Genomic DNA, 144,179 nt, shown 5'->3' with positions numbered 1-144,179 from the left:
TTCAGACTTTCCTCAAGAATAATCAGCTGCCATATGTGGATTATCTTGATTCTTCGAACTCACTTCTGAGATAGACCAAATGCCACTGGTTGATTACCTCCTTCATGAATCCTCATATGAAAAAGTCAAATGCCATTCTTTGACCTCTCCACGTTTATCAGACCTCTCCCAAAGATATTCTGACCTTCCAAGTGAGACTTGAACTTCAAGCTACATGTTGAACAAAACTTAGATTTTCTAAGACATGAACATGTAACATCTTTTCTATCCAGCAACTCCAAAGAACTGCAACGAGAACGACCTTTTTGAAGTATCCAATCTACAACCCTGTAGACCCTTCTATCTCAAGTTGATGTGCCACTTCACCAACTAAGAATTTGATGTTGAACCAAATGTCACAACATTGTGTTTTGACATCTAGCTGTTGAATTCAGCTCCTTCTTCTGCCACTTGAAAGAACTTCCTCCCTTCACAGAACACGAGTTCAATGTTCTCATAGACTTGATTGTGGAACCAAGTTTGAGTAAACAACCTCCATCATGCAGGTTTGCAGTTAAGTCATCCAAGCTCACACCTTGATGAATCCCTACTTCTTCTCCAAAGACATCAGACACTCTGATGCATGAGTCTTCAGAAGGACCAGTTAGAAACTAACCCTTCAGCTATACCAAGGATTCCACATCATAAAGCAAGGCTGTTTCCATGATGTCAAGACTGCTGCCACTTGTTCTTGACTCCACAGTGTGCATAAGCTAATGCACTTCCTTACCTAGATCAGAAATAAACTGATCCAAGTAACCACCATCAAGACTATGATGTCTTCTTCTTCTTGTACATACCAAGGCTGAACATGTTTCTTGCCAGGAAACCTTTTCAGAGATCATATGCTTTTGCTGCCACCAAAGAGATAGATCATAAGTCAATGTACTATCCTTCCTGTGATTCTGCACAGGGTCTTGAAGAAGTGATGTTCCAACATCTTTAAGAACATCAGTTATCTTGAGCTCCAAGGATAATCAATTAAACACTTGTACTTGGCACAAGTAGACATTGATCTTAAATCCTTTCCCAATTATCCTTTCAGATACTTCCACCATAAGAATACTTTGAGAGTACTCATCTTGTGTCAACATCTTCTGCTTGCAAGCACCTCGACAATTTTGAAAGTCTTCCTAGATTAAATTCACCCTTAGGAATGAGAGAGATGAATTCTTCCTTGCAAATGTGTCACACAACCACCAGAACCCATGTGACACAGGTCAACAACCAACCAGACCCTAGGCTGACCAAATGTGAGGAGGTTAACCAAAACTCCCCCTCAAATTAACAATCATGGAAACTTCACACCAATATCCATGCATTGTACAGACATGTCTCAACATGACATACACCATCCCTACCAGTGGCACCTAACTCTATGAGTTATACCTATACATACTCCAATCACACCAATCAGACTTCAGCTGACCATAAGTACTAGTGAAAGACAACAACACCAGTCCATAGTAGATATGCATTGCCAGAGCATACTACCTCAACCAACCTCTGAATCTTCATATTCTCACTCCTTGAAAGAACTGCCACTTATGAACGTGGTGTTTGAATAACAAGATTCATGGTTCCAATCCTCTTAAATGATATAGCAATCAGGTTACCCCAATATTGACTTCTAACATTCAGGGGACTTGTCTTCCACCACTACATAGTACTTCAGGGAACAACTATCCCACCCTGATCAATCTACAGGAGTAATACAACCAGCAGGAAATTGCACAATGTCACACCTCAACCAGCTCCACTTCTAGAGATCAGACTTCTATGAGTGACCTTCTTGAGCACACACCCAGTTGACCCTACCCTTGTCAACTGAGCACACACAGATGTCTCCTCTTCCAGGTCAGGAGTAGGTTCCAAACAAGGTCTCCCTTTGTTTGACACCTAAAAACATCTGCTCTTCAACCAGTGGCTGCATACTTGTTGAACAACATGTTCTAACATCACATAGAACATTAGTTCCACCTCCTTGGAACAAACTTTCCTTGAAATTCTTCAAGGTCTTCATATACATTACCCAAAAGAGTAAAAGAATCAGTGATCAGTTGATTCTTACCATCCTGCAGTGAGAGCGTCGTGATGAGTGGACTTGAGGAGACCCGAGTATCTTTGACAACTTCAATAGATTATGATGAAATCTTGAATACAACATTCTTTCATCCATATGAGGGGAAACTACATCAGAGTTTGAGTTTTGCCAGGTATTATGCAGCGGAAATCATAATACAACTCAACCTATGAACACACACTTCACCAGATCAGCCTCCAAGACCATACCAAGTTTGAATGTGATTCAATACTGGCACAGCTGTCCCACACAAAGGCCAATTGCCAACCTCCAGAGACAGGTACACACCATTCCCGTCATGAACAGTCCATCCACCTACTTCAAGGGACCATTCAGGGAAAATACAGAGCCTTTCACAGGTTCCAGCATCAGTACTAACATAACTCCTTGCAAGATACCAGAAAGTATCACCCATGGATCTCATCCAGAAATAGACAGGATGCCTGCTCTGATACCATTTGAAATTCTGGCGTAGTCAGAATTCAGATGTTCTACTCCAAGTCATGACATCTGATCCAACATTGTAACTAATACAGCAAGAGAGTTAACACATTAAAAACCCTGTACTGACGCACTCTTTCACAGATGTCACGACATCTCCTTCTATGTCACCCTTGAGGGAAGGAACCTCTAGTCCAGTGCATCTGGTATACAAACTCAGCAAAGATCCATCATAGCACTCACTTCTATTGTTTTCCTACACAGTTATCAGCACGATGTCTTAATATTGGTTTGGACATCATCTGTTACATTATTCCAGTATGTTTGCCTTTTACTTGTATTTCCTGAAATAAGGTTGAATACATTAATCTAATTACCACTTATTAGATTGCTAACAAATAGGCCATTTGTTAGGTTCATTAATTGTAGGGTAGTAGTTGGTTTCCTGGATTTTAGCTCAGCTGTTGGATTCCTAAAGAATAGCCTGAGAAAAATGTTGTAACGGAAAAACTAATCATCATACACTTTAGCACATGCTGTCAGGAATGAATGTCACAATATTCAGTTTGACAGTCAGAACATATACAGCATGCTGATTCTGTTATGTTCCTAAATAAACCAGACTGTGCTAAATTTGCTGTACTGTACAAGACCAACCAGTCTCTAGTTCAGTATCAGCATACATGAACAATTGTCTAGACATCCAGTTTGACAGTTTCACAATGATCCTTTGGCCAGGTCTGTTTTCCACTTGAAAGCCAGACTTAAATATATACTGAACTGAAGCATAAAAGCCAACTCGCCTATTATTCAGTATATGCTGTCAATGATGAATGTCAAGACATTCTGATTGACATTCAACAGAAGGCTATGTACCAGGTCTGTTATCATCTTGACAAGCAGACTAGAATACCAGCTGTGTTACGGCAGAAGGATTATAACATACAGAAGGAAAACAAACACAGGAAATTGTTAACCCAGTTCAGTCCAACACGACCTACGTCTGGGGGCATACCAAGCCAGGAAGAAGATCCACTATCAGCAGTATTAATTCAGAGTTAAACTCCCCCGTTTACAACCCTTCACTTAATCCCTACCCAATGCAATCTATACCTAGGAACTCCTAGATAGAAACCTCCAGTTTCCATTCCTATCACTACAAGTACAATGTAATGTTAACACACCTTGAACTTGCTTCACAGCTTCATTCAAGAACATAATCACTCTTGCCTACAGGCTTTGAGTTACAAATACTCTCAGCTTTGACCACTGAGAAACACATGGTAACCTTCCCACAGATTGGGAGGTTTACCTCACACACACCCCTACAAATTCATTCTAAGAGGCTTACAAAAACTAGGTTACAATGTGCTATTTATAACCTAATCACCCAACTGGATTTGGGCCTTCAGAAATCGCAGCAAACTTGTTCTTTGCTGTTACAAATACAGCAGAAAATTTCTGCTACAAACAAGGTCTTCAATTCTAGAATCTCTCCATATATATCTCCTTATTTTGAGCATATATATATGCTGATTGAGTCTTTAAGACCTCCACATGGGAGTTAGGATATTCACCAAATATCCTTACTAATCCCAAAATATATACTGAATTAATTAATTCAGTTTTCTACACATGCGCGATGTCACAGACATGATGTTGTGACATCGTACATGACATGTTGGTCCAGATGTTGAACTTCTTCAACCCAACATATTAAAACAACAGAGATGATTACATTATTTGTTTTACAAAATTAATGCCAATCCTAAGGTATTAACAAGTCTCTTCAATTTGTTTTGGGTCTGTTTATGTTTTCATCGAACCTTTGTCGGCCATTAGAAATATTCTGGATTATGCCCTGATGTTGTAACATCGGGTTAGGAATACTTTTCATGTGTTATGATTTGTTTTAAAATGAATTACTATGTTATGATTTGAATTTTAAAAATTACGCCTTGGGAGATAAAGTTGAACGTTTTGTCAATGTGACACCCTTATCTAATCTGAATATTTTCCAAAATGTTTTATAAATTATTATTGGGGTTTAGGGTGTTGAAAATTCTAGTACGCAAATATCAGATGTCATATGCAAAGTCACGACACTAATATCAGGACTTCGCAAAAGATAATAGTAAGCCGATATTCGATGTCGTATACGATGTCACGACACTAGGTTCATGACATGTCACACCAGAAACAATTACGCAGATAATAGATGTCGTATACGACGTCACAACACCAGGTTCAAGAAATGTCACACTATAAACAATTATAGTGTAAAAAGTAATAAGTATATAACACATGTCAATTGTTAACCCATTTCGATGCAACGTCACCTACATCTGGAGGTATCCAAGCCAGGAAGGAAATCCAATATAATAGTATTAGTTTGAAGTTCTAAATAACCTCTGGTATTACAAACTTCTCACTAATCACTACCCTTGGAATTTCTATCTAAGAATCTCCTAGATATGAGACCCCTCTCATTTCCCTTTAATCACACAACAATGATAACAACTGAAAACAATCTAAGAACAAAAGACACACTTCCAATGAAACATAATACACTCTTTCTTAAAAGCTCATGAGTGGCTCACAAATTTAAGTATCAAGGAGGTACTAGAATGGCTCACAGATAACAAAAACAACTAAAACCTTAACTTTCCAATGCTCAAGTGTAGCTATCTCTTCTGTCATTAGGTTTAGTAACATCCTCTTTAAATAGCCTTTGGTAAGCATGGTCTTAGGCATAGAAATTAGCAGATCCAAAACAAATTAAATCAAGTCAAATTAGATCAAATCAAATCTGATATATCCTTAAATGTTTTGACATCTGTTCTGCATAGTATTTGATCAAATCAAATATGATGGCTCCTTAAATGTTTTGACATCCATTCTGCAGAATCAAATCTGACGTCTCCTTAAATGTTTTGACATCCGTTATGCATAATCAGATCTGATGTCTACTTAAATGTTTTGACATTCATTATGCAGAATCAAATCTGATGTCTCCTTAAATGTTTTGACATCCATTATGCAGAATTAAATCTAATGTTTTCTTCAATGTTTAGACATCCAGTTTGTACAATCTCCTCCATAATCAAATAAAATGTTTCCTTAAATGTTTCGACATCCAGTCTGCATAATCTTGTGCATAATCAAATCAAATGTTTCCTTAAATATTTCGACATACAATCTACACAATCTTTTGTAGAATCAAATAAAATCTGATCTAATGTTTCCTTAAAATATCTCAACATCCTTTTTTTTATGAAACAAGTGCACAACTGGAAATGAAACAAGAGTTCCTAAAATAAACCTTCTTGGACAGTCAGATATGATAGTTGCATATTCATAGAATCTTCAGATATCTCATAATAAAATAAGTCTTCCAAGAAGTAAAACAAAACATGCAAAGATGTCTGATCAACATGTCACGACATCTTCCTCAATATCTTGCTGTGATACATGTTTTAACAAAATTGCTGCCAATCATATGAGCACATGCCTAATAGGTGTTACATAAGCCACCTCAGCAAAACTGAAGAGGAAGAATCCTCTGAGAACTCATATCCTGGATAGCAGAATTCTACGCTCTTTGGAAAAACCACCCAAATTGCAAGATTACAATGGAGACAAAGATCCTGAAGAACACGTTTAGCAAGTAGACGGTCATCTAAACTACTACCATGAAGACATAAATATCAAATTAAAATTGTGCACACTAAATCTAACAGAATCTGGATGAGTCCGATACAAAACCCTTCCTGGTGGAAGCATAAACTCATGGTTGGAGTTTTGCAAGATGTTTACAGCGTATTTCACCGCGAGAGAGAGACAACTAGTAAGTATGGTCATCCTTAGTGGAGTGATTCAAAGAAAGAAAGAAACTTTACATGTGTACATCGATCGATTTACTAAAGTAGCGATAACTGTGGGTTAGAACCAATGAAATCCTTAAGTGGCTCCAACCTGACTGTATATTCAGAGAAAAGTTGAGCCGCAAAGAAGCCATTAGCCTGAACGAGTATTGAGTAGGGCTCAACCCTGAATGAAATACGAGGAAAAACTATATTTGATGGAAAGGGAAAAGGGATGAGTATCCTCGGATATGGGCGAACAACAAACAAAGAATATGGGAAATCTAAGGAAGAGCACGAGCAAAGACCCCACTCAAAATTTGAATCATACACCTGAAGGTAGAGAAAAACAAGAAAGGGGGTTTCAATTGTTTTCCCAGTAGTTAAAAAAAACTTTTACAACACCACACAAAAAAAATTGCTAACAACACAAAAAGTTTATCCTGGTTCGCTTGAAATTCAAATCTACTCCAGTCCACCCGACCAAAGTGATTTCGCCTTCAGTAAGGACTTAATCCAATAATCTTAACAAATTACAAAAATGTATAAGATTTTAACAACCTCTTAGCCCTCTCAAGTCTACAGAATTAAGCAAGTCACTTGAGGAAATTACAACGAGTTTCAGGAATACAAGTGTTTGAGTAGATGCTTCTAGATAAGCAGTATAAACACACTTTAAGGAACTATGAAACACAACCGCACAATATTGAGCAATGAATCTTATATGAACATATTTCTTACAACAAAGATAGTGAGAATATTTGAAGTATGAGGATGTTATTGTGTCAAAGTTTTTTCATTGTTTGAAGATGTTGTGTTTCAACAAGTTGTAATGAGGCCTTTATATATCACTTTGAGATGATACCCTTAGAGGGAAATCAGTAGAGATTTCTTGCCAGCTATGAGAGTTAAAGGTATTAAATTTCTTTTCCTTTCCATAGCAATCTTGGGACATTATCCATAGTTTCCTTAAAAAGGAATTGTGCTAGAATTAAAATACTTCCAGCATATGTTTCTGATAAGGTGATGTGTTGAGCATGTATTAGAGTGAGCGTGATTAGAGTCTTCAGAGTTAGAGTTTAGATATCTCTTGCAGTCTTCAGATATCACTTACAGTCTTCAGATATCACTTGTAGTCTTCAGATATCAAATACAGTCTTCAGATATCACTTGCAGTCTTCAAATATCACTTACAATCTTCAGATATCACTTGCAGAGTCTTCAGATATTCTCTTGAATAATCTTCATATATTTGAGTTTGAACTTCAGCGTTAGATTCTTCAGGTAATTTCTCCTCAGATGCATTCTGTTTGGAGTCAGATCTGATTTCTCTTTGTGCTGGTTCAACTTTTCTTGACTGCGCCAAATGCCAAATATTAGTTTCCTCAAACTCATTTTAACTTAGAATCTGGCACAATAGAGAAAATTGTTAGGGTACCAAATTGTTTCAGTCTTTGTTATCATCAAAACTTAGAGATATATTGCAGAATCAAAATCTTGTTCTAATAACACCCCACTAAACACCTCCCATGAAAGGATCTTTACATAATGTGTCAATACCAAGTTAAAGGAAGCTGGAATAAGAAACTATTATCCGGTCAGAGAATCCTCCCAAACTGATAGGTCCAAGTATTGTCGGTTCCATAAAATCCATGACCATAATACAAATGATTGTATCTAACTTAATAATACAATTGAAGGGCTCATCAAGAGCCGACAACTATCAGAGCATACAAAATATGAGAAGAGAAGAAGGGAAGAGTCATCGAAGAAATAACAATCTCTCAAGAAGACAATATAGGCGGTCGCTGAAGGGGAAAGTAAGGGCGTTGGAAGAGACAATGAGTTTTTCTTAGGCCATAAGTTTCATTTTACATAGCCCGACCGAAGCCAATTATTCCAGAGGCTTCAAGTGAGCTTGGATTCCGTTAGGCCAGAGGTTTTATTAAACATTACCCGACCGAAGCCGATTATGCTAGAGGCTTCAAGTGCGCTTGGAATTTAGTTAGGTCATATGTTTTATTAAACATTACCCGTCCGAAGCCGATTATGCCAGAGGCCTCAAGTGCTTTTGAATTTCAGTTAGGTCAGAGATTTTATTAAACGTTACCCAGTCGAAGCCGATTATGCTAGAGGCTTCAAGTGCACTTAGAATTTTTCCTAGATCATGTCCTAGGATTTGCTTTTATAAAGATATTGTTTTAATTATGGGTGCCTCATTAAAAACCCTTACCATTGCAAGGGAAAATAGTGATCCCCATAATATTTATTTAACATATTTATTACATAGTCTAACTGAGATAAAATTTGAGACTAGTTACATTCCAAGTTTTGGGTATTTCAATACCCTTTAAGCTCTCTAACTTATAAGCCCCTTTATTTAACTTCTGACGAACACGGTAATGTCCTTCCCAATTCGGACCCATTTTCCTCTCTTCGTGAGATCAATCACTTTTTTTTACCACTAAGTCACCCTTATGAAATCCCCTCTGCCTCACTTTGATATTGAACCTCCGTGCAATTCTTTGTTTAGCTGCAAATTCTATGACGTGAGTCGTTTCCCTAATTTCATCCAACAAGTATGCTAAAACGTCCAAGCCTTCCAAGTTGATGCTTTCATTAAAAGTCAAATGCCTCCATGTCGGTGTATTGATCTCAACATATATCATTGCATTCGTGCCGTAAACCATTATGAATAGAGTTTCCTGAGTAGTTGAATGCAGCGTAGTGTGGTAAGACCATAAAATTTCGTGCAGGTACTCGGCCCATAATCCTTTGGCTTCGTCCAACTTTTTATTCATCCCTAACAAAATGATTTTCTTTGCTGCTTATGCCTGACCATTAGCTTGCGGATGCTTTACTGAGATGAACCGATTTTGTATTCCCAGGTCTTTGCAAAATTCAACAACTGAGGTACTAGCGAATTGAGCGCCATTGTCAGATATGACAACTCCAGGTAGACGAAAGCGGCAAATTATGTTTCGCTAGTAAAACCGGCATACCCTTTCTGCTGTGATGTAGGCCACAACTTATGCCTCCACCCATTTGGTGAAGTAATCAACAATCATTATTAAGAATTTCAACTGTCCAGATGCCACAGTAAATGGACCTAAAATATCTGCTCGCCGTTGATAAAACGGACATGGTGAAAAAATCGAATGTAACGCTTCTGCGGTGTAGCACCTCAAATTTGCACCTACCCTTTGTACATACATTCTCATATTAGGTCATAACATCAACATAGTTCACTGCATAACATTGCATTGTCCCTTTTGCCCAAGTGCAAGCCATTCAGAAGAATTAGGTCAAACTAGTCAGGAGATCAGTCAATCAAGCAAGTCAGTGCATTTTCCTTTGAGGCAAGGCCCTAGGGTTGGTCCAACATGTTCATATGACCCGGGAGTCCTTTTGAAGTGTTTTGGTCAAAGATTGGGTGCCCAGAAGTCATCAGTCATGGCTCAGTTCACCAGAAACCCTAAAAAGTCAACCATGGTCAACTGTGCCTGATTTTATGGATTTCAAGGTGGGAAATGGTTTGAAGGGGTTCATTCATGTCCATATAGGCCTCATATAACATGTCAAACATCATCACGGAAGAATTTGAAGTCGAACAAGAATTTTCCAAAAATAGAAAGTTGACCTGTAATTGGAATTTGCCAAAAATGGAAAGTCTTGATCCTCAAAATTACATCATGATAAAAGCTTCAAATGAATTTTTGCCCAACATGAAAGTTGAAGATCTTGTTCTCCCATTTTCAAAAAGTCCAAGAACACTCAATTCCCATGAATGGTTGGCAAGTTATGATCAAATCATTCTCAAAAATTTTTGAACTTCAAAGTGGCATATCTTCCAAACCATTCGGCCAAATTGGGTGGGGTTTTTTGCTACAAGTCACATTTGATGCCCTCTTTCCAAATATGTCATCACAATTTACCAAAAACTCACCAATCAAAATGGCACTTTTTGAAGTGACTTGAATTATTTCAAGTGAGGTGAAAAAGTGATTTTGCAATTTAAGCCTTTCCAATATATTTTGCCAATTGAAATTGCTAAGAAATCATATTTGGAGTGTGTACAAGGCCCACTTTCGCAGCTGTAACCACAGACCTTGCCATTTGAGTGAAAATTGACAAATTAGCAAAAACACCTCATTTTACAAAATCCAATTACCACATAACTAACCAAGCTTAAGGACACTAAGACACAGTATATATTCTTCATTTTCTGCAGAAGAAACCCTAGCAGCCACATTCTAACAGAAAAAAATCCATTTCTCTCATTTTTGCTCATTCTTCCATTTGTGAACTTTCTGTCAAAAAACCAAAAGGGCTCGAGCTAGGGTTTGGATACTTCATCTCATACCATCATTTTAAACTCATAGCAAGGTTGATTTCTCAACTGGAAGCAAAGAAGAGCAACTGTTTTCTCCAAGAACTCATCAATGGCAGTTCAAAGTATGGACCAAACCAAGCATTCTTGAGCTCAAAATCTTCAACCATCCACCTCCTGGAAGCTTCTTGAGCACCTGTTTCGAGCAAGCATAGCCAAACAACAACTATATCACGACTGCACTTCAATCTTGGTGAGTTTTCGATTTTCACTATTCTTAAAACCATGCCATGCTTATGATAGGTCTCCTTGCCATGATTATAATGAACTTTGAATTAGTGAAAATGGTTGCCTGTGCTGAAAGAAATCTAGTTTTTAAGTTTGATGTTCACTTTTGTTTTTGCATGATTCTTGGTTGTTAGCTCGATTCAATAGGAAATATTGTTGGATTCGTGTTGTGTGATGCCTGCTGTTTCAATTGGTATAATCAATTCCCATTTCTGGGCATAAATTAATTTCACGATTTGGGGAAGGGGATGAACATGTACTGTATACGATAAACCCTAGTTCTTAAGATTCCCAGAATTTGTTCACGTACGTTGCATGTTGTTGACACTGTTCCATTCACCACAGCCAATCACGTTATTTCATTCTCACTGCCAATGCGCACCGTTTCATTAAACTTTCCCTCTAATTACTAAAATGCCATTGCCGGATCAAATAATTATTTAAATCATTTTATTTTGTTATTTTATTTCACTTTGATTCACCATCTTGCAAAAATCATAGCTCCTTCATTGTTAATCCAAAATTCATGAGGATTTTTGCATTGTGTTCATCGGGATCTCTACTTATTTATCATGATTTTTCCTGATTTTTTTGATGAGTGGATTTTTAATGATGCTAGGGTTTTGTTCATGTGCTCAATTTTTGTACCTTTTGCCAAAACATTTGTGAAATGATGATGCATTATCCAATGGCCTTGAAATCTTTTGTGCTTAAACTAGACACATTCATGGTGATTTTGGTATAGAGTTTATGAATTTATCATCTCTGGTTTGAGAGTTATGATTTTTTGAAGTAGGGTGTGACAATTTGTGTCACACCATTGATGTGCAACTTCATGATTTTCTTTACCATGCTTCTTGACCTCAAATTGCTTTGAATTTTTGCATGATTGAACTCTTGAATGTCTAATTTACATGTGATTTTTCTTGGAATTGTTTGTGGCATTTCCTAATTGTTTGAGATTTTTGTCCCCTGTTTGGTCTTATGTTGACTTTTTTGTGATACATGTTCCCATTTCATTTGTGAAATTCTCATACTTTATTGGATGGACATGAAATTTGATATGTGATTAGTAGACATCTTAAGCTTTGCCATGGTTTTGATCTCATTCATTTCTCATATGCCATCACTGATTTATGATTTTTTTCAAGTTGATGCATGTTTGGTTGACTTCTTTGAGCATGCTTAAACTTGCCTTGCCTTCCTGATTTTCATTGACCACCTTCTACTTGTCCAAATGAGTTGAAATTTGACATGCTTACCATGCTATGGGTTATGTTTGATCATGATTTATTTGATGATTTTTTGGCATGATTATGATTGGTTTTGATTCAAGTCTTGCTGTCGACTTCTATGAGCTTCCATATGCCATGCTTTGACCTAATCTGTCTATGAAATGATGATAATGATTGATATGAATGTGAACCCAATTGAGTTTGTTTCTTGATTGTTTGAATATGATTTTTATTGGAGTTCATTTGCTGTTTTGACTTTCTCATCCCCTTTTGACCCTAGGCTTGTCCTAGTGGCCCTGTTACTCATGTTTGAGCTCATTTTTTTCAGGTTAAGCAACAATTACCCAATGAGACCAATACAAATTGATTGAGTGTGCTTGTTTATCATGACTAATCTATTTGTTTTGTAGGTTGCTTGGCTCACATGCCTTGAACCTTGCGCATTGCATTTATCTGCTTGTGTTGACTGTTAACCTTTGTTTCATTCTGATTTAACTTTGACTTGTATGCTAACTGTGCTTGACTGATTTCAGGTACTTTAGTTGCTTTTAGTTCCTTGTGAACTTTGCTTTGCTTTGCTTAAGAGCAATTTGCATTGAGGTATAACTTCTTTACTTCATGTAGTCTGGAAGACCTGGCTTGTTACTTGGCCAGGCAACTGTCTGAAGTCCTCCTTAAGAGGCAATGCTTGTGGCTGTTTAATTTTGTCCCCGTACATATTCAAAGACCTCCTAAGTGAAGAGGCAATTGGCAGAACCCAAGGGATATGCAATCTATCCCCTGCTAGTCTGTGTGTCACTCACCTTGCTCACACTACTTGTGTTGATGCATAGTGAGTAAAAACCCAAAATCTTGTATATCTGTACAGTTGAGTCAGTATCAAACGTGTAGAAGGGTTCCTACCTTCTGAACCCACACATTCTTGTCTTAAGCTCTCCCAGGCCAGGGATAAGAGCTGTGAAGTCTTATCTTCACTCACCTTTCATCTGCTTCACCTTAGCCCCTCAATGGCAAGGTTAAGAGCTAACACTACCCAGTCACATTGGTTTGTTTGTTGAGGTTGATATGACCCCTCGACTAAAACCTAACCTTGATTGAGCCCATTGCTTGCATATAGTGTGTGCTACTTGTGTTTGTGTGTTTGTTTGACTTGCTTCCTGTGCGAGATAGGTTTGCTTTAGCTTGCTTCCTGTGGAAGTTAGGTTAGATGTGGCTTGCTTCCTGTGCAAGTCATGTTTAGGATAGGCTTGCTTCCTGTGCAAGTTAGCTAGAAACCTTAACTTAGGGGTGATTTTGCATGATAACATCTAGGCTCGAGTCGTAGTCTCCCTAGTTGTGTCTCCCTCTGTTATCTGGTTAGGCTAGTCCTTTTTCCCTCGCCAGGGGAACTACGTCGCCCTGATTCTCATACCAGATGAGGTACGTAGGCAGGAGACCGTGCGAGGTCTCTCCGGGCGCCCTTTTTCTTCAACCTTTGTGTCTCAACCCCCTTGTGTGTGTTGTTGTGTGCTCGGAAGTTGATGTAAGTCCATCGAGTGGCATTCGGGTTCCAGTGTGAGTTTTGTTTGGTTCGGATGCTGATGTAAGTCCAGTGATTGGCATTCGGGCTCCACGTTTGCCATCTTGTGTGTGTTTTGGTTCGGATGCTGATGTAAGTCCAGTGATTGGCATTCGGGCTCCACGTTTGCCTTCTTGTGTGTGTTTTGGTTCGGATGCTGATGTAAGTCCAGTGATTGGCATTCAGGCTCCACGTTTGCCTTTGCCTGTGTTTGTTTGTGTGCGTGTTAGCCGAACTACGGCAACTCTGATTCTCATGTCCAGATGAGATACGTAGGCACAAGATGCGATGTCTTGCCGAGTTTGACTAACAATTAACAACTAATCCTTGTTTGCTTTCGCCCTTGTTGCGATCCTTTCTCTCGCCCTCGTTGCGATCGAGACATTCCCTTTCTCTTGCCCTAGTTGCAATCGAGACCCTTATTCCCGTAGTTAGCTGAACTACGTTTTGCTCTGATTCTCATTCCCGATGAGATACGTAGGCATAAGACGCAATGTCTTAGCGAGCACACTTATCCTTACCCCTTAGGTACCCGAGCTACGAAGACTCTGATTTTCATTCCAGATGAGATACGTATGCAGTGGATGCGATATCCGTGCGAGTCATTTTTCTCTTGACCCTTTTAGTAAATAGTACATTAGATAAACACACACCCTTTAGACAAGAAACAACAAGAGTGGATCCCGTAGAGCACTACGGATGCGTAGGGGTGCTAATACCTTCCCTTCGCATAACCGACTCCCGAACCCAAGATTTGGTTGCGAGACCTTGTCTTTTCCTTTCCTTTCTCCAGGTTTACTTCGAGCGTTTCCTTTCCCTCCTTTGGGATAAATAACGCACGGTGGCGACTCTTCTGTCATTTCTTCTTCGCCGATTGTTTTTTCGCATACCGTATTTTTCGGGTTGCGACAGCTGGCGACTCTACTGGGGAACCGGTTTCCCTAAGCGAGTCCCTCCTAGCTTTTGTAGGTTTCTTGTTTGTTGGGTGGTTATTTCTTTTGTACAGTTGTTTATTTTCAGCATTTACCTGCTTTACCTTATTGCATTCATGTACACATGCTTGCTGTATCTGTGGGTTGTTTGTTTGTTGGGTTGGGACTGTTCTATGAGAGGTAAACCCATTACCCAGGCTTGAGTGTGCACACAGATTTTAGAGTGGATGTTCATGAGGCTTGCGTGGCATGTTGCTACGTTAAGTCGTTCGTGAAGAACCACACCCAGACGAGGTTTCTCTTGGATATATTATGTCCTACGGATGTTCCGTAACGACATGATGTTCCTCTAGAAATTGTCGACTCTGGTGACCATTTCCCGAGAACTCAGTCGAGGCCTCTCCTCCGAGACGTGATTATGTTAGCTCTGGTGGGCGCATTCTCGCTGCTCAATCCGAGGACCCCGAGACTGGGAACTTGCTTTAGGATATCCTGTTGAGGGGAGTTAGCAGAGGTCTTTTATCCCGTAATAATGCCAAACCTTCAGTGGTAAACGTATTATTCTCGACTGAAGGGCTGAAGCTGACAAACTTCTGTTCTTAGAACCTACCAGTGAGGGGAGGGTTTGATCTCTACAGATACGGTTTCTGCCAGTGGTGCTGTGATGGTGACTTTGGTTCAGCCAAATTTGTGGACATTTATTTCTGGGACGCCGGAGTTCTGTCCGTGGTTTATCAATGGGTTCCGTTTATTTCGGATCCCCGGGTTGAATTTGAAAGTACCTGTTCAGAGGATCTGACTGTCATCCGTTCAGTGGATGTTCCTGTGATGATAGTGATGTAATCTCCAGTTCCGTTTATTTCGGAACTCCCCAAGTCGGATTTATGTTGACTTAGTCCCGATGACTGTGACTAGTTTAGAGAATGGGTCTTCAGATGACTTGGTGGCGCAGTGACTTGCATTCATGCATTTGCATCGCATTCATCTGCATTTAACTCGTGTCTATCCGTACTCAGGGTCCACTTTTTGATTAAGATTCTGGTTGAGAGATATCCATATGTCAGAATGTTATTGATGAAAAATTATCTGTCTCTGTGAAACCAAAATCAAAGGAATATTCCTGGTACGGATAGACATTGCATGCGTGAGTCATACTAACCCATTTGCTGTTTTGAAGGTGTTAACCGGTACGCATAGCTCTTCCATTCAGACATACAGTCAGACTCAACAAATCCAAGCTGATGGATCTTCCCAACGCCGACATCCTTGAACTGAAAGAGATGATGAGGGGATTGTTCAGTATTGTGCAAGGGCTTGCCTTGGGGCAGAAAGCCATGTCTGAGAGATTGGAAAGGATTGAGAGCTGGATGATCAAGGAGAAAGTTCAGGGAAGGGCTCCATCATCCGATGTAACAAATCCCTCTGGCTCGATAGCAAAGAAACTCTCTGACAGTGGTCCGCTCAAAAAGGAGGTTGAGTCAAGTGGTGTGCCAGCAAAGAGAGAACGCAGTAAGGATCGTTATCATCCTTATGATGTTGCTGTAACCACTCTTGTTGGTAACTCACCCGTACCCCCGCAACAACCACCACCTCAACAGAAGGCACCGAGAGCTAGGAGCCAGGTGAAGAGAAAGAAGGAGGATCGTCAGTTTGAGGAGCCACCTGTGACCTACACCCTTCTGTTCAGGAGATTGAGGGATTTGGGGTTAGTCCAGCCAAGGATTTTGATTCCCATAGCACAACAGAAGAGGCCTGCACACTATGATGAGAATGCCAGGTGCGAGTTCCATTCTGAGGCACCCGGGCACAGTGTTGAGGGTTGTAGGGCTTTCAAGCATGTTGTCCAGGACATGGTAGACTCCAAGATCATCAGTTTGGCACAGATCATGGAGGGGGATGTCAACCCTGTACCCAGGAAGGATCCTGTAAAGATGAAGATGGTGAAAAAGGACAAGAGAGGAATGGGGGTGACTGAGGAAGATCAGCTAAAGGTTCCCCTGGCTGTGGTCCCAAAACCTCTGGTGCAGGATGGAGTCTTCCCTGTGGTTGATAATTGCTGTGCAGCCGTTGCCACAGAGGGGTGTGTATTGATGGGAGACACGACCCAGAAGATGAAAGAAGTAGAAATGGACATTGGAAAACTTGAAATACCCAGTCAAGCAATCGAAACCGTCCAGGTGGAGAGCGCTCTTGTTGTCGAGAAAGAGAAGAAGCTGTCCATTTCTTCTTATAAACAAGCTCTAGAGGTGGTGAAGGACCAAGAGGCCCGAGGTTGGGACAGGATCATCGACATAGTGGTAAAGGCAGACATGTTCGGGATTGGTTATCCAGAGCAAGAGTCGTCTAGACCAAATAGAGGACGTCGTCCACCGTACATCTTTGTTAGTGCAGGAATGCTGGATTCTGATCATGCTTGTTCAGTGAGTGAAGAGATCGACCGCGACCGCGAGCTCGAGCTGTGGATAAAGTCGTGCGTACCAGGCAACTGGAGGGCCTCCAAAAGCATCACTGTCGCTCATCCGGAAGTGTAGTATTTCTGTTTTAATTCTGTTTGCATGAAAGCCATACGTTTTGCCCGAAACGTACTGGTCCATTGTAAGGGCCATCTCATGTGTTTCATTTTGCAACGTTTTGCATCAGTAATAAATGGATGTTTTTGTGATTAAAAGCGGTGTTCCCTGTTTTTCATTTTTTACAGTTTTAAAAAAAAATAAAAATGGCAATGTTTTTCGTTTTTTCTTTTGAACTTGTCTCGTTCCAACCTCAAAAGTGATTACCCTCTTGATCTCATCGATAACAATTTGGTTACACCTTTGTATGACTTCGACAATTCGATCTATCATGCCGAAGGAGAAGGCGAAGAAGATTGTGATTTGTTGGAATTAGCCGGGTCGTTGAAACCAGAAGAGAAGGTGATTCAACCGCATGAGGAGTGCTCAGAATTGTTGCTCCAAGCACCGCCGAGGTCAGAAAGCGAATATTGAGGCCGCTTCAGAGGCAAGTCAAGAACAGGATGGTATATGTGCGCCTGGTTGTATCTAGATACACCAAGGTAGGATACCAATGTTGTGGAGGCACGAGTTACCATGGAGAGAAAACTGTCCTCCAGGGAGGCGGAAACCGGTACTGAAAGATGAGAATGTGTGTGGACTGTCGAGACGTGAGCTGAGCTAATCTGAAAGATGAATTCCCGGTACGTCACAACGAGGTATTGGTTGATTATAATGCTCAGTTTATCTTCATGGATGGCTTCTTGGCCAAGACCAGATTGAACTGTTGCCAGATGATATGACGTAAACCATGTCCATCACACAAGGGGCACCTTCTGGTTATAAGGTGATGTCGCTCAGTATCGAGAAGGCCGGTGCCAAGTATCAGAAGTCTAGGGTGACTTTGTTTTGTGATATGATTCATCGTGAAAGCAAATGCCATGTTGATGACATGATGGCAAAGTCCCAAGCAGAGGAGGGGCATCCGGTGGATCAAGTTGTTTGACAGGTAGAGATAACTCATACTGTTGAGTTCGAATCAATGCACTTATGGAGTGTTGTCCAGCAAACTGCCGAGGCATGTTGTGAATGAAAGAGGAATCGAGGTTTATCCTGCAAAAAAAAAAAAAAAAAAAGTACTAGAAACGCCTGAACCAAAAATAAACAAAAAAAAGAAGAAATCAAATGGTCAGGTGGAATGAGGACTGCCAAGGGGCATGGAAAGACAAAAAAAAAGGAGTAGCAGGAACCTCTGATTCTGATACCTTCCGGGGAAGAAACGACTGCTAATCTGGTACCCGACAGCCCTCAAGGGGTCTATGAGGTGCGTATTGAGTCAGTATGACTAGTCTTGTCGAAAAGAGCACGCAATTTACCTAAGCAAAAAGTTTATCGACTGTGAAACAATACACTCACTGCTCGAGAAAACTTGATGTACTTTGGCATAGGCTGCTCGCCGATTGAGACAGTGTATGCTGGTTCATACCATCTTGTGGATGTCCAAAGTGGATCTGATCAAGTATGTGCTTGAGGAGCTAGCATCGAACGGACGGGTTGTGAGAGGGAAAGTGATGTCTACTGAATACGATATTCAGTATACCTCCTAGAAAGCAATCAAGAGGAGGGTATTGTATGGTTATCTCGCCCAACAACCCACTGATGATTGTCAACCAAGGAAGTCTGAAGTCCCTGATGAGGACATCTCGAGGTACTCGAATCGAAAGATTGAGAGTGACCGATCCCGGAGGAGGGGCCTGACCCCGAATCCGAACGGGTTTTGATGTCTGATGGGGAGAGTTTAAAGAGAGTGAGCTAGTGCTTCCCCGATAACATGTGAACGCACCAATGATAGTGGCTGAGTACGAAGTTGGTATCCTGAGTGTCGTACTTTGGTACGTGCATCTACTGGGGCAACGCCTTCCTCATGCGGTATGGGATATAAGTGATATTACCTGCTGGAGGCTAGATTTCATTGTGAAGAGTCCGGATGGATGAGAAGTTAGAAAAGGGCGAGTGGATGAGGCCTCGGTATAACGCATTGAGCCTGATTGAGAAAAGAGGCTGACAGTTACTTGTCATGGGGCAGTTGTACCCAGTAAATGAAGCGTGTTGTTAACCGAGAAGTGCGACCTCGTGGGTAGCAGGGAAGAGATATGGTGTTGAAAAGGATCCTTCCTCCTCAAGACGATCGTGGGGCAAGTGAATACGGTTATGAATATCCATTCGTGGTCAAAAAAGGTCTCCTCTGACAGAGCCTTGTTGCTGACGACCATGGATGACGAGGATTTTCCATCCCCTGTGAATGCGGACGCAGTTAAAAGATACTTCGTGAAAAAAAGAGAGAGACCCGCTGGACAAAAAGAATAAAAGAGTCCAGGCAAAAAAAAGGGCATCCCGGCGAACCAAGAAAAAAGAGAAAAGGTTCGGGCAAAAGTTAGGGATAATAAAAAGAAAAAAAACTGTACACCCGGCAAGTCGAAAACCCCGCAAGGGCGACTTGGGCAAAAAAGGGTATCCCGATGGACTGAAACCCGAAAGGGCGGTCCAGGCAAAGAGGGAATGGAACGAACAACTGCGTCTAGCATGATCGTTCGTGCTCATGATGACTTGGATAATCTCCGACAGAGACCGATCGGAAGCATCTTGTTCAGAAGACAGAAAGTGCGGAAAGTCTTGAGGACATATGAGGTGTAACTGAGTTGGAACCCGATGAGATCACAGTTTCACGTTGCCATTAGGATAGATTTTTTCCTTTTATGTGCAATCACCTCTTTCCAGGGTTTGCTTCCTGTGTGTTGCTCGGTTGTGAGCCATCTTTTATTCCAGTCAATAAAGTGCGTGTTCAGTCAAATAATTTTGTTTTTGTTTTCATTACCGTTTTGATTACGAAAACATCCATTCGTTTTGATAAGAATAGTTGCATTTTGAAACATAGAGGTCCCTTCCGATGCATGCTTATGAGGTTGAAATCCGGAAATCTTATTCGGAAGTTTGAGTGACTTAGGCGTTGAAATATCGGAACACCTGGGGCATACCTGGGGCACGCTTTTATCTAACGATCTCTGCTGCAGAGCCTGATCAGGGGCAAGAGATAGTTGAATGGTGAAAAGACAGTGAAGGATTACGACGACAGTCCTGGAAAGTTAATCAAGAAGACTCTTCAAAGTCCGATGATTGGGAAGTTTGTATGAATCCCAGGAATTCGATCTTCGTGGGATGAATCAGAGGAGTCTAGGCGAGTCTGGGTGTTCTCAAAAGAGGAAAGCCGACACTGTGGGTGGACGATGGATGCCGCTGTTCGGCGACTCGACAGGTGTTCCGTGTCCAATAAGCTGTATTTCCCCAGTGGGTGTGAGAGGGTTACCTCCCTAACAGATTTGAGATCAGTGTCTCCTCAGCGAGCCTAAAGGTTACTGCCTTCCCAGTAGGGTTTGTGTTGATGGTTTTCCCTCAGCGAGGTCCCCAAGCGGATCGGGTTCGGAGAAAATCATCCCCAATAGAGATAAGAATGGGTTGCCTCCCCTAGCAAGGTAATCTCCAAGTAGTTCGGGTTTGATGGAGTGCATCCCCAGCAAGGTTTGTCTTTCCCCAGCAGGATGGAAGTTGACATGGTTATAGGATCCTCAGCACAATTCCTGGAGTTCCCCGGTGTTGTCTCTGGAGGAGACGTGTGTTTATGCATTCATCATTTAGATAAGCATAGCATATTGCATCATTAGTGCATAGCATTTCCATGATCGTGGGGCATTGTGTAAAACAAAAAACTCATGCATCAACATTGCAAACATATCCATTGGCCCTAGGCCGTGGTGACCAGCCGAGATTGGGTTGTTGGAAAGAGTTTAGCATCGCGCCATTGGATCGGCTTCAAAATTGGGTTCATCAGCATGGTTGAAAAGTTGGTGTTTTCCCGACAAGTGACTCCTTAGTGAGTGGGTATCCCCAGCAGTGTTACTCCCCGAAGTTGGCATCATTTTGCAAGCTTGGTTCAATTCCCCTAGCATATGTGGGCGTGTCTGATCTCTCCATATAGAGTCGACCCCTTAAGCAGAAAATGTCCACCATTCCTTCTGCGCTCCCCACCGAGATACATCCTCGTGGATGACGGTTGCTTCCGTTCCCTCCCTAATGGGATGGGTTTTCCCTATTGAGTTCTTTCCTCATTAGGATGAGTCTTGATTCAGTTTGCCTTTTTGGATCGATCCTAAATTGGCTTCTTGTTCGCTGTCTCTTGTACTTCTCTGGGGCATAAATGAATGGTTGCTCACTAACCGGCACTCATTCATCTCATCCTCAGTGGAATTTTTGGCTTCTACCTACAAACCGGTAGTTGTAAGTCCTATCTTTGTGGTTTTCTACCTACTAGCTGGTAGTTGTAAAATCCAACTTTCATCCCATTGGCAGAGTTAACCCTTTGTGCTCATCCTATCGACGACTGGTTACCTTTCTGTGGTTTTCTGCCTACAAACCGGTAGATGTAATCCCCTCTTTGCAGTTATCAGTATCCAGCTTGCGGTATTGATACTCTTTTCCCCTCTGGATACTTGCCTTGATCAAGCAGTATTGTCCCCAGTGGGTCTTCCCCTTTCTTTTGGGTATTTGCTCCGAGTTAGCAACTTTATCCTCTTTTGATTGGTCATCTTTTGCATGCCTAGTCCTGGTACCCTGATGCCTTTCTTTTCGGTCGATTATTCATTTAACAACCTGCAACCCGGTTATGGATAATCTTCCATGCGAGTGTATTATCTACGTTTTGATGGCTATAGATAATATATCTCATGCACTCTTTGGTCAATCTTTCGATTGTTATCCCCAGCATGGGTCTTTGGCATGCGTACCGGCTCATTTATCACTGTTTTGTTATCTTCGTCGATGCTGATAGACATGAAGAATTTTCCGGTATTCAGACCGAGGCGGTATTCAGACCGAAGTGGCATTCAGGCCAGTAGTTTCCGGTATCCAGACCGAAGTGGCATTCAGGCCAGTTTTCCCGGTATCCAGACCGAAGTGGCGTTTAGGCCAATTTCCGATTTTCAGATCGAAGAAGTTTCCGACGATCAGGTCGAAGTACTTGTGGCATTCAGGTCAGTTCCCGGTATCCAGACCGAAGTGGCATTCAGGCCAGTAGTTCCCGGTATCCAGACCGAAGTGGCGTTTAGGCCAATTTCCGATTTTCAGATCGAAGAAGTTTCCGACGATCAGGTCGAAGTACTTGTGGCATTCAGGCCAGTTCCCGGTATCCAGACCGAAGTGGCATTCAGGCCAGTAGTTTCCGGTATCCAGACCGAAGTGGCATTCAGGCCAGTTTTCCCGGTATCCAGACCGAAGTGGCGTTTAGGCCAATTTCCGATTTTCAGATCGAAGAAGTTTCCGACGATCAGGTCGAAGTACTTGTGGTATTCAGGCCAGTTTTCCCGGTATCCAGACCGAAGTGGCATTCAGGCCAGTTTTCCCGGTATCCAGACCGAAGTGGCATTCAGGCCAGTTTTTCCCGGTATCCAGACCGAAGTGGCATTCAGGCCAGTTCCCGGTATCCAGACCGAAGTGGCATTCAGGCCAGTTTTCCCGGTATCCAGACCGAAGTGGCATTCAGGCCAGTTTTCCCAGTATCCAAACCGAAGTGGCATTCAGGCCAGTTTTCCCAGTATCCAGACCGAAGTGGCGTTCAGGCCAGCCTCCGATTTTCAGATCGAAGAAGTTTCCGACATTCAGATCGAAGAAGTTTCCGACATTCAAGCCGAAATACTTCTGGCATTCAGGCCAGTTTTCCGGTGTTCAGACCGAGGCGGTATCCAGACCGAATGTGGCGTCCAGGCCAATTTCCGATGTTTCAGATCGACATCAAATCTCTCATATTCCGAGGCTCAGTATTCAGACTGACGAGCGACGCTCAGGCCATGGTTATCCCTGTGTTACCATTTATTTTGGTATCCAGGTCGACGTTTCTGTTTCGGTATTCAGGCCGATTTCTTTTTTCGTTCCAGACGGATTTTTCTTTCAAGACTGTTTCTTCGCCGATCCTGACGGGCGTTGTTAATTATTTTCCCAGCAGAGTGCAAATTTCTACGGTTCTTAGTATTCAATCCCTGTTTACCCTGAAAGTCTGACAGCCGTTGCTCTCATCCATTCGGGTTCCCAGCTGATTGAATAGGGGCAGCTGTAGCACCTCAAATTTGCACCTACCCTTTGTACATACATTCTCATATTAGGTCATAACATCAACATAGTTCACTGCATAACATTGCATTGTCCCTTTTGCCCAAGTGCAAGCCATTCAGAAGAATTAGGTCAAACTGGTCAGGAGATCAGTCAATCAAGCAAGTCAGTGCATTTTCCTTTGAGGCAAGGCCCTAGGGTTGGTCCAACATGTTCACATGACCCAGGGGTCCTTTTGAAGTGTTTTGGTCAAAGATTGGGTGCCCAGAAGTCATCAGTCATGGCTCAGTTCACCAGAAACCCTAAAAAGTCAACCATGGTCAACTGTGGTCAACTGTGCCTGATTTTATGGATTTCAAGGTGGGAAATGGTTTGAAGGGGTTCATTCATGTCCATATAGGCCTCATATAACATGTCAAACATCATCACGGAAGAATTTGAAGTCGAACAAGAAATTTCCAAAAATAGAAAGTTGACCTGTAATTGGAATTTGCCAAAAATGGAAAGTCTTGATCCTCAAAATTACATCATGATACAAGCTTCAAATGAATTTTTACCCAACATGAAAGTTGAAGATCTTGTTCTCCCATTTTCAAAAAGTCCAAGAACACTCAATTCCCATGAATGGTTGGCAAGTTATGATCAAATCATTCTCAAAAAGTTTTGAACTTCAAAGTGGCATATCTTCCAAACCATTCGGCCAAATTGGGTGGGGTTTTTTGCTACAAGTCACATTTGATGCCCTATTTCCAAATATGTCATCACAATTTACCAAAAACTCACCAATCAAAATGGCACTTTTTGAAGTGACTTGAGTTATTTCAAGTGAGGTGAAAAAGTGATTTTGCAATTTAAGCCTTTCCAATATATTTTGCCAATTGAAATTGCTAAGAAATCATATTTGGAGTGTGTACAAGGCCCACTTTCGCAGCTGTAACCACAGACCTTGCCATTTGAGTGAAAATTGACAAATTAGCAAAAACACCTCATTTTACAAAATCCAATTACCACATAACTAACCAAGCTTAAGGACACTAAGACACAGTATATATTCTTCATTTTCTGCAGAAGAAACCCTAGCAGCCACATTCTAACAGAAAAAAAATCCATTTCTCTCATTTTTGCTCATTCTTCCATTTGTGAACTTTCTGTCAAAAAACCAAAAGGGCTCGAGCTAGGGTTTGGATACTTCATCTCATACCATCATTTTAAACTCATAGCAAGGTTGATTTCTCAACTGGAAGCAAAGAAGAGCAACTGTTTTCTCCAAGAACTCATCAATGGCAGTTCAAAGTCTGGACCAAACCAAGCATTCTTGAGCTCAAAATCTTCAACCATCCACCTCCTGGAAGCTTCTTGAGCACCTGTTTCGAGCAAGCATAGCCAAACAACAACTATATCACGACTGCACTTCAATCTTGGTGAGTTTTCGATTTTCACTATTCTTAAAACCATGCCATGCTTATGATAGGTCTCCTTGCCATGATTATAATGAACTTTGAATTAGTGAAAATGGTTGCCTGTGCTGAAAGAAATCTAGTTTTTAAGTTTGATGTTCACTTTTGTTTTTGCATGATTCTTGGTTGTTAGCTCGATTCAATAGGAAATATTGTTGGATTCGTGTTGTGTGATGCCTGCTATTTCGATTGGTATAATCAATTCCCATTTCTGGGCATAAATTAATTTCACGATTTGGGGAAGGGGATGAACATGTACTGTATACGATAAACCCTAGTTCTTAAGATTCCCAGAATTTGTTCACGTACGTTGCATGTTGTTGACACTGTTCCATTCACCACAGCCAATCACGTTATTTCATTCTCACTGCCAATGCGCACCGTTTCATTAAACTTTCCCTCTAATTACTAAAATGCCATTGCCGGATCAAATAATTATTTAAATCATTTTATTTTGTTATTTTATTTCACTTTGATTCACCATCTTGCAAAAATCATAGCTCCTTCATTGTTAATCCAAAATTCATGAGGATTTTTGCATTGTGTTCATCTGGATCTCTACTTATTTATCATGATTTTTCCTGATTTTTTTGATGAGTGGATTTTTAATGATGCTAGGGTTTTGTTCATGTGCTAAATTTTTGTACCTTTTGCCAAAACATTTGTGAAATGATGATGCATTATCCAATGGCCTTGAAATCGTTTGTGCTTAAACTAGACACATTCATGGTGATTTTGGTATAGAGTTTATGAATTTATCATCTCTGGTTTGAGAGTTATGATTTTTTGAAGTAGGGTGTGACAATTTGTGTCACACCATTGATGTGCAACTTCATGATTTTCTTTACCATGCTTCTTGACCTCAAATTGCTTTGAATTTTTGCATGATTGAACTCTTGAATGTCTAGTTTACATGTGATTTTTCTTGGAATTGTTTGTGGCATTTCCTAATTGTTTGAGATTTTTGTCCCCTGTTTGGTCTTATGTTGACTTTTTTGTGATACATGTTCCCATTTCATTTGTGAAATTCTCATACTTTATTGGATGGACATGAAATTTGATATGTGATTAGTAGACATCTTAAGCTTTGCCATGGTTTTGATCTCATTCATTTCTCATATGCCATCACTGATTTATGATTTTTTCAAGTTGATGCATGTTTGGTTGACTTCTTTGAGCATGCTTAAACTTGCCTCGCCTTCCTGATTTTCATTGACCACCTTCTACTTGTCCAAATGAGTTGAAATTTGACATGCTTACCATGCTATGGGTTAGGTTTGATCATGATTTATTTGATGATTTTTTGGCATGATTATGATTGGTTTTGATTCAAGTCTTGCTGTTGACTTCTATGAGCTTCCATATGCCATGCTTTGACCTAATCTGTCTATGAAATGATGATAATGATTGATATGAATGTGAACCCAATTGAGTTTGTTTCTTGATTGTTTGAATATGATTTTTATTGGAGTTCATTTTCTGTTTTGACTTTCTCATCCCCTTTTGACCCTAGGCTTGTCCTAGTGGCCCTGTTACTCATGTTTGAGCTCATTTTTTTCAGGTTAAGCAACAATTACCCAATGAGACCAATACAAATTGATTGAGTGTGCTTGTTTATCATGACTAATCTATTTGTTTTGTAGGTTGCTTGGCTCACATGCCTTGAACCTTGCGCATTGCATTTATCTGCTTGTGTTGACTGTTAACCTTTGTTTCATTCTGATTTAACTTTGACTTGTATGCTAACTGTGCTTGACTGATTTCAGGTACTTTAGTTGCTTTTAGTTCCTTGTGAACTTTGCTTTGCTTTGCTTAAGAGCAATTTGCATTGAGGTATAACTTCTTTACTTCATGTAGTCTGGAAGACCTGGCCTGTTACTTGGCCAGGCAACTGTCTGAAGTTCTCCTTAAGAGGCAATGCTTGTGGCTGTTTAATTTTGTCCCCGTACATATTCAAAGACCTCCTAAGTGAAGAGGCAATTGGCAGAACCCAAGGGATATGCAATCTATCCCCTGCTAGTCTGTGTGTCACTCACCTTGCTCACACTACTTGTGTTGATGCATAGTGAGTAAAAACCCAAAATCTTGTATATCTGTACAGTTGAGTCAGTATCAAACGTGTAGAAGGGTTCCTACCTTCTGAACCCACACATTCTTGTCTTAAGCTCTCCCAGGCCAGGGATAAGAGCTGTGAAGTCTTATCTTCACTCACCTTTCATCTGCTTCACCTTAGCCCCTCAATGGCAAGGTTAAGAGCTAACACTACCCAGTCACATTGGTTTGTTTGTTGAGGTTGATATGACCCATCGACTAAAACCTAACCTTGATTGAGCCCATTGCTTGCATATAGTGTGTGCTACTTGTGTTTGTGTGTTTGTTTGACTTGCTTCCTGTGCAAGATAGGTTTGCTTTAGCTTGCTTCCTGTGGAAGTTAGGTTAGATGTGGCTTGCTTCCTGTGCAAGTCATGTTTAGGATAGGCTTGCTTCCTGTGCAAGTTAGCTAGAAACCTTAACTTAGGGGTGATTTTGCATGATAACATCTAGGCTCGAGTCGTAGTCTCCCTAGTTGTGTCTCCCTCTGTTATCTGGTTAGGCTAGTCCTTTTTCCCTCGCCAGGGGAACTACGTCGCCCTGATTCTCATACCAGATGAGGTACGTAGGCAGGAGACCGTGCGAGGTCTCTCCGGGCGCCCTTTTTCTTCAACCTTTGTGTCTCAACCCCCTTGTGTGTGTTGTTGTGTGCTCGGAAGTTGATGTAAGTCCATCGAGTGGCATTCGGGTTCCAGTGTGAGTTTTGTTTGGTTCGGATGCTGATGTAAGTCCAGTGATTGGCATTCGGGCTCCACGTTTGCCTTCTTGTGTGTGTTTTGGTTCGGATGCTGATGTAAGTCCAGTGATTGGCATTCGGGCTCCACGTTTGCCTTCTTGTGTGTGTTTTGGTTCGGATGCTGATGTAAGTCCAGTGATTGGCATTCAGGCTCCACGTTTGCCTTTGCCTGTGTTTGTTTGTGTGCGTGTTAGCCGAACTACGGCAACTCTGATTCTCATGTCCAGATGAGATACGTAGGCACAAGATGCGATGTCTTGCCGAGTTTGACTAACAATTAACAACTAATCCTTGTTTGCTTTCGCCCTTGTTGTGATCCTTTCTCTCGCCCTCGTTGCGATCGAGACATTCCCTTTCTCTTGCCCTAGTTGCAATCGAGACCCTTATTCCCGTAGTTAGCTGAACTACGTTTTGCTCTGATTCTCATTCCCGATGAGATACGTAGGCATAAGACGCAATGTCTTAGCGAGCACACTTATCCTTACCCCTTAGGTACTCGAGCTACGAAGACTCTGATTTTCATTCCAGATGAGATACGTATGCAGTGGATGCGATATCCGTGCGAGTCATTTTTCTCTTGACCCTTTTAGTAAATAGTACATTAGATAAACACACACCCTTTAGACAAGAAACAACAAGAGTGGATCCCGTAGAGTACTACGGATGCGTAGGGGTGCTAATACCTTCCCTTCGCATAACCGACTCCCGAACCCAAGATTTGGTTGCGAGACCTTGTCTTTTCCTTTCCTTTCTCCAGGTTTACTTCGAGCGTTTCCTTTCCCTCCTTTGGGATAAATAACGCACGGTGGCGACTCTTCTGTCATTTCTTCTTCGCCGGTTGTTTTTTCGCATACCGTATTTTTCGGGTTGCGACATGCGGGAGAATGAATAAAAGGAGAAAACATCTGACACTTTTCACACCTTGTTACAAACTTTGCACAATCCTACAACATGCTCGGCCAATAGTATTCTGCTAATAGTATCTTTTTGGACAATGCCCTTCCTCCAATGTGACTGTCACATACTCTTTCATGTACATCCTTTATGACAAAAACCGAGTCTTCCTTCGAGATGTACCTTAACATAGGAGATGCTCTACCCATCTGATAAATGTGATCAGCTATAATGAGGTATCTCTTGGATATTCTTCTAATACGCTTGGATTCTCTTTCCTCTCCAGGTAGTTCGTTCTGAATTAAATACAAAATGATAGGCTCCATCTAGCCCTTAGCCTCCTTCATCACCATAACTTCTTCTACTTCGGTATTTAATGTCTCCAGGGTTTCATAAATTACTGCTTTATTTGACCCAATGCCCTTGGTACTTGCTAACCAGGCCAAGAGGGCAGCTATGGTATTCTCTCCCCTATGGATGTGATTTATCTCAAACTCTTCGAATGCTTGGGACATCTTGATATATTTTTGTAGATGTTTGATCAACAACGGATCCTTTGTCTGAAACTCTCCTTTGACTTGACTGGAGATCAACTGGGAGTCAGTTTGAACGAGTAAGTGCGTCACTTCGACCTCTTTCGCCAACTTCATTCATGCAATTAAAGCTTCGTATTATGCCTCGTTGTTGCTAGCCTGAAAATTAAAACCCAAAGATTATTCAAGTATTAGATCTTTTGGTCCTTCGAGTACTGTCCCGACTCTGCTTCCTTTGAGATTAGAGGACCCATCAATAGACAAAGTCCATTTGCACGGTGATTCTTCTGAATTCAGAGCACTTAATTTATTCAAGAAATCAACGAGGATTTGAGACTTGATGTAACTTTGAGGCATAAATTTTATATCATATTCTGAAATCTCTGCTGCCCAAGCAACCATTCTTCCTGCCAAATCCGACTTTTTCAAGACTTGTTTAATAAGATAATTCGTCCCGACCACAATGGGATGTCCTTGAAAATAGTACCACAATTTCCGGGATATGATCACCACTACCAACGTGAAACACTCAATCTTCTCATAACGTAATTCTGCCCATTTCAACACCTTACTAATAAAGTACACTGGTTTTTCTCCCTTGTCGGTCTCCTGAACCAATACCGAACTTATAACTTTGTCTGATACTACTAAATATATGATAAGTGGTTGATTCTCCCTGGGTTGTACCAATATTGGGGTGAGGATAAGAAACACTTTACCTCTTTAAAATCTTATTCGCATTCCTCCGTCCATTGGAATTTTGTTGATTTCCTCACCGCAACAAAGAAATTCATAAAATTATCCCCTACACAAGATAAAAAACATGATAAGGCATCCAAACACCCTGTTAACTGTTGTACCGCTTTCACTGTTGACGAACTCCTCATGTTAATGATTTCTTGGGACTTATCCGAGTTCTCTTCTATACCACAACTAGTTAACTTAAATCCCAAGAACTTTCCTGCTTGTACTCCAAACGTACATTTTTCCGGATTCAGGCTTGTAGCGGTGTATTCGTCGCTATATGGTCTATTGATTAAACCATAAGCAAAGCATACAAAGAATCGAGTCGCCACCGCACTTTTATTTATCCTAAGGAATGGCTAAAAAGCGAACAAAAGCCTAAGAAGTTTTACACATAGAAAACTAATGAAAAAGATCAGAGAATCTGGGTAAGGGGTAAATTACGCAATGGGAAGGTGTTAGGCACCCAAAACGTCCTAGGTACTCCTAGGGAGCCCTTTTCACAATTGTTGTATGAAATGTTATTTGTTATGAAAATATTATTGTGCAAACATGATTGGGAAGATGAGAAAAGAAGGTACAAGTTATTATTTTTGTGTTTGAACGGATGAACCCGTTGCCTACGTACCTTCCATGAAAGGTAAGGATCAAAACGCCGTAGTTCGGCTAAAAGATTTCCAAAAATTAGTGAATTCATTTTAAAACAAGAGCACTAAGGTTTTTCATTACCAATGGGAGAAAACTCAACCTGAATCAACAATCCACCATGCGAGGACGGCTTCAACATACTAGTGAGGGGTTAACCCTATAATAAGTATGGAAGACTTACAATCAACTCAACTAAGGATAAGGTAAGATTTACATCAACCACTATGGTAATTGAAACCTATGGCTAATGTATGAAAACATATCAACAATGGACAAAGCCACAAAACAATTGAATGGGTGAAGTTAATTGATTATGAGTATTCACGAAATATGGTCAAGGTATGATTAAGATTCAATTTAGGAAGAAGTGTTATCAAAAGTGAAGTTTGAAAAATCAAGGACTTAAGGTCCAAGTTTCTAATTTGAAAAGACATGAAGATGTTTGCACAACAATTATTTCAAGTTTTGAAAGCAACATGTAAAAAGGTTTAGGACAAAAGAGGGTGTGGATAATGGAGTGTAAAACTTCTCAGAAAGGTTCACCTCTTGAGATCATATGGAAGATGATTCAAGTGTGTCCTTAGGAATAAGCAAATGAGCAATAACAAATAAGCAAAACAAATGATACCGGATGCCAATTGCTGGACTTATACCAATCTCACAAACATAGGTGGATACCGGATACCAATAAATGGATTTACACCAGTCTCCTAAAACAAACAGGGATATCAGATGCCAATAAATGGACTTATTCCAATTTCCTAAAGCAAAACAAAACATGGATATCAGATGCCAATCTATCTGGGCTTACTCTAACCTCCAACAGATGATCATGGGAAAACAAATGCCAACAACATGGACTTACAACTGCATCCTCACATACAACAAACAACACAAAAGCACTAAGCAAAGAGGATATAAGTGGCCAATGAAATGGTCTTACACTCATCCCTTCCAAATCATAGGAACAATGGCCAATGAATGGACTTACAGTTGATTCCTCAATGGACAAACAAAGATGTGTCACAAAGATATGAAATGATGATCATGCAATAATGAACAATTAATGATGATAAATGCACAAAGGCAAACAAGCAAACATGTACAGATGAACCAACAAGCAATCAATGATTCAGTTAGCACACACTATATACAAGCAATTAGGCTCAAGCAAGGGTTAGACTTTAAAGTCAACTGGAATGGGGTAAGTGGTGCTCTTAACCTTAACATTGAGGGTTAAGGTGAAGCAAATGAAAAGGATATGAGGGGTGTGCCTCATTGCTCTTATCCTTGGTCAGGGAGAGCTTCAAATGATAGAAGGTATGGGAGTTAAGAAAGTTGGAACTCTCTCCACAAGTTAATGACTCTATAGATCTTGGGTTAAGATCCACAATGCTACACCATGTAATGTGAGCAAAGGGATGACACACAGAGTAGTAGGATATGGACTACACATCTCTTTTATCTACCAATTGCCTTATCAAAGGACTTTTCCTGCTTGGGGACAAAGATAAACAATCACAAGCATTGCCTCTTAAGGAGGACTTCAGACAGGTGCCTGGCCAAGTAACAAGCCAGGTCTTCCAGACTACATGAAGAAGAGATGTATACCTAATTGGTTAAGCAACCAAGCAAAAGCAAGTTCAATATGAACTTAAGCAACTAATGTACCTGAAAACAATCCAATTCAATCGGTGTACAATTCAAAAAGTCAAACAGAGAATCCAACAGTCAACACATAATACACAATCAAACAAGCAAGGCTACTATGTGCAAGGCACAAGCTCAAATCAAATGAGCTAAGAGCATCCTACAAAACAGCTCAAGGTTAGTCAATAACAATCAAATAAACCAACTCAAGCAATGTGAATTAATCTCCTTAAGGCTATGTGCTTCTTAACCTGAAAACAAACTCAAACATGAGAAGCAAACCACTAGGACAAGGCCTAGGGTCAAAGAAGGAGAAATAATCCAAAACAGAACATGAAAATTGGTAAGAATCAAGATTAATCAATCAAGAACAATATCCAAGTGGTCTCATATCAATATCATCAACCAATTTCATTTCACAAACAAATCATGTCAAAGTATGCAAGTTGAAAGCTCAATGAGGTAACCAGAATGAACCAAGGCAAATCAAATCAAAAATGGCTCAATAAATTCCAAGAAAAATCATGTCTAAACAGAACACATCAAATGAGCAACATACCAAAAATCATGGCATTTGGATAAGCATAAGCATGTCAATCAAATTCACTAAGTCAAGGTGTGCATAAACAAGCTCAAACAAGACCACAAATGGTGCATCAACTTAAGGCAATCCTAAAACAGAGATGACAAGTGATAAATGAGTCAAACCAAAGCCAAGATAAACTTCAATGTGTCTAGATTAAGCATGTAAAGTTTCAGAAGCATTGGATCAACCATTATCATTTCACAATCAAAATGGCAAGCAAGGTGCAAGATAGCATATGCAAACATAAACCCTAGGCCATTTAAAAATCTAACCGAGCACAAATTCTGGAATAATATCCAAAAAATAGAAGACATGATGATGAACATTGTGCAAAAAATCTCATATGAATTGGATGAATATTTTTTGAGTTATGAATTTTTTGGTGAAGAGAAACATTAAAAAAATGCATGAAATAAGCATATGAACATGTAAGGCATAAGTGTGAAAAATGCAAAAGCAAATTATGAAAATGTTCTGGCTCGGAATCGAACCGAGTGAAGATTTAAATTGAGGCGCTCACTTAATGAAACGCGCCGTTTCATTAAGTGATGTGGCACGGCGCTTAAATCTGAGCCAATCATATGGCCATGTGTATGCTGATGTGGACCAACGCATGGCAATTAACATAGAAACACATGCAAACTCACGCCAAGAAGATCAAAACAGTTCTGGGAATCAAAACCCTAACAAACTCATGCGCATTCATCCTGTTCATCAGCATCAGGAACAAATCACCACAGAAATTCATGAAACATACATCAATCGATTCGTCCTTCATCATACATTAACAATCCAGCATCAATTTCATCTAATTCTAACCATATCAAAAGAATCGAGCAGAGAAAGTTTCAACAACCAAACTTCAAATCATGATAACTACCTTAATATTGCACGAAATCAATAGATCTAAAGCTCAGTGTGACCTACATTCCAAGATCTACAAGATGCACGTGATTATTTCCAGAATTGGAGCAATCGAAAACTGACCTCAATGATGATGCAGAGTTGAAATCGTGCTTCTCAAGTCCTAGCAAGGTGAAACAGATGCTCTCCAATGATGAGGAAGATGAATGAATGAGGAAGAACAGCTCAGCAGTGCTCGATCTTGATGGAATCTTCAACTGCCATGGAAGTGCACAAGGTTCAACAGTCACGATTTGGCTTGAATTCTGCAGGATCTAGCTTCACAGATCTTCAACAATGCTGGTAGATGATGAACAACTCAAGAAACAAGCAAAAGATGTGAAGAATTCGATGAAAAAAGTTGAGAGAAAAATGAGATGAAAATTTTCAGATCTGGATTTGTGAAGTTGTTGTTATGATTTTCTGTTAGGATTATGTTTAAATACCACCTGCTAATCAAACTTGCTAATCATGTTTAGCCAAAAACCCAAGGATTAGTGGAATGAGCATGTTTATGCAATTTGGCCAAAACACCCTTATGCTCATGCAAGGCAATGGAACAGTGCGAATTTCACTTGGAGCAAGCTTAAAAATCTGTTTGGAGGCAAGTGAGATTGGTTGGAATTGAAAATAATGCACATTTTTCAAATTGATACTTTCCCTCCAAAATTCAAATGAAATCAAGTGAAAAAATGCAATATTTTTTGATGAGAATTGATGAAATGTGATGCATGATTATGATATAACACATCAAGAGTGAAATGTTGCAAAAAGAGCCACATGATTTGGCCATTTGGTGCAAAAGTTATGCTAGCTTGAAGTTCAAAATTCATTGACAATGATTGTTCCATATCTTTTCAACCACAAATGAGAAATTCATGTTCTTGGACTTTTTGGAAAGGTGAGAGCAAGATCTTCAACTTTCATGTTGGACAAAATTTGATTTGAAGCTTGCTTGATGATGTAAAGTTGAGGAGAAGACCTTTCCATTTTTGGCAGTTTGAAATTACAGGTCACTTACTATTTTTGGAAACTTTTCATCTGACCTCAAATTCTCCAATGATGATGTTTGAAATGTCATATGAGGCTTGTATGGACATGAATGAGGCCTCTTTAACCATCTCCCACCTCCAAATCCATGATTGAATGCACAGTTGACTAATGTTGACTTTGCTAGGGTTTCAGTTGACCTAGCTATGCCTTGATGAAATCCAAGCCTCTACCACTTGAGATCTTGATTCAAAATGATGTCATGGTTCATATGAACTCTTGTGAATGCTCATGGTGCCCAAATTCTCAAGAATGGCCACCATCCATTGCTCAATGAATGCCTTTGACTGTTTGACCTAGTGTTGCTTCATCTGCAAGTAACCAGGTTAGATGACATATTTTTGTACTTTTGGTTAGTAAACAAATGAAAAGCAATGATATACAAATTCAAAACATGCTTGGTGATCAAAAATCACACTCACAAGATAGCCCACCCACAGGGAAGGAGGCAGTGCACAATGATCCTTGAGGCAATGGTATGATATGATATGATGCCATGAGGGATCTTAGGGACAAAATTGGGGTCTTACAGATGCCCCTATTTAAGGTCATTCTATCCGGAGAAGTGATGTTTAGAAATCTTCACCTTGACGCGGTAGAATGGGCTTAAATAACAGTAATGAGACAAATTTTGGTCCCTAAGAGACCTCATGATGCAGATGTATGCATGCAAAAGACACAAACTCTGTGGGGAATATAGTTCACACAGGAGAAAAGACGATCCGTTGGAGTAACACACCCACCAGGAACAGAGACGCTAACAAGACTCTTGTTGGGAATAAAAAAGAAAAAGAAAGCGTGAGCAGGACACGACTCTGAATTGGGGAAAATAACACTGACACAGCGTGAACAAAACACGACTAGAATAAAGACCTCACTGGGGAGTAAAGGACTCACACTGGGGAAGAGAAAATTCCAAAAGACAACACATCCATTGGAAAGACACGAGCTGACTCCTGGGGAAAAGCACCACAGGAAACTCCACCGGGGAAGCACCAAAGAAATGAGGTGTTACCGGTATAAGGGTAACCAACTCAGGAAGAATGAATATCTAAGACCTGAATAAGGGTGAGAGATATCAATCAACCAAACATCTGAGAAAGACCTGACAAAGGTACATAAACTCAGGAAAATCTGACTCCACAGGGGACCAAGGTCATAATAGGGAGCAGAAAGGAGGGAACACCAGGGATACCGAGGTATATAATAGGTGACCGACCACAGCGTGAATTGGTTTTTACTGCCAAAACACTCATCATCCGAAAGGAGGGCTTGAAAAAGCAAATCGACTTACAGGATGGACATTCGAATCCACAACAGGAAGATGAATCTTACTCGACTGGGGGCACAAACCCAAAGAGTGCATGAGATATAATATCCATTACCGTCAGAACGTGGATAGAATACTCGCATGAGATATATTATCTATTACCGTCAGAACGTAGATAATACATTCGCATGGTAAGAAACACCAGGGATACCGGTTACTGGGTATATAATAGGTGATCTACCGAAAACGTGGATTGGTTTATATGCCAAAACACTCATCATCCAAAACACAAACTGGTTAAAGGATGGATATTCGATTCTACCAAGAATACGAATCTTACTCTACCGGGGAAGATCAACAAAAGATTCCAACCAAAGAGCGCAAGAGACATATTATTCATTACCGTCAGAACGTGAATAATATACTCGAAAGGAAGAGACACCAGGGATACCGGTTAGGGCATATAATAGGTGACCAACCAAAAAGAGAGACAATCGATACCAAGCATACGGGTAAACGAAAGACAACTCAAAGGGATAAATTGCAAGCATCCGACAATTATCCGAAACAAAGAATATTCGATTCCGCAGAGGAATAACGAACCTTACTCGACTAGGGAAACACCACAAGTTTCGACTGAAGAGTGCATGAGATATATTATCCATTACCGTCAGAACGTGGATAACACACTCGCATGGAAGATTATCCACAACCGGTTACTGGGTTAACAAAGGATAAATCAACCGAAAAGAAAGGCATCGGGATACCAAAACTAGGTATATAAAGATGACTAATCAAAGGGAGCAACAGTCATTACCAAGCAAACAGGTAAATGAAAGGTGATCTGCTGAGGATGAATTGCAAGCATCCGGCAATTATCCACAAGGACTAGCTGGAGATGCATTGATAAACAATCAATGATCCGGGGAACAAATCACTAGCACACGGTGAAAAGACCCACTGGCGACTTCAAAGGGGATAACATTGCAAGCATACGGCAATGATCCAAAAAATTGCTGGGGATACAATTGCTAGCAACCGGCAATTGTCCAGAAGCAAGGAGGAATATCAACATCGAACAACGAATGAAGATAACCACAAAGAGTAACCATCATCGGTTAGGATGAACAACAAGGTTAACTCTGCAAAGGGGAGAAATTAGGGTTTATAACTACCGAATACTGGGTAGAATACCAAAAACTCGGGCTGAGAAAACAAGAGGTTTAACACTACCGACTACTGGGTAGAAAACCAAAGACTCAGCTGGGATAAAATTGCTAGCAACCGGCAATTATTCACCTGTACCACAAGGCACAAACTCCGTTGGGGAGAAAAATCACAACATGGGATTTACAACTACCGAATACGGGGTAGAAGACCACAGACTCAACTGGGGATAGGGTGAATGAATGCCAAATATTGAGCAATTATTCAACTTATTCCACAGGGAGACTCCAACTCTATTGGGGATGAAACCACAACAGCCAAAAAATCCACCATCAACCAGAACGAACCACAAAGGTTACCTCTGCTAGGGGAAAAGAGATAGGACTTACAACTATCGAATACGGGGTAGTAGCCATCAACTCTGATGAGGATAAAAAGAATTAAGGTTTACATCCGCCGAATACTGGGTGGAAAACCAAAGGACTCCACGTGGGGATGGGAAGAATCACAAATCCGCACGGGAAACACAAATAGGGTTTATAACAAACCACAAACTCTGCTGGAGAGTAAGAAAATAGGATTTACGACTACCGACTACTGGGTAGAAAACCAACGACTCTTGCCGAGGAATAAAAGGTATATAACCATTAAGTCCGCCAAGAAGCAAGAACATAGGACTTATAACTACCGGTTACTGGGTAGAGGCCCGAACTCCGCTGGGGATAATATGAACTACTGCCGGTTACTGGGCAGTTCATTCATTTATTCCACAGGGAAGCACAAGAAACAGTTGACAAATAGCCAATTCGGGATCAATCCGAAAAGACAGACTGAAACAAAACACGTCCTATGAGGATATAACCCAATAGGAACATCCATCCCAATATATGTGTTGGGAGGAAACGGAAGAAACCGTCATCCACGAGGATACATCTCAGTGGGGAACTGCAGAAGGAAAGACAGACACTTTCTGCTTATGGGTTGACTCTATATGGAGAGATTAAACACCCGACATCTGTTTGGGAAGATCCATAAAGAGATCTATACCACCCAAAGCAGGGGACAACAAACAAAATATATATGGCAAACAATGCAACATGAATATCTGAATGTTTATGAATATGCATGACTATGCGTAATTATGTTTGATGAATGCTGACAAAACAGACATATCTAACACAACAGTTCCAGGAACCACACACCCGGTACTATACTTCCAGGGGAAACCAACTGGGAAGCCAATCTGTGGAGACCCACACGCTAAAAAGCAAAGATCTGCGGGGAGGCAAAAAGATCAGAGATATCAGGATACACCAAATCTCTGAGCGATGGATCGACAACAAACCAACTAAGGCACATAAAGTCACAAAAGGCAAGAAACTGCCACCAAGACCAATCTGTTGGGGAACAAGAGAAATCTCGAAGTTTCTGCAGGGGATCTCAGTATCAACTGAGAAACACAAAAAATGCACTGCACAAGCAAGAATTTGCTGTAAAAGCAACTCCACATAACTCCGCTGGGGAACAACCCACTGAGGGAGAAAATATCACACAAGTAGGTTCTGCACCAAACCACTCTACTTGGGGAGAACACGCATAGTCGACCGATCACAACAAGTAGATCCTGCCACATAAGCCACTCTATTGAGGATCGAAAGAACTTTCAATAGGCAGGAACTGCCACAACAACCGCTCTGCAGACTATGCCGAGGAAAATGGATGAAACACTGGGATATCCACCCAATCAACCACTGAATCTTCCAAAGAAAATCCACAAATGCTGAGTAGAAACATCAACACTGCTCTGCTGAAGGGAATAAGCACTCTGGGAGAGAAAAACAACAACGCCACTGGCAACTGCACTAGGAAGAGTAACAACAACTTTGCCTGCGACTGTGCTGAGGAGACAGATAAAGTACGGGGATGTCAACCCATCAACGGAATCTTCCAAAGAAAACATCCATGCTAGGGAGAGACTGCTGCTGGAGAAGCAACTGAGTCTTCAACCACACTGCTTGGGAACAACCCGCAACAACAACTCTGCTTGAGGAACAACCCCAACAAAGATACGGAGAAAGAGGATACAACCAAACCAGGAATATGAACAAATGCCTTACCTGTTGGGAATCATGCCACCCTTGGGAGAGCACTGAGAAATTCTTAAGTATCCTTTCATCATTGTGAATATTCACTTTGTTTAAAACAACAATTTGGAAAAATTTATTTGTTTAAAACAATGATATTTTATCAATTAAAACATGCAAAACATTTGTTGAATTTAAACAAATAAGAGTGCAAATAATGGGATAAAAAGCTCAAATTGATTTGATGGAATGGTAGCCTGCAAATGGCAAGACTCCATAGATCTGTACAAATTTGAAATCAGTGATATATATTGGAAGAGGGCTACATCGAACATAATGATCCTTTCTCTACCAATTTGAATCTCGATGTATTCGAAGCTTCAGTTGACAACGAATCGAGAATCTCTGACGAAAAGACAGTTGTGGAACAGAAAGTCTTGTCAGGATGTAGTTACTTGCCAAATCCCTAATTTTTGCCTAGATTGCCCCAGGGTGAGGTACTCAATCTAGCGGGATGCAAATATACTTTTTTTCAAGTCTCTAACTTTTGCCTGGATTACCCTTGCGGGTTCTCCACCGAGACGCTCATTTTTGCCTAAGCCGCCCTTTCGGGTTTTCAACTTAGCGAGCTATTCTGTTTTTTATTTGCATATACTTTTTCTTTTTTAGGCAAAGTATTTCTTGACTGCATCTGAATTCACAGGACGAGTGAAATCCTCCCCATCCATTGTTGTAAGCATCAAAGCACCGCCTGAAAAGGCTCTCTTAACAACATATGGACCCTCGTAGTTTGGAGTCCACTTGCCCCTGGAATCGGGCGCGAAAGACAAGACTTTCTTAGCACGAGGTCACCTTCTCGGAACACACGAGGCTTGACCTTCTTATCGAATGCTTTCTTCATTCTCTGCTGATATAACTGACCATGGCACATGGCAGTCAATCGCTTCTCTTCAATCAAATTCAACTAGTCATAACGACTCTGAATCCATTCAGCATCAGTCAACTTGGCTTCCATCAAGACTCTCATTGATGGGATCTCCACCTCTACTGGGAGAACAACCTCCATGCCGTAAACAAGAGAGGAAGGGGTTTCCCCTGTTGAAGTGCGGACAGATGTACGATATCCATGCAAAGCAAATGGCAGCATCTCATGCCAATCTTTGTACGTAACTGTCATCTTCTGGATAATCTTCTTGATATTCTTATTAGCAACTTCAACAGCCCCATTCATCTTAGGTCTGTAGGGAGAGGAATTATGGTGTGCAATCTTGAATTCAGCGCACAACTCATCCATCATCTTATTATTCAGATTAGATCCATTATCAGTAATGATCTTATCTGGCACACCATAACGGCAAATCAGCTGGTTCTTAATAAACTTCACAACCACCTGCCTGGTCACATTCGCATACGAAGCGGCCTCAACCCATTTGGTGAAGTAATCAATTTCTACGAGAATAAACCTGTATCCGTTGGACGCTTTCGGTTCAATCATGCCGATCATGTCAATTCCCCACATAGAGAAAGGCCATGGTGATGAAATCACATTTAGAAGTGTCGGAGGAATATGAATCTTATCCGCATAAATCTGACACTTGTGGCATTTCTTCACATATTTGCAGCAGTCAGACTCCATTGTCAGCCAATAGTAGCCTGCTCTCAACATCTTTCTAGCCATGGCATGTCCATTGGAATGAGTACTAAATGAACCCTCATGGACCTCAGTCATCAACAGGTTTGCTTCGTGTCTATCCACGCATCTGAGCAAAACCATGTCAAAATTTCTCTTATACAACACTTCACCACTGAGGTAGAAACTGCTTGACAACCTTCTCAAAGTTTTCCTATCTTTCACAGATGCCCCAGGCGGGTAGACCTGGTTCTGGAGGAAATTCTTGATATCAAAATACCAAGGCTTGTCATCATTCACTTCTTCAACTGCAAATATGTGAGCTGGTCTATCCAAGCGCATCACATCAATATTGGGAACTTCATTCCAATACTTCACAACAATCATGGAAGCAAGCGTAGCAAGAGCATCTGCCATTCGATTATCCTCTCGAGGAATATGATGAAAATCAACCTCTGTAAAGAAAGTTGAAATCCTTCTCGCATAATCTCTATATGGAATGAGACCTGGCTGATTCGTCTCCCATTCACCCTTGATCTGATTGACAACCAGGGCCGAATCACCATACACGTCAAGATGCTTGATTCTCAAATCAATACATTCTTCCAGTCCCATAATACAGGCCTCATACTCAGCCATACTATTCGTGCATTTGAAAGTTAGCCTTGCTGTAAACGGAATATGAGTGCCATGAGGAGTAATGATTACTGCCCCAATTCCATTTTCGTACTGATTCACAGCGCCATCAAACACCATCGTCCATCTGGAACCAGGTTCCGGACCTTCATCAAGTGTAGGCTCATCACAATCTTTCATTTTCAAATACAGAATCTCCTCATCTGGGAAGTCGTATGGAACAGACTGATGATCTTCAATAGGCTGGTGCGCTAAATGGTCAGCCAAGATACTACCTTTGATAGCTTTCTGAGCTCGATACTCGATATCATACTCAGACAACAACATCTGCCAGCGGGCAATCCTCCCAGTTAAGGCAGGCTTCTCGAAGATATACTTGATTGGATCCATTCTGGATATCAACCAAGTTGTATGATTTATCATGTACTGGCGCAAACGCTTAGCAGCCCAAGCCAAAGCACAACACGTCTTCTCAAGCATAGAGTACCGAGACTCACAATCAGTAAACTTCTTACTGAGGTAGTATATAGCAGATTCTTTCTTCCCTGATTCATCTTGTTGACCGAGTACACAACCCATCGAGTCTTCAAGCATAGTCAGATACATGATCAGAGGTCTTCCTTCTACAGGCGGAGATAAGATCGGAGGTTCGGACAGATACTCTTTAATACTGTCGAAAGCTTTCTGGAAATCCTCGGTCCAATCATGAAACTGATCTTTCCGAAGGAGCTTGAATATCGGCGCACATGTGGCAGTCATGTGGGATATAAATCTGGAAATGTAATTCAAGAGGCCAAGAAAACCTCGAACTTGCTTCTCAGTTTTGGGTGCAGGCATCTCTTGTATTGCTTTGACCTTTGCAGGATCAACCTCAATACCTCTTTCGCTGACAACAAAACCCAACAGCTTGCCAGAACGGACTCCAAATGTACATTTGTTCGGATTCAGGCGAAGTCTAAACTTCCTCAATCGCTGAAAAAGCTTCAACAAATGCTCAACATGTTCAACTTCCGTTCGGGACTTAGCAATCATATCATCAACATAGACCTCTATCTCCTTGTGCATCATATCATGAAACAAGGTAGTCATAGCACGTTGATACGTGGCTCCGGCGTTCTTCAAACCGAAGGGCATCACTCGATAACAGAATGTTCCCCAAGGTGTGATGAATGTTGTCTTCTCCATATCTTCGGGTGCCATCATGATTTGATTATATCCGGAAAATCCGTCCATAAAGGAAAAGACTTTGAATTTAGCTGTATTATCTACCAACATATCAATGTGTGGTAGAGGGAAATCATCTTTCGGACTAGCCTTATTCAAATCTCTGTAATCAACACACATACGTACTTTTCCGTCCTTCTTAGGCACAAGCACAATATTGGCCACCCATTGAGGATATGTAGAAGTCACCAGAAACCCCGCATCAATTTGCTTCTGAACTTCCTCTTTGATCTTCACTGCCATATCTGGATGAGTTCTTCTGAGCTTCTGCTTCACAGGCACGCACTCAGGTTTCAAAGGCAGGAGATGTTGCACAATATCTGTATTTAGACCCGGCATGTCTTCATACGACCAAGCAAAGATATCGGAATATTCTCGTAGCAACTCAATCAATCTCTTCTTGACAGACTCTTCAAGAAGTGCCCCAATCTTCACCATACGAACACAATCCTCAGACCCCAAGTTGACTGTTTCCAGATCTTCAAGGTGCGGCTGAATGATCTTCTTCTCGTGCTCAAGGAGACGGGTAATCTCATCAGGAATCTCTTCAACATCATCTTCCTCTGCCTCGAATACAGGGAATTCAAAATTGGGAGATGGCGTTGGATCATTATGTTCAATGGGTTTTAGGATCAACCTGCATAATGATTTTGGTTAATGAAAAACTTTAGAATTTAAACAAACAAACCATTATGCAGATGAAAAATGATTGTTTTTATTCTTGTTTTTATGGGTTTTTTGTGATCACTGATTTCATGCAAAAAGCAAAAAGTGAAAACAAATGGAAAAACAAATGTTTAACAATGCATTAATTGAATGAAAATATCATTGTATTAAATGCTGCCAACAATGTCATCACTTCTCCTTTTGGCATGGGAGAAGGGTTTTGAACAAAGTGAACAATTACTCTGATCTATGGATGACTGTAGGAACATCTACAGCGACCCAATTATGGCAGACTCCACCAGGTATGATGAAGTTGCTCAAGTCTTCTGCATCCTCTTCCAAGATAGCAGCAGCTTCTTCAGGTTGATCAGCATGGATGAATCCTCCACTCTTGAACAAACCTTGCTCGTTATATGCCCCAGAACAGTAGCCAATGCCAGCCCGGGATCTATTGTCTTCAAGCTCGATCATCTTCCCTAAACTAGCAACTGCACCACATTCAATGGCCAGTTTAGCATCACGGTAGGAAGTAAATGAAGGAGACTTCTTCTCGATTGGTTCATCAATAGATAAAGCTTGGAAAGGAGTTCCAACTTCATCCTCAGCTTCAATATACGAGAAAGACGACAGGTGGCTAACCAGGAGAGCCTTTTCTCTCCCTACCACAACCAGTTTCTTGTTCTTAACAAATTTCAGCTTCTGGTGTAGGGTGGATGTCACGGCGCCAGCCTCGTGAATCCATGGTCTGCCTAAGAGACAGCTGTAAGATGGGTGGATATCCATTACCTGGAAGGTAACCTGGAAATCACTTGGTCCAATCTTGATTGGGAGATCAACTTCCCCAATCACAGTCTTACGCGACCCATCGAAAGCTTTCACCACAACAACACTCTGCCTCATAGGAGGCCCCTGATATGACAACTTTGAGAGAGTGGTCTTTGGCAATACATTAAGAGATGATCCAGTATCCACCAGCACGTTGGACATGGCATCAGACTTGCAATTCATAGAAATGTGTAAAGCCATGTTGTGGTCTCTTCCCTCCTCAGGGAGATCAGCGTCACAGAAACTCAGAGTGTTGCAAGAAGTGATGTTTGCAACAATACTATCAAATTGTTCTATAGTGACATCATGATCAACATAAGCCAGATCCAAAACTTTCTGCAGAGCCTCCCTATGGGATTCTGAATTCAGCAGCAAAGATAATACAGAGATTTTGGATGGCGTTTGTAGAAGCTGGTCTACAACATTGTACTCACTCTTTTTGATGAGCCTCAGCATCTCATCACATTCTTCATTCACCACGCCACTCGGGCCAACAGAAGAAGCAGGAGTCTTTTGTACAGAGGAGGGTTTGGCAACAGCAAGTGCCGGGTTCTGAACATTTACAGCCGTCCCAACCGGACGCTCAATAGTATCAGAAACAACGTGAGCCTTAGGAGGTGCAGAGAACACTCGACCACTCCGGGTCAATCCACTTACATCAGCAATATTGGTGACAGAAGTCGAAGGCAAAGGCACTTCTTTCCCATCTTCCACAGCAACGGGATTATACCTGAACGGAACAGCTCTGTCAGAAGAGTAAGGCACAGGGCCTGCAGGCTTGATTACCAATGAAGGAGAGACCTTCAGTTTGCTGCCATCATATCGAATGACAACAGGCTCAGGTAGCTTGAACACAGGAGATATAACATTGACCTCTGGTTCATCTTCATAAACATTACGGTTCTGAAGTATCTCTATGGTACCTTCATCTAGCAACTCTTGAAGCTCTCTTCGCACTTGGCGACACCCCAAACGATTAACAGAGCAAATGCGGCATCTGTCATGGTCATGCTCCATATGACTGTATTCACACAGGAGACGATGTAACTCGACCAATGACTGTCTAATATGACTGACATATTTGACTTTATATTTCCCAGGGCACCCCTGGACCATATTCACAGATTTCCCATGCTCGGGCAATGGGTTCTTTGTAACATTGGGGCCTGAGTCCTCGAAGCTCAAGATACCGCACCGCATAAGGTCTTGCACCTTAGTCTTCAACGGATATCAGTTTTCTATGTTGTGACCCGGAGCACCGGAATGGTAAACACAGTGTTGGTCTGGCTTGTACCACCACTGAGGATTCGCAGGCACAGCAGGAGGATCCCTGGGAGTAACCAAATTCCTTTCCAACAAGGAAGGATACAACTCAGCGTATGACATAGGAATTGGATCGAAGCTGATCTTCTTCCTATCATAACTCAAATTAGCCTGGTTGGTAGTGCTGCCACGAGGCTGGTAAGCCTGTTGCCGTGGACGGTGTTGCTGCTGATACTGAGGTTGTTGCTGATGCTGATGCTGATTGGGCTGCTGATACTGAGCACTATCTCTGAAAACAGGTGCTATATGAGCCACCTGGTGCTGATTGTTGTTACGACGTGCAGACTTCCTCTGAACAGAGGGTCTTCTAGGCTTAGCATGGGACTGCACAGCATGTGCCTCCCCATCCTTCTTCTTAAACGCCCCATACCGTTTAGAAGAGCTCTCATCTTTACTCAATCGTCCTTCACGGACTCCTTCCTCCAGTCGCATTACCATGTTCACCATCTCGGTGAAATCAGAGGGAGCACTTGCAACCATCCGCTCGTAATAAAAAGAACTAAGAGTCTTCAAAAAGATCTTAGTCATCTCTTTCTCTTCCAGCGGAGGAGTGATCTGAGCAGCCAACTCTCGCCACCTCTGGGCGTACTCCTTGAATGTCTCCTTATCCTTCTGGGACATGGCCCTGAGTTGATCACGGTCAGGAGCCATATCAACGTTATATTTGTATTGCTTGACGAAGGCTTCGCCAAGATTATTGAAGGACCGAATGTTTGCGCTATCAAGGCTCATATACCAACGAAGAGCCGCACCGGACAAACTATCCTGGAAATAATGGATCAACATCTGATCATTATCTGTTTGAGTAGACATCTTTCTGGCGTACATGACCAGATGAGCAAGAGGGCAGGTGTTCCCCTTATATTTTTCAAAGTCAGGCACTTTGAATTTGATCGGAATTTTAACACCGGGAACAAGGCAAAGCTCAGCAGCTGACTTGCCAAATAGATCTTTCCCTCTGAGGGTCTTCAATTCCTTTCTCAGCTCAAGGAATTGGTCGTTCATTGCTTCCATCTTTTCATTGACATATGGGCCTTCAGACGGCTCAGAATGATAGATGGTGTCGTCTACCCTAGGCATGGTATGCACGACAGGAGGAGCAGCAACAGGGACCGGGCTAGATGCCGGCATATGAGCAAAGGTTGGAGCAGGAATATCAGGCATGAAACCCGGAGGCATACCCCAAGGAAACCCGGCTGGCATGGCATTGGGCATGAAGTGAGCACTAGCAGCTGGCACAGTCGGAGCGACGACTTCTGATATCACAGTCCTCTGGGGAGGAGTTGCAGGAGGCGGAGAAGGTTGATTCTGAGCAGACAAGAACTGCTCCATCAGAGCACTCAGACGAGCGTCCTCTTCATTCAGTTCACGGTTCTCTTGTTCCAACTGATCCATAACTCTGGCAGAATTGGCTCTTGTATAGTACCGGTGAGTCAGCTTGTCTTCAAAATAAATGAAGAGCACAGAGTTAGGCCGCAGACAAGAAGACCAGAAACAAGGTACCTGCTTATGCAAAATGATGCATGTAATGCTCGTGCATATGCTTTGTTTTATTTTCAAGGAACCCTTAGGGCATTATTTGCAAATTTTGAATACTTAAGCATTTTAATCTCATATGGAATCATCAAATATATTCAAGACAAAGAAGTACAACATTTCTGATCAAATTACAAAGAGAAAAGGAAAATAGACATCCTATGGATCCCTAGAAGCTCGGGATGCTGGAAGACGAGAAACACAAAGCTTCTTGATCTCTCTCTCATAGGCAGCTTCCATATCCGCTTTCTCCTTAGCAAGTCGATCATACTTCCTCTTCCAGAATTTGGAAGACTGAGGAAGCAGAGAAGTCCAAGTATCATTCGGATCGTCGATCGCCTGATGCTCGAGGAACTCGATCAGGGCATCCTTCTCCTTGATCTGCTGAAGCAACTCTTCTCTTTCACGGATCTAAGCACGTGAAAGGTCTTCTTCTCTCAACTCCTCTACACGTTGGTTAGGGAGGGTTGAAGGCCCAGCCACATCCAACGGTGTAGGTCTTGGATGATCATACGGCATAAGGTACACGGCAGCTCTCTGTCTGACCCAAGAAGTATATGGCTCCAAAGCAATGCAATTCTTCGGACCCAACTCATTCCTACCCTTCTTATGGATATTGCACCAAGCACGGACAAATCTGGCTTTCAGGCCTTGGGGATCTTTACCCTCCTGAAAGTACACACCTTCTAACAGAATGTTATGAGGTTTATCCTTTAGGGGGAACCCAAGCTGACGACGTGCTAAGTTAGGATTGTAGCTAATCCCACCACATGTACCAAGAAGAGGCACATTAGGTAATTCACCACAGTAGTCAATGATCTGCACAGTATCATACACGCAATCATACCAAGAGATATCGTCATTAGTGAGAGACATGAGTCTCTGAGACCACCGTAGACATCCCTTGTTCTCCTTGAAAGCAAGCGTCTGCGGCAAGTGCGAAATAAACCACTTGTACAGCAAAGGCAGACAGCACACAATAACTCCTCTACCCTTTGCATTCCTCAGATGCAAAGAGACATAGGCATCACCCAACAGAGTAGGAACGGGATTAAGAACTGAGAAGATCCTAATGGCGTTCATGTCCACAAATTTGTCGAAGTTGGGAAATAATACCAAACCATAGATGAGCAGCACAAATAAAGCCTCAAAGGCATCCTCACTCATGGCCTTCCCATAAACGGTAGCTTGAGCGATGAGGAAGTCGGACGGAAGACCCTGAATTCCACCTTTGGTAGTCAGATTAGCTTTAATCAAAGATTCATCTATGTGCAACAAGTTTACAATCTCTCGAGCAGTCGGAATACTCTCTAAGCCACTGAACGACACCTGATCCAGAATCGGGATCCCAATAAGATAAGAATACTCCTCCAAGGTAGGCAACAACTGGAAGTCCGGGAAAGAGAAGCAGTGATACAGAGGATCATAAAACTGAGCCAGAGTACTCATCAGTCCCTCATCAACCTGAGTAGTCAACAGAGGCAGAAGCTTCCCATACCGAGCTTTGAAACCCAAAGGATCTAATACATAAGAGGTCAGATTCCTTAACTCTTTTACATCGGGCTGTCTAAAGCTGTACTTCTTTGTATGCCTTTTTGGTCTTTCCATGTCTGAAAATTTTGCAAATAAACCCTTTTAAGTTCCTTGAAAATTTTCTGATTTTTCTGATGACATGAAATGCAGATGAATGCATGAATGCAACAATCACACTCAAGGATCAAGCAAATCACACCAGACAAAGGTCATTGTATCCCTAATATCAATCATCCATTTTGGTGGATTTAGGTTTTCACCTTATCAACACCCAAGTTCCATTGATATTAACGGCACATGAACCGGCTCGAACATCCTTAATATCAACCATCCGTTTTGGTGGATTTAGGTTTTACACCTGATCAACACCCAGGTTCCATTGATATTAAGGCTGTCTGAACGACTCAACCATGAATCACGAGTTTGCTGAGAGTCACGAGCATGGAGTTCCGGTTAAGAACCACCCAAAGGGAGTGTACTAGGGTTTAAACCTGCCAGACATGTTCTACCAGAGGTTCCCATAATCATCGTCCCATCTTTCGGATATTATCGGAGGAACGAATACTCGTATTCCAAAAATATTCTCAAGAGAGACTCTTATGAGTGTAGTATCGCGTAATAATCGCACAAGATCTGACATTTGAACGACCTCCGCACTACGTCCTAGAAAATAGGCCAAGATGGGCTTGGTAAACTAAGGTCCTTGGCTTCTAAGGCACATGATTGAAAGAATAATGCCTAACCACAAATAACTTGTGTGACATTATTAATCCAACATGACCTCCACCAAGTGAATGGACTCGCAAGTCAACTGGATAAGGAATACTCCACACCAGTCAACAAGACTATGCCATTCTCTTATCCTAAGGTGCACTCGAGTTCGGGTATAGAACTCATCTCACAGAGATCACCAAAGCAAACAGCAATTGTATATCAAGCAATTCAAACATTACAATCAATACAGTTATCCCAAATTGTACAAAAATATGTCAAATAACAATAACAATATATCACACAACAAGGGTGAAAAGTAGGCAATACCACCAAGGATTTATATCCCCAGCAGAGTCGCCACTTTTCTGTAGCGGTGTATTCGTCGCTATATGGTCTATTGATTAAACCATAAGCAAAGCATACAAAGAATCGAGTCGCCACCGCACTTTTATTTATCCTAAGGAATGGCTAAAAAGCGAACAAAAGCCTAAGAAGTTTTACACATAGAAAACTAATGAAAAAGATCAGAGAATCTGGGTAAGGGGTAAATTACGCAATGGGAAGGTGTTAGGCACCCAAAATGTCCTAGGTACTCCTAGGGAGCCCTTTTCACAATTGTTGTATGAAATGTTATTTGTTATGAAAATATTATTGTGCAAACATGATTGGGAAGATGAGAAAAGAAGGTACAAGTTATTATTTTTGTGTTTGAACGGATGACCCGTTGCCTACGTACCTTCCATGAAAGGTAAGGATCAAAACGCCGTAGTTCGGCTAAAAGATTTCCAAAAATTAGTGAATTCATTTTAAAACAAGAGCACTAAGGTTTTTCATTACCAATGGGAGAAAACTCAACCTGAATCAACAATCCACCATGTGAGGACGACTTCAACATACTAGTGAGGGGTTAACCCTATAATAAGTATGGAAGACTTACAATCAACTCAACTAAGGATAAGGTAAGATTTACATCAACCACTATGGTAATTGAAACCTATGGCTAATGTATGAAAACATATAAACAATGGACAAAGCCACAAAACAATTGAATGGGTGAAGTTAATTGATTATGAGTATTCACGAAATATGGTCAAGGTATGATTAAGATTCAATTTAGGAAGAAGTGTTATCAAAAGTGAAGTTTGAAAAATCAAGGACTTAAGGTCCAATTTTCTAATTTGAAAAGACATGAAGATGTTTGCACAACAATTATTTCAAGTTTTGAAAGCAACATGTAAAAAGGTTTAGGACAAAAGAGGGTGTGGATAATGGAGTGTAAAACTTCTCAGAAAGGTTCACCTCTTGAGATCATATGGAAGATGATTCAAATGTGTCCTTAGGAATAAGCAAATAAGCAATAACAAATAAGCAAAGCAAATGATACCGGATGCCAATTGCTGGACTTATACCAATCTCACAAACATAGGTGGATACCGGATACCAATAAATGGATTTACACCAGCCTCCTAAAATAAACAGGGATATCAGATGCCAATAAATGGACTTAATCCAATTTCCTAAAGCAAAACAAAACATGGATATCAGATGCCAATCTATCTGGGCTTACTCTAACCTCCAACAGATGATCATGGGAAAACAAATGCCAACAACATGGACTTACAACTGCATCCTCACATACAACAAACAACACAAAAGCACTAAGCAAAGAGGATATAAGTGGCCAATGAAATGGTCTTACACTCATCCCTTCCAAATCAGGAACAATGGCCAATGAATGGACTTACAGTTGATTCCTCAATGGACAAACAAAGATGTGTCACAAAGATATGAAATGATGATCATGCAATAATGAACAATTAATGATGATAAATGCACAAAGGCAAACAAGCAAACATGTACAGATGAACCAACAAGCAATCAATGATTCAGTTAGCACACACTATATACAAGCAATTAGGCTCAAGCAAGGGTTAGACTTTAAAGTCAACTGGAATGGGGTAAGTGGTGCTCTTAACCTTAACATTGAGGGTTAAGGTGAAGCAGATGAAAAGGATATGAGGGGTGTGCCTCATTGCTCTTATCCCTGGTCAGGGAGAGCTTCAAATGATAGAAGGTGTGGGAGTTCAGAAAGTTGGAACTCTCTCCACAAGTTAATGACTCTATAGATCTTGGGTTAAGATCCACAATGCTACACCATGTAATGTGAGCAAAGGGATGACACACAGAGTAGTAGGAGATGGACTACACATCTCTTTTATCTACCAAGTGCCTTATCAAAGGACTTTTCCTGCTTGGGGACAAAGATAAACAATCACAAGCATTGCCTCTTAAGGAGGACTTCAGACAGGTGCCTGGCCAAGTAACAAGCCAGGTCTTCCAGACTACATGAAGAAGAGATGTATACCTAATTGGTTAAGAAACCAAGCAAAAGCAAGTTCAATATGAACTTAAGCAACTAATGTACCTGAAAACAATCCAATTCAATCAGTGTACAATTCAAAAAGTCAAATAGAGAATCCAACAGTCAACACATAATACACAATCAAACAAGCAAGGCTACTATGTGCAAGGCACAAGCTCAAATCAAATGAGCTAAGAGCATCCTACAAAACAGCTCAAGGTTAGTCAATAACAATCAAATAAACCAACTCAAGCAATGTGAATTAATCTCCTTAAGGCTATGTGCTTCTTAACCTGAAAACAAACTCAAACATGAGAAGCAAACCACTAGGACAAGGCCTAGGGTCAAAGAAGGAGAAATAATCCAAAACAGAACATGAAAATTGGTAAGAATCAAGATTAAGCAATCAAGAACAATATCCAAGTGGTCTCATATCAATATCATCAACCAATTTCATTTCACAAACAAATCATGTCAAAGTATGCAAGTTGAAAGCTCAATGAGGTAACCAGAATGAACCAAGACAAATCAAATCAAAAATGGCTCAATAAATTCCAAGAAAAATCATGTCTAAACAGAACACATCAAATGAGCAACATACCAAAAATCATGGCATTTGGATAAGCATAAGCATGTCAATCAAATTCACTAAGTCAAGGTGTGCATAAACAAGCTCAAACAAGACCACAAATGGTGCATCAACTTAAGGCAATCCTAAAACAGAGATGACAAGTGATAAATGAGTCAAACCAAAGCCAAGATAAACTTCAATGTGTCTAGATTAAGCATGTAAAGTTTCAGAAGCATTGGATCAACCATTATCATTTCACAATCAAAATGGCAAGCAAGGTGCAAGATAGCATATGCAAACATAAACCCTAGGCCATTTAAAAATCTAACCGAGCACAAATTCTGGAAAAATATCCAAAAAATAGAAGACATGATGATGAACATTGTGCAAAAAATCTCATATGAATTGGATGAATATTTTTTGAGTTATGAATTTTTTGGTGAAGAGCAAAATTAAAAAAATGCATGAAATAAGCATATGAACATGTAAGGCATAAGTGTGAAAAATGCAAAAGCAAATTATGAAAATGTTCTGGCTCGGAATCGAACCGAGTGAAGATTTAAATTGAGGCGCTCACTTAATGAAACGTGCCGTTTCATTAAGTGATGTGGCACGGCGCTTAAATCTGAGCCAATCATATGGCCATGTGTATGCTGATGTGGACCAACGCATGGCAATTAACATAGAAACACATGCAAACTCACGCCAAGAAGATCAAAACAGTTCTGGGAATCAAAACCCTAACAAACTCATGTGCATTCATCCTGTTCATCAGCATCAAGAACAAATCACCACAGAAATTCATGAAACATACATCAATCGATTCGTCCTTCATCATACATTAACAATCCAGCATCAATTTCATCTAATTCTAACCATATCAAAATAATCGAGCAGAGAAAGTTTCAACAACCAAACTTCAAATCATGATAACTACCTTAATATTGCACGAAATCAATAGATCTAAAGCTCAGTGTGACCTACATTCCAAGATCTACAAGATGCACATGATTATTTCCAGAATTGGAGCAATCGAAAACTGACCTCAATGATGATGCAGAGTTGAAATCGTGCTTCTCAAGTCCTAGCAAGGTGAAACAGATGCTCTCCAATGATGAGGAAGATGAATGAATGAGGAAGAACAGCTCAGCAGTGCTCGATCTTGATGGAATCTTCAACTGCCATGGAAGTGCACAAGGTTCAACAGTCACGATTTGGCTTGAATTCTGCAGGATCTAGCTTCACAGATCTTCAACAATGCTGGTAGATGATGAACAACTCAAGAAAAAAGCAAAAGATGTGAAGAATTCGATGAAAAAAGTTGAGAGAAAAATGAGATGAAAATTTTCAGATCTGGATTTGTGAAGTTGTTGTTATGATTTTCTGTTAGGATTATGTTTAAATACCACCTGCTAATCAAACTTGCTAATCATGTTTAGCCAAAAACCCAAGGATTAGTGGAATGAGCATGTTTATGCAATTTGGCCAAAACACCCTTATGCTCATGCAAGGCAATGGAACAGTGCGAATTTCACTTGGAGCAAGCTTAAAAATCTGTTTGGAGGCAAGTGAGATTCGTTGGAATTGAAAATAATGCACATTTTTCAAATTGATACTTTCCCTCCAAAATTCAAATGAAATCAAGTGAAAAAATGCAATATTTTTGTGATGAGAATTGATGAAATGTGATGCATGATTATGATAGAACACATCAAGAGTGAAATGTTGCAAAAAGAGCCACATGATTTGGCCATTTGGTGCAAAAGTTGTGCTAGCTTGAAGTTCAAAATTCATTGACAATGATTGTTCCATATCTTTTCAACCACAAATGAGAAATTCATGTTCTTGGACTTTTTGGAAAGGTGAGAGCAAGATCTTCAACTTTCATGTTGGACAAAATTTGATTTGAAGCTTGCTTGATGATGTAAAGTTGAGGAGAAAACCTTTCCATTTTTGGCAGTTTGAAATTACAGGTCACTTACTATTTTTGGAAACTTTTCATCTGACCTCAAATTCTCCAATGATGATGTTTGAAATGTCATATGAGGCTTGTATGGACATGAATGAGGCCTCTCTAACCATCTCCCACCTCCAAATCCATGATTGAATGCACAGTTGACTGATGTTGACTTTGCTAGGGTTTCAGTTGACCTATCTATGCCTTGATGAAATCCAAGCCTCTACCACTTGAGATCTTGATTCAAAATGATGTCATGGTTCATATGAACTCTTGTGAATGCTCATGGTGCCCAAATTCTCAAGAATGGCCACCATCCATTGCTCAATGAATGCCTTTGACTGTTTGACCTAGTGTTGCTTCATCTGCAAGTAACCAGGTTAGATGACATATTTTTGTACTTTTGGTTAGTAAACAAATGAAAAGAAATGATATACAAATGCAAAACATGCTTGGTGATCAAAAATCACACTCACAAGATAGCCCACCCACAGGGAAGGAGGCAGTGCACAATGATCCTTGAGGCAATGATATGATATGATATGATGCCATGAGGGATCTTAGGGACAAAATTGGGGTCTTACAAGGCTCATATCATAACCCCGAATTGATGCGAATGTTTCTTCTAAGTCCTCAACATGCTTCCGATCTTCTAGGGTTTTTACCACCATATCATCCATGTACACCTCTAAGTTCTGTCCTATATGGGAGGTGAACACCATGTCTATCAGTCTCTTGTAGGTAGCCCCTGCATATCTTAGCCCAAAGGGTATCACTTCGTAATAGTAATTGTTCTTGCTGGTCATAAATGCCATTTTATAGGCATCTAACTGATTCATTCGAATATGGTTATATCCCGAGTAAGCATCTAAAAAACTAAAAAGATAAAAATCGGAAGCCCCATCAATGAGCCAGTCAATATGAGGGAGCAGGTAGGGATATTTTGGACATGCTTTATTCAAGTTGGTGAACTCTACATACATTCTCCATTTTCATACCTTCTTCTTCAACATAACTATGTCATCTAACCAAGTCGGGTACTTGATCTCCTTAATGAAGCCAAATTTCATTAGCTTTCTGACTTCATCTTCTATAACTCTTCTCTTTTCTGCACCTTCCTTCCGCTTCCTCTGTGTTATTGTTTTGACGATGGGATCCAACTCTAAGTGGTGACAAACAACATTGGGATCAATGTCGGGCATATTAGAGGGCTTCCACATGAGCAAATCTATGTTCTTCCTTAAAATTATGATGATATCATGTTCCTCCTCTGGGATAGATTAGAGCCGATCAAAGTTGTTTGTGATAATTGAACACCAATATGTACTATTTTTACATCCTCAATAGGTGTGAGACTATCCTCTGCCTAATCTTCATTGGGTCGATGTCAACTGAGTTCACTTTTACCTGATCATCTTTGACTAACTCATCGGTGAGATTTCTCTTTTTAGGCTTCAGCCTATCTTTATAACACTTTCCTGCTATCTCCTGGTCCCCTTTTATTATTCCTACTTAGCATCTTTCAGAGGGTATTTCAGTGTGAGGTACATAGTGTAATACCCTAAAAACCCGCACGTAATTATCAAAGAATTTAATTAACAAAATACAATCACATAGTGTGTCACTCACAACAATCATATTATGCTCCATAACACGGGTTACAAGAAAGCATTTTACTGCATACATTTGCACTTAAGACGTTTACACGGAATCCAACTCATCTGAATATCTTCGCAGCATATTCATAATGAAAAAACATACCAACTTAAAATATCATAATAGTTTTCATAAAAAAATTAAAAGCACCGACTCATGAGTCTTCTCTAAGTGCTATCACACCAAAACATAAAACAAAAAATACGAGAGCATGTATTATCTCTCAGGAAATTTCAACACAAAATAAATATTTTGCTCCCTAGTGTTACATATCAAAGTATAACCAAAGCTAACAAGAATAAACTAAAAGAAATAGCTCTAGGAGCTAACTTCCACTCACAACCGCGTCTCTACTCTTGAGTATCTGCACGATGTCCATGTAAAGACAACATTCAAACAAAAGGGACGAAAATTTATTTCAATAATAACAACATAAAATGTAAAATAGAGTACACCATCTACATAATCATGCATAATAACATATCACATTCTCATGCCCAAATTATCATCAACATCACATATAACAACATCATCATCACACATAGTAATATTTCATGCATATAATTCATTCATGTTATGCGACTCACGACAATGACAACAACTCATATGAATGTGGTACCAATTCAACATTTGGTTCTTCTTACGAACCCAATTCCCCTTTCGGAATCCCAAACTCCCCCTTCTGAGTTCCAGATAATTCTTTCGTCCCCCTTTGGACCTATGACTTATCTCCTTCAACATATCAACAATGGATGTATGGAATAGTAATAATGCAATTAATAAAACAATTATAATAATATTTAGTGATCTCTAATCAATCACACAATTGCAACCATGCATAACGTAATTCATCCTTATGGACTACCACCAATATAATCAAACACACCATCCCAATCATTCATAACATATCAATAATTTATCAATACGGACCTCGTCCATATTCGCCATATAATACACTTCTTTCCCACCTACTACTAACCTCTTATAAAATCATTAAAAATATTTTATCCCTGAAACAAAGTTGTAGCCCTCTGTTTCAGCTACTCAATACTTTGAACCCTTTCCTAAAATGATTTATGAGTTGAAAGTTATTATCAAAACTATGCAGGAAGGTGTTACTAAAAAGTTGTTGTTTTCTAAAATTTCCAGCACGATTTTCATCTTTTCCAACCCAAAAACATCCATGAAATTATCACCAAAAACATTTTAGCTCTAAAACAAAGTTACAATCCTCTTTTTCAGCTACCCAACGCTTCAAATCCTGTCCCAAAATAATTTACGAGTTGAAAATTATGATCAAAACCGTGCACAAAGGCGTTACAAAGAAGTTATTATTTTTCTGAAATTTCCAGCACGATTTTCATCTTCTCCAACCCCAAAAACGTCCATGAAATCATCACCAAAAATATTTTATGATTTTAAATTCATTCATAAATATACCTATATCAATCACTACTTATATTCATATATTCATGGAACTATATATTATATCAATCCCTAAAAACTTTAAACATCATCAATGGTGAATATACATGAACACTTTAGAACATAAATTTCATTCAACAAATATCAATATTTATCATCAATCTAAAAATAATTAAATCTTCCTCTACCCTTCCATTCATATCCCTATTATTGAACCAAATTCCCACCCTTACCTTGTAATTTCAGAAAAATTCAAGCTTTTGACTATGACTTATCTTCCCTATAGTTCTTCTTAGGTTTTCCTTGCTTTTCTCTTCTCTTGTCTCTTTTTCTCCAATTCCAAAAGTTTCATCTTACTTTTCTCCTCATAAATCAAAAACCTATTTTCTATCTTTCTAATATTCCACTAAGGCCTAACTTATTACTAACTTACATTATTTATTTTAATTCTCCATAATTCTCACTATCCACCTCAAACTCATTATTTTCTATTATTTTATTATTTTATTTAAATAATAACATAAATTTTTTATTTAATCAATTAAATAATTTTAAATAAATCTACCAATATCTAATTACTCTCCACACTCTCTACCTAAGGGTCACTCACCTTTGTTGCCCTAACACGTCTCAATTATCACACAAATAATAATTAGGTAAACACATAAAATTATAAGTAATTAATATAAATATTTTCTAGAAAAATAGGGTGTTACACAGAGTGGACAACGCTGCCTCTAGAGCATTAAAAGAAGGTCTACCTATAATAATATTATAGGGGGAAACAACTTTGACAGTTAAGTACTCTATCAGAACGCTCTTTGCGCTTTCCCCATTATCGAAAGTAGTTATCATGGGCAAGTATCCCAACACCTGCGACGTTTCTCCTAAGAATACAACTAGAAAACCTTTAAAGGGCAATAACTCAGTGATATCAAATTTTATTCCCTTGAATGCTTCCAAGTACAAAACATCTATCGAGCTTCCCGGGTTCACTAAAACACGTCTCACATTCCAGTTCTGGATTTGTACTTTGATCATCATTAGGTCATCCTTGTGAGGAATCACTCCTTTGGCATCTTTTTTAGAGAAGGTGATTGTGGCCTGATTGTCTGTCTCTTCCAAAGGCGACTCCCGTCTGACGTGCATCACTATCCGGGCATATCTTTTTCTAGCCGAACTTGTTTCTCCTCCTCTGGAAAATCCTCCGACAATAGTGTTTAATGAGTGACGAGCCATGTGTTTACACTTGAGTGACTCAGCATCCCCTACTATTTCCATATGATTATTGATGACAATAATATGCTCCTGTGGGTCCGTTTTACCATTGAAAGATACTAGCGATGGAGACTTGAAGTTCTCCGAAGATTGATCATCCCAGATGGCTTGGGATAAAAGTTGAGAGTCCAAAGGCTCCTCCTCTATATCCCCTTCTTGAAGACTTTATGTTTGCAAGACTTGGACACTGTCTTACAAGGCTTTTCTTTACTGGCGAAGTGCCTCCACCACCGTGAACAATTGAGTGATATCTGGTGGCGGGAATAGATCACTTTGACTAGGAGACAATATCGACATAGTCCAGCTGAAATGTTAGTTTTTGATGATAGTTTTGTGTGGCCTGGGAAAGTTTTACTGAGGCCCCACGGTGGGCACCAAATGTTCTTGCTAAAAAACACTAAAAGGTTTACTTCATTATTATAAGCCAAGGAGAGACTAAAATAAATGTGAAATTCTGGTATGCAGATATCAGATGTCCTAAGAGATGTCGAGACACTGATATTTGATCAAGAACAAGATAACTTACATATATAAGAGTATAAAATAATAGAACACACAAAGTTGTTAACCCAATTCGGTGTACAACAAACCTACATCCGGGGGCTACCAAGCCAGGGAGGAAATTCACTAAATAGTATTAGTTTGTAGACCTTCTGCAAATTATCTCCAATTTACATAATACACCCTAATCACTACCCGTGCTTAACTTCTACCTAAGACACTCCTAGGTGTGAGATCCTTCTCACCCCCCTTTCAATCACAACAGTGAAACTTCAAACTATTACAAGAAATTATGAAGTCACACTTCACAGACACACAATCACTCAATGCTTAAAATCTTATGAGTGCTTGACAATCCTTACAACCAGTTAACACAGTCCCACTCATATATCAAGATGATATTTGAGAGTCTCACAAACAAATCGTACACTCAAACCCTAATACGAACAACTGTCTTCTTTTCTTCGTCACAGATTAGGTTCTGAGACACTCTATATATAGCCATAGAATGAACTGGATTTGGGCCTTGTACACGAAGTTAACCAACTGCACAACATAAGGCTATCAATCAAAAGTTTCCTAAAATGTCTCAACATTTAGAAAACTGAATCCGTTGAAATCAATCAGAATTTCTTATTCCTCAATCACGAACGTCACAAGGGATTACTTTATATGCTTAGGATATTCTGAAATCAGTTAAATAATCAACCATTACCAAGACTAAAACCTATTTCACACAAGATGTCAAATCCACATGTTATGACATCTTGCTTAACATGTTGTAGCTAAGTTAGTTTTACCAAAATTTCTGCCAATCAAAAATACAAGGACTTAACATAATGGTTGGCATGTCTGTTATGTATGTTAGTCTTGTTTTTTTCCTGTCCTTTACCCTCTGAACATCCTCCTATTTATAGATCTCCATATCTTTCCCTTTCCCCCCACTTGACTCCACATGTTCTTCATAAATATTTCTGGCAGTAACGTTCGCTTCCTTATAATTGCCATGTAATGTCTGCCCTTCACCAAATATAACTTGTTAGAATAAGATTGTGGTTCTGCAATATATCTCTATGTTTTGATGATAACAAAAAATGAAACAATTTGGTACCCTAATAAATTTCCCTAAGTGTGCAGGTTTCTAAGGAAAAATGAATCTGATGAAAACAATATCTGACAAATAGCGAAGTTCAGAACAACTGATCCATCAATGAAGAAATCATATCTGACTCCAAACAAGAACATTTATGAAAGAATCACATATAGAATCTGAAGACTCTACATTTGATGAGTCTACATCTAAAGACTCTAAAGAGTCTACATCTGAAGACTCTGAAGATTCTACATCTGAAGATTCTAAAGACTCTACATCTGAAGACTCTGAAGATTCTACATTTGAAGACTCTACATCTAATGACTCTGAAGACTCTACATTTGAAGACTCTAAATCTGAAGACTCTGCAAGATAACATCAGAAGTCACATCTCTCTTAAGACTGTTCAACACACATCTATCTGAAGTCCATTCAACAAACAACTATCAAAAGATTACAAGTGTCTGCTCAAAGACTCTAACTCCGCTCACTCTGATTCACGATCAACAAAACATCTGACTCATCAAAATCAGAAACTTAATCAAGAAGTGTTCTAAGCATGGTACAAATATATCTAAGGAAGTTATGGATTATACTCCAAGACTGCTATGGAAAGGACAAGAAAATTAATATCATTAAGTCCCATAATTAGGAAGATATCTCCATTAATTTTCTCTATAACGGTATCATCTTAAAGCTCTATATAAAGGCCTCATAATCATCATGCAAAATACGAAGCAATTGCACAAGAATCCTACATACACTTCTATTGATACACTCAATTCTTTTCATTGTAAAATTCAGTAATCACACAAGAGTTGTTGCTCATAGTGTGATCATTGATCATTGTTCTTAACCGTGTTCATACTGCTTACCTAGAAGCACTAAGGCAAACACTTGTAGTACTTTATAGTTGTTGATTTTCCTCAAGTGACTTGTTGAAGTCTGTAGACTTGAGAGGGATAAGAGATTGATGGACTCTTAGACGTTTTTGTAATCTATTAATATTATTGGATTAAGTCCTTATTGAAGGAGAAATCACCTTGGTCGGGTGGACTGGAGTATCTTTGATTTTCAAGCGAACCAGGATAAATTTCTTGTGTTGTCAGCATTTACTTTTGTGTATGTGGTGTTGCAAAAGTTTTTAATTATTGTGAAAACAATTCAAACCCCCCTTTCTCGTTTTTCTCCACCTTCAATTGGTATCAGAGCTTCGATTCAGTTATTGATTTTTGAATCAAACACTTATTAGTGTAGAGAGATCCAACATGAGAAAAACATCATGGCTAACACAAATGAAAGAGATAGCTACAACGCTAAACCTCCAGGTTTTGATGGAGAAAAATTTGACTATTGGAATGACATAATTGAAAGCTTCTTCCTAGGCTATGATACTGATCTATGGGACATTGTTACAAATGGTTATGAACCACCCATCTCTGCTATTGGTATTGCTATTCCAAGAAGCAAAATGAGCGATGATCAGAAGCGTGATTTCAAGAATCACCATAAATCCAAAACAATTATGTTGAATGCAATCTCCTACAATGAGTACGAGAAGATCACCAACAGGGAAACATCTAAAGAAATCTTTGATTCCTTGAAGATGACTCACGAAGGAAATAATCAAGTCAAAGAGACTAAGGCTCTAGCCTTAGTTGATGATGAAGCTGTTGAGGTAATGTTCTCTAGATTCCAAACCTTAGTTGCAGGACTCAAAGTTCTGGATAAAGGATACAGTACAACAGATCATGTCAAGAAGATAATCAGAAGTCTTCCAAAGAAGTGGAAAGCAATGGTTACTGCTTTGAAGTTATCCAAAGATCTAAACAACATAAGCCTTGAAGAACTTATCAGCTCCCTCAAGAGTCATGAGATAGAGCTAGAGGAAGATAAACCTCATAAGAAAAGCAAATCAATAGTCCTAAAGTCTAGATAAGAAAGAAGAAAGCCAGAAAGGAATAAAGCCTTTCAAGCTGAAGAAGAAGACGACGATGACTCTGAGAATGAAGATTCTGATGACGAAGAGGAGTTATCTGTTTTATCTAGAAGAATCAAATAACTATGGAGAAAAAGAAATAACAACTTCAGAAGGCCCAGACAGAAGGGAGATCGTCCAGAGTCAACCTCCAGATGTAGACCCAACAAAGAAGTTACCTGCTACGAACGCAAAGAACCTAGACACTACAGAAATGAATGCCCAAAGCTCAAGAAAGACAACTCCAGAAAGGAAGGTTTCAATAAAAACTCCTTCAAAGAAAATAAGAAGGGACTCATGGAAACATGGGATGAATCTAAATCTAAAGCTTCAAAATCTGATTCTGAAGAGGAACAAGCAAACGTTACACTCATGGCCACTACCTCTGGAAGTTCATCTGAAAGAGAGTCTGACTCTAAAGAGGTATTCTCTAACTTTTCTCGTTCTAATCTGGAAGCCTATTTATCAGAATCTATGAGCTTGTATAAGAAGCCTCGATAGAAATTCAAGAACCTGAAAAAGGTTTATGAAGAGACTGTTGAAGAGCATGATAAGCTTGAGAAAGAAGTTTCTGAACTTAAAGAAAATAAATTTATCCTTGAAAAAGAAAATGAATTTTCAACTAAAAAATGTTCAACACTTGAAGAAACTCTTTATAAAGCTCCACATACTTCTGACATCATCATATATAAATATGAAAAGGCTTTTTAGAAATATCTGAACAACAGACTTGAAAGAAGCAAAATAACTTCTGTGATCTATGGTGTTAGTCACAATAAGAAAAGAGGAATTGGCTATGACTCTGATGAAGTGATCTAAAAGCTTTTGCAGAAAACAAACTTAAATATCCTTTTTCTTATCATCACACACATGCACAAACACAAAAATTTAATAATGCTACAAAACCCAAAGTTTTCAGAAACTCTGGGAGAACTAATCCTAAAGGACCCAAAACATTATGGGTACCAAAAGATAAAATAGTATATGTTGTAGATATCTTGTGCAACAAAGTTAAAACACCAATCATGGTACCTGGACTCTGGATGCTCGTGACACATGACGGGAAGAAAGCATATGTTCCAAAGCCTGGAACTTAAAGATGCTGGCTTCGTAGGCTTTGGAGGAAATAAGAAAGGAAGAATCAGAGGATCTGGAATAATTGGTAATGGATCTCTTCCCTCTATTTCTGATGTCCTTTATGTTGAGGGATTAATGCATATCTTGTTATCCATAAGTCAATTAAGTGATAACAATTATGATATAATCTTTAATCAAAAAATGTGCAAAGCTGTTAATCAGAAAAATGGCACAGTCCTTTCATTGGAAAGAGGAAGAACAACATTTACAAAATTAAGCTTTCAGATTTTGAAGATCAAAACGTAAAATGTTTAATGTCTGTAAATGAAAAGAAATGGGTGTGGCATAGACGCCTGGGTCATATTAGCTTGAGGAGGATTTCTCAGCTAAATAAACTTGAGTTAGTCAGAGGCCTACCTAAGATGAAGTTTTCTTCAGATGCTCTTTGTGAAGAATGTCAAAAACGAAAATTTCCTAAAACAACTTTCAAAAACAAAAAAGTTGTTTCTACCTCTAAGTAGGGGTGGCAATTGGATCCATTTAGAGAAAATCCATCCAATTCATCCATCAAAAAATCCATCCAATCCATCCACTACATAAAAAAATTAAGTTAATGGATTGATCCAATCCATCCATTTATAAGCATGGATTGATCCAATCCATCCAACACATTTTAATGATCCAATGGATTTTTTTATCTAATTTAAAAAAAAATTCAAATATTAATTTTTTTTTTTTGAAAAATAAAAATAAATTTATTTTCTTCGAAAAAAAATATTTTTTTTGAAAATACAAAAAATCGTTTTTTTTTCCAAAAATTTAAAAATAATTTTGAAAAATACCAAATTTTGATTTTATTTTCGAAAAATTTATTTTTTTACGAATATAAAAAAGTATTTTTTTCGAAAAAAAAAACAATTTTTAAATTATTTTTTTCGAAAATACAAAAAAAAAAAATTTTTTGAAAAAAAATGATTTTTCTCGAAAAAAGCTTATATTGTTTTATTAAAAAAATAAGTGATTTTTTTCAAAAAAGAAAAATTTTAAAGGAAAAAGAAATGGATGGATGGATATCCATCCACTAAAAATATGATAATGGATGGATTGGATGAATTTTTATTCTTAATGGATGGATTGGATTGGATATTTTTAAAAAACTTTTAGTGGATTGTTAATGGATAATGGATTGTTTTGATCCATCCATTAACGATCCAATCCATCCATTTTGCCACCCCTACCTCTAAGCCTCTGGAACTATTACACATTGACCTGTTTGGACCTTTTAAGACAATGTCAGTCAATGGTAAGAAGTATAGACTCGTCATTGTTGATGATTATAGTCTTTGGACATGGGTGAAATTCTTAAGGCACAAGAATGAGTCACATTCTGTGTTAACTAGTTTCTGTTCAAAAGTGCAAAATGAATATGACTCTAAGATTATCCGAGACAGAAGTGATCATGGTGGTGAATTTAAAAATAAAGTTTTTGACTCTAATGGAATATCCCATGATTTCTCATGTCCTAGAACTATACAACAAAATGGAGTTGTAGAAAGGAAGAATGAGACTCTCCAAGAAATGGCCAGAACCATGATCAATGAAATAAATGTGGCTAACCACTTCTGAGCTGAAGTTGTGAATACAACATGTTACATTCGGAATACTAAAGATAATCTGAACTATGCAAGACTCCTTATGAATTGTATCAGACATATTCTAGAGAAGACTCCTTATGAACTGTGCAAGGGAAGAAAACCCAACATGTCTTATTTTCAGCCCTTTGGATGTTCCTGTTTTATTCTGAATACTAAAGATAATCTGAACAAGTTTGACTCTAAAGCACAAAAGTGTATTATGTTGGGATACTCAGAATGTTCTAAAGGATACAAAGTACACAATATAGAAACACAAATTATGGAAGAATCAATACATGTCAGATTTGATGATAAGCTTGACTCTGAAAAGTCAAAGTTAGTTGAGAATTTTGCAGATTTGGAGATAACACTTGCACACTCTGATGAAAAGACCGAAGAATCTGAAGAAGCAGAAAAAGAAATGTAAAAGGCACCTAAAGTCACAATCAATAAAAAAAGATCAAGAAATAGACAGAATGTTTATGAAGAACTGATTCTAGAAAACAAAAATGAACTTGTCAAAATAAGATCAACATTCAAAGTTTCTGAAGAAACACTTCTGGGACTAGTATCTCTGATAGAGCCAACATCTTGTGAACAAGCTCTTCAAGACAAAGAATGGATTCTGGAAATGAAAGAAGAACTTGATAATTTTTCCAATAATGATGTCTGGGATCTTGTACCAAGACCCAATGGAACCCATGTGATTGGAACCAAATAGGTTTACAGAAACAAACTAAATGAAAAGGGTGAAGTGGTTAGAAATAAAGCACGACTGGTGGCACAAGGTTATAGTCAACAAGAAGGTATTGACTACAATGAAACCTTTGCTTCAGTCTCCATGTTAGAATCTATTCGTATTCTTGTATCTTTTGCTATAAATTATTCCATCAAATTATATCAGATGGATGTCAAAAGCACGTTTCTGAATGGATATATTTCTTAAGAGGTGTATGTCCATCAACCTCTTGGTTTTGAAAACTCAAAATGTCCATAACATGTTTTTAAACTGGAAAAATCTCTTTATGGTCTCAAGCAAGCTCCCAGAGCTTGGTATGAAAGACTTAGTTCATTTCTTTTGGAAAATGACTTTATCAGAGGCAAAGTGGAATCCACTCTCTTTTGTAAAACATCAGAAACGGCCTTATGATCTGTCAGAAATAAGTTGATGACATAATATTTGGTTCTGCTAACCCATTTGTTTGTAAAAAAAATTTTGAGCTAATGTAGGCAGAATTTGAAATGAGTCTGATGCAAGAACTAAAGTTCTTTATGGGGATTCAAATTAACCAAACATAAGAAGCTACATATGTATATAAAATAAAATACATAAAAGACATTATGAAGAAATTTGACATGTTAGAAAGCAAACAAGTCAAGACTCATATGCATCCTACTTGCATTCTGGAGAAAGAAGAGGTAAGTCAAAAGGTTTGTCAGAAACTCTTTCGTGGTATGATAGGTTCTCTTCTATATCTGACTATTACACATCAAGATATATTAGTCAGCGTATGTCTCTGTGCCATATTTCTGTCAGATCCAAGGGAATCTCACTTAACTGTTGTTAAGAGAATCCTGAGGTATCTAAAAGGAACACCTAACCTTGGCTTGATGTATAAGAAAACATCAGAGTATATGCTTTCTGGGTACTATGATGAAGATTACGCTGGAGACAAATTGGAATGAAAAAGCACATATGGGAAATGTTAGTTTTTGGGGGGAAACCTCATCTCATGGGCTAGCAAAAGACAATCAACCATTGCACTGTCAATTGTAGAGGCATAATACATTTCAACTTCATTATGCAACACTCAGATGCTCTGGATGAAGAATCAGCTTGAGTACTTTCAGATCTATGAGAGTAACATCCTTATCTTTTATGATAATATTGCTGCTATATGTTTAAGTAAGAATCCAAATTTACATTCCAGAGCGAAGCACAGAGAAATTAAACATCACTTTATCAGAGACTATGTTCAGAAAGGGATACTAATTTTAAAATTCATAGATACAGACCATCAATGGGCTGACATCTTCACAAAACCCTTAGCTGAAGATATATTTCTTTTCATTTTGAAACATTTAAATATGATAGATTTCCCAGAATGAATATGAACTTGTGCTTCTCCTCTCTAATGTTAAAATAGACTCTAACTTAAATATATGTTGTTCATCTGGTTCTGGTTCTGGTTCTGATACTTCTACAAGTTAGATGATATCTGGGTTATAATCCTTTTGATTCAGAAACCTCTTGGTATTCTTGACCCTAGAAACATCAACATGTGGTCTCTCAAACATGTGACTTTAGATCTTATAGACAAATGTCTAGCTCAGAACTCAAGAGTCAAACTGTTGAGATCCCCTCGAGCAATGTGCAGATTTTTGTGATTAGACAACCATCATTAGCTTCATTTAATTCTCCCCACGCTTGTCAACTCAGATTTCAACAATAATGATTATTTTTGTCCCCTATTGATTCTAACGCTGTCGTTTTGCATGTGTTTTGTATATGTATATATTTTACCACAACTCCCACTTTCACATTTTTCACTCCTATAACATACACAAACCCTTTGCCTTCATTCTCTCTGCAACTTCAACCCCCTTACATCTTCATCTTCATAGCAACTTCATCTCCTTCATCAACTACAACATGAATCCTCAACAACAATAGGTGTTTGAATACTCTCAACAAATGAATGTTGCTGAGCAAACAATTGAAGTTCCACCACAAGTTACAACCTTCACTGCTATGCCCTAAACAACTTCATATTAATAACCTCATGTTCTTGATCGCCCCCCTCACATAAATATTGCCACTCCTTTTGAAAAACTGGAAGTTTCATGTGAGCTCTTAGTTGATTTTGACAACCTCAAAAGAAATGGTATAGACCTAACTGAAGAATTGGAGAACCAAGGGTGGGGAAACTACTTTAAAAGGCTTTATGGTCTAGTTTACACATTCCTGGTGAAGGAATTATGGAGGTTCCCTGACTGCGATGACCACTGCATCATATCCTACATTTTGGGGGTCAAGACTATGATCACAGAGAAGTCTATTGCCAAGCTTCTGAACATGGAAACAGTAGGAGGCAGAAGAATCTACATTATCAATCCTACGACAAAGTATATGCCCGAGGAAATCATACCATCTAACTTCTCTCAGAACCCAGAAGGGAAAAATTCAAAGAATAAATAACTTCACCAACATTTGAGAATTTGGTTGAAGATGATTTTAGGAACTATCCATCACGTCCAACGTCCAGTTCCTTTGACTACATCAATATGGATCATATGTACATTCTATACTGTCTGCACAAAGGGTTGAATCTGAATCTTCCATCCCTCCTCTTCAAATATCCGAGGAACTCCGTCAGAGACACCAGGAACAATATGAAGCCCATAAATTACATCCTTCTAGGGAGACTGATTTCTGATGTTCTCGTTGAGATTGGGTTGGTGGACCATCCGATCTCTCTCAACATGATGGAGGATGTCACGATGGATGTGGGAAAGCCTCTGAACGTCAAGAATCTGAAGAGCATGGGACTTTTTAACAAGGTCAGAGTCAAACCTACCTTGGACACCTCCTGGAAAGCTCTGAAGGATCAGAGGAAGATACCCAATGGGTTGTATATTTTCTCTAAGACTGATCCCCTAGAGGTAATTGCTCACTATCTTCAAGATCTGGAAGCTTAGGGAATTGATATCTATGGGTTCACCTTGGACTAGCTACTAGAACATCCACCAAACTTTACGAAGAGGAATAGAGAGCATTTTGAGAAGAAGAAGAAGAAGAATTAGAGGCTAGGAGAATCTTCAGCATCTCAGAAGCAACTTGTGCCTTTGAGCTCCTCTTCTCCATGTAAGTCTCCTATTTCTGAAGCTCCCCTAAGCTCTGGTTCTAGGCAAATTCCATCATCCCTACCTCAACCAACCCCTATCATCTTTCCTTCTGAACCAACTATCTCCATCCCCATTCTTTCTGAACCCCACATTTCTGAACCTAACACATCCTTACCCCTACTACCATATTTCAACCTAACCTCCACCTCACTCCCTATATCTGAGGCCATGTATCTAAACAAACCCATATCCCCTCCCTTATCTACTCCCAGCTCTCCTCCATACTATGACCTAACCTCAAACTCTGAACACTTAGACGTCCCTGACCCATCCTCCGCCACTCTGGCACAACTTCAAGCCACAACGGAATATGAACAAACTAAGTCTATACCAGAAGCCTTTGAACCCATACCACCCCCTTCGGCACCCACTTCAGAACCCTATGGAAACCTACCACCTCCTTCTGAACCAATCACTGAACACTATGAACCCATCTAAACCTATCCATCAAACCTCAGAACCTGACATAGCCTTTCCATCCATAGATGAGGTTATATCCATGTTCTCAAAGAACACTGCTGCGAGTCTCAGGCAACTATCTAAAGAATCTAGACTAAGTGACAATCCTTCCGAAGTAAGGACTCACTGCAATGGATTTCTCAGGTGGATGACACCTGAGGTCTTCAAGCTCAAGGAACTCTTTGAACAAGTCAGAAATGAAAATATCATAGGTGGTAAGGAAAGGCTGAAGGCACGTATAGCATAGGAAACTGAGGAACTAGCCAAGAAGGAAGCTGAAGAAAGGGCCAAAATAGAAGCTGAAGCTGAAGAGGCTGCTCACAGAGCTGCATAAGAAGCTGTGAATACTTATGAGGTTGCTCTGACCCGAGGTGAGTCATCAACATCTGATCTAGCTCCTATGGTTCTCAAGACTCTGGAAGAGCTTCAGAAGGAACAACAACTGGTGAGAGCCAAACTCGACCATCAAGATCAAGTCAACTCCAGTATCCAGAACCTGCTTGCCTAGCTACTTCATACGATGCCTCCTCCTCCAAACCCTTAGGCACTCTAGGATTAATTGATTGTATTTTTTAGTTCTAAGAGTTTTTGCCTATGAGTCCTTCTTCTTATATGTTTTTCCTCCGTGTATCTCTCTGACTTTTCAATGAAATTTTGTTTGGCTTCTATGATTTACTTTTGTTTTTTGTTAACTTTTATGTTCTGACAAAAAGGGGGAGAAATAAATAAAAACCTTTCTGATGAAATAAAATATCTAACTCTCAGAATGCACTACTTACATTCTAATATTAAAAATCAATTGCGCAGTCTAAGTGTTTTACATGATATATCTGAACAAGGAAAATTGAATAAGTATCTGAGAAACAAGCAAAGAAACCTAAGAAAATATGGTAAGAAACTCTCTACCCCAGAAACCCTCTCTGATAGAAATATCTCTAAGCTTTTTCTTAGTATCTGACTTAGGGGGAGATTGCCAATCTCAGGGGGAGTCATATTGTATCTGACTCTGATTCATTTAAAATTTGTATCTTGTAAAGTACCATTGTTTCATCAAAAGTCTAAGTTTTTGTCATCATCAAAAAGGGGGATATTGTTAAAACAAGATTGTGGCTCTGCAATATATCTCTAAGTTTTGATGATAACAAAGAATGAAACAATTTGGTACCCTAATAAATTTCTCTAAGTGTGCAGGTTTCTAAGGAAAAATGAATCTGATGAAAATAATATCTAACAACCAACGAAGTTCAGAATGACTGATCCAGTAATGAAGAAATCATATCTGACTCCAAACAAGAACATTTCTGAAAGAATCACATATAAAATCTGAAGACTCTAAATTTGATGACTCTACATCTGAAGACTTTGAAGACTCTACATCTGAAGACTCTAAAGATTCTACATCTGAAGACTCTGAAGACTCTACATCTGAAGACTTTAAATCTAAAGACTCTGCAAGATAACATCATAAGTCACATCTATCTGAAGACTGTATAACACACATCTATCTGAAGTCCATTCAACAAATAATTATCTGAAGACTACAAGTGTATGCTCAAAGACTCTAACTCCGCTCACTCTGATTCACGATCAATAAAACATCTGACTCATCAAAATCAGAAACTTAATCAAGAAGTATTCTAAGTATGGTACAAATCTATATAAGGAAGTTATGGATTATACTCCAAGACTGCTATGGAAAGGACAAGACAATTTATATCATTAAGTCCCACAATTGGGAAGATATCTCAATTAATTTTCTCTATAACGGTATCATCTTAAAGCTCTATATAAAGGCCTCATATTCATCATGCAAAATACGAAGCAATTGCACAAGAATCCTACATACACTTCTATTGATACACTCAATTCTTTTCATTGTAAAATTCAGTAATCACACAAGAGTTGTTGCTCATAGTGTGATCATTGATCATTGTTCTTAACCGTGTTCATATTGCTTACCTAGAAGCACTAAGGATAACACTTGTATTACTTTATAGTTATTGATTTTCCTCAAGTGACTTATTGAAGTCTATAGACGTTTTTATAATCTATTGAGATTATTGGGTTAAGTCCTTATTGAAGGTGAAATCACCTTGGCCAAGTGTACTGGAGTAGCTTTGATTTTCAAGTAAACCAGGATAAATTTCTTGTGTTGTCAGCATTTACTTTCGTGTGTGTGGTGTTTCAAAAGTTTTTAATTATTGTGAAAAAAATTCATCCCCCCTTTCTTGTTTTTCTCCACCTGCATAACTCCCTTGCCATAATGCATCGCTTTTTAACCATTCTCTTATCACCCTTCTGACGGCATCCTAACATTGTTATCAAATCCGATTTGTACTAGTTGAATCATCATTGGCTTATGGGAAGTCGGTTATGCCCCGTTTACTCGAATAGCCTAACTGAATTCCAATTAGTAGATGACATCCCTACTATTTGATCTGCTAACCCTACCATACTCGACTATCATGCCAACTCGGACTCAAAGAACTCATGTGTTCAAAATAGGCTTCACCGATCTCATACCTTAATTGGTCAACTAATTTCCCAGGATGTACACTATTGACGCTCAATTGTTGGTCGTCTTGTGTCGAAATGTCTATAACTACATCTTAGGTCGCCCATTTGCGGAAACCTTTAGTGTTGTAGTTTCCATATTCCACCTCAAGATGAAATATCATAATGTCCATGGTGAACCAGCGACGATAAGTGTGGAGTTAACAAGAGCCAAAAGAATCTAGTAGGTTGTGTAACAACAACAAAAGGAGGGAAAAGCTACTGGGATGGTGATAAACATGGCCTCACTGATTAGGAAACTGAATAAAATAGGAAGACAACATCTGACCAAGACGAAACTATTGGAAAAATAAACAAAGAGAAGTGGCTGAAGGAAAAATGACCTGAAACTTTGGAATCTATAAGGGGCAGCATAAACTTAATGTTTATGTTATAAGTTAGTTTATTAATTTCCTATCAAATGGATGGTGGCACTAAGCCAACTAGTTACGACCTTTATTAATCTCTGATTAATTCTTTATTAAGAAAGAAAAATATCAAATTTATTCCATTATGCTAGTAATGAAATAAAATAAATATTACCGCTAAAATTACTTCTACTTCTTACTATGAAGGGTAAACATAGAGAAGGATCAAAGCACCCACACACAAATGCTAAAGCGAGCACGATCGACTAAGCTTATAAAAACAACATAACACTAGCACGGAAAACATGCTTGAAAACACTGATAAATAACCGGCCTACCTCTCTCTTTAGCTAGCCACTCTAAAGGCAATGGTGGGTCCGCCAATATGTCAACCTCGAATTAGGTCCATACCCGGGGGCCTGCGAAGGGGCACCAACATTTAATCAGGTATGGTCCCCGATGATGTCTATTAAATATGCGAGAATGTTCTAAAAAAATGGAAGCATAACTCTAGAAACACATGTACAAGTTAAATAAAAGAGAACATATATGTTCATATATTGTATGTCAAAGTTACATAGGTCATGCCCAAGATGTTCTACCATAAAAAAATTAATTACATATCCAGAAATACCACTTCGCCATCCATAATCATTTGGTTAAGGAGAATCTGGATCCGAGAGATGGGACCGGTTGAATAGAAATGCTCAACTTGCTTAATGAAACTTTCAAAAGAATCTCTAGCCATAGAAAAATTGTCCTACAAAGACTTAGACAATTCTTTACAAAGAGAGAGATCTTCCTCGCGCATATTTATAAGATCAAGTTGAGTCTTTAGATGGTCATCTTGGGTTTCCTTCAAGGCCTTCTCTAAGTCTTCAAACTTCTTATGGGAAGCTTCCAAGGACCACTTCACCTAGGGCAAATCTTTATCCTTAATAACTACCACTTGAACTAGCCACTATACCTATTTAGACAAAGTATTAGGATACCCCAAGGGCTCCAGGGGATTATTAAGGGATTTAAGAGAACTAGAGACGTCCTTAGCCTCATATAGTCTTTTATTACTCTCAAGAACAAGGTTTCTAACCCTCATTTTCAACCTCTCCCTCTCCCTATAGAAGTTGTTAGATAGGAAAACATCCTTCTGGCCAACAACACCAAAGGCCAGAATGTCGGATGCTCGGTGGACTTGGTAAGCCCATTCAACATGACGAGAATGATTAGGGTGCCCAAAAAAGTAGGAGTAGTTCTCATCGTCAATCAAAGTGAAGAACTTGCTGCTCATCCTCGGACCTGGCAGAGCCAACAGTATAAGGTTAACATCCTTTTGGGAGAAAGATATTCCCCAACCGACTTAGACCTCCGAAGACGTTCGGGAGGGGGAACCTTGATGCAGGCTTCCTAAGACTCAAGGATTAGGGATAACTTTTCTTCCCTTTCCATAACAGAGGACGAGTGGTTCCTAGCTATCAACATACTTCCATGAGAGGTAATGTTCGCGCCCATATTATCTTGAGAGACAACGTGAATAATATGCTTATCAACTATAGAAGATGGATGCCTAGTAAATGGATCAAATGAAGTAACAACAGGTGTACCTGAGGTAGAAACTCCACCAACAAACAGAGTCATCTAAATTCTGACCACTGCAGCAACATCTCGGGCCTCTTTCTTCCACCGTTGCATGGCGTCTTCATCCTTCATTATATCTGCAATTGGAAATAAGGCTTCAAGGAAAGGCCAGAAAGACAAACAAAAAGTACACTATCACAAAATCCTCTTACCAAAAATCATTTTCCTTTCTTCCTTAGAATTGGCGTCTATAATCTAGTGAGTTTGGATGCATCTTTTCAATCGCTTCTTGGAGGTGGGGTCAGAGGGAGTTTCCCCACCCACATAACCAAGTTCTTGATAAAAATATATCAATTGAATCTTTAAATATTTCTCCTCTTGAGATAAATCTTCGTCTTTAAAATAATATAGCCCGATTCTGGTCAGGAAATGAACCTGAATCCAATACTTGCGAAAAAAGTTTGAACAGGAAGAAGGATTCTTCGGATCCAGATTACATAATTTTGATTGGGCCTCCCATGTAAGGGGGCCACAAAGAAAAAATGATCTTTGAAATTATTTACATTGTCATAATATGGTTTAAAATATTTCATAAATTACCGCAAGGAAATAATGCCAGAGCCATCTCCGGATTTGGAGCCACTATATACCCCAAAAAGGTGAAAAAATAAAGTCAATGATTGCTACATTTATACTCGCACCAATGTTGGAAAACCTTAACGAAATCCTAGCTCACAAGATTAAATTGTGAAGAGCCAACCAACAAATGATTCAAAACACTGATCTCAAACTCATTGAAAGGGAGACAATAACCAATTAATCAAAATAGATACTCATGAAATGGAATAGCACACCCATTGTAAGGGTCACAAACCCTTTGATCTTTAGTTAGAGGAAGAACAACCCAATCCTTAGGCGGACCTACACCTAACATCTCCCGAGAAAAGTTATCGTTTTGGGAGAAATAGGAAGTAATGCCCAAAATATTTGAGCTAACCCAAACTACAAATATGTCACTAACGACTCTTTTGGAGGACTGGACAAAGGGGAAACCCTAAAAGGTAAAATGGAGGACGAGAAAGCTAAATCTTATAATGCAAATATATATTCAATGCATATGTGAGTCAAGTTAGTTGAAGATACATTATTAGAAATATGACTAGATCAAAATGCCCAGAACCTTCAAAGTCAAAAAGACTGAGAACGGAATGTTTTCCACAAAGGCAGAAGTGTGATGGAGCAAATAGGTGAAGTCTTTTCAAAAACTACATGACTTCCTCAAATAAATATAAGCCGTTAGATAGAATCCCAGTATCAATGAACGATATTCCTTGACGACCATCGAATTGACATTATAAATTTTAGAGGCAATCATATGAATGGCTATATTAGGGGATATGTGTCATTTATGATCTCTCTCTCTCTCTCTCTCTCTCTCTCTCTTCAATATGCGGGCCTCAGAGATGACAAAGCTCCTACCATAGTTGAGACAGATGTAAGATCTTGGGGGAAATTATTATGGATTGGCCAAAACGGCCCAGGCGGAAAGAAGGCCCAAATGCTAAGTCTCACCAAACACAATATAAATAGAACAAGCCTCGATCCATAACAAGCAAGACAAGGACAATACAATATGAGCCATCCAAGTAATCCCACAGATCACCGTGTTTTACGACATCCCTTTATAAATTAATTACAACAAACCTTTCTATATAAGATAGAAAAGTGCTCCATTGAAGGTAAACTCTATCTCATTCAAAATTTCTGCTTTATTCAAATACTAAATTGGGCGTTGGAGTGCTAACCTTGCAGGTTAGCTCCATCCACCGCATCGAAATCAACATCCAATGTAATTCTACATCCATCATACACTATTTTGATTGACATCTTGTTCTTGCGCATAACACTTTCCATGGTTCATTTTAAGAGGTTTTGAGAAAAAACATGAAGAGTTTTAGTGTGTGCGCACGCGTGTTTGTGTATGTGTATGTCCATCACCTTAGTACTGCAAGACTTACTTTTGCTTCATTTACATTTAAATTATAAAACTACAAGATAAAACACCAAGTGCGTGATTGGGAGAACTTTCACACTTAGTTTCTTTGGATTCACGAGTATAATTGGGGGGCTATATTTTTTGATTTACTTGTACTCCAAGTTAGTTGAAGCTAGTTAATGGAAGACAAAATAAGTGAAAGGAAACAACTGTCTATTTCAAGTAATTTACATGCATGTTAATAGTTAATTTCTTATTACTTACACTTTTATAATACCTATTTTCATATGAACCATTTTCATGCATAGACCTCTAACATTTTCCCAATATTGCATGGTGGCAATATGTTATCAACTACATCGAGGAGTTGTCACATGTGTGCTCAATTATCCAAATTTGATGGAATTTATTGACAGAGCCCTACATACATGCTCTTGACTGTATTCTAGCTGATGATATTTGTTTCACACTATAAAGTGAGCACCGACACATACAACCATTGAAAAAATCTGTTGGTACTCTTGATGGCTGGCTTGTGGGTCTCGACGTATGTACCCATATTTACTTAAGTGAGTATTGAGACACTTTAGGTATATATAGGGTATACATAGAGACCCAAAATTGGCCTCGTCTCCCACAATTACTGTAGAGATATTGATGGGTTATTTGCATATTACCATGAGCATCCAGTACTAGAGGACGTACATAGTGAGTCAGCTCCTAATTACCATGAACATCCAGTACTAGAGGATGTACATAGTGTGTCAGCTCCTAGTCCATGGAGTACGATATACAATACATCCAATGGTTTTATAGAGATCCCCATCCTCATATGACACATGTGATAGTGGGAGATCGCTAAAGATCATCTCATCGTAGAAAATGTATGTCTTCTATCAAAACTAGAACCCAACATCCCAATAACTATCCCATAACCTATTTTGACAACTTTCGTACTGATCCATTGAAGCATATGTTCATGTAACATAAACTTCTATTTAGTGATAAATTATTTTCCAACACCAACATGTACAACGATTTTCCAAGACACCATCCTCTGATGCATTAGCTTTGTTGACAATATCATGATGCACCATACCTATGACAAATAGAAAATACAATTTCAATCACCCATTCAAATGATCTAGATTTCATTATCCGGATATATCTGAATAGTACTCTTTGGACAATATTCATGATGAAGAAAAAAACCAAATTTATTCAATGATCATCAATGATAGACATGTACATTACTTGTAATTTTATGCCATTATGATGTTGAAATACAATAAATTGTGTTTGCAAGCAAAAATAATAAATATGAATGCAACAAATTTTGGGAGGGTTTTAGGAAAAAAATTACATGATCATTAGTGAAAGAGTTTAAGAAATAACTATGCCGAAATTATGATTGTCGAATTCCAATATCTGGATTTTTCTAAAGGGTGTATATGCAAATTGATATCTATAAGAGTATCCGGAGAACAATGTTCAAAAAGGTCTATTAAGCATGGATGTGTTTTTGGGCGAACTTGAGTTGTTTTATTGTGTAGTATATATAGATTTTAAAATCCAACCGATACAAGAAGGATTTTCAAAAGAAGATTTTACCCCATGCCCCTACACTTGTCTCCCTACCCCTACATTGAAAATATTTTGACTAAAATACCCACCCTCATATAAATAATTTATTTTCTTATTTTTTTCACTTTTTCATCATTCATGTTTCATGAACTCTGATACAACTTTTTTTTTATCATACCAGAACTCTTTTTGCAAGCTATTTGGTACACAGTCACGAAACCAAAACTCAATAAGTTATTTGATTTATTAAAATCACCAGAACTCTTATACAAAGTTATTAGATTCTAATAATATATCGAAACTCTTTTTGAAAGTGTTTCAGTTGGATGTATTATTAAATTATCCGATATACAAAAGTTACGTATTAGAACTTATTTTGGATGTTATCCGATACACATATGCAGTAGTGCAATTTTTCGAAATTTTTGAATGAATAAATGTAAAAAAATAAAATAAGGGCAAAGTTAATATTTTTTATAAAATATAAGAGTGTATAAGTGCATGGATACGTGGTAAATTTTATTTTTAAAAAATTTATAAGTTTTGAGAGAAATGATAGATTCAAAACAACCCCTAACAAAAAAAACATGTTTTTTTAATGCCAATAAGTCCACTGGTCCACCTTAACGGGCTTTAAGGCTACTGCTATAACCCAAAATGCCAATATAACTTATAAGTATCGATCAAAGTTTGTGTGTTCATATGAACCAATATACTTACAACTTTGTTGACATATTTGTCTTGTATCTAACAAAGTGAATGAAAGAAGCTTCCAAAATAAAGCATTAAAGTTGAAGCATCAAAGCATGTGCCAAGAGTCCCTCTAAAGTCGAAACTTTCAATCATTATTGTTCTTCTTGTTCTCTATGGAGCCAGGGTGGTGGATTATTACTGTCCTCAATTATATAAATAAAACCAAGATCAAAATTATTGTAGAACCAAGTTGTAGTGATGTTAAGTAACATGACAAGGCCCAGTATATGTCCCTATGTAGTATATATCTGTCAAGCCACTACATTCCTTAACACCTCATCATCAACTTGTGTGATCTTCTCATAAATTCTCACTATCTCACTTTTCCAATTTTCAGTAGTAGATGATATGATTGAGATCAAATACGAGTACTAATGTACAAAGCTTACATACTCCTCCTTTCTCACCTTAGATGTCTTTTCAATTCTTTTTTTTATAATAAAAAGTGAGATTCTTACAAAATATTAGTGAAACTTTATTCTAAAATGTTTGCAAAGCTCAAGATAAAATGTCTAAAATCAAAGCAAATGAAGTCAACACGAAGAATATATATTTCTTCATTGTCGTCTAAAGCAGATAATTATGTTATTTGAGATATCATTCTTTGTCTAAATCAATCATAAATATCTAACCATTTCACATATAACAACTTTCTATTTTGTTTGTGAGGAAATAAAGTAAATTAGTTTGTTGTTTTAGCTAATGACGTTTTTCCATTTGCATAAATATTGTTTGAATTTGAATCTTATCAAGTACTATATAGTACCAAATAATTGTTACAAATATGTCCCACACTACATGTCCTTATCAAGGACCACTCCTACGATGCTGCTACACTACTCAGAAGAGAACCAAGTTTCACTAATATATATATATATATATATATATATATATATATATATATATATATATATATATATATATATATATATATATATATATATATATATATATATATATATATATGGAAAAGGGTGTTGGCGTGTTGCTCCTTCCGTTAAGCCAAAAGTTATTGTAATATAATAATGTTACCTTCTTCATTCTTGCTAAAAGTTATTTTTCTTTTCATTTTTGCTTTTTTTTGGGTTCATATATGTAACCTAGTAGTTTCGTGTTGGTGTTGTCTAGTGGTGTTCTTGTTGTGACCCAACCATTATTTTGGTAAGACATTATTGATTAGTTGCAATAATATATCAAATTTAAAGGTTGTTATTTTTATAATAATAGAATTTTCATAGGCCATAAGTTATGTATGATTGAGTACTACTCAATTATTTATTTTACTTAAACGTTTGTTAGAAACACTTTTATTGTAGTATTATATAAGTTTTTGAGAAGAGAAATAGCTTTGATCTTGTTGTTGTTTTCAAAAAGAACATAAAGTCATTTGAAGAATGCTCGGTTTGATAAAGATGTGGTGTGAAAAGGACATGTAATATTATCAATAAAATATCATGCTCTTTTCCACCGTCAATGTATCTAACTTTTCGTCTGTCAACTATTAAAATTACATATAGGTGCAATTCCTATTGAAGACTCCCTCTGTCCCATATTATAAGTAAATTTCACCTTTCTAGATTTATTAAATAACTAATATATCTAATTTATATATAGATTAGATATATTAATTATTTAATGAATCTAAAAAGGTGAAATTTGCTTATAATATGGGACAGAGGAAATACAATCTTAGAAGACAGCAACGAATTACAATTACATAAACTTTTTGGATAGTTGAGTTTATATTAGTATTATTGGATATTTATTTAATAGTTATGTAGTTGGATTTTTCTTTAATTAGACCTTTTATTTTACTAACACTTTATATGTATCTTTATTAAGAGATTTGAGATAATCAATGAAAAAAGTATTATTTTAATTTTTTTTAAATAGTGTTATAATGTTTTTTTTATGATATAAACTCTAGCTTTATAGATTTGGTAGGAAAACCTCCTATCAATTGATATTTTCATATTTCAACCTCATGCTTTGACTGGATTTTTAATTTCGTCAATTAGAAGATGCATATTAGGGGATTTTTTTTAATATTTTTTTTAAGGGTTAGAGAAACATTGGAGTAAGAGAAGGTGATGGTAGCTGCAATGGTCATAAAAACTCGTGCTCTCAAATGGTGGCTATGGTGGACTTACCACCACTCGAATTCAAGTTAGAGACACATTTACAATAACATTGTTATGACATTTTAAGCTTGAATGACAAGTCATTTTACCACTTCTAAAAAATTATTGACTATTTTGTTAAATCTTAGCCTAAAACATATCTTAGAGAGTCAAAGTGTACTTTCATTCATGGTTCTCATTATTGGTTATAAGTCTATCTTTTTTAAATTTTTTTGCTATTCAACTTTGGGACAGACTAATCCAATGGATCAATCTCACCATCCGCTTGTAGGGGACCCGTTTATAGTCCGAGCAAAGTTGTCTTTGGATTTGGCCTAACACATAAATTGATTTCATCTAACAAAATTCGAATAAGAGAACTTGAGAGAAACACACTACCAAAACTCTAGCATTCATCATTAGGCCATTTCAAGGAGTTAACTATAAGTTTAATTATATAATTGGAAGCAAATGTTTTTTTTCTTACATTAACACATGAAAATGTTATTCATCTTTGTATACTCTCAGGGATTGCGAGATATATATATATATATATATATATATATATATATATATATATATATATATATATATATATATATATATATATATATATATATATATATATATATATATATATATATATATATATGTTGTGATATAGTCAAACATATTTAAGAATTATGCTTCCTTTTATTAAACTAATTTTGTTTCCCACTTCTTTGTACACTTTTTAAAATCATCATGCATATCGTGTATGGAGCTCACGAGCACTATCATATTTTCACATAATAAGAATTCTCTTTAAGTCCCTACTGATTCACAAGACACAAAGATTGTTGAATTGTAATTCCTTGTGTCATTGCAGGTAGCGTTCGACAGAAACAAGGATGTGACGAAACATGTAGTGTGTGTCGAGTTGTATTAGATGTCGAAGTGTCGAAACAGGTTATTTGAAACATGATTTCGACTTAGACCAAAATAGGTATTTTGGGCCTTCGTAATTTTTGGGCTTTAACTTAGGGAGAAAGCTAGCTCAATTATAAATAGAGGAAGTAACCCCTATTTTCATAACAATCTTGTAATCACCTGCAGTTACAAAATTAATGAGATTTTCCATAAGCTGTGGGCAAAGAGAGACTCTGCAAAATCATATTTCTTCTCCAATTTTTGTCAAACCCTAATCTTCTTTCTTATTCAATTTTGTTTTCTTGTTTTCATCATCATTGTGCAGCGATACAATCTTGCAACCAAGGTTGGTTGATTCACTCGAGTGAAGAGTGAAGAACAAGTGGGAATTCGACTAGTTGATTGAATCTTGTTCATCAAGATTGACTCGGAATTACTCAAAGTTTTGGGTTTAATTCCAACATCTTATATCTAGAGCACTGGTTGAGCGATTTGTGGGAAGCAAAACACGATCGTGATGAATCATCCGAACAAGCATTTTCCGGCGAGTCTCCCAATTCTAAAGAATCAGAATTATGAGAATTGGTGCAAGCAGATAAATATTCTCTTTTGCTATCAAGATCTTTGTGATCTTGTGAATGAGGGAGTGACACCGCTTGTAGTAAACACGATGGATGAAGAAAAAGATGCACACAAAGAATTGAAGAAGAGAGATTAGAAAGCTCTCTTTATAATCCATCAATGTGTTGACTCTTATAATTTCAAAAAGGTTAGTGATGTTGAATCAGCAAAAGAAGCATGAGAAATTCTGGAAAAATAATTTGGAGGAGGAAAGATGGTGAAAAAGGCGAGGTTACAAACTCACGAAAGAACGTATGAATTGCTTCAAATGGAAGACAATACAAGCATAACTGATTTTTTCACTATGGTTACAAAAATGGTGAATCAAATCAAGGTATATGGAGAATTGTTGACATCAAGATAAGTTGTTTCAAAAATCTTAAGGTCATTGGCTCAAAAGTTTGACCACATCGTAGAAGCCATAGAAGAGTCGAAAGATTTGTCAGCATTGACAAAGGAAGAGCTTCAAGGGACACTGAAATATCATGAACAAAGAATGACTGAAAGAGTTGAAGGCAAGTTGAAGAGTGATGTGGCTTTACAAGCGCAACCAACAAGAGAAAAGAAAGGCAAAGGGAAGTAGCTCGGCAATAAAATTAGAGAAGGCTGCAATAATTTGATTAGTCGAAATCAGTAAGAAGGAGGTTGGTCGAACCAAAGAAGACCCTCAGACCAAAGAAACCAAAGAGGTGATGATGCAGGTAGAGGAAGAGGTGATGGTCGAAAACCTGACAAAAGTCACATTCATTATTTCAATTGTAATAAGTATGGTCACTACTCAAGTGATTGTCTTGAAAAACAGAAGAATCAGGAAACTGATGCAAAGTTTGCAAAGCATGAAGAAGAAGAGATGTTGTTGATGGTCACAACGAGAGATGAAGAAAAATTCTAGGACCAATGGTACTTGGACTCAGGATGCTCATCACACATGACTGATAGGAAATATTGGTTTGTCAACATGAAACCCTCAATGAAGAACATGGTAAAATTTGCAAATGACAATACTCTAGCAGCTGAAGGTATTGGTGATGTTCGTATTATGAGGAAATATGATAAAAGGTCAGTAATTTCTAATGTATTGCATATACCAGGCATGAAAAGTAATTTGCTCAGCATATGACAGTTGGTCGAAAAGAACTACAAAATGTAGATCAAAGACAAGATGATGAGAGTTTTAGACTCAGGCGGAAGGTTAATCTTGAAGGCACCTATGTCTCAGAATAGAACCTTCAGGATTCAACTTAATGTGATGGAGCACAAGTGCCTTATAACTGAAGCTAGCATGGATGAATGAACATGGCACTATAGAGTTGGTCATCTCAATTTCAAAGACATCAAAGATATGAAGAGAAGGAATATCGTTTCAGGGTTACCAGAAATCGACAATCCAAATGAAGTGTGTGAAGAATGTTTGCAGGCGAAGTATCACAAGAACAACTTCAACAAGGATGCAGGAAGCAAGTCGAAGGTAATTCTTGAATTCATATACTCTAATGTGCATGGTCCTATCCAAGTGGATTCGATTGGAGGTAACAGGTAATTTGTCACAATCATAGATGATTTCAGTCGAAAACTGTGGACTTACCTGATCAAGAAGAAAAGTAAAGTTGTCATACCCCAAAATTTGCCTGTTAATTTTTATGATAAATTGATTCATGCATGGCATTCATTTCACATTTGCATTCATTCATTAGCATACATTCTCATATAAATTATAAATTTTAATTTATTTATTATGTGATAACAGATATAAAAAATAATAATAATTTTGGTTATCTGTGTGATATAAATAAATTATATATATATAAATAAAATAGTTTTAATTTAATGATAAATAAAAATAGATTTGAATTTTAATTGTATAATTAAAATTTTAAATTAATTTTATTTGTTAAAGCTCATTAAATTATAATAACTATTTTTTATAATTTAGTGACTCATGTTCCATTTATTCATTATTTATAAATAGTATTTATTTAGTAATTCACGTTTTTTACTTAATAAAATTTATTTATAAGAGTAACATTTTTTTAAAAGCCCATAAATTATAAAATAATTTTGATTGATATAAGTAAGAATAATTTTGATTTTTTTTAAATGATGAAAGTAAAAATGGAAATGGGTTTAAATTTTAATTCAATTATGTAACTAAAATTTAAATTAATTTTTATTTGTTAAAAGTCATTTAAATTATTCATTATTTATAATAATATTTGTATTTAATAAATATTTATTTATAATAATAGATATTTAAGACCAAATCCAAACCAAAAATATATAAATAATCATAGTATTATTTATCATATGATGGTTTTGTTTTATAAAAATAATTTTGGCTCTAATTTAATAACAAAATTTTAATTTTAATTGTGCACTTAAAGCTTTAAATTAATTTTATTTTTGGTTTATTATTAAATTGCATTTTATTATAATTTAGAAAAGTGAAGTTTGAATGAGTATTCCATGCCTCACGTGGAATTTGAACTTTTGAGATACCAGCCCATGCAAAATGTTAGAGCTAACTCTCCTAAATTATATGGTGAGATCCTAAAGTATAGGAAGGAATCCAAATATTTAGCAAGGTTAAACCCTAATCCACACCATTATAAATACTTCATATGGCTGCAGCGAAAAAAAAAAGAAGACGAAAAAGAGGAGAGATACAGCAGAAGAAGATACACAAGGCAAGGCAGAAGCAAGAAGATTCACGGGAAGGGAAAAGAGAAGCAACCATAAAGCACTCATAGCCTGAATAAGAACAACACACATACAGTGAGCAAGCTAGAAGAATCAAATCCCCAATAAGTGTTCATTATGGAATTTGCATCCAGCATGATTACCTTGCAATACTCATTAATTCATGCATGAATAATATTGGTTTAATATATATATTGAGATGATGTATTCATGGTTTGGTGGATGTTGATATTGCTTTATTCAAGTATGCATCTGTTCTTGATATGTCATAGCATGTTGGAGAAATTTTGTTTGCATGATTAAAGAATTATATCTGCCGTTTAATTATTATTATATGAGTGTTGTTTCTAGCATGATTATGTTTATTTCACATGTATGTGTAAGGTTTGTTTTATCTTTATCACTTGCAGTAAAGAGAACTAATACATGAGTAAAATAATATAAGCTTTTTGATTTGTGCATGACTATTTTTATTATTGCATGATGATTACATATGATCTTATTTTATGTGTGTGGTTTGATATAAGATGAAGTTACAGGTTTGTTGTATTCACATAAAAGAAACAGCATGAGAAAAATAAAGTAGCTTGCTGTAAGAGAGAAAGCTGTAACATGCATGGTGGTGTTGTGTCAAAATGAAAAATCCATGTAGAATTAATATATATTTTAATGAAGGCGAATAAATAACGAATGGACCAACATGGCTCGTTGGTTGCTCCCCCTTCACTGCAACGTAGAGGTCCTGTTTTTACTATGTTTACTCCCTTTCCACTATAATTAATTCACCACTATTTTTCTATTATTAAAATAAAACCCATTAATTAATTTTCTAATTAATATATTATATTAGTTATTTAAACTAGGATATAATTTAATCTAGTTTATTAATTAAATTTTCATATATCACTTAATTAATTAAAATGGGCTATTTTGAATAATAAAAATCTAATTTATATATATATATATATATATATATATATATATATATATATATATATATATATATATATATATATATATATATATTTTTTTTTTTCTCTTTTCTTTTAAATTTTCTATCAATTTAGTCTAAGTTTTTCCATAAATTCATAAAAAAAAAGTTTCTATTATTATAGACTAAAAATATTCTTAATTCATTCTTAAATTTAATTTATTTATTTCACTTGTCATGAACTTTCTATGTAATAGATTTAATTAGGATTTTTTTATTTCTTTCTTTTTAGTTTAATTAGGTTTTATTATTTTGTATGCCTTTTAATTTTGTACTCGTTAATTAAGATTTAGATATTTTATATCCCCTTTTAAATTATGTACCCCTCATCCCGAAGCCATGTAATAACGTAGTCTTATTTTTCGCACTTTAATTTTTCCATACTGTGAATATAACTGTCTACATGTATGCTAATAGGATTGCATGGAAAGATAAATATTGGAACTTAGATAAATTAATTCAAGATAATTTATCTGAATCCAATCATTTCCACACTTGCACCTCTAGGGTAACCCTCTCTTTGTTGCCTTACGATATTACGGTCATGTCCCGCGAATGTGGGGATACCCATAGAAAAGACCCTTTCGATTAAATCATCATCATCCCTAAACAGATAAGTCATAGTCCCTTCAATCAAAAGGTCAATGTCCCTACAAGATAAATCTTAGTCCCTCGAACGTTGCCTTCGAATATATGACCTTGTCCCTCAGACGTTGCCTTCGAATATATGACCTTGTCCCTCGAACGTTGCCTTCGAATATATGACTTTGTCCCTCGATGACCCTTCGTTGTAGCCTACGATTAAATGATGATCGTCTCTTCGAATGCTAAGGTATCCTTACAAATGTTGCCTTCAATGACCAATCGACGACCCCAGATGTCCCTTTACATCCAAAGGATAAGAGTACTTACTTCTCAATAGTAAGGACAGTTTTACCCTCCTAAGGATAGGAAATACCTATAAAGACCTTGGTTAGGTATAACTCTTAAATGCTTGCTCACAGCTTAAAATACTTTTCACACCTCACACTTTTCAAAATATCTTTTAGAAAATCACCACTTGGTATACATTCGCACCAGAATCATTGCCGAGTTATATCTTTCTAAACATCTTTCAAAATAAAACGAGATAAACACTTTGTATACATTTGTACAAGAATCATTACAAAGTTAAACTCTCCTTTCAAAATATTTTCTAAACACACCACATTTCTCAAACACTTTCTCAAACAAGGAAAACATAAGTGAGTTAAGCAATTAAGAACCCATGGATAACCATGGATACAAAGGGTGCTAACACCTTCCCTTTGTATAATGTACCTCCCGAACTCAAAATCTAATTAAGGTCTTTCCTGTTCTTTTCCGCCTTTCCTTATTGGATTCGGTGGCGACTCTTGCTATCTGCAACATTGCTTTTCAAAGCAAAAACACAAAGTTAGTTCACCATATCACAGAACTGGCGACTCTGCTGGGGAATCTTAAAAAGAGAGGTTACCTTAAAGATAAGATCACTTATGTTTTCGAATTGTTTCTTTGTCTGATTTACTTTTAAGGGATTGTTTGGGTATTCTATGCTTGAGTGAAAGATCCTACACCCGGATCTAGTGTACCTTAGGTAAGTAGCAAGAGATCATCGCGACTGTCCGGCGTATACTGGAATGGTTAAAATGATGGCTACGGTTAATGTGACACTTTGGATGTCCTGATGTTCCTCATGTTTACTTGAGGAAAAATTTGGCGTCTGCGTGGTGTCATCAAAGCATTAACCAGACCTTTAGAACCCTAATTGACTCATCCTAGCCATTAGAAAGTAGTGAGATAACTGACTTCGGATCCGACTGGGGTTGGTTGATATTCGATACTACACTCTTTGAGATTGGACTTTAGGGAAATTTTGGTCAACCGCTTGGTGTTGCACTGAAGTGGACTTAAGGAAAGGTCAATGATTTGAGATCCTTCTAGAACCCGGTTACTATTCTAGGACAGGTTGAACCAACCAAACTTCAGTGGGGAGGGTACTTACCTATGGAACTCATGCAATCCTTAAAACCTAGGAATGATTGTGGTGTGACTTGTTTGTGCTTGTTACTTACTTGACATCATAACATCATAACATCATGACATCATGGCATTGTACTAACCATTTCGAGGACTTAAGGATTTAACTTTGCTTTATTTTGTAGGGCTATGACTTCCAGGAAGACCATCCGGATCAATTTTGTAGCGACCTCTCCTCAACTCAAGGATTTAGTGTTGGAACTTCCCGATCATGCTCAGTTCATCAAGAAACATGGTTATCTCCTCAATTTAGTTACCACCGGTTTCAAGGAAGATATGATGAGAGTTCTATTCCAGTTCTTCGATCCTAAGCATCATTGCTTCACCTTCCCAGATTATCAGTTGGTACCCACATTAGAAGAATTTTCCAGGTTGCTTGGGATACCTATCCTTGATCAAACACCTTTCAGTGGTTTAGAAAAGATTCCGAGGTCTGAAGAGGTTGCCGCGGCTTTACACATGACAAAGTCCGACATTGAAACTAATTGGGTAACAAGAAGTGAAGTTAAGGGTTTACTTGCCAAATTTCTGATAAATAAGGCCCGAGAATTCCTAAAAGCTATGAGCGTCCATGCTTTCGAAGATGTTCTAGCATTACTAATCTATGGTTTGGTGCTATTTCCTAATCCGGATCAATTCATAGATATGAATGCTGTTAAGATATTTCTCACTCATAACCCTGTGCCCACCTTGCTTGGAGACATTTTGCATTCCCTTCACACTCGTACTATGAAAAGGCAAGGGACTCTCATGTGTTGCGTACCTTTATTATCTAGGTGGTTTATTTCGCACCTTCCTCAATCAGTCTTGAAGAATGAGCAAAATTTGAAATGGTTTCAAAGGATAATGTCGCTATCCCATTCAGACATCCATTGGTGTCCCCAACCCAAAGAAAATGTTATCATCATTGACCGTTGTGGAGAATTCTCTAACGTACCACTCCTGGGGATAAGAGGAGGTATTACTTATAATCTTGCTTTAGCCCTACGTCAGTTTGGTTATGCTCGAAGAGATGGTCCACATGAAATAATTATCCAAGGCACTGTGTTTGACTATGACAACGATTCTCAAGGTCTCCGTCAAAGGTTTGTACGAGCTTGGGGCATGGTGAAAAGAAGTACTTTAGGACAGAAAAACTCTATTCCTATGGAACCTTATCTCAGATGGGTATGTGCCAGAGCTCGTGAGCTTATCATGCCATATCTTGCAATCGGACCTCTGATTGTTGAACCAAAAGTTGAAGGAGGTACCCCTCAGATCATTCCTTATCCAGATATGCCTACCAATGTTGAAGAATTGAAGAAATCTTGGATCCAGTTGAGAGAGGAAAGGGATACTTTTGAAGCTCAGTTCTGTGCTGAAAGGAAGAAAGTATTAGAGCTCACCAGCCAGCTTAATGAGGAACGAAGTCTCAATGCATATCTCCGCCCAAAAAGAAGCCGTCCCTGGGAGACTTGAGCTTTCATTTTTTCTTGTAATGAACATTGATTAAAGAAATTATTAATAAAAGTTCCCCTTTTTGGTGGTTTACGCAAAGTTAAATTCCAAAAGTCCTTGAAAACATTTCATACATTGCATAACATAACATAACATTGCATAACAGGTACTCTAAAGGATCAATGTTCTCATGGTCTTCCTCTCAAACAGAAAAATGGCCCTCGAACAAACTGTCAAGGATCTCCAGGCTCAGAATGCTCAATTCCAGGAGATGATCTTGAACTTATCCAAGGGGCAGGAGGAACTGAAGACTCTATTGCTCGAGAAGAAGAAAGACAAGAAATCTGTGAGTTACATTAACCCGGGAAGAAGGCTTAAAGGACAGGCTCCAGGAGTCAAGATTGGAATTCCGAAGGATAAAGAAGATGAGACAGAAAATGATTCGGAAGATGAGAATGCTGATCCCTTCAACCCTGAGGACGACTATGAAAATTATGAAAATGAACAGTACTCTCCGAAAGATGATAAGTATAAGTTGCTGGAAGAACGTATGCTAGCTATGGAGGGTCAGAAGGCGCCCGGTCTGGATTTCGAAAGCTTAGGTCTGGTCTCTGATATGGTCATTCCTCGCAAATTCAAGGTCCCCGCTTTCACTAAGTATGATGGTGCGTCTTGTCCTCATATGCATCTGAGAGCTTATGTGAGAAAGATCCAGCCATATACCACTGATAGGAAGCTATGGATCCATTATCAGCTCGAGAGCTCTAACATCCGCACTAGGACTGATTTAGCGACAACTTTCTACAAGCACTACCAATATAATTCTGAATTAGCGCCTACTCGGCTACAGCTGCAGAATATGACTATGGGCTCTAAAGAAAGCTTTAAAGAATATGCTCAAAAATGGAGAGACTTGGCTAGCAGAGTCAAACCCCCTATGACTGATCGAGAATTAGTGGACATGTTCATGGGTACACTGACTGGCCCGTTCTACAGCCATCTATTGGGAAGTTCCTCATCGGGTTTCACTGAACTTATATTGACGGGTGAACGTGTTGAAAGCGACATTCGAAGTGGAAAGATACAGGCGGCTACCTCTGCAAGCACCAAAAAGTCCTATCAGGGGAAGAATGAATCAAATGCTGTGTACGGTCAAAGGGGTCATAACAAGAAAAATCGTGACCATACTATTGGAGCAGTTACGATTGCAGCACCGCCATCTCAAAACTTCCAACACAGACAAAACAGGCCAAGAAGGCAGTTTACCAAGATCAATATGACTTTAGCACAAGCACTGCAGGGTATGCTAAAAGCAAATTTAATTACCCTCAGAGATCCTCCTGCAAATCCCAACACTACTTCTCCTCGTTATAATCCCAATGCCAGGTGTGCATATCACTCCGATAGCCCCGGGCATGATACAAACGATTGTTGGTTGTTGAAGAATAAGATTCAGGATATGATCGACGCTGGAGAAATTGAATTTGATCCTCCGGAGACTCCTAATGTCATCACTGCTCCTATGCATAATCATGACAAGACTGTTAATGTTGTGGATGACAATTCTCACATTACTAATGTAGCTGACTTAGCATCTCCTCTCCTGATCATCAAGAAGAATTTATTGCAAGCTGGTTTATTTCCAGGTTGTGCTGAAAATTGCGATCTCTGTATACTCCGACCCAATGATTGCTTGAAGTTGAGGAATGATATTCAACGACTGATGAATGATCGTACAATTCTCTTTGAAAAGATTCCGAAGGTGGAAAACCCTATTGAAGAAATATCTGTGATTGCTAGGTCCAAAGTTCTAGTGAAGATTACCGCTACTAGAGTGCCTGTGAAGATTACTGCTGAGCCCAAGGTAGCTCCCCTAATTATTACTGCACCTGGCCCATTACCGTATTCCTCAAGCAAAGCCATTCCGTGGAATTATGGAGGTGATGTTTACATCCACGGCATAAAGCAAGATGATAATTATGCTAATCCTAATGACGTTGACATTGTTGGGACTAGTAAAATTACTCGAAGTGGAAGGATCTTCTCTCCAGAAATCTCACCTCCCGCCCCTGAAACTCGAGGAAAGGGACCAGTAATCAATCCTTCTCAGTCAAAGACACCAGTCGAAGTTACTACCGAAGATGTTGCCAAGCAGGAAATGGAAGAAATGCTGAAAATCATCCGTAAGAGTGATTTTGATGTGGTAGAACAGTTGGGGCATACTCCGTCTAAAATTTCGATGTTATCCTTGTTGTTATCTTCTGAATCTCATGCCAATACGTTGATAAAATTCTTGAAGACCGCTCATGTACCTCAGGAGACATTTGTCGATCAGTTAGAAAATTATGTTGCTAACTTGGCTGTTGATAATGGCATAGGCTTTTCTGATGCTGACCTGACACCAGCAGGAAAGAATCACAATAAAGCTCTGCATATCTCCATTGAGTGTAAGGGGATCACCTTGTCTCATGTGTTGATCGACAATGGCTCTTCTTTGAATGTGCTACCGAAAGCTGTGCTCGATAAGCTTGACTGTAAAAGCATTGAACTGAAACCTAGTGACGTTGTGGTGCGTGCTTACGATGGTGCGAAGAGTGTTGTCCATGGTGAAGTGGTTCTCCCTATCAAGATAGGACCTCAAGTCTTCAACACTACCTGTTACGTAATGAACATTCGTCCTGCCTATTCCTGCTTTCTGGGACGCCCTTGGATCCATGGGGCAAGTGATGTAGCTTCGTCTCTCCATCAAAAGTTGAGGTATCCAATAGAGGGCAAGATTGTCACTGTGTGTGGAGAAGAAGAGTATATTATCAGTAGTGTGCATACCTTCAGATACGTCGAGATGGATGGTGAATTCTTTGAGACTCCTTCTCAGTCATTTGAAGTAGTTCCTCCGACCAGTCCTGTCCTTAAGCCAACTTCCCGTGTGCCCAAGGTTATTCGTGCTCCTCCTGCTATGATTTCTCTGAAAGATGCTCAAGCCGTGGTTGAAGATGGTGGTCGTACTGGCTGGGGTCAACTGATCGATGTACCATACAAGTCTGATAAATTTGGCTTGGGGTTTAGCTCTGAAAAGATAGTCAAAGATCAGATTAATGTTGTAGAAGATGCTGATAGCGATTGCGACTTGGATAGCTGGATTTTCCTAACAATTGGTGACGGACTAAATAATTGAAAGGCTGAAGACACTATCCCGATTTCCTTTAGTCAGGAGTAATTGTTATTGCTTATTTTAGTGTTTCAAATTTTGTAATTTTTATTATGAACAATTGAACTTCTTAAAGCATTGTGTCTATGCCCGAGGCACAATAGCTAATTTGTTAAGGGTTTTGTCATTTTCATAAGCATATTCACATTCAATAAATCAATGGCCTTTTTGCATTCAAATATTGCGCTCTTTATCTTTCCTGTCATCTTTCAAATAAGCTATGTTTTCTTACACACACTCACGTAACAAATTGCAGATCCATATCCACTCTGGATCCTGTTGATAATAATTCTGTTACTGTTAATTATGGCTTTAAAAATCCAATCTACCAAGCCGAGGATGAAAGTGAGGAAGATTGCGAAGTGCCTGGAGAGCTTGCCAGACTGTTACTGCAAGAAGAAAAGACTATACAACCGCATGAGGAATCAATTGAAATTGTAAATCTGGGTACTGAAGTAGACAAGAAAGAAGTCAAAATAGGAGCAGGCTTGGGAAACAGTGTCAAAGAAAGATTGATTCAGATGTTACATGACTATGTAGAGATTTTTGCTTGGTCTTATGAAGACATGCCAGGACTGGATACTGTAATAGTAGTACATCGTTTGCCGATGAAGGAAGATTATCATCCTGTTAAGCAAAAGGTTCGTCGCATGCGTCCTGAAATGTCTGAGAAAATCAAAGCCGAGGTTATGAAACAATTTAATGCAGGTTTTCTAGCTGTTACTTCTTATCCTCAATGGGTTGCTAATGTGGTACCAGTGCCAAAGAAGGATGGTAAGGTGCGAATGTGTGTAGATTATAGAGATTTGAATAAAGTAAGTCCCAAAGATGACTTTCCACTTCCGCACATTGATGTTCTGGTAGATAACACCGCTCAACACAAGGTATTATCATTCATGGATGGATTCTCAGGTTATAACCAGAATAAGATGGCACGTGAAGACATGGAGAAAACTACGTTTGTGACCCAATGGGGCACTTTCTGTTACAAAGTAATGCCATTCGGTTTAAAGAATGCAGGGGCAACATACCAGCGTGCTATGGTGGTTTTGTTCCATGATATGATCCATCATGAAATAGAGGTATATGTGGATGACATGATAGCCAGATCTCATACTGAAGAAGAACATCTCGATCATTTATACAAACTGTTTGAGAGGTTGAAAAAACACAAGTGGAGATTGAACCCAAACAAATGCACCTTTGGAGTAAGATCCGGTAAACTCTTGGGCTTTATTGTCAGTGGTAAAGGAATTGAGGTTGACCCGGCTAAGGTGAGAGCTATTCAAGAAATGCCAGTTCCCCGTACGGATAAAGAAGTCAGAGGTTTCTTGGGACGCTTGAATTACATTGCCCGATTTATCTCCCATTTGACTGCTACTTGCAAACCCATCTTCAAATTACTAAGGAAAAATCAAGAGATAATATGGAATGATGAATGTCAAGAAGCTTTTGACAAAATCAAGAAGTATCTCCAAGAACCTCCAATTCTGATGCCACCAGTTGAAGGAAGACCTCTAATCATGTATTTGACCGTGTTAGAAAATTCAATGGGGTGTGTGCTAGGGCAACATGACGAGTCTGGTTGAAAAGAGCATGCAATATACTACCTTAGCAAAAATTTTACCAACTGTGAAACAAGATACTCACTGCTTGAGAAAACTTGCTGTGCTTTGGTTTGGGCTGCTCGCCGACTAAGACAGTATATGTTGAATCATACCACTTTATTGATTTCTAAGATGGATCCTATCAAATATATATTTGAGAAACCTGCTCTCTCCGGAAGAATAGCAAGATGGCAGATGATTTTAACAGAGTATGATATCCAGTATACTACCCAGAAAGCAATCAAAGGAAGCGTGTTAGCTGATCATTTGGCTCATCAAGCAGTTGATGATTACCAATCTATGAATTTTGAGTTCCCTGATGAGGATGTTATGCTTGTTACTGATTATGAAGAACCTGGACCGGATGAAGGACCCGAACTGGGATCCCGATGGACTATGGTTTTTGATGGATCTTCTAATGCATTGGGCAATGGTGTTGGTGTTGTAATTATTTCTCCCAAGGGTTGCCATACGCCTTTCACTGCTAGACTATGTTTTGATTGTACCAACAATATGAATGAGTATGAAGCATGTATTTTGGGACTCAGAGCTGCTATAGACCTGAGAATCAAGTTTTTGAGTGTGTACGGAGACTCGGCCTTAGTAATCAGTCAGATCAAAGGAGAATGGGACACTAAACATCCGAATCTCATCCCTTATCGAGAGCGGGTGTTGACATTAATCCCATACTTTGAAGAGATTACATTCGAACATATTCCACGAGAAGAGAATCAATTGGCAGACACATTGGCTACCATGTCATCCATGTTCAGAGTCAGATGGGACAATGAAGCTCCCATGATCACCATTGAACGATTAGATGAACCAGCATATTGTTATGAACTTAATGTTGATGAAGTAGAAGAGAAACCTTGGTTCCACGAAGTAAAAAGATATTTAGAAACTCAGGAATACCCTGAAGGGGCATCCATCAATGACAGAAAATTTATGAGGAAGTTCTCCGCTAAATTCTTTTTGAGTAATGGAGTATTATACAAACGTAATCATGATTCGACTTTGCTTCGTTGTGTGGATAAAAAGGAAGCAGAAAAGATAATGGAAGACGTGCATGACGGTATTTTTGGGACTCATTCTAGTGGACATACGATGGCCAAGAAGATTCCGAGATCAGAGTATTATTCGTCTACCATGGAAGCTGATTGCCACCATCACTCCAGAACTTGTCACAAGTGCCAGATCTATGCGGACAAAGTACATGTACCTCCTGCTCCATTGAATGTGTTGACAACTGTAACACCCCTTTTTCTACCCCAAATTATTTAGCATATAATCAGAGTAAATAAGCACGCATATAAACAAAAGGGCGTCACATCGACGTTTTCGAAACTTAAAACTTTCAAAAACGAACAATGCACCTGGTCATTCAAAATAACACATTTCACTCATCATGAATATTCAAGCAATATGCGTTCGCAGCGGAAAATAAAGAATACTCATGTATTTCATAAGATGATCCATGTCCCATACCATGATCAAATAAAATAAAACAATTAATGACATAAAACATATCCAAATAAGATACGAGTTCAATACCACTAATCTACCCAGTGTTACATGACCAGAGCATTGACTCATTACTTAATTGCAACTAAATACGGAAACTCTCCAGCTATTCTTGAGCGAGCTACCGTCCACCTACTCCAGCAATACTACTCTGTAGTATCTGCGCGATACCCATGTAAAGGTAACATTCAAACAGAAAGGGTGAGAATTCAAATCATCATGAAATAGCATAATAAGGCACAATGAATTAAAACACAATTTAAGAATTCATCACACTTGGTATAATCACGTCAATAATATTAACCAACAATCATCTCACATATTTCAAACGTACATCGCATCCACATCAATACATGCATTCAATGATCACATAACTATAGACGACTCAATGCAAGACAATGTGACTCTATGCATGTGGTACCTCAATGTGAAATCAAAGTTTCACCGCTTTCCGATTCAATATCTAGAATCCAAGCCACGCTTCCGATCCGGACAAGACCAAAGCCTACGTCTGTTTCCAATAAAGGATCACCGCTTAATACTACGCCTAATCCCAATTAAGGATTAACGTCTGCTACGTCTGTTTCCAATGAAGGATCACCGCTTAATACTACGCCTGATTTCAACTAAGAATCAACGTCTGCTCATGTGAACCCACAGTTTCACCACTTCCACAATGAAGTCAACCATGCTATGAATGAATGCACACATACCAACACATATGCAATTAAGATCTATACCATCTTAACATTCCACATATCACCATAACTCACAATTGGCACATATACACATCCATCACCACACATCATTCATGATTACATATACACATCCATAACCATAAATCATTCACAATTCAATAATGGTATACATACACATTCATACAATATATTATTCACCAATATAGGCCAATAATCAAATATGTACACATAGATTTCATTCCAAAACGCACACAACATTTAAATATCAGTTTTTCACTTTTCAAACAGTGTTAACCGGTTAACGCCCTGGGTTAATCGGTTAACGCAAAACAGAATGCGTTTCTTGGCAATTTTTAACAGTGTTAACCGGTTAACGCCCTGGGTTAACCGGTTAACGCAAGACAAAATTCAATTTTTTCAATATCGTAACAGTGTTAACCGGTTAACGCAAAACAGAATGCTGTTCCTGCGCTAACACGAAACAGAATGCAGATTTCCCCGCATTTTTCATCGTTGGAGGACTTCCGAACCTCCGATTTCGATTCCGTAAAAAGCGACACGTTCAGAAAATTATGACTCATCCAAATATACATTCATTCACAGTTTTAGCATAATTTAATCATCACAATTCAAGATTATTTATCAAGACCTAATAATTCCAAACCATGCCAATTAAGGATTTCAACCTAAAACATGTTCCTACCCATTGATCCAATCATACTAACCCATAATAATAAGGATTTCCCCCCTTACCTTGTCAATTTGATGGAAACCTTGACTCCTCTCGCTTTTCCTCTCCTCTTTCTCTATTGCCTTCAGTGCTCAAGTGAATTCTAATTCTCACTTCCTTCACTCTTACTATTTATAATAGTACTCTAGTTGGGCTTAAATCATCTAATTTAATCACTAGGCCCAATAATACCTAATATTTAAATTTAAATAATTAACCACTCACTATGCAACCAAGTTAATTAATTAATTCTATTATTTAATTATTTCTCATATCCACTAGATAATGAATTAATACACCAATTAATTAATTAACACTCCACATAATTAAATTAAAATTATTATAATAATAGTACAATAATTTTTTTACTACAAAAAAAATGGGTTGTTACAACAACCCCTTGGCCCTTTGCAATGTGGGGCACTGATATGATTAGAGAGATTAAACCTACTGCTTCTAATGGACATCGTTTCATTCTTGTTGCTATTGATTACTTTACGAAGTGGGTAGAGGCAGCCTCATTTGCTTTTGTCACCAAGAATGTGGTGGCACGGTTCATCAAGAATAGTCTTATGTGTCGGTATGGCATCCCTGAAAGAGTTATCACTGATAATGGTACTAATTTGAACAACAAGATGATTACTGAACTCTGCACGCAGTTCAAAATAAAACACCATAACTCTTCTTCGTACCGGCCAAAGATGAATGGCGCCGTAGAAGCTGCTAATAAGAATATTAAGAAGATTATACAAAAGATGACAGTAACATACAAAGACTGGCATGAGATGTTACCATTTGCTCTTCATGGTTTTCGCACTTCAGTACGCACTTCGACAGGGGCAACTCCTTTCTCTTTAGTCTATGGAATGAAAGCCGTTTTACCAGTGGAAGTTCAGATTCCCTCTCTAAGAATTATGAAAGATGCAGGCTTAGATGAAGATGAATGGATTCAGACTCGACTCGATCAAATAAATTTGATTGATGAAAAGAGACTTGCGGCTGTTTGTCATGGACAGATATATCAGAAGCGCATGACCCAGGCATTTAATAAAAAAGTCAAGAGACAGGTGTATCAAATTGGCGACTTGGTGATAAAGCGTATCATAGTTAAAAAATACTACTCATAAAAGAGACCCGCTAGGTCGACATATCTAGGCAAAAGGAAGGGCTTCCCGGCGAACCAAAAGAGTTCGGGCAAAAATTAGGGATAAACATATAAAAATGTACACCCGGCAAGTCGAAAACCTGGAAAGGCGGCTTGGGCAAAAAATGGTATCCTGGTGGACTGAAAACCTGAAAAGGCGGTCCAGGCAAAAATTAGGGATTAAAGCGTATGACTATGTCCCGTTCTCGGTCAGCTTCACCAAAGTCAAAGAGACTGAACAAGCCAATCACTTCTATCCGACAACAAGAGATGAGATGCTTGAAGACATAATAGCAGTAGTAGAATTAAAATCAATTGGACTTTTTTTCATAGTTGTTTTTTCTTTGCTTTCTTGACAATTTCCTCTTACTAGGATTTCTGTCTCCTTGTATTAAAATTGCTTGTTTATAGGCCTCTTTCAAAATCAATACAATTTTATTTCCAAAAAGATACTTTTGTTTTACTTTCTTCGTTTTGTTTGCATAAACGTCCATTGATTTAATTCGAATTAATATATGCATTTGAAAATGATTGATGTTTACCGAAAATACATGCATAAAATAGAAATAGCAATTACTAAAAGACTTTAGGATCAAGGATAAGGTTTAACCATGCGTTCTAACAAATCCGGTTGCAAATACTATTCCCCAACAAAACCAGTTATTCCCAGAAGAAATTGGCACTACTAGACAGACTGGTCATCTCTTTTATCCCCAGTCAGGTTCTGTTGAATATTTCTACCATCAGACAAAAATCAAATATCCCTAGCTAAGAAAGGGTCATCAATACAAATATCTCCAACCAGAATATCGGGATTTATTTTCCCATGGCAAAAATTTTCAGACGCATAATTCATTCATGCAATGTTCGCATTTATTTTCAAGAGCATAAAACATCTCATGCATCATGACATGGCATGAGGCTAACTCTTTTTTTTCCCAGTTAATTATCCTCCTGATACAGTCAAAATAAAGATTCATTCAGACGTATATCTTTATCATTTACATTCAAGATTCAGATACATCTTTCAGATATAATCCATATGAATATTCATTCTGACAAGCATTCTGATATCCTTCTAATGATGGCATCTTTAAGCCCATCCCAGACATTTATTGCAAATACAACATATACAAATATGATCAAATATAGCCTAACGTACGGCTCATTCTGATTCAGCCTAATGTATGGTTCTTTCAACTGTTCCAATACGGTCTAACGTACGACCCATTTGGATATTCATCCCCTCAGATACTACCTAGCGTACAGTATATTCTGAAATGTAGTCTAGCGTATGACTACCCCTTTTATCATCAGATACAGCCTAATGGACGGCTCATTCTGCTACTTAGATACGATCTAGCGTATGATCCATTCTGATCTTTTATCCTCAGAAACAGCCTAATGGACGGCTCATTCTGCAACTCAGATACGGTCTAGTGTACGACCCAGTCTGGCTCTTCTCATCAGATACTACCTAGCGTACGGTACAGTCTGAAATGTAGTCTAGCGTACGACTACTTTTTATCGCCAGATACAGCCTAACGGACGACTCATTCTACTACTCAGATACGATCTAGTGTACGATCCATTCTGATCTTTATTTCTCCAGATACAGCCTAACGGACGGCTCACTCTGCTACTCAGATACGGTCTAGCGTATGACCCATTCTGATCCTTATCTCATCAGGTTCAGCTCACCCTAATATCACCTAATGGATGACTCATTACACGGTCTAGCGTACGACCAAGTGTGACACCTATGTCTTCAGATATGGTCTAATGTACGACGCACTCTGAAGCTCTCATCATCAAACTTTCTGGATGGTATCTTTAAGCCCATCTCCATCAAGACTATCTTTTAATTAACAAGTGCAAATTTTTGGGGCATTCTAAGTGTTCAATAATCTTCCACCTCCAGATCATGAATGGCGTACATACCATTCTAATTCTCTCGGTTTAAGAATATTGAACAGGGACAACTGTCATACCCCAAAATTTGCCTGTTAATTTTTATGATAAATTGATTCATGCATGACATTCATTTCACATTTGCATTCATTCATTAACATACATTCTCATATAAATTATAAATTTTAATTTATTTATTATGTGATACAGATATAAAAAATAATAATAATTTTGGTTATCTGTATGATATGAATAAATTTTATATATATAAATAAAATAGTTTTAATTTAATGATAAATAAAAATAGATTTGAATTTTAATTGTATAATTAAAATTTTAAATTAATTTTATTTGTTAAAGCTCATTAAATTATAATAACTATTTTTTATAATTTAGTGACTCATGTTCCATTTATTCATTATTTATAAATAGTATTTATTTAGTAATTCACGTTTTTACTTAATAAAATTTATTTATAAGAGTAACATTTTTTTTAAAAGCCCATAAATTATAAAATAATTTTGGTTGATATAAGTAAGAATAAATTTGATTTTTTTTAAATGATGAAAGTAAAAATAGAAATAGGTTTAAATTTTAATTCAATTATGTAACTAAAATTTAAATTAATTTTTATTTGTTAAAAGTCATTTAAATTATTCATTATTTATAATAATATTTGTATTTAATAAATATTTATTTATAATAATAGATATTTAAGACCAAATCCAAACCAAAAATATATAAATAATCATAGTATTATTTATCATATGATGGTTTTGTTTTATAAAAATAATTTTGGCTCTAATTTAATAACAAAATTTTAATTTTAATTGTGCACTTAAAGCTTTAAATTAATTTTATTTTTGGTTTATTATTAAATTACATTTTATTATAATTTAGAAAAGTGAAGTTTGAATGAGTATTCCATGCCTCACGTGGAATTTGAACTTTTGAGATACCAGCCCATGCAAAATGTTAGAGCTAACTCTCCTAAATTATATGGTGAGATCCTAAAGCATATGAAGGAATCCAAATATTTAGCAAGGTTAAACCCTAATCCACATCATTATAAATACTTCATATGGCTGCAGCGAAAAAGAAAAGAAGACGAAAAAGATGAGAGATACAGCAGAAGAAGATACATAAGGCAAGGCAGAAGCAAGAAGATTCACGGGCAGGGAAAAGAGAAGCAACCATAAAGCACTCATAGCCTGAATAAGAACAACACACATACAGTGAGCAAGCTAGAAGAATCAAATCCCCAGTAAGTGTTTATTATGGAATTTGCATCCAGCATGATTACCTTGCAATACTCCTTAATTCATGCATGAATAATATTGGTTTAATATATATATTGAGATGATGTATTCATGGTTTGGTGGATGTTGATATTGCTTTATTCAAGTATGCATCTGTTCTTGATATGTCATAGCATGTTGGAGAAATTATGTTTGCATGATTAAAGAATTATATCTGCCGTTTAATTATTATTATATGAGTGTTGTTTCTAGCATGATTATGTTTATTTCACATGCTGTTATTACATAATAATGATGATGATGATATAATGGTGATAATATAAATCCCTGGTTATCTTTAACATGTATGTGTAAGGTTTGTTTTATCATTATCACTTGCAGTAAAGAGAACTAATACATGAGTAAAATAATATAAGCTTCTTGATTTGTGCATGGCTATTTTTATTATTGCATGATGATTACATATGATCTTATTTTATGTGTGTGGTTTGATATAAGATGAAGTTACAGGTTTGTTGTATTCACATGAAAGAAACAGCACGAGAAAAATAAAGTAGCATGCTGTAAGAGAGAAAGTTGTAACATGCATGGTGGTGTTATGTCAAAATGGAAAAATCCATGTAGAATTAATATATATTTTAATGAAGGCGAATAAATAACGAATGGATCAACATGGCTCGTTGGTAGCTCCCCCCTCACTGCAACATAGAGGTCCGGTTCAGTGTTTTTACTATGTTTACTCCCTTTCCACTATAATTAATTCACCACTATTTTTCTATTATTAAAATAAAACCCATTAATTAATTTTCTAATTAATATATTATATTAGTTATTTAAACTAGGATATAATTTAATCTAGTTTATTAATTAAATTTTCATATATCACTTAATTAATTAAAATGGGCTATTTTGAATAATAAAAATCTAATTATATATTTTTTTCTCTTTTCTTTTAAAATTTCTATCAATTTAGTCTAAGTTTTTCCATAAATTCATAAAAAAAAGTTTCTATTATTATAGACTACAAATATTCTTAATTCATTCTTAAATTTAGTTTATTTATTTCACTTGTCATGAAATTTCTATGTAATAGATTTAATTAGGATTTTTTTTTTCTTTCTTTTTAGTTTAATTAGGTTTTATTATTTTGTATGCCTTTTAATTTTGTACTCGTTAATTAAGATTTAGATATTTTATATCCCCTTTTAAATTATGTACCCCCCATCCCGAAGCCATGTAATAACGTAGTCTTATTTTTCGCACTTTAATTTTTCCATACTGTGAATATAACTTTCTACATGTATGCTAATAGGATTGCATGGAAAGATAAATATTCGAACTTAGATAAATTAATTGAAGATAATATATCCGAATCCAATCATTTCCACACTTGCACCTCTAGGGTAACCCTCTATTTGTTGCCTTACGATATTACGGTCATGTCCCGCGAATGTGGGGATACCCTTAGCAAAGACCCTTTCGATTAAATCATCATCATCCCTAAACAGATAAGTCATAGTCCCTTCGATCAAAAGGTCAATGTCCCTACAAGATAAATCATAGTCCCTCGAACGTTGCCTTCGAATATATGACCTTGTCCCTCGAACGTTGTCTTCGAGTATATGACCTTGTCCCTCGAACATTGCCTTCGAATATATGACTTTGTCCCTCGATGACCCTTCGTTGTAGCCTACGATTAAATGATGATCGTCTCTTCGAATGCTAAGGTATCCTTACAAATGTTGCCTTCAATGACCAATCGACGACCCCACGATGTCCCTTTACATCCAAAGGATAAGACTACTTACTTCTCAATAGTAAGGACAATTTTACCCTCCTAAGGATAGGAAATACCTATAAAGACGTTGGTTAGGTATAACTCTTAAATGCTTGCTCACAGCTTAAAATACTTTTCACACCTCACACTTTTCAAAACATCTTTTAGAAAATCACCACTTGGTATACATTCGCACCAGAATCATCGCCGAGTTATATCTTACTAAACATTTTTCAAAATCAAACGAGATAAACACTTTGTATACATTCGTACAAGAATCATTACAAAGTTAAACTCTCCTTTCAAAATATTTTCTAAACACACCACATTTCTCAAACACTTTCTCAAACAAGGAAAACATAAGTGAGTTAAGCAATTAAGAGCCCATGGATAACCATGGATACAAAGGGTGCTAACACCTTCCCTTTGTATAATGTACCTCCCTAACTCAAAATCTAATCAAGGTCTTTCCTGTTCTTTTCCGCCTTTCCTTATTGGATAAAAGAAAAGTCGGTGGCGACTCTTGCTATCCGCAATATTGCTTTTCAAAGCAAAAACACAAAGTCAGTTCACCGTATCACAAAAGTGATCGAGGTATTTTCCAAGTTTAAATCTACGGTCAAAAGATAATATGGTTCAAAGGTCAAGATTCTGAGGACTGATGGTGGTGGAGAGTATGTGTCAAAAGACTTTGACAAACAATGTGAGAAAGAAGGGATTGTGCATGAGGTGGTGCCACCATACACTCCACAGTAGAATGGAACGGTGAAAGGAAGAATAGAACCATCATGAACATGGTGAGAAGTATGTTTAAAGGAAAGCATCTACCCAAAGAATTATGGGGAGAAGTTGTGTCGACATCAACATATATTTTATACAGATGCCCGACGAAGAAGTTAGAAGGAATTACACCATAAGAATGTTGGTATGGTGTCAAGCCTAGCTTGCGTCATTTGAAAGTATTTGGATCTATAGCACATAGACATGTGTTAGATCAGTTGAGAAGAAAAATTGGTGATAAGTTGAGTCAGATGATCCTAATAGGATATCATTCGACTGGAGGTTACAAGTTGTTCGACCCAGTGAACAAGAAAGTCGTGATCAACATGAGCAAGATCATAGATGAGCTTAAGGAATGGGATTGGGCTGAAAATGTCAAGAAGGATTCTATGAGAATCTTATGTGAATAACCAACAATTGAAGTCGAAAGAGAAGTTCTACAGGAAGAAGCCAGAGGTCAAGCAAGCACAAGCAAACCTCAAAGAATAAGACACATGCCTACAAGGTTACAAGAATTTGTGATTACATTAGATGATATGGTCGACGATGAAGGTGATATGGTGTACTATTCTTTTTATGAAGATGTCGAACCAGTCAATACATATAAGGAATTGAAGGATTCTGAGTGGGTGAAAGCAATGAATGAGGAACTGAAGTCCATTGAAGTCAACAACACTTGGTCACTTGTCGAACTGCCTCAAGGAAAGAAGGCAATCGATGTGAAGTGGGTATACAAGGTGAAGTTGAATCCTAAAGGATAAGTAACTCAATACAAGGCAAGGCTTATGGTCAAAGGATTTCTTCAGAAGGAAGGAATCGACTTCGATGAAGTTTTTGCACCTGTTGCTAGGATCAAAATAATCAAATTGGTTATTGGTCTAGAAAACATGAACAACTGGCACACATGTCAGATGGAGGTGAAATATGCATTCATGAATGGCCCCTTAGATGAAGAAGTTTGTGTTGCACAACCAGTTAGGTTTGTGAAACATGGCGAAGAAAGCAAGGTATACAGGCTACATAAAGACCTATATGGACTTAAGCAAACTCCAAGAGCTTGGAATAAGAAGATAGACAGTTTGCTAAGGGAAAAGGAATTTATGAAGTGCACAATTGAGCATGAAGTATATGTAAGAAGAAACAATAGTAAGTTCCTTATAATATGTCTTTATGTCGATGTCCTCTTGATAACAGGAAGTTGCAAGAAGGAGATCGAAGATTTCAAACATGACCTAAGTGAGGAGTTTGAAATGTCAGACTTGGGAAATCTCTCATATTTCCTTGCCATTGAATTCTACAGAAATAGTAGAGGCTTGATGATGCACCAAAGAAAATATGAAGGCGAAATACTCAAGATATTTGAGATGCAAGATTGCAATCTAACTTTGAATCTAGTTGAGCCCAGATTGCAATTGTTGAAAGAAACAGATGAAGATGATGTCAATCCAACTCAGTAAAGAAGACTCATTGGATCACTTGGATACCTTTGCCACACAAGGCCTGGTCTAGCATACAATGTGGGTATGGTAAGCAGATTCATGCAAAATCCAGAGGTATCACACATATCAGCGGTGAAAAGGATATTAAGGTATCTTAAAGGAACTCTCGACTATGACATTTTGTTTCATGCAACTAATGAAGGAAAAGAATGCAAGTTAGTGGGATACACTAACTCAAGTTGGTGTAGTGATGTTGAGGATAGAAAATCCATAGTTGGCTATGTGTTTATGCTAGGTGGTGCACCAATTGCTTGGAGTTCGAGAAAGGAACCATTAGTAGCACTGTCGTCGTGTGAAATAGAGTACATATCTGATTCTCTTTGTGCATGTCAAGCAATATGGATGGTGAATCTGGTCAAAGAGATTACAGGGAAGAATCACTGAGCAATTACCATGAAGATCGACATCATCTCCATTATCAATATGGCAAAGAATCTGATAGTGTGTGAACGAAGAAAACACATCTAAATGAGGTTCCATTATCTTCGAGAGCAGGTAGCATAAGTGAAGCTAAACTTAGAATACTGCAGAATTGAGAATCAGATTGCAGATATCATGACGAAAGGAGTGCAGGTCGAAGTGTTTAAGAAGTTAAGTGTAGCGGTACATTCGTGACCATCGAGCTATGGATAAACCCGACGTCAATTAAAAATTCAGATTCACCACCGCGCCTTATTTGTTCCCAAAGGAAAAGGGAAAAGTACGAATAAAACCCAAAGATGAGAATTTTTCAAATCAAAACTAATAAAATGCCAAAGATTACATGTAAGGGGGTTGGTTACACAGAGGGAAGGTATTAACACCCAAAGTGTCCTAGTTACTCCTAGGGAGCCCTTTTTGTGTGCAAATATTTTTGGGTTGAAAAGATGTTTGATAAAAATGGAATGGGGGGATGAGAAAAGAATTCATTTATTATATTTTTGTGTTTAACAAGACCTTCGGTCTTATGCCTACGTACCAACATAAAAATGAGGGATTAAAACCCCGTAGTTCGTGGTAGAAATTTCAAAGAAGTTGGTGAATTAATTTTATCAAAAGTTTAGCAGAAAAAGGCACAAAGATGGCCAAAGATTTGAGTGGGGTTGTTAGTTATTTTTTGTATTTTTGAAATTAAAGTAAATATGGTTAAGTTCATTCACAAGTTTGATTTAAGAAAAAGTTTAAAAATTCAATGGCATAAGGCCAAAGTTTCTAATCGTTAAAACATGTCTAAGTTGAAAACACAATAAAGATGTCCATATGAAGACCAATGCATCAAATAAAGATGTCCATAATATCCAAGCAAGCACTCCAATAGCTAGCAATCTTCTATGTCTTCCAATGTATCAGATGGAAATATTCCTTGGCAAATTCTCAGAAACAATCATCAGACAACAATAATAATAACATTATAACAATTAAGCATAGAGACAAAGTGACAGATGAACCAAGGGCACTCAAGGTTTACATCAGATGAAAGGCACAATCAAGGATAACCCAGTCTCAGATAGTGGTATTGGCCAAGTCCTCAAAGCATAGGGAAGTTGCCTACTCTAAATCCAAAAGTTCAGATCAAGTACAATAGTCCACCAATATATTTATTAGGATTTTTGTTTTGTTTTTATTAGGTATTTTAAGGTCCCAAGACCACAAATAGAACAAAATCACAAGTAAACAATATATACAATCACAAGATATGGCTCAAGTGAGCAAAAATAAAATGACTGAAACATAAATAAGTTGCATGAAATGTAAATGACAATGAATGATAAAGGTACTGAAATTTAAATTGCATTAAGTAAATGACTTGAAAGTAAAGTAATGTTAATAAGAGGTTAGTTAAATATTAGTGAAGAGTTTAATTGTTTAATTAATTCTTTGGAGAACACTCAACCATTCACTCACAAGTATGGAGACATGAACCAAGACATCATCAATGAGAAGGGCTCCAACTTGGATAAATCAACAAGTATGCCACTAGCTCTCATGAATGGAAAAAAGGTCAAGTCTTCATATAATTCCATGAAGAATGAGAGACTTAAAATCTCACTTACTAGAATGCTATGCCTTTTGGGACAAATTTAGCTCTATGTTAAGTAATCGTAATTGGACTTATGTAGAAGTCACAACTATTTGAGGCCGGACAATAAAAATATGGGCGTTAATGCATGTTAGAGACTTGGTACAAATAACTAAACTCCTAAAACATACCACACACAAAAATAAAGTAGGAAGGACCAATCTCAGTCAGGCTCATGTTGATTCATCTGACATAAGGTCATTGATGAGTCAACTAGCATTAAACATGAAGAGAATTCATTGGTCAATGATGGATTGGGGAAGAATATGGATGAAGATGAAGAGGGGAGGGGAAATAGAAACTCAAATTGATCATAGGAGGAATTTCATCTGATCAATAATATTCATTCATCTTGGGAGATGAAATGAACATTTCATCAACCCCCTAAGTCCAATAGTATTGATCAAATAAAAGTTCAAATCAACCATTGATCAAGGCCAACAGAAAGTCAAACATCACAAGATCAAACAAATGGATCAACAATATTTTTAAGCAATTAAACAATTAAAAATCAATTTAAAAATGAATTAAAATGCATTTTTAAATGGAGAAAACCTCAAATCCCTTCAAATCACCAAATAAATGGCCAAGGGATTTATCCTAGGTCAAACAAGGTCAAAGTACCTTAGACAAAAAAAATTAGAATTTTTGGAAAGTCTAAAGTATTTTAAAATATTTAAAAACAAGTCCAAAATCATTTAATTTACAAAAAAATATCAAACTTAATCCTAAAAATTATTTTAATTCAAAATATGGAAGAGGAAAATATTTAAAGATTTTTGGTGAAAGTCCCATATTTTTTGGGTTAAAAATGAATTTATAATTAATTAAAAAAAAAGCTAATTAAAATATAAAAGGAGAAACTCAAATAAATGAGAAAAAACAAGGGTCATCCGATCTCCCTCATTAATTGAGGTGGCAGATCTGATGGCCACGTGTGTGATGTCCACCAAACACACTAGTCAAACACGTTGTAAACACGCTCATCAAAACCAAGGGCCAGGATTAAAATATTTAAATATGATCAGATGGTTGGGAGGGTGCCAGCACAGCACCGGAGCCCTAGCTCCGGTCTTCTTCTCCAGTGGACCTCACTGAACTGGTCCATAACTAACCTCCATAAAAATGAAAGGTGAATACACTATTTTGAAGGAAAAATGCTCAGGAGTCCAAATCTGACCTCAATTTATTCCAATTCCAAGTATATTGAAAGATACATGGATTTGAAATTTGAGGAGTATGATCTGAGTTGCTTCGATTTAACCTCAAAGCACTCAATCTTGTTTCCTACATTGGTGGAACTTCAGCCAACTAAAAACCAAGTGAAATAATGGATAGTTGAGGGAAAATCGAAGAAGGGAAGTTTTACAAAATTCACCTTCTGTTTACAGTGATGGAGCTCGATATGGATCTCAATTTTCTTGGGCTTGCTTCCGCTAGCTTGCAGGAGATGAAATGGATGCTCAAATGGTTTGGACTCTTGAAGTTTCAATATCAAAACAAAAGTGAAACTGAAACTCGATTTCAAACGAAATCTTCAAGTTTATCCTATCAATGGAGGATGAGAATGTTGCAGGATTAAGGCTTGGGCAAGGTATTTGATTCTGGGCAGAATGGGTTGCATTTATAGGCTTGGCAATTGATTTCCACACACCTCCATTCAAATGCCAAAAATAGTAATTCTAGTGTGCATACTTGTATGGGAGTGTGATATGCCCATGAAATGATTGGAAATGGTCCAAAATGATGTGTAAACCAACCTGAAACAATAGAATGAAGTCATGCATTAGTGAAATAGAAGTTGATCATGGAACTTGCTAAATGAGGCCATGCATTACACCCATGCTCAAGTCCTTCAAAAATGCTCCAAATGCCATGACCCTAGATGCTTTAGAAAGGTAACATGAAGGGGAACAACTTTGCTGTTGAATACTTTTCCATTTGGAGTTTTGATCGTGATCAATTTTGAGGTGGAAGTTGTAGGAATCAAACATAGTTGAAAATTTTCTAAGTTAAAAGTCAAATGATCACTTTTTCCACCTTGAATAACTTTTTCTATGAGCTTCAAATGAAAATGCTCCCTTCATCAAAGTTGTAGCTATTTAATTCCTATTAAATTTGGCCACAAATTTGGCACCATTTGAATCTTGCATAAGGGAGTTATGGATTTTAGAAGTTGAGGAAAATTGCTTGTTCAATGATGATGACCCAAAATGACCTATAATGTTTCCTCTTGGTACATGCTCTCGAAATTAAAATTTGACATTTCTTAAAGAAGAAAAGTTGGAGAAGACATATTTAAGATGATCATGAAATTTGTATGGACTTCATATCATAAAAATTGAGCAAGTTATGGTCTTTGGAAAGTTGACCTCATAATTAGCGCATAGACAAAATGACCTATAATCATTCACCATAAAAAATGACTTTACAAGAAAAACTAGATCTTTATGTAAACATGAAAGTTGTTTGGAATGTCATAAAGAGTCTCTTTTATCTTGGAATAACTTTTACATGACAAAAAGTGTACGATATAGGGTCTAGGGTACCCTAAATTTGACTAGTTAATTTTCTCTGGTCAACCTCTTTGAACCAACTTGCAAATTTGAAGTTCTTTTGATATTTGGGGCTCATGGAAGATCATATATGCATAAGATGATGTATCATGAAGTATAATTTGAAATATTTGACTAATTGTTGAAGAAACTTGCTGAGGAAGTCACACAAGATACCCAGATGAATTGGGGCTTCCAAGGCAAACAAGCTTCAAGCTCTTGATGAATTCTTGATAAAAATAACAAAAAATGAACATGGGGATCCATATATGATGCTTGGAAACATTGTGAACCTTTCCTTGATTGATCTCTTGGACTGAGGGTCTCAAACCCTATATTTGAACTTGGTGGGGGCACAAATGGGCACACACACCTACAAAAGAGACAAAGCTATACATAAACATATTTTTGGTATTTTGGTTAGTAAGCAAAAGAAAAGAAATTATGATACAATCAAATGTGCTTAGTGATCTCTCCCAATGCAAACCTAATGAATGAGGGGTGAGGAGTATATCAAGGTGTGATCCCAAAGCCAATGCAAATGATGAGATAAAATAAGGGATCTTAGGGTCAAAATTGGGGTCTTACAGTTGTCCCTATTTAAGGACATTCTAGCTGATGATGTGAAGGTTAAAATCTTCGTATCAAATCAGTAGAATGGACTTAAATAAGAATATCAAGAAACAAATTTTGGTCCCTAAGAGACCTCATGATGCATATGATATGAATGTTAAAGTAATCTTTGTGGGGAATATATTGCCATAAAGGAAAAGAATCCGGAGAGATTGAAAATCCACAGTAGCGTAATGCATTCCATAAGGAAAGCTCACACTATGGAGATAATGACTCTCAGGGATAAAAAGTTATGCGTAGGCTAGGCTACGACTTAAAAACTACTAGAGACACGAAGGTACTTCCATGAAAATAAATTAATAGAAAGACTCGGACTGGGGGAAAAGCTATCTGCATGGGACGAGAGTAGATCAGAACGAAGGTGAAATACTCAAGCCAAAGGAAATTTGATTTCACAAAGAAATTCGAACCCAAATTCAACTGGGGAAGAAAAATTTCAACACAAGAGTAAAAGAGATATATTATCTACCACCGGTTACTGGGTAGGAAGATAATACATTTGGATAGAGGGACATTCGTTACCGGTTAGGGTAAATATATCAAGGATGAATCGCTGAGGAAAAATGAGGAATATTCATTACCGGTTACTGGGTAAAAATAACCTATTGGAAAAGGGAATCAAATAGGAATTATAACTACCGTTTACTGGGTAGAAGACCAAAGAGAGAGTATTTGTCACCGGTTAAAGTGGACATATCAAGGATAAACTCAAAGGGAAGAATATTCGCCATCGGTTAGGATGAACATATCAAGGATAGACCACCTGGGGAAAGAGGAAGAATGTTCATCACCAGTTAAGATGAACATATCAAGGATAGACCACTAACATGAATAGGATTTACAACTACTAGTTACCAGGTAGAAGACCTAAAAGAGAGTATCCGTCATCGGTTAAGATGAATATATCAAGGATAGACTCAGAGGGGAGAATGGGATTTATATCTGCCATTACCGGACAAAATACCGCAAATAGGAATTACAACTACCTTTTTCCTGGGTAGAATACCAGAAAGAAGAGAAAATCAGTCACTGGTTAAAGTGGACATATCAAGGATAGACTCTCAGGAAATAATAATTATAACTACCTTTTTACTGGGTAGAATACCATATAGGAAGAACATCCTTCATCGGTTAGGATGAACATATAAAGGATAGACTTGCTGGGGAAATGTAAAAATGAATCCACTGGCAGGATTACACAGGTAAAATACTCAACATCAAGAAGGACATTATCAATTGCTGGGTAATAAACTTTTGGGGACCAAAAGATCTATCTAGGTAATAACTAGAAAGAAACAGTCAAACAAGACTCAACCCAATGAGGATATAAATCAAGGGGAATGGTTCCATCCAGATAATGAAATGGGGAGGAAACTAAAATAATAATCATCCACGAGGAAATAACTCAGTGGGGAAGAAGAAATGATAAGATCTGTCTGCTTAAGGGGTTGACACTCTACAATTGAGGGAGGAAAAACACACCAAATTGCATGGGGAAATAATATTACCAAAACAGGGGATTAGAAGAAAAGTCCATGCGACAAAATGCACAATGAGATATCTGATTCTATGTTTTATGCATGAATATGTATGAGTATGTATATGATCATGTTGACAAATGAACATAAAGGATACAAACAAATGAGGATTTGAATCATCACAACTAGATACTCGGCTAATTATCAACAAGATGGAAACACCAACCAGATAATCTGTTAGGGATGAAAATAAATCATCGAGGATAAAAATCCTAGCCCAAAATAAATTCAACTTTGGCTGGGGAACGGCATGGAGATCATTCATCCAACCAAACACTATTGAAGAACTCAGCGCTCTGAGGGAATAAAATATATATATATATATATATATATATATATATATATATATATATATATATATATATATATATATATATATATATATATTTTATTCCCTCAGAGCGCTGAGTTCTTCAATAGTGTATATATATATATATATATATATATATATATATATATATATTTCAACACAATAAGTCAACACTGCAGGGGATTTTAGGTCAACATCATATCAAATGGGAGACAACCCTTCAAGGAACAACATCAATACTGCTCAAAATCAAAATATTGTTTGAATGAAGAGAATTCTATCAGAAGATGAAACTCCACCGGGGACCCAAGTCATAACAAGAGGCAAAACTCTGAGTGGGGAATCAGATAAACTATTGGGGATTTCATCAAAGATCAGATTCGGTGGGGCCTCAGTTGGGGATTCAACAATCTACCAAGACAAAACAAAGGTCACACGAGGATTAAAACCAACAACCAATTCTTACAATCATCAGGCTCTTCCTGGAAATTGAGAAATAAACCAAATCCAAGGTACAAAAGAAATCAACCGGATCTGCAGACTCACGCAGGGAAGGAACTGCCACGGCTATGCAACTAAATAAAGGTGTTGGGGATCTAAAAACCAAATAAAGGTTTCACAAGGATCCAAGGACAATTCACAAACACAAATGCAAACGAAGATCATAAATCTTCGGCTGGGGTTGTAGCGGGGTTTTCGTTACCTTTAGGTTTATTGACTAAACCTAAAGTCAACATACAATTCGAGTCGCCACCGCACTTTAATTTCTCCAAAGGAAAGGCTAAAAAGCGAACAAAGGCCAAGTAAGAAGTTTTTCAAATCAAAAACTAATAAAAATGTCAGAGATCTAGGTAAGGGGGTTGGTTATGAAATGAGAAGGTTTTACGCACCTAAAACATCCTTAGAACTCTAAGGGAACCCTTTTTGCAAACATGTGTTGTAGGTTGGTATTTGTGAAAAAATTTGTACAAAAGATTGGAGGGATGAGAAGAGAATAGATTATATTTACAAATTTTGTTATTTGAATGGATGAACCCATTGCCTACGTACCATCACAAAGGAGGATCAAAACCTCATAGTTCGGGGTAAAAATCTCAAAGATTGGTGAATTAATTGATCAAGAGCCTTAAGGTCTTTTATTATCAAAGGGAGAAAACTCAACCTAAACCAACAATCCACCATGTGAGGAAGGCTTCAACATACTAGTGAGGGGTTAACCCTATAATAAGTATGGAAGACTTATAATCCAATCACTAAGGATGAGGTGAGATTTACATCAACCACTATGATAACTCAAACCTATGACTAATGTTTATGAAAGGGTTTAACAAGTGGCTATTGGAACCACAAAACAACTTGAAATGAGTTATATTTACAAATTAAAGTTATTTAGAAAATGAAGTCAAAGTTGAATTAAAGTTTATTCACAATCAGTGTTTATGAAAAGAGTCTTGAAAAGTCAAAGGCTTAAGGCCTAGGTTTCTAATTTGAAACAAAGTCAAAGTTTGGAAAATGATTTTTGGCTTGGTTAGAATGAGGAGAAGAAGAGAAGGGCTAGTCCTAAAGCATACAAAGATAAGAGAGGAAATATAACCCTTGGAGTTCCTTTTCTTGAAATCATATAGATGATTCAAGATGCTCCTTTCCTTTGGACTTGGTACACAAACAAGCAATCAAACAATTTGGATTCAAGCTCCTAGGATCTCCATTTGGCTTGTCTCTTAACTTGGCTACTCATGACAATGGTCCTCTTTTCACAATCTCAAGATGGAATCCCTATCACACAAGAGCAAACATCAAAAAGTTCACAACACAATAAGGGGTATGGACAAAGAATAAGTTTGGATGAGAAGTCCATTGAAGTCAACTTTGAAATTAGCATTCTAAAGGCATCAAGCCTAGTTTCTCTTCAACAAATTTAGCATTCTAAAGGCATGAGTGATCAGTCACCATTTACATTGAGTTTTCATTACTGATCCGACTCGAAACAGAGGCATTTGACACACTGTGCAAGCATTTATGGTACATTTCAAGTTAGTTTTACTTCCGTCATTTTATTTAAGCATTTTTAATCTTTGTTATATTTTACTTTTTATTTTCGTGATTTTATGCATGGGATAGCTGTGTTTTTGTCCAACAGATCCAGGTAGAAGAACCAGAGAACTCAGAACGAGACAGTGCGAGATTCCGGCTAGCAAAGGAGCAGAAAACCCCAGTACAGGAGGCCTGACACGGCCACCTGTGTCACCTGACACAGGCCGTGTCAGGCAAGGGAAGACATGTGAAGAAAACAGTAGCCTGACACGGCCACCCGTGTCAGCTGACATGGGCTGTGTCAGGAAGCATCCTCAACCGTGTCACCCCCTGCCAGGGGCGTGTCAGCCAGAACAGTAGGCTGAAACGGCCACCCGTATCAGCCCAAGCCCAAAATCCAGTTTTTCTTGGGCTTTTCGTTCGTCGGGCTTTTTAGAGATATCTTTGGACCTGTCCAACTGCTGCTGGGAATTTTCACTATAAAAGAAGGCTTCTACCAAAGGAAAAATCATCTTGGAATACGGCAAAACATAGTATTGTGAAGCAATCAAGTATTACAGAGATCAAGGCATTCAGAGAGCTGAAGATATTCATGAGCGGGAGCGATTGAAGATCAAAGTCATCCAATTACTTGTAATGTGTAATTTTTATCTTGAATTTGTTTTGAACAATATGAGTAGCTAAACCCCCAAATGCTAGGGGGTGTCCCTGATTTAGAATCGTAATGAATTTGAGTTTACATTTGCATTTATAATATTATTTTTACGGTAACCTTTTGAGGTGTTTATTGCTTTCTCTTTTGGACCAATTGAGATTGATTTGTGGTTTTCAATTAGGTTGGACCGCCATTGATAAGGTTTTCATAAGGTTACTCTACAGTAGATATCACCTAGGACTAGGGATACCCTGTATGAACTAGAGTATTCTTGATATTATACAGCTTAACTTCACCCTAATTGGCTATGGACGTAGGAGTTAGGGTAGATTGATTAAAGGTTTTCTAACCAAGGACTTGGGACAAAATACCCTTGAGAACTAGTAGTAATTGATATTTTTTGATGCAATAGTGACTCAGAGTTGTTATAGGGATAAATCATACACCTTCCCTAGCATTGTTCCTTTTTCTCTATAAACCCTTATTTTCATCTTTCTTTACCTTTACTTTTATTATTATATTTTTACACTTAAAAAAACCAACTTAATACTTTTTGTTTAATTGAATGATAATTTAAACTCAATATTAACTTGCAGTCCTTGAGATCGACATTTGGGGAATTTCCCCATTATTACTATAAAAGGCAAAATAGTACACTTGCTATTTTCCCGATCAAGTTTTTGGCGCCGTTGTCGGGGGCTGCCAAAAAATATAGAGTTTAATTTTAATTTCAATTAAAATTTTGTAGCTTTGCAATAAAATTATTTTTCTGTCATTTATAATTTACTAATTTGTGTATGCGAGGAGAACCCTCAGCTGAATTTCGTTTTGACGTAGAGATCGAGAGAACCCTTCACCGAAGACGCAAAGAACAAAGAGTGGATTCTACAGAAGAAAGTACCTTTGATCACTCAGAAGTCAAGGAACCAATGGCTGAAGTTCCTCCAATTCTACCTCCTCCACCTCCAGAAAGACTCATGGGTGACTATGGAGGTGCAAATGCACCGGGTGGTCGACTGACCATTGTCAACCAACCAGTGAATGTGACAAATTTTCAACTACATCATAGCAAGATCAATCAATTGGAAAGAAAACCTTTCACCGGAAAGGTTAATGAAGATGCCAACAAACACCTGCAAATATTTCTGACCATGAGCACCACCCTGAAAATTGATGGTCATACGGATAAAGCAAAAAAATTAAGAATGTTCCCGTTCACTTTAGCTAAAGATGCGGAAGAATTGTTCTATTCTCTTCCTGCCGGCAGTATCACATCCTGGGAGGAGATGGAAACTGCATTCTTAAATGAGTACTTTCCAGCATCAGTATTCCTGAGAAAAAGATATGAAATCCTTAATTTCAAACAGAAGGATGGTGAATCATTGGGAGACACTTACAAAAGATTCAAAAGGATCTTAGTAGCGTGTCCAACTCATAATATGGATCAGACCGAACAAATGCAGATGTTCGTCAATGGGCTGAAAATAAAAACAAAACAGTTGATTGATACAGCAGTCGATGGCTCAACAAATTTCTCAACAACCACTAGTATCAAGAGGATTATTGAAGCAATAACTGCCAATGAGCATCTAGAGCTATATGACATGTGTACCAGTCAGCCAGATGGGGTGATTGATCTAACATTAGAGACAAATAAAATCCGTCTGGACGACACAATTGCTGCCGAAGTAGACAAAAAGCTGAGAGCGATGAATATATATACTCAACAGATAGCGCAGGTTCAACATGCTCAGGCGAGCATTTGTGAAATCTGTAATGGACCTCATCACACGGTCTATTGCTTTGCCACTCCCAAACAAATTGAAGAGATCAAATTCTTGAAGCAGAACAATCCCTATTCTAACACTTATGACCCAGGTTGGAAGAATCATCCAAACTTCTCCTGGAAATACCAGAGAGGGACTGTTCCGCAACAAGGTACAGGGCAATATCAGACTCGGTATCAACAACAGCAGCAACAACAGGCACCTAAAAAGGCTGAATGTGAAATTGCCATTGAAAAGTTAGCAGCCCACAACATACAGTTTCAAGAAGAAACAAGGACTAATCAGAAAAACACCACAACCTCCATTAAAAATCTTGAAGTACAAAATGGGACAGATAGCACAACAGTTAGCTTCAAACTCTCAAGCCCCGGGTACCCTACCTAGTGGTACGGTGACAAATACTGTTAACGCTGTCACAACCCGAAGTGGAAAGTCAGCAGAGGAAAATGATATAGAAAAAGATGGATTGATAGAGGTGGATTTAGAAATTAAGGAAACAAAAAACCAAGATGAAGAAGTAATACCACCTCCTGTCAAGGAGAAAGAGAAGGTTCCTAAACCAATAATCAAACTCCCTTACCCTCCAAGACAGAAAAAGAAAAATCAACATGAAAAGAATTTTGAGAAGTTCCTGGAAATGTTCAAAAAACTCGAAATCAACATCCCTTTTTATGAAGCATTGGAACAAATGCCAATATATGCCAAGTTCATGAAAGACATAATTTCCAAGAAGCGTTCCACTGATACGGAACCGATCATCCTAACTGAAACATGCAGTGCCATTCTCCAAGGCATGAAAATCCCAATGAAAAAGAAAGACAGTGGATCGGTTACTATTCCTTACACTATTGGTGATAGAAAATTCAAGAAGGCTCTGATTGACTTAGAAGCAAGTGTAAGCTTGATGCCACTGTCCATCTATAAGAAATTAGACATCGGCTCTATTCAAGATACTCGAATGACACTTCAGTTTGCGGATCGCTCTGTTAGGCGAGCCTATGGTATTGTGGAAGATGTTCTTGTAAAAATTGACAAGTTTGTCTTCCCAGTTGACTTCGTCATTCTGGAAATGCCGGAAGATGAGGAGATTCCTCTCATATTGGGAAGACCTTTCTTGGAAACAGGACGGTGTATGATAGATATTGAGGAAGGAACTATGACCCTCAAGGTCTATGATGAAGAGTTAAAAATAGATGTGAGGAATATAATGCAATACAAAGATGATATCGGCACAAGCAACACTATAGAGATAATCGACCAAGTAATTGCTCAAGAAAATGAACAACATAGACCCCGGTCACCACTAAATCGGGTCTGAAGCTTATCCATCTTTGAAACTAATGAAGATGAAGGAGAGTCTGAGGTGCTTTCTATGATGGAAAAACAACATGAATGGATTAGATCTAGACCACACCGGTGGGAAGATCTAAGACCACCACCATCTGATGTCATTGAAGAACCAAAAACAGGGGTGAATCTGAAGCAGTTACCAACAAATCTGAAGTATGTATTTCTAGACACTGAAAAAAAATGCCCAGCTATCATCAATGCTAGCCTACAGAGTGTCCAAGAAGCAGAACTCATTCAGGTGCTTAAAAAATACAAAGGTGCAATCAGATGGGCAATTGAAGACTGAAAAGGTATAAGCCCGACTGTTTGCATGCACAAGATCTTAATGGAAGATGATCACAAACCGGTAGTGCAATCACAACGAAGACTTAACCCAACCATGAAAGAAGTGGTATGCAAAGAAGTTGTAAAACTCCTGGATGCGGGCCTAATCTACCCTATCTCCGATAGCTCTTGGGTAAGTCCAGTCCACGTGGTACCAAAAAAGGGGGGCATAACGGTAATAAAAAATGAAAAGAATGAGTTGATTACAACCTGAACTGTTACAGGGTGGAGAGTGTGCATCGATTACAGAAGACTAAATGTGGCAACAAGGAAGGATCACTTCCCGTTACCATTCATTGATCAAATGCTGGAAAGGTTAGCCGGACACAATTACTATTGTTTCCTAGACGGTTACTCGGGGTACAACCAGATTGCGGTTGCCCCTGAAGACTAAGAGAAGACCGCATTCACATGCCCCTATGGTATTTTTGCTTATAGAAGAATGCCATTTGGATTGTGCAACGCACCGGCCACCTTTCAAAGGTGTATGACTTCAATCTTTGCTGACATGCTTGAAAAGCATATGGAAGTATTTATGGATGACTTTTCAGTATTCGGTTCTTCATTTGATAATTGTTTGACTAACTTGTCACTTGTGTTAGAAAGATGCCAGCAAATAAATTCGATCCTGAATTGGGAAAAATGTCACTTCATGGTCTGGGAAGGAATAGTCTTGGGACACAAGATCTCCAACAAAGGTATCTAAGTGGACATAGCAAAAGTGGAGGTAATAGAAAATTTACCACCACCGGTAAATGAAAAAGGCATCTGAAGCTTCTTAGGACATGCAGGTTTCTACCGCAGGTTCATAAAAGATTTCTCCAAGATTGCCAAACCGCTGACTAGTCTGCTGGTAAAAGATACCCCGTTCTTATTTGACAAGGAATGTAGGCAAGCCTTTGAGGCCTTGAAGAAGGAGCTAGTGTCAGCCCCCATAGTTATTGCCCCAGATTGGTCTCTTCCTTTTGAGATAATGTGTGATGCGAGTGATAACGCAGTAGGGGCAGTACTAGAGCAACGCAAGGAGAAGCTCTTACATGTGATCTATTATGCAAGCCACATACTAAACCCTGCTCAAATGAACTATGCAACCACGGAAAAAGAACTCCTGGCGGTGGTATACGCGTTTGATAAGTTCAGATCCTATCTGCTAGGATCAAAGGTAATTGTATATACTGACCATGCTGCTTTAAAATATCTTTTTGCAAAACAGGAATCAAAGCCAAGGCTGTTGCGATGGATCCTACTACTACTACAAGAATTCGACCTGGAAATCAGAGACAAAAAGGATAGTGAAAAAACTGTTGCTGATCACTTGTCTCAGATGTCTCCGATTCAATAAACAGAAGAAACACACCTAATCAGAGATGAGTTCACGGACGAACGTATTCTAGCCGTTACGCATATCCCATGGTTCGCTGATTACGCGAACTTTGTGGTAGGTGGACTGATACCTGATGACTTTGACTCTAACAGACAATTTTTTTTTGCATGATTGCAGGTTCTATGTCTGGGACGATCCATTCCTTTACAAAAAGGGATTAGATGGCCTGGTCAGGAGATGTGTTCCAGAGGAAGAGCAGAGGAACATCTTAAAAGCCTGTCATAACTCAGAATATGGAGGACATTTTAATGGAGACAAAATTGCAGCCAAAGTCCTCCAGTCTGGATTGTACTGGCCTACACTGTTCAAAGATGCACAAGTAGTGGTAAAAGAGTGTGACAGATCTCATAGAACAGGCAACATATCTAAAAGAAATCAGATGCCTCAGAATGCCATGTTAGAGGTCGAACTGTTCGATGTGTGGGGGATAGATTTTATGGGACCATTCCCACCTTCCTTTGGAAAGCAATACATTCTGGTTGCGGTTGACTATGTGTCGAAATGGGTGGAAGCAGTTGCACTGCCCACGAATGATGCAAAGGTGGTAACAAATTTCCTCAAGAATTGTATCTTCGCGGGGGTTAGGGTACCAAGAGCACTGATTAGTGACGAAGGTACCTACTTCCTAAATAAGTTGATGGAGAACCTACTGTGGAAATACAATGTCAAGCATAGAATCACCACACCATACCACCCCCAGACTAGTGGACAGGTTGAGGTATCCAATCGGCAACTCAAGCAAATCCTAGAAAAGACCTTCAGTGCCTCACGAAAAGATTGGTCAATCAAGCTCGATGACGCACTCTGGGGATACCGAACAGCATTCAAAACACCAATAGGTATGTCCCCGTATCAGTTAGTCTATGGTAAAGCTTGTCACCTACCACTCGAACTCGAGCATAGGGCGTTTTGGGTTACCAAATTCCTCAACTATGATCTTTCCAAAGCGGGTAAATCTCGGATCCTCCAATTACAAGAGTTGGAAGAATTCAGAAATCGAGCGTATGAGAATGCCAAGATATACAAAGATCAAACCAAAACCTGGCATGACAAGCGCATTCAGAAGAAAGACCTTCAAGAAGGACAACTGGTGTTATTATTCAACTCAAGATTGAAGCTCTTCCCAGGGAAACTAAGGTCACGATGGTCGGGACCCTTTGAGATACATAAAGTATTTGTGCATGGAGCCGTTGAACTAAGAAATCCAGCAAACGGAGACACGTTAAAGGTGAATGGGCAAAGAGTTAAACCGTACATACAAGACCAGGAGGGTGGTTCAATCGAAAAAATCCGTCTCACCTAAGCAGACGGAGAACCGTCGAGCCATGCGACGTTAAACGAAGCGCTTCGTGGGAGGCAACCCATGCTTTTTATTTCTAATCAGTTGTGTGTGTCTGTAGGTTTATACAGGAGCTCTACAAGGAGGGAACATCACATAGCCAGAGGAACCATCAGTTGAACCGACGAGAAAACCAAAAAACGGCCAAAAGGACATCCTGACACGGCCACCCGTGTCAGCTGACACATGCCGTGTCAGAATTGGGAAAAGCAAACTAGGAAATGGAAAAACAGTGGCCTGACACGGCCACCCGTGTCAGCTGACACGGGCCGTGTCAGGAGCACTGAAAGAAAAAGAATTTTTTGATTTGTTAAACAGTAGCCTGACACGGGTGACCGTGTCAGCTAACACGGCCTGTGTCAGGAGCACTGAAGGAAAATCCTGAATTTTGTGAATCCAGTAGCCTAACACGGCCACCCATGTCAACTGACACGGCCGTGTCAGGCAGGCGAAATTTTTGAATTTTTTTTGAAAAATTTGAATTTTCGTGGGACCCACCCACTTAATCCATCATTAACCACACCTTTTCCCCATTAACCTTATCATTATCTAATTTTCCTCCCACACCTCATTATTCTCTCTCATCATTCTTCATCTCTTTCTCTCACACTCTTTTAAATTCCATTAAAACTCATAAACCTCACCACACAAAACCTTCCATAACCCCCATTTCCACTCACCTATCGCCAAAACACCCTTCACGAATATTACTCCACTCGCCGTCCTGGTCCTAACCACGATTTTAGAATTTCCTAACTCGAAAGTTCAAATTATTTTATTTTTTGCAGGTCCAAAATGCCCCCGCGAAGAATCCTCACCGGAAATCAACAACTCGCAAAAATGGCAAAGTCACGGAAGCGCCCGAGTCGGAATCCAAATCCACACAACATCATGTTTGATAATCCGGAACAAGAACGAAGATACCAAATTCACCGGAAGCGCAAACTCACGCCGACAAGGTATATGTGTGAGCATACTCTGAACGCTCTGGGGCTGAAAATGGTGGTATACCGGATGTTCCATGTTTTGGGAATGCTCGAGTTCATGAGTTTGGAAGCGCCAACATACGAGCACATTACTCTCGAGTTCATCAGCACGTTGGAATTTCAGCTGGAAAAAAGGTGGATTGACATGACCAGGAGCGGTCCCAGACGGGTTCTCACCTAAGGATTTCTGGATTGCCATCACCGGGAGGACGAATTACTCCTCCAAGGGTGTGAAAGCCTCGGGCATCCAGAATCCATGTTTCAGGTACGCTCAGAAGGGTTTAGCCTATACCCTGTTTGGAAGAGGCGATAGCACAGGGGTAGCTACTCAGAGAGAGCTATTCTTTATGTACTCTATGGCTTAAACCAAAGCCATCAACGTAGATGCCTTTGCACCAGACTATCTGGGCAGAGTCGGCCGAGCAAACTCCGGAGGCATATCCGTAGGGGGAATGATCACCCAAATCGCTGAGCATTTCGGGTATCAAGCTATTTTACTCGAAGACACGCCAATTGCAGGTAACACAAATATTGACATGTCTTCTCTAATTTCACAAGGTATGATTGTTGTTGCCCCTACTTACTATTCCGTACTTATCCATAAGAGGTTTATCATCGCTCTGCCGGATCCGAATAGAGTTGCTATTACTGACTGTGCTAATTGGTTGTATGTGAGTGCCGACCCCGATGCGGATGAAGGCCACGAAACTGACCATTTTACTGCAGGTGAACAATTTATGGATGACCAGGTGGAAGGAACGGAAATAGAAGAGGAAGATCCTCAAGCACCTCCTGAGCAGTTTGTCCCACCGCATCAAGAACCCACCCAACAGGCGACGAGTTCATCATCATGGTCAACTGACCAATGGAGTTGGGTACAAACCGAGATAGGTGACTTGAGAACGGAACAACAACGACAAGGCATCGAGCAAGCCCGTCAGGGAGCGATGTTGGGTGAGATGAGCAGCATGATGCGATAGTTGATGTTGCATTTCCCACAACCACCTCCTCAGTAGGACCCTGTGAGTATCCTCCTCCGCTCTTGTTCAAAAACATTGTGGACAATGTTGAGTTCAAGTGTGGGGGAGATTTTATGTCTTTTATTTGTATTTTATTCTTATTATTTGGTTATTATGTTATTTTCTAGATTTGATTTGTCTGTTGAAGGTACATTATGCTGCGAGTGTGTCAAGTCTGTGTTGACAGGTTGGAAATAGTAATGGTCACGATTGAGAGTGGATGAAAGGATCACGCCACTCACCATAGCTTGTTGTGAAGGATCTCCCCGGGAAGTAACACTGCTGAAAGTAAAGATCAGACGCAACATATACAGCTTAACCGACACGAGTATCCTGTACATTCCGAAGTAAGGAAGAAATCGCACCAAAGTAATGAGTACTGTGGATCCTGTCAAAGCTGAACCAAACAAAGTGAGTCATAAAAAGCCAAACACATTGATCATCATGAGAGCCATTCAGGTTTGTCTTTATCACTCTAAATTTGTGTAGACTCTCTGGGACTGTCACTGCATGATACACACACTGAGGCACGTTGTTTGAAATTAACCCCGAGCCTTTCTAGCCATTCTGAATAATTATATCCCTCGTTAACCCAATTTGAGCCTATATCCATATTTTTTGTTTAAACACCATAAATATAACTGTTAGCCAAAACATTTCCTCACCTTGTTCAGAGTCATAATACATTCAAAATTGTGTTGAAAAGCTAAGTTTGGGGTAAAAACCCCAAAAGCTCCCAAAGCCCAAGAAAGTTCAAGAACAAAAGAGAAAGAAAAAATCGATGAATCAAGAGAAAGAAAGAAAAATAAAAAGAGAAAAAGAATAACTCGAAGATTCAAAAGAAAGAAGCACGGAAAAGGGCATTCGGTGAAGAAGAAATAAGAAAAGAAAACCGAGGAAATAAAAGAAACAAGCACAGGATGTAACATCGACTCTGAACCAAAAGCCAATTGTTTTCCTTTTTAATAATCCATACCCTAACCCAAGCCAAGCTACAACCCGAAAAACCTCAAAAGTGTGTGTGTTGTGTGTAGGTGATGGGAAAAGAGAGACTATTCAAACTTGTGAGTGATATTGCATACTTTGAATTATGAGTGTAAACAGCTTACCCCGAAAGAATTGGTGAGAATGTGATATAAGCTGACAGGTGAAACGGTGCTTTGAAGTGGAAGTGTGAATAAAGACTTACAAGGAAAGGCAGGACTTGTGGAAGGAAAAGGGAACACGTTAGCGAATGATCTCAGCAGTGGTGGAAAACATAAAGAATTCTGGGGAGTGACAATGTATCTGAAACATTACTTGGGACAATCAATGAGCTAAGTTTGGGGTTGTGATCAGTCACCATTTACATTGAGTTTTCATTACTGATCCGACTCGAAACAGAGGCATTTGACACACTGTGCAAGCATTTATGGTACATTTCGAGTTAGTTTTACTTCCGTCATTTTATTTAAGCATTTTTAATCTTTGTTATGTTTTACTTTTTATTTTCGTGATTTTACGTGTGGGATAGCTGTGTTTTTGTCCAGCAGATCCATGTAGAAGAACCAGAGAACTTAGAACGAGACAATGCAAGATTCCGGCAAGCAAATGAGCAGAAAACCCCGGTACAGGAGGCCTGAAACGGGCACCCGTGTCACCTGACACAGGCCGTGTCAGGCAAGGGAAGGCATGTGAAGAAAAGAGTAGCCTAACACGGCCACCCGTGTCAGCTGACACGGGCCGTGTCAGGCAACATCCTCAACCGTGTCACCCCCTACCGGGGGCGTGTCAGCCAGAACAGTAGGCTGACACGGCCAGCCGTGTCAGCTGACACGGGCCATGTCAACCCAAGCCCAAAAATCCAGTTTTTCTCGGGCTTTTCGTTCGTCGGGCTTTTTAGAGATATCTTTGGACCTGTCCAGCTGCTGCTGGGAATTTTCACTATAAAAGAAGGTCTTCTGCCAAAGGAAAAATCATCTTGGAATACGGAAAAACACAATATTGTGAAGCAATCAAGTATTACAGAGATCAAGGCATTCAGAGAACTGAAGATATTTATGAGCGGGAGCGATTGAAGATCAAAGTCATCCAATTACTTGTAATGTGTAATTTTTATCTTGAATTTGTTTTGAACAATATGAGTAGCTAAACCCCCCAATGCTAGGGGGTGTCCCTGTTTTGAATTGTAATGAATTTGAGTTTACATTTGCATTTATATTATTGTTTTTACGGTAACCTTTTGAGGTGTTTATTGCTTTCTCTTTTGGACCAATTGAGATTGATTTATGGTTATCAATTAGGCTGGACCGCCATTGATAAGATTTTCATAAGGTTACTCTACATTAGATATCACCTAGGACTAGGGATACCCTGTATGAACCAGAGTATTCTTGATATGATACAGCTTAACTTCACCCTAATTGGCTATGGACATAGGAGTTAGGGTAGATTGATTAAAGGTTTTCTAACCAAGGACTTGGGAGAAAATACCCTTGAGAACTGGTAGTAATTGATATTTATTTATGCAATAGTGACTCAGAGTTGTTACAGGGATAAATCATACACCTTCCCTGACGTTGTTCCTTTTTCTCTATAAACCCTTATTTTCATCTTTCTTTACCTTTACTTTTATAGTTATATTTTTACACTTGAAAAAAATAACTTAATACTTTTTGTTTAATTGAATGATAATTTAAACTCAATATTAACTTGCAGTCCTTGAGATCGACATTCGGGGAATTTCCCCATTATTACTATAAAAGGCAAAATAATACACTTGCTATTTTCCCGATCAATGAGGCCTAGTTACTCTTGAACTCCTTTAAGCATAGGTAAGTCCTAATTCTAAGTCCTTTCTCCTTTTGCAATTGGTTCACACAAAACAAACACAAAGCAAACACAATATAACAATATATTTATATACAATAATGGGCTCAAATGAGCAAAAGAAAAATGACATAAACATAAAATATGTGCTCAAGTGAGCAAAGTGAAAATCAATATGAATAATGAGCAAGAAATAAATGACAAGAAATTAAATGCTCAAATTAAAGTTAGTAATTAGTGTAGTTATGTTAGTTTGTCATAAGACAACGTAGCGTTATGTTAAGCAATCGTAAGTGGACTAATGTAGTAGTCACACCTATCTGAGACCGGTCAATAAAAATATAGGCAAATAACACAAGTTAGAGATCATGACTAGTAAGCCATGCTCCATAAACCTGCCATGCCAAAACAAGAGGGAAAAAGTCTTGTATGGACTTTAGGTTATTTGCTTGACCAAGAAGCAACCTATCTTTGACACAAAACAACTCACTTGATCATGGATCAAGTTGAGTTTGGTTTGGATCAAAGAAGGTTAAACCTCTCATTTGTCAAGACCAACCATAAGACATTAACTCATTGGCCATTAATGGAAAGAATGGGATGAAGATGAAAGGGAATGGAAAAGAAAATAAGTATCAAGTCCAATTGATCAAATGTGAATCAAGTCATCATCAATCAATACCAAACAGAAAATAAATGAAGATTACAAGTCAACAATATTTTTTTTGGTATTTTTTGAATTAAAATAAAATGCAAATATAAAATAAACAAAAATGGTCAAACCTCAAATTCAATTCAAATCAACTTCAACAAGTCCAATTAAATTCTCATAGGTCTAACATGGTCAAACAAGCTTTGACTAATTTTCTCACCAATTTTTGAAATCAGAAAGTAATTAAAAACAATTAAAAATAGCACAAAATGGATTAAAATCTCAAATAAATCTCAAATCAAATAAGAAATTGATGAGACTATTTTTCATTGAATTATCATGATCCATAAATGCTGGGAAAATATTTTTGGATTTTTCAAATATTAGAAAGTATTTTAAAATGAATTAAAACTATTAAAAACCAAATAATTCACAAAAAATATTAAATGAAGTCACAAAAATAATTAAAAATCAAAATATGAAACTATATTTTTTAAGAAAATTTTTGGAATTGGTCTCATATTTTTCTGACTTCAAATAATTTTTTTATGAATTTTTGAAAATCAATTGAATTAACTGAAAATAAAAGAAAATAGAAATAATAGAAAAACGCGCAGCCACAGGATAGGCTTCATTAATTGACGTGGCAAGGAGAAACGATCCAGATCATGAGGAACACGATGTAACCGAGTCAAGCGCGCAACACTTTGAATTAAATAAAGTAAACATAATTAATGAATGAGATTAGAACGTGGCATCCAGATCTAAGGGCCAGGAAGTAAGACATGTCAATGGTGGTGGTGGAAACCACCGTCTTCTCCGGCGAGCCAACAGAATCCGCCCACCAGTTGCAGAGAAAAAAGTTTATCAAAAATGGAAAGTAAGGACATCAAATTGAAGCTTGTGTGATGTAGATCACCACTGTATCCATGGATGTTCTTCACTCTTCCTATATTGAGAGAAATGTGAAGTGGAAGATCATGGTGTTCAAACTGAAAGTGCACGAAATGGAAAATTGAAACCACCATTGGCTTGCCTCAAGTGTGAGGACTTCAGAAAACCACACAAACAAGAGAATACTACATTGAATTGCAAGTTCTAGATCCAAAAAGTTTGAAGTTATACCTCTGAATTGGAGCTCTTAAGGCCACGAATTCTTCAAGATCTTGATTCCTCTTTACTCTAGGGATGCAGTGGAGATGAAAGGCTAAGGAATTGAGCTTTGAAAATTAACTAATGATGTTGAATTTCAAGCTTGAAAGTGAGAAAAATTTCTGGAAAATTCCTTTGGTATGACTATGGTTTCAATGCTACAGCGTTTTAGATCTCCAAAAGGTTACCAAATGAATGAGATGGAGTGCTTATTTATAGTTGAAATTGGTTGTGCATCATGCTTCACTCGTGTGCATGGCAAATGGAAATTGGATGCATGGGCCTGTACAGGCGCATGTGAGGCCCAATGATGGGTGCAAAACCATGCCGAGTTCATTTAAAATGGAATTTGGATGTGTAATTTGGAGGGAACTGGCTTGCACATTAAGTTTCATCATGAAATGTCAAAATGAATATAAATGAAGAGCTCTTCGAAACTCACCAATGGTAAGTCCAAAAAAGTAATGTGAGTAATGGTTGGAAAGCCCTTGAAATAAGGAACAAAAGTCATATTGGGAAAAAATTCATTTGGAATTTGGAAATTAATGAAAACTGGCTGTGAAAATCCAAGTACAAAACATGTTTAAGTCACCTTTGAAAAATTTCATCAAAAGTAAGCCTATTCAAACCCCTCTATTTGCATGATGCAAGCTTCAAAGGGAAATACCTCCAACATCAAAGTTATAGATCGTTTCAATATGATCAATTTAGACTCATAGTTTGCATCATTTGGATTTTATATGACAAAGTTATGGGCATTTGAAGTTGGGTACTTTTTCAAATTCAATGACTTAGGTCGAAGATGACCTATAATGTTTTGTATTATCACATGTATTGATTTTAGGATTATGAAATTTTGTACAACATAAAATTTTAAGCAGACACCTAAAGCTTTCCAATTCATTTTGTATAACCTAAAAATCATAAAAATTAAGGAGGTTATGTCCTTGTGAAGTTGACCCAAAATTAGGGTTTCAGTCAAAATGACCTATAATGTTTTGAAATGAATGATGACCTTCTAAGTTTCAAATGGATTTTTAATGAACGCAAAAGTTGTTCATATGGTTCATAAGAACATGTTTTATCTTGGGGTAATCTTCATTTGACAAACACATCACAAGTTGTATCTCAGTGGACCTCAGTTTAGTTAGATGACTTGACTAGTCAAATTTTCAAGGCCAAACTTCCAATCTTGATGAATAAATGATTTAGGAGCCTCACATAAGCTCATATATGCATAAAATAATGAATGAAAGAACTTACCTTGATTAAATATGATCATAGGTTGAGGTTGCTTCACGAGCAAGGCACAATTGAATTAGGGTTTCCTTGGGAAACAATCCTCAAGCCCTTTGGGTTATCTTGATCAAATTGGAAAATTGAGATATTTGGGAGACATATATGATGATTAGGAGCTTTTGGACAATTGTCATGCTTTTACTCATCTTCATCTGGCCATTGCATTAAGCTTAGGAGCCTCCTAGGAGCATTGGAGCACATGATCACTTGAGCTTCAAAACAAAAAGAGTTAGTGACATATTTTTGTGCTTTTGGTTAGTAATAAAATAAGAAAAGAAATAATATACAATACAAGCATGCTTGGTGATCTCAAAACACTCCAACAAATCCCAACCCTAGGGTTAAGGAGCTAAACATGCTATGATCCTTGAGGCAATGCACTTGTGCAATAACATGATGCCATGAGGGATCTTAGGGTCAAAATTAGGGTCTTACAGATGCACCTATTTAACGTCATTCTATCCGTAGATATGAAGGTTAAAATCTTCGTCTCGAAGAGATAGAATGGGCTTAAATAATACCAAAGAGACGAATTTTGGTCCCTAAGAGACCTCATGATGCGAATGTATGTATGCAAAAAGAATCTTGATGCTGAATACTTGCCACGAAGGAAAAGAAATCAGGAGAAACTGGAAAATCCATAGGAGTAACGCACTCACTAGGGAGATAGAGAGTCTGGGAAAAATAAGGTAAAAATGCATGAGCAGGTCACGACTTGAAAACTTGCTGGTGTAGCGGGGTTTTTGTTACCTTTAGGTTTATTGACTAAACCAAAAGTAAACATAAAATTCGAGTCGCCACCGCACTTTTATTTATCCAAAGGAAAGGCTAAAAAGCGAACAAAACCCAAGTAATAAGTTTTATCAAATCAAAAACTAATAAAAATGTCAGAGATCTGGGTAAGGGGGTTGGTTATGAAATGGGAAGGTTTTACGCACCCAAAACATCCTTAGTACTCTAAGGGAACCTCTTTTTGCAAATAAGTGTTGTAGGTTGGTATTTGTGAAAGTATGTGCAAAATATTGGGGGGATGAGAAGAGAATAGATTATATTTACAAATTTGTTGTTTGAATGGATGAACCCATTGCCTAAGTACCATCACAAAGGTAGGATCAAAACCTCGTAGTTCGGGGTAAAAATCTCAAAGATTGGTGAATTGATTTGATTAAAAGCCTTAAGGTCTTTTGCTATCAAAGGGAGAAAACTTAACCTAAACCAACAATCCACCATGTGAGGAGAGCTTTAACATACTAGTGAGGGGTTAACACTATAATAAGTATGGAAGACTTATAATCCAATCACTAAGGATAAGGTGAGATTTACATCAACCACTATGATAACTCAAACCTACGACTAATGTTTATGAAAAGTTTTAATAAGGTGGCCATTGGAACCACAAAAACAACTTGAAGTGAATTGTATTTACAAGTTAAATTTATTTACAAAATGAAGTCAAAGTTGGATTAATGTTTATTCACAATGAGTATTAATGAAAAGATTTTGAAAAGTCAAAGGCATAAGGCCTAAGTTTCTAATTTGAAAGCAATGTCAAAGTTTAAAGAAAAGATTTTTGGCTTGGGTTAGAGTGAGGAGAAGAAGAGAAGGACTAGTCCTAAAGCATACAAAGATAAGAGAGTAGATAAAACCCTTGGAGTTCCTTTTCTTGAAATCATAGAGATGATCCAAGATGCTCCTTTCCTTTGGACTTAGCACACAAACAAGCAATCACACAAATTAGATTCAAGCTCCTAGGATCTCCATTTGGCTTGTCTCTCTTAACTTGGTTACTCATGACAATGGTCCTCCTTACTATCTCAAGATGGAATCCCTATCACAGAAGAGCAAACATCAAAAAGTTCACAACGCAATAAGAGGAATGGACAAAGAATAAGTTTAGATAAGAAGTCCTTTTAAGTCAACTTTGAAGTTTTAGCATTCTAAAGGCATGAGGCCTAGTTGCTCTTCAACAAATTTAGCACTCTAAAGGCATGAGGCCTAGTTGCTCTTGAACTCCTTTAAGCATAGGTATGTCCTAATTCTAAGTCATTTCTCCCTTTTTGCATTTGGTTCACACAAACAAACACAAAACCAACACAAGACAACAATATATTTATATACAATAATGAGCTTAAATGAGCAAAAGGAAAAATGACATAAACATAAAATATGTGCTTAAGTGAGCAAAATGAAAAGCAATATAAATAAATGAGCAAGAAATAAATGGCATTAAAGTAAATTGCAAGAAATTAAATGCTCAAATTAAAGTTAGTGATTAGTGTAGTTATGTTAGTTTGTCATGAGACAATGTAGCGCTATGTTAAGCAATCGTAAGTGGACTAATGTAGTAGTCACACCTATCTGAGGCCGGTCAGTAAAACTATAGGCAAATAAACACAAGTTAGAGATCATGACTAGTAAGCCAAGCTCCTAAAACTTGCCATGCAAAAACAAAAGGGGAAGAGCCTTGTATGGACTTTAGGTTTTTTGCTTGACCAAGAAGCAACCTATCTTGGACCCAAAATAACTCACTTGATCTTGAATCAAGTTGAGTTTGGTTTGGATCAAAGAAGGTTAAACCTCTCATTTGTCAAGACCAACCATAAGACATTAACTCATTGGCCAAATTATGAAAAAAAAGGGATGAAGATGAAATGGATGGAAAGATAATTCAAGTATCTAACTCAATTGGTCAAAAGTGAATCAAATCATCATCAATCAATATTAAACATAAAAGAAATGAAGATCACAAGTCAAAAAGTCAACCACATTTTTTTGGTATTTTTTGAATTAAAAGTAAATCCAAAATAAAATGAACAAGATATGGTCAAACCTCAAATTTAATTCAAATCAACTTCAACAAGTCCAATTAAATTCTCATAGGTCTAACATGGTCAAACAAACTTTGACAAATTTTCTCAAAATTTTTTGAAATCAGAAACTACTTAAGAACAAATAAAAACAATGAAAAATAACACAATATGAATTAAAATCTCAAATAGATCTCAAATCAATTAAGAAATTGATGAGACTATTTTTCATTGACTTATCATGATCCATATGTGTTAGGAAAATATTTTTGGATTTTTCAAATATCAGAAAGTATTTTAAAATGAATTAAAACTATTAAAAACCAAATAATTCACAAAAAATATTAAATGAAGTCACAAAAATAATTAAAAATCAAAATATGAAACTAGATTTTTCAAGAAATTTTTTGGAATTGGTCTCATATTTTTGTGACTTCAAATAAAATATTTATGAATTTTTGAAAATAAAAGGAATTAACAGAAATTAAAACAAAATAAGAAAAATAGAAAAAACCAGCGCCCTCGGATGGTTTCATTAATTGACGTGGTAATGATCATGTGGTTCTAAGGCGCGGATACACGAAAGACTTGAGTCAAGCGCGCTACACCTTGCATTAAAACAAGTCAACATATGCAATGGCCAAGATTAAAACGTTTCAGCATGATCCAATGGCTCTGAGACTTCCACGTGGGGATGGTGATGGAAACCACCATCTTCTCCGGCGATCTAACCAGATCCGGCCACCACGCGCAGGAAATTAAAGTTTAATAAAAATGAAAACTGAGGATATCAAAATGAAGCTGAGGTGATGTACATCACCCCTGTAACCATGGATCATCCTCACAGTTCCTATTTAGAGAGAAACATGAGCTTGAAGATCATGGTACATGAACTGAAATGGCACGATTTGCAAAATTAAGACCACCACTGGCCTGTCTCAAGCATGAGGACTTCAGAAAACCACACAAACCAAAGAGATTCACATTATATTGCAAGATCTAGATCAAGAAAGTTTGATGTTCTACCTCTGAAATGAAGCTTCAAACAACACGAATTCTCCAAGCTCTTGATCTACTTTTGATATGGAAATGTGATGGTGATACTAGGTTAAGGAATTGAGCTTTGAAAATCAACTAATGATGTTGAAATTCAAGCTTGAAAAAGAGAATGAAAACTGAAAATTCCTTTAGTGAGGGTTTGGATTTCAATTCAGCAGCAATTCAGATCTCCACTTGGTTCCCCTTTGAATGAGAATGCACTCTTATTTATAGCTGAAATGTGATGCAAGGCAAGGCTTGGCTCGTGTGCATGAAGTTTGAAACCTCCTTGCATGGGCCTGTACAGGTGCATGTAAGGCCCAAGAATGAGTGAAAATCCATGTTGAGATCAAATGGAAGTGAATTGGACGTGCACAAGGGACTGCACAAGCTTGCGCACCAAGTTATAATGTGAAATGCAAAAATGAACATAAACATAAAGCTCTTCGAAACTCCCACATGGAAAGTCCAAAAAATTAATGTGAGTAATGGTTAGAAAACCCTTGAAATAAGGAACAAAAGTCATGTTTGGAAAAAATTCATTTGCCAATTAGAAGTTTATGAAAACTGGCTGTGAAGGTTTGTGTACAAAACATGTCTAGGTTCCCCTTTGAGAAATTTACCAAAAACAAGCATCTTCAAGCCCTTCTGTTTAAATGATGAAAGCCTCAAATGGAAAAACCTCAAACATAAAAGTTGTATATCTTCTCAATATGATCAATTTAGACTCAAAATTTTCATCATTTGGATTTTTCATGAGAAAGGTATGGGCACTTGAAGTTGGACATTTTTCAAATTCAATGACTTAGGTCCAAAGTCACCTATAATGTTTTGTATTATCACATGTGTTTCCTTTAGGATTATGAAATTTTGTCCAACATAACATTTGAATTATACATCATAAGATTTCCAATTCATTTAGTATCACCTCAAAATCATAAATAATAAGGAAGTTAGGTCCTTGGGAAGTTGACCCAAAATTAGGGTTTCAGTCAAAATGACCTATAATATTTTGAAAAGAATGATGATCTTCCAAGTTTCAAATGGATTTTTGATGAACATGAAAGTTGTTCATATGGTTCTTAAGAATATTTTTTCTCTTGGGGTGATCTTCATTTGACAAAGACATCACAAGTTATTTCTCAGTGATCTTCAGTTTAGTAAGATGACTTGACTAGTCAACTTCTCAAGGCCAAACTTCAAATCTTGATGAATGAATGATTGAGGAACATCACATAAGCTCATATATGCATAAAATAATGAATGAAAGAACTTCCCTTGATTAAATTTGATCATAGGTTGAGGTTGCTTCATGAGCAAGGCATAGTCAATGCACAGTTGAGTTATGGTTTCCTTGGGAAAAAGTCCTCAAGCTCTTTGGGTTATCTTGATAAAATTGGCAAATTGAGATACTTGGGAGACATATATGATGATCAAGAGCTTTGTGGACCATTGTCATGCTGGTTCTCATCTTCATCTAGCCACATCATTGAGTTTAGGAGCCTCCTAGGAGCAGGGGATCACATGATCACTTGAGCTTCAAAATAAAAGAGTTAGTGACATATTTTTGTGCTTCTGGTTAGTAAATAAATAAGAAAAGCAATAATATACAATACAAGCATGCTTGGGGGTCTCAAACCACTCACGCAAGTCCCAACCCTAGGGTTAAGGAGCCAAACATGCTATGATCCTTGAGGCAATGCAATGAGCAATGATATGATGCCATGAGGGATCTTAGGGTCAAAATTAGGGTCATACAGATGCCCCTATTTAAGGTCATTCTAGCCGGAGATATGAAGGTTAAAATCTTCGTCTCGACGAGGTAAAATGGGCTTAAATAATAACAAAGAGACGAATTTTGGTCCCTAAGAGACCTCATGATGCAAATGTATGCATGTAAAATAAAATCTTCATGGTGAATAATTGCCATGAAGGAAAAGAAATCAGGAGATACCGAAAAATCCGTAGGAGTAACACACTCACTAGGGAGATAGAGACACTGGAGGAAAACAAGAAAAAATGCGTGAGCAGGTCACGACTTGAAAACTTGCTGGGAGACACGAAGGGATTCCATGAAAATAAATCGATGGAAAGACTCGAGCTGATGCAAAGATGCATGTATTGGGGAATATGCCAATACAGCAAAACTATCCGCAAGGGATACATCGGATAAAAATCCGGACTCAGACGGGGATGTCCATAAAGGACTCAGCTGAGGTAGAAACAACGAGATATTACCGGATACTAGGTAATAAACTCAAAGAGAGACATGTTATCAAAACACCGGTTACTGGGTGAGAGAACAACACGCTCAGGGAGAAAGAATATCTAAGACCGGTATAAGGGTGAGAGATATCAATCACCCGAAACGTCTGAGGAGGACCTAAAAGGCACATCTCAACTCAGGAAAATCTGACTCCACAGGGGACAAAATGTCATAATAGGGAGCATAAGGAAGGAACACCAGGGATACCGGTTACTGGGCATATAATAGGTGACCAACCAGGCGTGAATTGGGAACATATCCAAAACACTCATCATCCGAAAGGAGGGCTAAAAAAGAAAACTCGACTTACAGAATGGGCATTCGATTCCATGAGAAAATGAGAATCTTACTTGACTGGGGAAGAAAAAGGCCTCGACTGAAGAGCGCATGAGACATATTATCTATTACCGTCATGACGTAGATAACATACTCACATGGAAGATTATCCACAAATGGTTATTGGGTTAATAAAGGATAAATCGACCGAAAAGAAAGGACATCGGGATACCGGTTATTGGGTATAAAATGATGACCAATCAGAAGGAGAAACAATCATTACCAAACAAGGGTAAATGAAAGATGACTCGCTGGGGATACATTGACAAGAACAATTATCGAAGAGATATATCATCGGTTACTGGGTGGTATACTCAAAAAACGAAGGAGTATCAATATCGGTTACTGGGTAAAGATAACCAACAAAGAGGGGATTACATCTACTGGTTACTGGGTAGAAAACCACAGAAATATGACTTACAACTACCTGTTACTGGGTAGAAGGCCACAAAAATAGGACTTACAACAACCGGTTACTGGGTAGAAGGCCACAAGATCCACTGGGGAAAAGATGGACAATTACTGGTTACTGAGCAATTGAACAACTAAACCGCGGGGAACCGCAGGGGATAACAAGAAAGGAGTCGATCTAGGAATAAACTAGAAAGACACAATCAAACAAGACTCAACCTGATGAGGATATAACTCAGGGAAATAATTCCATCCCGATACACAACTGGGGAGGAAACTGAAACATTAATCATCCACGAGGACAAAACTCAGTGGGGGAATAAAGAAGGAAAGATAGACACTTTATGCCTATGGGGCTGACTCTATATGAAGAGATCAGACACGAACATCTGCTTAGGGAAAGAATATTTCACTAATAGCAGGAGATAACAAGCAAAGATATTTGGCAAAGAATGCATCATGAATATCTGAATGCTATGATTATGCATGTATATGCGTGATTTATGTATGATTAATGCTGACAGACAGACATATCTAACACAAACAGGCTCAAGAGCCACGAACGGACGTCCGACACAATATCTCAAAAAGAAAGGCAAGGCCCATAGGAGAAATCAGTTCTGGGGGGGATGATCTAATACCAGGAGACATAGATCACCGCCGGGGATAGGCAAAGGTCACAACTTCCGACTGCCGGGGATTTTTCCAACAATTCTCGGGGACAGGATGTTGAAAATCAATAAGATCTGCCGTAGAAGAAACTCTATTGGGGAACTTATCAAGGAATGATGTAAAACTCTATGGGGAACAACCGCCAAACAAATACTCATCAATCAAAACACTCCCTTTTAACCGTTGGAGAGACCAACTCTGCCAAAGGGGAGAAAGAACAATTTGCTCCACTGGGGGAAGGAAACAACACATCTTCCTCATCAGCTCAAATCTTCCAACCCGGAGGGGAAACAAATTCATCAACCCGGATCAAGCAAAATTGCAGGGGATGAACTGGAGGCGACCATACTGGGGATAAACTGCCAATATTCTCAAAGGAGATACCTTGGCTGAGGGAATCAGAGATGAATCCTTCGTCCACACATGTCATGCTGGGGATGAAAAGGGGAACAAACCCTTCACCGACTGCTCTAGACAACTTCTTGCTGAGGGAACAACTGAAAGCTGATGAAGAGGACATAAACATGCCAGAATATGAACAAATGTCTTACCTTTTGGAAATCGTACTATCCATGGGAGAGCACTGAAGACGTTCCAACTATCTTTTCAGTCATTGTGAATGTTCACTTTGTTTAAAACAGTTTATTTATGAAAACTTTATTTGTTTAAAATAATGATATTCATCAGTTAAAACATGCAAACATTTGTTAAACAGAAACAAACAAGAGTGCAAAGAATTGGATAAAGGCTCAAATTTATTTGATAGAATGGTAGTCCGCAAATGGCGAGACTCCATGGATCTTTACAATTTTGAAATTGGTGATATACATGGAAAAAGGGCTACATTGAACATAATGACCGTTTCTCCACCAACTCTGAATCCAATGTATTTGAAGCTTCAATTGACGATGACTGAGCGAGAATCTTTGACAGACGACAACTATAAAACAAAGTCTTCTCAGGATGCAGTTACTTGCCAAATCCCTATTTTTTGCCTAGATTGCCCCAGGGTGACGTACTCAATCTAGCGGGATATGAATATTCATTTTTTATGTCTCTAACTTTTGCCTGGACCGCCCTTTCGGGTTTTCAATCCACCGAGACGCTCATTTTTGCCTAAGCTGCCCTTTCAGGTTTTTAACTTAGCGAGATATTCTGTTTTTATTTTTAGGCGAAGTATTTCTTGACTGCATCTGAATTCACAGGACGGGTGAAATCCTCCCCATCCATAGTTGTAAGCAACAAAGCACCGCCTAAAAAGGCTCTCTTAACAACATATGAACCTTCATAGTTTTGGAGTCCACTTGTCCCTGGAATCGGGCGCGAAAGACAAGACTTTCTTGAGCACGAGGTCACCTTCTCGGAACACGCGAGGTTTGACCTTCTTATCAAAGGCTTTCTTCATCCTTTGCTGATATAACTGACCATGGCACATGGCGGTTAATCTCTTCTCTTCTATCAAGTTCAACTGGTCATAACGACTCTGAACCCATTCAGCCTCAGTCAACTTGGCTTCCATCAAGACTCTCATTGATGGGATCTCAACCTCTACGGGGAGCACAACCTCCATGCCATATACAAGAGAGAGAGGGGTTACCCTTGTTGAAGTGCGAACTGACGTACGATAGCCATTCAAAGCAAATGGCAGCATCTCATGCCAATCTTTGTACGTAACAACCATCTTCTGAATAATCTTCTTGATGTTTTTGTTAGCAGCTTCAACAACCCCATTCATCTTGGGTCTATAGGGAGAAGAATTATGATGTGCAATCTTGAACTCACTACACAGCTCTTTCATCATCTTGTTGTTCAAGTTAGATCCATTATCAGTAATGATCTTATCTGGCACACCATACCGGCATATGAGTTGGTTCTTGATAAACTTCACGACCACCTGCCTGGTCACATTCGCATACGATACCGCTTCAACCCACTTGGTGAAGTAATCAATAGCTACGAGAATAAAACGGTGATCGTTCGATGCCTTTGGCTCAATCATGCCAATCATGTCAATTCCCCACATGGAGAAAGGCCATGGTGAAGAAATAACATTCAGAAGTGTCGGGGGAATATGAATATTATCCGCATAAATCTGACACTTGTGGCATTTCTTCACATATTTACAGCAGTCAGACTCCATTGTCAGCCAATAGTAGCTTGCTCTCAACATCTTCTTTCCCATGGCATGTCCATTGGAATGAGTACCAAATGAACCCTCATGGAATTCAGTCATCAACAGGTCTGCTTCGTGTCTATCCACGCATCTGAGCAGGACCATGTTAAAATTCCTCTTGTAAAGCACATCACCATTAAGGTAGAAACTGCCAGATAATCTCCTCAAAGTCTTCTTGTCTTTAACAGATTCCCCAGGCGGGTAAATCTGACTTTGGAGAAAGCACTTGATATCGTAATACCATGGCTTATCATCTTTTACTTCTTCAACTACAAACACATGAGTCGGTCTATCCAAGCGCATCACAGTAATATTGGGGGACTTCATTCCAATACTTCACCATAATCATTGAAGCAAGCGTAGGAAGAGCATCTGCCATCTGGTTCTCATCTCGAGGAATATGATGGAAGTCAACCTTAGTAAAAAAAGTTGAAATCCTCCTCGCCTAATCTCTGTATGGGATGAGGCCAGGCTGATTCGTCTCCCATTCACCCTTAATATGATTAACAATAAGGGTCGAATCACCATAAACATCAAGATGTTTGATCCTAAGATCAATACACTCTTCCAAACCCATGATACATGCCTCATACTCCGCCATATTATTCATGCATTTGAAAGTTAGTGTTGCTGTAAAAGGAAAATGTGTGCCCTGAGGAGTAATAATCATTGCCCCAATACCATTTCCATACTGATTAACAGCACCATCGAACACCATACCCCATCAGGAAACAAGCTCTGGCCATTCATCGAGCGTAGGCTTATCGCAACCTTTCATCTTCAAATAGAGAATATCCTCATCAGGGAAGTCATATTGCACAGACTGATAATCTTCAATTGGTTGATGCGCCAAATGGTCAGCCAAGATACTACCTTTAATAGCTTTTTGAGCCCGATACTCAATATCATACTCAGACAACAACATATGCCAACGGGAAATTCTCCCAGTTAAAGCAGGCTTCTCAAAGATATACTTGATTGGATCCATTTTGGATATCAACCAAGTCATATGATTCAACATATACTGGCGTAAACGCTTAGCAGCCCAAGCCAAAGCACAACATGTCTTCTCAAGCATTGAGTTTCGAGACTCACAATCAGTGAACTTCTTACTCAAGTAGTATATCACATATTATTTCTTCCCTAATTCATCTTGCTGACCTAATACACATCCCATGGAGTCATCAAGCACGGTCAAGTACATAATTAGTGGTCTCTCTTCAACAGGCGGAGACAGAATCGGAGGCTCAGACAGATACTCTTTGATACTATCAAAGGCCTATTGGAAATCCTCGGTCCAATCATGACGCTGATCTTTCCGAAGGAGCTTGATATAGGCGCACATGTGGCAGTCATGTGGGATATAAATCTGGAAATGTAATTCAAGCGGCCAAGAAAACCTCAGACTTGCTTCTCAGTTTTGGGCGCAAGCATCTCTTGTATTGCGTTGACCTTGGTAGGATCAACTTCAATACCTCTCTCGCTGACTATAAATCCCAATAACTTGCCGGAATGGACTCCAAATGTAAACTTGTTCGGATTTAGGCGGAGTTTGTACTTCCTCAAACGCTGGAAAAGCTTCAACAAATGTTTTACATGTTCAACTTTCGTTTTCGACTTTACAATCATATCATCAACATACACCTCAATCTCTTTGTGCATCATATCATGAAACAAAATAGTCAGAGCGCGTTTGTAGCGGGGTATTCGTAACCTTATGGCTTATTGACTAAACTAAAAGTAAACATACAATTCGAGTCGCCACCTCACTTTTATTTATCCAAAGGAAAGGTTAAAAAGAGAACAAAAACCAAGTAAGAAGTTTTATCAAATCAAAAACTAATAAAAATGCCAGAGATCTAGGTAAGGGGGTTGGTTATGAAATGGGAAGGTTTTAAGCACCCAAAACATCCTTAGTACTTTAAGGGAACCTCTTTTTGCAAATGTGTGTTGTAGGTTGGTATTTGTGAAAATATGTGCAAAAGATTGGGAGGATGAGAAGAGAATAAATTATATTTACAATTTTGTTGTTTGAATGGATGAACCCATTGCCTACGTACCATCACAAAGTTAGGATCAAAACCTCGTAGTTCAGGGTAAAAATCACAAAGATCGGTGAATTGATTTGATCAAAAGCCTTAAGGTCTTTTGTTATCAAAGGGAGAAAACTCAACCTAAACCGACAATCCATCATGCGAGGATAGCTTCAACATACTAGTGAGGGGTTAACCCTATAATAAGTATGGAAGACTTATAGTCCAATCACTAAGGATAAGGTGATATTCACATCAGCCACTATGATAACTCAAACCTATGACTAATGTTTATGAAAAGGTTTTAACAAAGTTGGCCATTGGAACCACAAAAAATTAGGTCAAAGTTGAATTAAGGGTTGTTCACAATGAGTATTAATGAAAATATTTTGAAAAGTCAAAGGCATAAGGCCTAGGTTTCTAATTTGAAAACAATGTCAAAGTTTGCACAAAAATGAGTTCGGCTTGGGTTAGAGTGGGGAGAAGAAGAGAAGGGCTAGTCCTAAAGCATACAAAGATAAGAGAAGAGATAAAACCCTTGGAGTTCCTTTTCTTGAAATCATATAGATGATTCAAGATGCTCCTTTCCTTTGGACTTAGCACACAATCAAGCAATCAATCAATTATAGATTCAAGCTCCTAGGATCTCCATTTGGCTTGTCTCTCTTAACTTGAATACTCATGACAATGGTCCTTCTTACTATCTCAAGATAGAATCCCTATCACACAAGAGCAAACATCAAAAAGTTCACAACACAATAAGAGGAATGGACAAAGAATAAGTTTTGGAAAGGAAGTCCTTTGAAGTCAACTTTTTCAATTTAGCATTCTAAAGGCATAAGGCCTAGTTGCTCTTCAACAAATTTAGCATTCTAAAGACATGGGGCCTAGTTGCTCTTGAACTCCTTTAAGCATAGGTATGGTCCTAATTCTAAGTCCTTTCTCCTTTTTTGCATTGGGTTCACACAAGACAATGACAAAACAACCACAAGACAGCAATATATTTATATACAATAATGAGCTCAAATGAGCAAAAGGAAAATGACATAAACATAAAATATGTGCTCAAATGAGCAAAGTAAAAAGCAATATGAATAAATGAGCAAGAAGTAAATTGCATTAAAGTAAATTGCAAGAGATTAAATGCTCAAATTAAAGTTAGTAGTTAGTGGTTATGTTAGTTTGCCATAAGACAATTTAGCGCTATGTTAAGCAATCGTAAGTGGACTAATATAGTAGTCACACCTACCTGAGGCCGGTCAATAAAACTATAGGAAAATAAACACAAGTTAGAGATCATGACTAGTAAGCCAAGCTCCTACAACTTGCCATGCCAAAAGAAAAGAGGAAAGGCCTTGTATGGACTTTAGGTTTTTTGCTTGACCAAGAAGCAACCTATCTTGGACACAAAGCAACTCACTTGATGTTGGATCAAGTTGAGTTTGATTTGGATCAAAGAAGGTTAAACCCCTCATATGTCAAGACCAACCATAAGACATTAACTCATTGGCCAAAATAAAAAGAAATGAGATGAAGATGAAATAGATGAAAAGAACATTCAAATGTCAAACACAATTGGTCAAAAGTGAATCAAATAATCATCAACTAATGTTAAACAGAAGAGAAATGAAGATTAGAAGTCAACAAGTCAAACATATTTTTTTGGTATTTTTGGAATTAAAATAAATGCAAAATAAAAATGAACAAAATATGGTCAAACCTCAAATTTAATTCAAATCAACTTCAACAAGTCCAATTAAATTGTCATAGGTCTAACATGGTCAAACAAGGTTTGATAAATATTTTCAACAATTTTTGAAATCAGAAACTATTTAAAAACAATTAAAAACCATGAAAATAACACAATATGAATTAAAATCTCAAATAAATCTCAAACTAATTAAGAAATTGATGAGACTATTTTTCGTTGACTTATCATGATCCATATGTGTTAAGAAAATATTTTTGGATTTTTCAAATATCAAAAAGTATTTTAAAATGAATTAAAACTATTAAAAACTAAATAATTCACAAAAAATATTAAATGAAGTCACAAAAATAATTAAAAATCAAAATATGAAACTAGATTTTTCAAGAATTTTTTTGGCATTGGTCTCATATTTTTGTGACTTCAAATAAAATATTTATGAATTTTTGAAAATAAAAGGAATTAAAAGAAATTAAAACAGAAATAACAAAATAACAAAAATCCAGAGTGCTTGGATGAATTCATTAAATGACTTGGCCACAATCCTGAGGCTCAGAGGCGCGGTCATACCATGTGCCTTGGTCAAGTGCGTTACATGGGGAATTAAAACAAGTCAATGCAAGCAAGGGCCAGGATTATAACATTTGAAAGAGATCTAAGGGACCTGAAGCATCCACGTGGGGATGGTGGTGGAAACCACCATCTTCTCCGGCCAACTAACTGTTTCCGGCCACCACACGCAGGAATCTCAACCTCAATAAAAATGAAAACTAAGGATATCAAAATGAAGTTGGGGTGATGTACATCACCCCTTTAACCTTGGATCTTCCTCAATGTTCCTATTTAAAGAGAAACAAGAGCTTGAAGATCATGGTGTTTGATCTGAAATGTCAGATTCATGAAATTAAGACCACCATTGGCCTGCCTCTTGCTTGAGGACTTCAGAAAACAGTTCAAACCAGAGAAATTCACATCATATAGCAAGATCTAGATCAAAACAGTTTGGTGATATACATCTGAAATGGAGCTTTAAACAACACGATCTCTCCAAGCTTTTGATCCAATTTTGATCTGGAAGTGTAATGGTGATGCAAGGCTAAGGAATTAAGACTTGAAGATCAACTAATGATGTTGAAATTCAAGCTTGAAATTGCAAATGAAAACTGAAATTCCTTTGAGTGAGGGTGTGGTTTCAATCCAGCAGCGTTTCAGATCTCCTTCAGGTTTTTTTATTTTGAATGAGCAAGCACTTCTATTTATAGCTGAACTTGATGCAATGTGGTGCTTTGCTCGTGTGCATGAATTTTGGATCCTCCATGCATGGGCCTGTACAGGCGCATGTGAGGCCTAAAAGTGAATGGAAATGCAAGCTGATATTAAGTAGAAATGATTTGGATGTGCAGCTGGCTTGGCATTAGCTTGTACATCAAGTTATAAAGTGAATTGCACAAATGGTCATAAACTTAAAGCTCTTCGAAACTCCCACATGGAAAATCCAAAAATGGTCATGTGAGTAATGGTTGGAAAGCGCTTGGAATAAGGAACAAAAGTCATGTTGGGAAAAAATTCATTTGGAGTTTGGAAATTTATGAAAACTGGCTGTGAAGTTTGAGGTACAAAACATGTCAAAGCTCCCTTTGAATTTTTTTGCCAAAACCAAGCACTTTCAAGCCCTTCTAATTCAATGATGCAAGCCTCAAATGGAAGAATCTCCAACATCAAAGTTGTATACATTTAAAATATGATCAATTTGGATTTAAAGTTTGCATCATTTGGATTTTCTATGAGAACGTTATGGGCACTTGAAGTTGGACTTTTTTCAAATTCAATGACTTCGGTCC

The sequence above is a fragment of the Lathyrus oleraceus genome, chromosome 7 (genome assembly GCF_024323335.1).
Source record: "Lathyrus oleraceus cultivar Zhongwan6 chromosome 7, CAAS_Psat_ZW6_1.0, whole genome shotgun sequence".
NCBI classification, from domain to species: domain Eukaryota; kingdom Viridiplantae; phylum Streptophyta; class Magnoliopsida; order Fabales; family Fabaceae; genus Lathyrus; species Lathyrus oleraceus.
This window is presented reverse-complemented; position numbering follows the sequence as displayed.